Source organism: Neopelma chrysocephalum, unplaced genomic scaffold (genome assembly GCF_003984885.1).
Source record: "Neopelma chrysocephalum unplaced genomic scaffold, ASM398488v2 Primary Assembly neopelma1_76, whole genome shotgun sequence".
NCBI classification, from domain to species: Eukaryota; Metazoa; Chordata; class Aves; order Passeriformes; family Pipridae; genus Neopelma; species Neopelma chrysocephalum.
The window spans coordinates 7,633,495-7,777,673 of record NW_020897737.1 but is presented as its reverse complement, the minus strand read 5'-3'; the positions used below and the strand labels follow the sequence as shown (position 1 = coordinate 7,777,673).

Genomic DNA, 144,179 nt, shown 5'->3' with positions numbered 1-144,179 from the left:
TGTGCTGATGTCTGTCAATTGAGTTGCAGAGTAAAGAGTAATCCTAATGGAAAAGGATTGCTTTGAAGTCATCCAAGAGAATACGTTAATGTGATTCTTAAGGTTATCCCATAGTAGCTCGTCTCCTTCTATCCCCTGTCAAAAATTATGTAGCGCTGAAATGAAGTTCAGTTTTTGTTTGCACTGGTCTGTAGTCACTTTCTCCTGACTTCAAACCTGTGATGATTCATTTTGTATGTATTTTTAAATAGCATAAGTAGCCTCAAAGTATGACCTGCAAAAGTATTCTTGGTTAGGGCAAGAGTTATGCACTGAAGTATAGGAAACTTAGATGTTTTATTGAGTTATTTTTCAAAGAGCTGTATCTCCATGTGGGATGATAGCTCACATCTTTACTTCCACAGCTGCAGTGTTTCAGCAAAATCACTAATAACACAAGCAAAAGCCTTTGATTTACTTCTTTGACACCAAAGGTATTTTTGAGGTGATTGAAACATTGAGTAAATGATCAAATCTTGTAAATTTGGGGTAATGTCAAGTCTGTCTTGTGTGCTTAGTCATCCACCTGAACTATGGTATGACACATTTTGCTCCAGGAGCATCTGTATGATGCTGCTGTTCCCACTGCTGGGAGCTGAAGTAGGAGCAGAGCCTGGTGTGTTTGTACCTGTGTGCACACAGAAGGGCAACTGAAGTGCAAGTACAGGTGTTTGCAGTGAAGGAGTTACTTTTGTTACATGGTATGTTCATGGTTAAAAGGCAGGTGACAAATGGAGTGTGAAATTAAGAGACAGTTCATACAAAGCCTGAAACATTTTCATAAGCACTTTTTGAACTACTTTTGACTGCAAGTGTTTTAAATTACACAGTAGAAATATCTGTGGCTTGTGGGTTTGCAATATTTTTTCCTGTCCATGTTGCTGCCCTTACTCAAACAGAAAAAAAAAGCCAAACTGAAAAGTGTTGGTGCTGCATAGTACAGTAAACTGTTATTAGGGATTTACTTTCAAATCCCTGACAAACTTTTCTGTTATTTTCTTTTTTCTTGCAAGTTGAAGCTTTTCTTCAGCTATGTAGATAATATAAATTTTCTGCAGACTGTTATTTATGTATGGGCACAGTAGACTAAAATATTGTCTGAGGGGTGATATTGGCTGTTTTGTTCTCCTGAAAGACCAAGAATCATTTTGTTGAGATTAAATGTGTGGTCTGGTCGTGGTGCCAGTTCCCATGTGAGAAGCATTCTCCCTAAATGGAAAGATGAGAGTTTTGAAATACTTGTTTAGACTCGTGTATGCAAATGTTGAAGGTGTTGGTTGAAAACATTGCTGGAATAGGTTCTTGTACTCTGCCAAACCTGGAAGTGTCAGTCAAAGTTGTCCTTTGAAAGGCTTTAACATTATGAGCGTGCTGGTAGTACTTAGCAATTGCGTCTCTCCAGCTTCAGACAGATGATGTGAGTTCAACCTGACAGTGTAGATGGTTCTCTGGTATTGAGTCTCTTGTTCTGTGTGAGGTGGAGAGTTGGTCAACAACTTCTGTGCTGTGTCAGTCAATGCACTATGGTATTAGTATCCAGGAGACTCATGTGCACAACTTCCAGAAAAAACATCACTGAGGCCTTTTTATCAACATGAAAAGCTAAAATACATCTCACAAAATTCAGTATGTAAAAGCCAGAGTGTTACTAATAAACCATACAGCTCAAGTTGTGCAGTGAGTTATCACTGTTTAGCATTTTTCTTGTTCTTTTTCTCTTTTTGAAGATTAATTATGCTAGATAGATCACACTGTCTGCGTGTCTCAGTTTAATGTCAGAGTGGAACTAACATTTCAATATTCTTACACCCCATTGATTACTACATTGAATGTTTCTCCCTTTTCAAGTATTGTTTCACAATAGCCAGCATAGCACTAAAGTGAAAAATGCCACCTCTGTTAAGATTATATACAGCTTTGTGTTCTCAAGAAGCATTAGTTCTTGAATTTCAGGTGGGTTTCATTTTATTCAGGGTCTGAAGTCAAAGCAGCTGTATTTTAAAAGCATCTTCAATGAATTATCAGGTTTTATCCTAATCTAACTCTGTTGTAAGGAAAATTACTTCTCCTTTTGCTCTGTTCAGAGAGTTGTTTAAAACAGGAGGCTTTGTAAGCAAACAGAAAAGTCACAGACTAGATAGAGAGAGGTCATTCTGCTACAGTGGTGTTCAGTAACCTGGCAGTCACAGCTAAAATACGGATGTTTTTCTATCTGCTTGTGCACTTGCTGGGAGATCATTGAGGGTGTTTTCTTAAAAACACCTTTCAGCAGATTATATTCAATCAGTTGTGTTCCACATTCATAATGAAATACTTGCTTTCAAATGAAATTGCATATCCACTGAAGTGCATATTAATTTGAAAAGCGGATCAATTTCTGTGAAATCGTGGAGCAAGTGGAATTTTTAGGAAAAAAAATCTGTTACTATCAGTATTTGTCTTGGATGTTGTGGCAGAAAAAAACTTGAATGATTTTCTAAATTGTATTCAGTGTTGACTGTTTCTTATCAGATTTGGTAGCAGTGCTAGTATTTTAATCTTGTTGCAGCTTTAAGCTTTCATTTTCTCCTTGCTTGGTTATGTTCTAAGATGATTTGCCCTGAAGACTCATCTGTTTGAACAATTCTTACTGGTTTACAGTGTCACAACTTCAGTGGACAATGGCTGGGGAAAGGTTTGGTTTGTTCTGTGTGTGCCATTTGTCACATTGGTATAAATCCTCAAGTATAATTCTTTTTGTTCTGTGGGGAGTTTGTATACTTTGACTTGACTTAAAATGTGGACATTTTTTTCCTAGCACTTGAAAGAGTTGTGAATTTGTTTTGTTCTTTGTTTTTTTGGCATTGGGCATAGGACTAGTAATACTTGATAAATAGAGGGTGATTGTTTGTTTGGGGTTTTTTTTACCTAGGTGTTGTGCAAGTTATGGAAGAAATGTAGAACTTGGTTTTCATGCTGATGTTCTTGAAGATCAGCTTGCAGAAATCGTAAGCCAGATGCTAGGTCTTCTGCAGAGCATTGCCTTGAAGTGTATTTGCCTTTTTTCCTGAAATTCTTAAGATTATCTTGATGAAGTAGTAATTCTCACCATAATCCTGCTAAATGTCAGATCAGAAATGATATGTCTAGATAAGGCAAAGTGTTAATTTGGTATAATTTCACTCTATTGCTTCATACTTGCTCAAAAAAATGTTAATAGGATAAATTTCTACTAGCAAGTGTTACATCAAATATCATCTTTCTTCCCACTGCTCACTTGAAGGTGTTAAAAACTTTTTGTTATTTTCTGGGTATTCTGCTGAAATGCCAGTTTGTCTTTTCCTGGTAAAAAAATCAAGTTTTGGTTGCTGGGTGATCTGGTGGTGTGCAAATGTGACTTCAGTAATCGCTGGGTAAATGTTGCAGCTGGACTGGGAACACTTATGAGATTGTATTTTAAAAATGACATTTTTGTCAGTGCATAATCTTATGCACTTTATTCTTATAATTTGATTTTGTACGTTATCATGGGGTTTGCAACTCATTAAGTTTCAAATGGACAGCATGGGGTCACAGTTATTTTAGTCTGTCTGTGCTTCATCTCCCGCTGTTTGGGCAACATCCTGAAAATGCGGTTATAAAAGTTTGCATGCTGTTCCTTCTTCATGAACATCAGTGGCTTACACAGGTGTTTCAAAAATGAATCTCATTGTTGGTCTGAAAGTGCTTCATGGGTTGTGAGTTTAGGAGTTTTTTGAGTAATTGTTCAGGAATGTTTGCAGTTCTGTACTTTGTCTTGATTCTGGACTGGAGATGTTGGCCTTCGATACCCATGTACTGGTTTCAGTAGCAGGCAGTGACAGTGAGATAATGATCCCTGTTCACATTCAGCTTCCTTCTGTGTCAGTGTGTTTTTTAACACTTCCTGTAACAAACATATTATTGTTTTCTTGGAATATCCAGTTTAAAGTAAGAGGGGCCAGACAAAGAAAGCAGTTGCTATCACATCTGTTGCAGTTGAATTTTTTAAGTTTATAAATGCAGAATGTAGACCCCTCTTAAATGAAATTTGCCTCTTTGATTCTGAAGCCATGTCTCTAAATACAGTAAATGCTGCTTTTCCTTTAAAGAAAGTTCCAAGTCAAGTAAATGTTCTACCTGCCAATCCTTTTCAAGATTTGGGAGTTGAGGTAAATGAGGCTGAAGGTACCCTTAGGCCTAAGAGAGATCTAAGTAAGATCAGCTATTTTGGTCTGTCTTTAGAAATGATGATCTACTGTATTAAAAAAAAGAAAAAAAGTAAAAAAATTAGAGAGAGAGCAAGATTAAAAAAAAATCACCAAAGCATTGAAATAGTTCCTTTATCTGACAGTAAGGGGTCTGTGAGAGGGAGATGAATCTGTGGCTACTGTAGAGGACAACTTTAAGATTTCCAAAGACAAGAAAGAATCCTCTCAGCAACTCTGTACAGCAGGTCTTGATGGTTTTAGTTCCATCAGCTGGATGACATGTTTCTATAGTAATGTGGACATTGAGGCATCTTCACCGATCCTTGTTGTTGTTACTCAGCAAGGCACTAGTACCAACAACACAGACGTTCCTGGTACTGTGATAAACAGTACTTCTATTTCTGGAGGAACACCAGACACTTGAAAGCTGCTTTTCCTTAACTGAGACATCTTTCTGTAAAAGTTGTAGCAAAAATTCATGACACATCTCCTAAGAGCATATGTTACCCAAGATGTGATCAGGGCATGGAGGCTTGTTCTGTTTGGTTCTTATCTGTGCAGTTCAGTTCTAGGGTTTTGTCTTCAGAAGTCCCCGTGCAGTTTGTTCTCATATACATCTGTTACTGAGAGTTCAAAACACAGCATTAGTGGACTGGTGTCTTCTGTGTGATGGAAGATTCCCCTCCTGGAAACGCAGCAAAGATGAAGGAAGAGCTCCTACTTCTCTTAAGGAATCCATATCTCCTGAAAAAGAAAATTCTGCTCACTGTTCTGGTAGTTGGGGGAGGTGGAAAAAGTTTTGTATTGCTTACTGAAGCCATCCATCCCTGTGGGGATTGCAGTTCCTGGACTTAATGGCTCTAGGAACTAGATAAAAGGGAAGTGGTGTCAGGGAGCTGGCAGGACAGCATCAGAAGTTTGACTGTCTTCTGTGAATTGAGTGTAGAAGAAAACTCCCACAAAACCAAGCAGTCTTTATCTGCTCCCCCCCCCCCCCATTGAGTCTTCTTAAAATCTACCCCATAGATCATTGTTTGGTCCATCTTTCTGTAAAGAAGTCTAAAGAATTCTCTTAATGTCTCTTGTTTTTAGAAGTTTTGAAAGGTAAGGCTTTCATAAGTACTTAGAGTGCTAGAAGAAGAGGGAAAAAAGCCCAAAAGGTTTAAGTGTTTCTATCTGATTTATAGTCTTTGATTCAGGAGGAAAGAAAGTAGTTATGACATTGACATTCTGGTATCTTTTGTTCTTATGTTTTGATTATGTGCTAAAACACAGATTCCAGAAAGTACAAATTTGTCTTACGAGAAAAGTTGTGCCCTCATGAGGGTGGCAACTTTCTGCTTTGGGGCTATTCTGAATAACTTTTCCTGAGGATAGTCACTGGACTACTGTATCCACTTCTCCATTCATGGAATATTGAGTTTAAGCTTTGTTACTAGCCTTAGTTAGTTAGCCTTAGAGTAAGGCCTACTGATATTTTGAATTGCTTCCTAAATGCTATTTACTGAACTGAGCATGTTTAATGTACTACTTTTTTGCCACTGTTGGTTGTATTGCCATCAGTAAAAATGGTTGAGTGCCACATGCTTATGTAAGCTGCACTCATTTTTAAGTGAAACTATTTATGGTACAGGCTATTTAGTCTGTTCAGAAAATGAAAACTCTATATGCTTAAGGGGAATGCATTTAGGCTTGCGTAGACCTTTCTTTTGTCTGCTTTTCTGAGTTTGGTTTTGTTTGGGGTTTTTTTAACCACAGTTGGTTTTGTTTCCGGGGATGAGGGTGGTGTTTGTTTTGTTTTCCCAGCAAGTGTGTGATACACTTAGACTTGTAGGGTGAGTTATTTCTGTATATACCAGAATTTGTGAATTATGTAAGCACGTTACGTAACCGTAAATAATCTTAATTTTTATTAAGTTATAATAAATGTCAAACAGTCAGAAAAACTTGGTGGTTTGGATTATTTGTTCAGTAGTAGTGATGATCCCATGTTATGTAGTATTATCATCTTAGTTGTTTGGTTACCTGATAGTAAGTACAACGTGACAGAAACCTATTAGAAGACTATCCAGCAGACAAATACTCTACCAAAAAATTGCTGGATTTCCCCCCCCCCCAATATGCAGGAAGTAGTGGTGATTATTTGAATGTCTTCTTGAAAAGCAATAAAATAGCTGTATTGCATTTGTATGAAGCAGTATTTAACTGGAGTTCCTTTAATGGCTAATGATGTTACTAGCTATGAAAAAAAGAATGCTTAAAAATTAAATGAGTTTACTAAGGTGCAAATCAGAAGGTGGAATTCAAATAAGTTTTTATTATGCATGTATTTGAGTACATGTAATCTGTATTAGTTTTATGAAGTAGTTACAGAGTCAAAGATGAGTAACTTCTGAGTTTATTCATGTGATTGTAAATCTTTCTGCAGAATAAGTTTTCAGGAGGGATCTGTGAGGATTGCAAACTTCAAGTGTGTATTTTAATTCTTTCTTAACACTAGATTAAACTTATCACTTGTATGCATCTCAAAATAACATTTCTCAGTGTAGGTATTTTGTATAGTTTGGCCTACTTTTTGGGTTATTTTCTCTGTTCTGTGATTATTCTTATTTGCTAATCCCTGAAATTCATAACTAATCTGGTTTGATTGCTATGTTTTTCCTGTGGTCAAGGCTAAGAGCTTCTCCCAATTCTTCCAAATCAAAAAGAAAATGAAGACTCAAAGACTCAAACACAGAGTTCAGAACAATCATTGCTTCTCCAGGGTTTAGGTTTCTGGCTTGCTTGATTGTAGATCATTTGGATATCACAGGGATACTATCATTTAACCTTGGAAAGAAGACTTCTAGGAATGTTACCTGTTCTTCAGTGTCTAAATCACTAAGTAAAGAGTGACCAACTGGATATATTGGTTGCAACCACAGCTCTTGGTTGCATGGTTTGTTGCAACTATTGAGGTGCCCGTGTCACAGAAGGAAATCCGCTAAATGGAATTGAAGAGTTATGACTTGGACTGCTTTTGGAATGGGAAAGTCTAATTTCTGATAGTTTTTTCTGTCTTACCTGAAGGGAGAGTCTGCTTTGAGATCTTCCTGGTCAAATCCTATGGTGACACTTGGATCTAACACTTCTCTCTCATCCTGGCTGCCTGCTTCTGTCTCAGTGTTGTGTCTGACAGTGACACAAGGTTTTGTGGAGTTTTGAGGTGAATCATGGAGCTGATCCAGACTGGGCCAGTATTTAGTGTTGGCAAATCAAAGTTTAGCTTTAGTAATGCCCAGTTTGCTGTCTCTAAATTTGTGCTGGCGCGCTGGGAGGAGCAAGCGTTCAAAGGAAAGGAGAAGCAAATTCTTTCCTCAGAAATACTGTATTTTTGCTGGTTTAAGGTGATTATGAAATAGATGAGACTTCCTTTGTGACAGTTTTCTCTTGTGGAAATGTCGCTAAGCATTTTATGATGATAAATACTTCCCTGAACAAAGATTTTTTTTTTTTTTCCCCTCCACAACTTATTTCCTGAAGTTAATATCTAGTGCCTAGTGCTCACTTGTTTTGATTTTTAATGTTTTTTTTTCAGAGTTCACCAACAATAGCAAAATACTCTGTCTTTTTCTGGAATTGCTGTTTGTTTGGTGTTTTCAGTTGTGACACTGTGTGCTGGACAAGAAAATGGATGGATTGGGATGTTCAGTATTTCTTTTCCCTTGTAACCATATTTCTGTGTCTCTGCATAGAAGGGAATTAGATTGTAGCCCTGTATTCCTTGTCAAAAAAGTTTGTAAGAAAGTTTGTAAGAAGCTTGATATTTGGCTGTAGTTATGTTTGTAATTTTTGGTGATTTTTTTTTTCCTTCTGCTAATTATTTTGCACTTCTGATGTTTAAGAATTTATTTTTTCCCCCCCCAAAAATAACATTCAACAGCATCTTAATAAGCAGTTCTAATATTACAAAATTCTGTAGTAAGTTGTCTTTCTACTGACTCCCAGACTAGTCCAGATTGTCTGTTTATATAGTCTTCACTAGAGACATGTTTGTTTTACATTAGTAATTTAAAAACTGACTTAAAATGTAAAATACATTTGGTAAAAGCAGTTGTGTGAACAATTGTGTACATTTGGAACATGTAATTTTGATTTCTAGTACTGATATTTCCTTTAAATATTTGGTTCTTATTTGAAAATAATAATTCGAGTTTTAAAAGTCACTTTTTGTAAAAAATTATGCAGGCTGAGAATTTTTAATACAATTGAAGCATGCTTATTGTGATTCATGTTCAGTTATTGAAAGTTTGCTTTGCATAGTGAATACTTGGACAATAATAAGTAGAAAGTCAATACTACAGTGTAGTAGTACTTGTAACTTAATTGTGTGCCCAGTTTTGTGGGTTGGTTTTTGGTGTTTTTTCTTTTGTTGTATTTTTCTTTGTTTGGTTGGTTTTTGGTTTTGTTTGTTTGTTTTGTTTTTGTTTTGTTTTTTTCTGTAGTTTCTGTTTATTCTGGACTCAGTTCAGTTGAATTGAGCATGTATAACTACAGGAAGAATGTATTTACTCTTACACATACTTGGAAATGTGTTTATTAAAGGCTGTTTCTCATTAGACTGTTTTGTCTGTGTCCAGTTCATTTAGTTTTCAAATATGTAGAAAGTTGTGCTTCTCATCTAAGTTGGGTGTGGAAATCTGACAAATAAAATAATAGAGATCCTGTATTTGAGACAATATGTACAGAGAGTTGAACGTACATTTTCTTTTGCAAGTCTTCAAACTGGTGTGAAATTTATTTTTAATCCATTTGACAATTAGACAAAATATGTAGTAAGATATTTGAACTAAGAGTAACTCCTTAGGTTAAACTGTGTAGACAGTGATGGAGAATTAGTGGCCCTCAAGTATTCAAGGTTTCGTGTATACCCTGAATTCCCAGTAACCGTTCTTGGCAGAAGTTGGCTAAAACACAGAATCGGTAAGGTTTGTAAAGATGATTCTATAATGTAAATCTGGTAACTGGAGGTTCTTTTGATTGTGCTTCTTAAGTAAGTATTTAATAAGAAGATTCCAGTCTTTTTCAGCCAAGAAGTCCTGTCTTAAAACAGTACTGAGTTTAGTTCACCATAGTGGAAAACTGGTGATCTGAAGTAGTCGTGAAAATAAAATACAATTATTTTTGTATTATCAGGGTTTTTTTAAAAGATAAATTACCTTTGTTTTTTTAAAGCTGATGCTGAAACAATGAACAGACTTCTTAGAGGTATCTGACTACTTAATTTGCATATTTCTCCAGCAATTGGAAGGAATAGAGAACTGCATATGATATATAGTCTAACAGGTGACAGATCTGTTAGAGTACTGCTCAGGTCATTCAGGTATAGAAAACTGAGTTTGAAATACACAAGGCTGTTCAGCAGAGTTATTCTTAAAATGTGCTTATTCATAGTATTTTAGAAGTATGTTAATATCTAATTTTCATATAGGTTTGAATTCTGTTTCTAAATAAAGTATTAGTGTATGTTTGTGTAGCATTGTTTCCCATCCTGTAGGGGAAGAATGACACAGAACAGCATAGAATAAAGCTTGTGCTTAAACAGCACTAAAAACGTCAAAGACTTTCATGTTCTTCCTTCTCCCTCTCCTCTAAAAGCAGAGAGAACCCAAAGTGTGCACTTGAGTCTGGACCGTGTAAATGCTGAGAGCTGTGAGTTTGTTTGTGTTAATGTTGTGAGAATTCTGAAGAAGTCATCGACTGTTTGGTTAAGCAGAGGGTGTGACTTGTGCTGTGAGTTCGGAATCGAGGCATCGGATTACAATGTTATTTTGATGTATTTTTTTCTTTCAACTGCTTCTTTGGTTCAGAAACGTAGAAGTGTCTCACTCTGTGCTGCCTGCCCAGGGCAGTTATTGGCCTCAGGGGAATGCTCTGGTGGCAGTTGTGTTTGGCTGGCCGGGGGGTGACTGCAAATTATTTTAAACTTCAGATTTTTCTGCTGTCTAACCTCCCGTTGTGTACCAGACTGCACTGGATTTATGGGAAGATACATGACCTTGATTTATTTTTTTCCCCTCTATGTTCTCAGTAAATGATGCTCTTTTAAGACTCCAGGGAGTTAACCCAAAAGATCTGTGTTTCAGATTGAAATTCTTGGTTTCTAAATGAAGAGCTGGGCATGCTCCATATTGTTCCTTTCTACAAAACATGTGGGCATTGCCACTTCTTAACAGTAAAGAAACTGGGAGATTGGTTAAAGAACTAACTTAATACCACATTTCCTCCTGTGCTGCAGCATCTAAGCAAAGAAAGCACTGTGTCACATTAGGTGAAAGAAAGGCTTTTACATTCCTGGCAGCACATCTGCAGCCACTCAGACTGTTGAGTGGCTGTCAGTTCCACTCTTCTGGTGGAGGTGAAGAGCCCTGAGCACAGCACAAATAACAGGGCAAGTTCAGTGTAGTGTAGAGAATGTTTCAAGTTCTTTTGCCACTACTTTACAAAGTTATCCATAAGACCCCATAAATCTGATAAGAACAAAGATCTGTTAAGGTGAAGGAGAACATTGATTTTGGAGAATGCACCTGCTTTGAGCTGCTGGACAGCATCTTTTTGTTTTTGAGACGTGAAATAATCCAAACCTCTTAGAAAGTAGAATTAGTTAGTAACTTTTAAGTTGAAGCTGCCTTTGAGCCCTAGTTTTTTTTCTTCTTCTAAAGCAGGATTATGAGGATAGCTTCCTAAAAGGGAAATGAAATCAGTGCAGTTTATCCTACCAACCTTAAATGGAGTACAGTAAGGCAGATCAGTGTGGAAATGATTTGGCTTTAGAGACATACTGATTGTTTGAAGTGTTTAATATGCATGTTTGACTTACATCTGGAAGGTTATTTGTCATGTAGAATAAAAATAAGGTATTCTAAAAACTGAAGTTGTGAATAGAGACTTCTGGGTGAAATGCATTGAAAAGCCAAATACTACTTATTCCTGAAAGTTTCATAGAGCGTGCTTCATTCATTTTTGTCTCATATTCAGATTTGGAGGGGTTTTTTTCTGTAGCTGTAACTGATGAAAGTGAAATTTGCTTGTAACTTCACTGTCGGACAGCCATGCAGTGTCAAATGTGGAGAGACTGGCATGATTTCTGTCCCTTTACTTTTTATACTGTAAAGCTGATTCTGTAAAGCCACAGAGTTGTTTAACATTTTCCTGTTAGAGGAATATATTGCAATTGCAGGCTCTGTGAAAGGGGCATCCAGCTCCACCATCACAAAATTGAATTTTTTTTTTTTTTTATACTCAGCTGTATGTAAAAAGTCATGCATGCTCCAGCCAGGAATTGCGTTAATCTCATCACTTTAATTTGAAATGTTCTGGTGTCAGAAAAACAAAAATAAACAAATGTTAAGACTGCTGACCTGAATACTGATAACCTGCCTTTGCAGACAGTGTCATTGAGTTGAGTAACCAAGGTGTCCAGACTGCAGACACAGCTTTGGTTAACCTACCGAAGTCATGACTTTAAAGCCTCAGAGAGAGAGGTAAAGTGTGTTTTATTATTAAAAGGAGTTTGTGCTGTTACATAGCTGTGACTAACCTACAAATGAATCATTGAGTTTACAATTAAATGTTAAATTGTTGGAAGAAATCAGTTTTCAATCATGTCTTCTGCCCAGATCACACTGAAGAGCGGGAAAGTAATTTGACAATACGAAGAGTGCTGCATTATTAGAATAGAATATTCATTAGCTGTAAGTATTGGTTTTTCAAATGTACAAACTTTGAATACTACATTTGAGTTGGAAACAGAAGAATTTACTGAGTAGCTATTAGATTTTTAATTCAAGAAAAACAATAAAAAGGTGTCCCTGCCCATGGCAGTGGGGTTGGAATTAGATGATCTTTAAGATCCCTTCTAACCCAAACCATTCTGTGACTCAAAGCAGAAATTCATTTTGTTCGTGGAAAAGTTCAGTGTGGGTGACAGCAATTCTCCTGCTGTTATCTGTAGTTTCTCAGCCTGCTCTCTCTGGTGTTAAACCCACCTGGTTTGGAGCTCTCAGTAAGGAAGAGGATACTCTAAAGCTTTGATCAAGTAAAGGTACTGGATACCATTCAAGTCCTTTAAAGCTGTAAAAGAATTTTGGCAGGAATGTATCAGTGCATTTTAGGATGAACAATTGTATTCTAGTCTTTCCATTATCTCTTTTGGCTTGTCCTATTTCTGGCCCAAGATTATGGAACAAGTGAATCTGAAATATCTAGACTTCCTTATGGAGATTTGCTGTTCAAGCAGTTCCACAGACAGGACAGCTACAGCTTTGTCTGAGTGTTGATTGTTTAATCATCACCTTACAGACCAACATTTCTTGCTGCAACAGTTGTAGCATAGACTTTGCTTATGGAAGGAGGGGAAACTCGCAGGTTTCCTTCCACCAGAACTTTTTTTGGTGTCCTATTAGTGTTTTTTAATAGAGAATGCTAAAGTCAGTGTAGAATGAAAACATTTTCAAGTGTCTGCCTTGTATAGTATCTAAGGCACATCTCCCCAGAAAGTCAGTCTGGGGCTAAGCTGAGATAAAATTGTTAGTAGAAGATGATTGTGGTCTTAAAAGAAAATGAAATATGTTGCAGAAACAAAAATCTAATTTTAAGGCACTCTACCCTCAAAAGAAAAAGAAAAATATATAAAAAGGGTAAACTGGGGTTATATGACATCTCTGTACATACATATATATAGCTATGTACATGTGTATATATTTGTTGTTTGCAGATAATGTTTTTATTTTAAGATGTCTTCTGTCTTGCTAGGAAATTGGGCACAGCAGTTCCTCAATTATAGCAGATAATCATCTATACATGTACCCATATGACTATAGATAAATTCAATATATTATATTGGAAAAAACATAAATAACATTAATGAAGTGTGTAACCTCTTGATATGACTTTTTTGTGGCACCCTTGCGAGTGGGTATTCATGCAGAGACTTGTCAGAAGATATCACTGAATCAGCAAGGTTTGTGTTACATTTCCTTATCTTAACAAATTCTTCTGGAATGATAGAAAAGACAGGCACGCTGCATAACGTGTTCACCGTATTTTATAGCAATTAGTCATGTCAAAGAACTTTACACAGTCAGGACACCAAAGTTTAACTCAAAACTTCAGAAATGGAAGTTGATGCTTTCTGGTGTGTAGGGAGTGTAGTTTCATGTTTCTCTCTGCTGTTGTTCTCTCCTGACTCCTGGCTGTTTCTTGTTTTTCTGTATCTGTTTTCTGCTTACTTGTGTCTCGACTTTTTGTTCCCGTTTACATGTGCCTGTCCGCTTCCCTCCTCTGTTTCCTCTGTGTGGAGTCATATCCTCCATCAGTTTGTGTTTGCCGGGGATCCTGAAAGGAGGTTTTGTTATCCCCTCACTCCACTTCTTTCTAATCTGGGGTTTTTCTTCTAGTTTAAGATGGCCAAAGTGAGGAGAGGCTGGTGGTCATCAGGCCAGAGTGTTGCAGTGGTGTTCACGCCTCCCATTTTCTCTCCTATTTCATCTGGTCATACTGGGTGTAGAAGATGTGAATACAGTATGTGGGCAGTCTGTGCAATAGTCTTTGTGGAGTTGTCAGTTATATGGGATGCTGATAAACTTAGACAGGTCACTTAACTTGAAACTAGTGCTAGTTAGAGTCTCCTTTCATCTCTGCAGGAAAAGAAATGCTGCTTCTTTACAGGTGTAAATATGCTTTGTGGTCATTTTCTCCATGCAGAAAAATGTAAATGTTGACAATGAGGTGTGTTACAAAAACCGTCTGCATCCTGTAAAGCTCTTCCATATATGCAGTTATCAATAAAATAGGGATCTTTGATTCAATCAGTTCATTGAATATAGAATATTTTCAGGGTTTGTCATAGAAAAACTCATCAGAGGCTTAACAGAGAAATTGTACTAGCCTGTTTATTTAAAACTGTTGTTTACAATACTACTACAGTGAGCCATCACAAGTTCTGTGTGGGTAATCCAAATTACAATTTGGTTCTTTCTTTTTTTTTTTTTTCTTTTTTAGGTCTTCAGGCATTTTGAAACCTGTGGCTTTAGTGAATTCCTACTGATCTGAACTCCTGAAAAAGCACATACAATGTTTTATTTTGTAGAACTGTCTTGTGGAAGGACTGGTTGTGTTTTGACCAATGTAAATGTATCTTGGGAACAAAGCCTGTTCCAAATGTACTACAAGCGAATTCAGTGCGTGGCAATGAATTTGTGATGCTGGAGCAGGAGCTAATGCTGAGGATCGCTTTTGTAGGAGTTATCAAACATATGTTAGGCTGGAACAGTAATAAATTCCTGTTGAGCTGGTCGAGATTCATACTGGTGACCTGCAGATAACTCTCCATCCATAGCAATACCTGGAGACATGTCTTCTTCAAGAAATGTTTATCTCATGCTTCTGAGAAGGAAGCTATCTTTCTGGAACAAATTGTGTATTAAGCAATAATCCAGGATTTTTGCAGTTGGTTTGCTCAGTTTCCCTCTAGTGTAAACCTCAGCTTCTAGTAATTGTTAAACCTGGAAATATGAATAGCAGACTCTACTTTAAAATAAAGAAAAAACTGAAGTTTATGATCGGTGTGGATTTGCAGTAGACTTTTTCCACTACTTTGTAGTGTGTATACTCAGTTTCATGTTTTCTTGTATCCTTTCTGGCTCATTTTGATTCTCAAAATAGGATGTAACTGCCAAAAAATTTTTGCATCATCATAAAACTGCTTTTAGCAGGGCCAATGCTGAAGTTGATGAATTAAGAAATCTGACAGTGCGCTGTTCACTGAAGGATTTTTCCCAGCGACAGCCAGTATTTCACAAACAGTCAAAAATCATAGATCATATGCCCTGGTAAGAAAGCCAGTTCATTGTCCTCGTAGCTTTGGGTACTGTCATGATACTTGTGGTAACCTCAGGATTACCTGTGAGCAGTACAAACTCACTTGTGTTTGCAGCTTTCAGTGCACCTGCTGTTCTGCAGGGCCCTTTTGGAAGCTGGTACTCGAGGCATAGTAGCATCATTCCTGAACTATCCCACTGCCTGGAAAACTTACTCTTTTGTGACTTTGTTCTGTAGTAAGAGCTGCTTCTTGTTGCTCGTTGGAGTGAGAGAATCATAAATTCCTAGAGAAGTATTTACTAGAATGTGATGCAGCCTCGCAGAGACTTAGAAGAAAGATGAAGCTGCTTGTCAGCTTTACTTTTAGCTTCGTTCTGCTGTATACCTCTTTATTGTGGTTCACACCACCTTCCTACCACCCAGGGGCTTTATGAATCTTGTGATCACTTACACAAGACTGTTCATCAGCAGACAGCTTGCCAAACTATGAAGTTGTGGTTTTAGTGACGTAGCCAGTCATTCAGAGCAGTGCCAGCAGCATGCTGAGCTCAACTTTAAATATTGACTGCTTTTCTTTTGCTTTGTTGAACTTTATTATGTCTGTATGAACTGACAAAGTGTCTTTAAATTCTATGGTTTCTTTCTTATCCTGTGAAGCAATACAGTCCCAAAGCTGTGGGATGTAATCTGTAAATAAAGAAAACTCCAGGAAATGGACATTGTGATTTCTGAGGTGCGAGAGTTGTTCTTAGCTATATGTAATCCTAAAAATTATTTTAGTTTGACTGTTGCAGGGAAAAGTAATCCTTGTTTTTCTGTCGTATATTTCATGTTTAAACAGAGTGAGTGTGTCACTGAAGATGGTTGTGAGGAAAAATAAAAGCATTTGCTTGCCTTTGCTTAAGGAGCATTATAAAGTTTTAGCTGGATTGATGTGAGTATTCTGACATTTGTGGGATGGGTTAATTGGTTTTGTTTAATGGTTAAATAAATGGAAACTTAATGTACAAAATTGTTCTCTTCATTATTTCCAGTTTTGTAATTAATATATTGTGATGACTTTAAAGCACTTAGAGCCAGTTTAATGTTCTACTGCAGGCAGGCCTCTTTGAATTTAAGGTAACAGTGGTTCCAGAGGCTGCTCAAGGATTAGAGGTGGGATTACGTGATTGCATCTGCAGCCAGGTCATGTGCTGGGCATGTTTACAGGGTTATAATTGATGCCTGTTAAATAGCAGGTATGTGTGGGATGAGATGTTAAAAAACATGTTTTTGTGTAGTTAATGATTTGTGTGAAGAAACTCAATTCGAATCTTCATCTTCAAATGTCATGGTTTTATGCAAACTTTATTACAGAATTGTTGCTACTTAACAGCTTTTCTGCTATGTGTTTGCAGTCATTGTAGGAAGTACCACAATAATTACACACCTTAACTTCTACTTGAGTAGTGAAATACAGTAGTGGAATTGGGGTGTGATGATACAGTAATGTAGACTTTGGCTGAAATCATATTTATTTGTTAAAACCACAATATTAGGTAAAAACCCAAAGATACTAATACTTAGTCTAATGAAGTGCTTTCTAAATATGTCAGCTGAGCTAATTACTCTCTTGTCTTCTCATGTTACTATTGGCATGCAGTGAGTTGTATGGAGGGTATCCCAGCCTTTGGAGGCATGTAACCAATGCATCAGTGGAGATGTAGATGGTATAATCATATTGGTGACAAAGAGCTGCTGCCTGTAATCAGCTTGGTCTGTCATAGTTTCCAGAAAGAATTTTTGTAGAGAGCAGTGTTGCCTGCATGGTTGGCAAGTGGTGTGGAGTTTGAAGTAAAATTTCAAATGGCCTTTTGCTGGTGGTACCTCCAGAGCTCAGCTGACAGAGCAGCTTTCTTGCAGTGCCACAGCCTGGTCAGTGTCTAACTCAGTGCTTCGCAAAATCCCCATCGTGATTTAGTGCTGTTCATACCATAACAGCTTCGGTTCTTGTGTTCTAAATTTGCTTCAGGTGAAGGTGTCTTCTTGTTATGGCTTTAACTGATGAGGTGGCTTACCTGTGCTGAAAAGAGGGAGGTGGTGTTCTTGCTTCTATATCTCTTTCCCCTTTTTACCCTTTCTTCATAGAATCATGGAATCAGCTGGGTTGGAAAGGACCTCTGAGATCATCAAGTCCAACCCTTGATCCAACACCGCCATAGTTACCAGACCATGGCACTAAGTGCCACATCCAGTCTCATCTTAAAAACCTCCAGGGATGGAGAATTCCACCACTTTCCTGGGCAGCCCATTCCAATGCCTGATTACCCTCTCTGTAAAGAATTTCTTCCTAATATCTAACCTAAACCTCCCCTGGCAGAGCTTAAGACCATGCCCTCTTGTCTTACTGAGAGCTACCTGGGGGAAGAGACCAACCCCCACCTGGCTCCAACCTCCTTTCAGGGAATTGTAGAGGGTGAGGAAGTCTCCCCTGAGCCTCCTCTTTCTTCTCCAGGCTGAACAACCCCAGCTCCCTCAGCCTCTCCTTCTAGGACTTGTGTTCAAGTCCCTTCACCACCCTTGTTGCTCTTCTCTGGACCTTTCTTCTTCCTTTCCACAGCAGTGTGATGTTCAGTGGGTATGCATTGTGCAGGGTAAGCTTATTAAGCTAGTAAAAAGTGTTGGTTTTTGTTTTTAAATTGTTCTAGCAGGTTGAATTAGTTTGGCTGAGTTGAGTGGGAAGAAAGGTTCAGAAAGCTGTTTAGTTGTATATGAGTGGTAACTACTATTGATCTCACTGTTGTTTCATGCTGCCTCTTATGCCATGACTCTGGGCATCCTTGGAGGACTGTAGCCCTGTGTCCAGATGGAAGTTTGTCTACATCTATTTATCTACAGCTAAATTGACATCTACCCTAAAGCAGCCCTTTATTAAGGGGTAATGTCATTACAGAAATTACCAAAAGTGTAATTCACTGAATGGTTTGCAATTTATATAAATATATATAATAGAATCATAGAATATCCTGAGTTGACAGGGAGCCACAAGGATCATCAAAGTCCAGCTTGTGGCCCTGCACAGGACACCTCAAGAATCACACCATGTGCCTGAGAGCATTGTCCAAACGTTCTTGAACTCAAGCGGGTTTGGGGCTATGACCACTTCCCCGGGGAGCCTGTTCCAGTGCCCAACCACCTTTCTGGGTGAAGAACCTTTTCCTGATATCCAACCTAAACCTCCCCTGACACAATATCCCTTGGGTTCTGTCACTGGTCACCACAGAGAAGAGATCAGGGTCTGCCCCTCCTCTTCCCCTCACAAGGAAGTTGTAACTGCAATGATTTCTTTCCTCAGTTTCCTCTTCTCCAGGCTGAACAAGCTAAGTGACCTCAGCCACTCCCTGTATGGATTTTCCTCGAAGCCCTTCACCGTCTTCATTGCCCTTTTTTGGATGCTTTCTAATAACTTAATATCTTTCTTATATTGCAGTGCTCAAAACTGCCACAATGTTCAAAGTGAGGCCACCCCAGTGCAGAGCAGAGTGAGACAATCCCCTCCCTTGACCAGCTGGGGATGCTTTACCTGATGCCCCCCAGGACACAGTTGGCCCTCCTGCCTGCCAGGGCACTGCTGATTCATATTTAACTTGCCATCAACCAGGACCCCCGGGTCCCTTTCTGCAGCACTGCTTTTCAGCACCTCATTCCCCAGTCTGTCTGTACATCTGGGGTTACTCCGTCTCAGGTGCAGAATCCAGCACTGTCTCTGTTAAACTTCATGTGGGTGGTGATTGCCCAGCCCTCTGGGTCATCTTCCAGACTTGAGAGAACAGCATGAAGCTGGGTCAGGGGATGTTTAGGTTGGATATCAGGAAAAGATTCTTCACCCAGAGGGTGGTTGGGTGCTGGAACAGGCTCTTCAGGGAAGTGGTCACAGCCCCAAACCTGCTAGAGTTCAAGAAGCATTTGGACAACACTCTCAGGCACATGGTGTGATTCCTGGGGTGTCCTGTGCAGGGCCAGGAGTTGGACTTTGATCCTTGTGGGTCCTTTTGAATTCAGAATATCTATGATTCTCTAAAGTGATTTTTTTTTATTGCTGTGTTTTGTCTTGTTGTGTTTTATCTCTTAACACTTCACTGCCCGATTGTTGTTATAAAACTCTTAACAATCAACTTTAAATTGATGAGGCCTGAGAAACTATCTTCAGGTAACCTGTTTTCTGGAAATTCACTCAGGAATTATTGTAGTTGCTCCATACATTGTGATTGCGTAAGTGCATATCAGTACACACTTTATAAATTTTCAGATAGTGTATATTGATCTAATTTAGTTTTCAATTGAATTTAATTCCTGTTGATTTCTATATCTTCATTTGAGGTGATTTAACGCTTCAAAAATGTCAGTAGTGAAATAAATTTCCTTCTGTACATATTTGGACACATCTGTGGGGTGTAGCAAGACTACAGTAATTCTAATTTTTTTTTTTTCAGTCTTTCAGAGAAGGGCATGGGTTGATAGATGGAATTGTTAGTTGTTAACTTGGAAGGTACACACATGGCTTAAGGAAAGAAGATTAAATTTAAAGATAGTGTTTTCCTGTGCATCTAATTTGGGCATGTAAAAGGTGTGAAAAACTGATTGTTATACTTGTTTAGGACTTGAGTCATTGTTTGCATAATCCCCAAGATTCACTAGTGGCTCTTGAGTTCATCTGTGTGTGTTAACACAGCAGGACCAATTCTGTGACAATGTGCTTTGGTTTTGCCTTTAGAACTGCCATGTCTGTGGCAGTGTTAATTTATTCCATCCTCATGAAATACTTTCCATTTGGAGTTTGGGCACCTTCAGCTCATTTCTGAAAATTACAGATCTTGCTTTCATTTTGACTTTGGGTTGGTTTTTGATGCATTGAACTTTCAGTAATTATAAGGCTGGTAATGTAATGCACCTCAGTGTGTCCCTTAGCCTGTGGATGCTGTGGAAGAAAGTCTTTGAAGGATTGATTTCCTAGTCTGTTGTGGCTCAGCAGGAGTTCTTGTCCAAGCATCTTAGCTGTGTGGCCTGTGCTATAAGCTCTTGGCTCTGAATAACTTGCTTCTCTGCCTGCCGCGTGCTGTGGAGCAACATGGGAAGTGGGTATTGTATTCCAGCCAGTTTGTGCCTGCTTAGAGTGGAAAATGTGCAGTTGTAGGCAGGTCAAGCAGAATTGGCAGTACAAAATGCTGGACAATACATAGGACAAAAGGCTGGGCTGCAAGATAATGACAGTAGTGAATTTTGTGGTATTGACTGGGAAAAAAACCCAACAAATTTCCACAGTAGTTCAGCCATGTAATCCAAGGAGTTCTGAATGACTGTGTGTTTGTTCATGCTTCTCAGCAGTTGTTTGGGGTTTCTTTTCAAGGCTCTGTGTGTAACTGTAAAGGCTGGAAGCTTCGACTCTTCAAAATGAAAATGGAAATTTGTTATGCATTGCATTGGGAAGTCTGATAAAATTTGTAGTTCGCCACTAGCTGCCAGTTATTTTGCCAGTTACCTCTACTGACCACACATATTCAGGAACTGTTGGAAAACATTAAAAAAATTTAACTTTATTTTAAAACCATTGTAGAAAAATATTGCACGTATTGACGATGGATCTCCAGTCTGCTCACCCATGTTATGTTTGAATTTTTGTTTGAAGAGAGAAGTGATGCAAAAGCTCTTGCTCATGCAAATGAAATTCTTAAAATTATTATCTTCTGTTTCAGATACTGTCATTTGTTATTCTAAAGGGGTTTTAACTGCAATTCATTCTGGTAGGGTGCCCCTCCATTACTGCATTTCAGCTTCTTCCTCCTGGGAAAAGGAGAGTTGTCTAGAACTATATAGACCTTGCTTACTGTCAGGTTTTCTTTGAGTATTGTGCTGATGGTCTGCCTTTCAGATTATGATGTTTGTTTGTCACTTACAAAAAAATTAGTTTTATAAAAAATCCCTACTGTGAGTGTAGATAGGAATTTTAAGCTGGCTCTTGTAGTCAGTGGAAGCTCATTTCCTTTTAAAATGAAAGGAGTCTGCAGCATTACTGGAGTGGACAAAAATGCAATGTGATTATACAATGTAAGTTTATTGCAGTATTTCTTAAGTCATAGCAAGATAATTCACATATCTCACTGCTCTTTAAACTTGTCTCATTTATCTTGAAAAGGTTTGGTGATGTGACAGGTAATATTGGATGCTGCAATATGAGGTAGGACAGGGAGGAACGCTGAGCACATGTGGTGTTTAATGAATGCTGATGGCAACTGAGAGCTGTCCACATACAAAACACCCAGATGGTGGACAGGACTGGACTTCTGCTGTTCTTACCTCTAAAAGCTCTTACCAAAGTTTGTTGTTTTTTTTTTTTTTAACCTTAGCCTGACATTTTACTTTTCTTTGAAGAACTGTATTCTGTTTTCTTGCCTCTGAAAACTAAGAGATTTTCAAAGGAAAGACATGGGAAGCTGTTGGAATCTATTAGTGCACAGAGATGTATATGATTGCTAATCTGTTGTGCTGCTCTGGACTGCTCCTGAAAGTTGAGCTGAGACAGAAAGCTGATGGGAATACCTGTGCCATGTGCCACCACAGTTGCACTGAGGTTGAGATAAGCATGATTTAAGCTTGGGATTTTGGGTAGCTAATATATTACTTGAACACTGACTCTGCTGGTATCTGACTCTCATTTCTTTTTTGAACACAGCACTGCAATCTTGCAGTTAAGAATTCAGCTGAGCAGTATTGTTGGAAAGGCTTTTGAAGCTTAGCAATGATGGATGTGTTAGAGGGGCTGTGTCATGCACCACCTTCGTGCAAAGTTTTTGTGAATCTTTGCTTAGATTTCGACTGCCTTTTGATTACTGCTGTGATCATGAGACACAAGCGAGAAAAGCATTTGTTGACTCAGACTGTATTTGCCTTCTAGTAGTCTGTGGGTATTGAAATTCAGATAGAATCTTTTTGATGTTGAATGCAAGAATCCTGAAATGGAAAGAGGGTTATTTTTGTCACTAATCACAGTAGTATGAATTTAACAGGTGCTTTACAAAAATATTAAATAGATTCTCACTGTAATCTTAACAAAGACTCTTTAAATTATGTGTAATTCTTGTTATGTTTCACAAAATTTGCTTCTGACTTCTTGGATTTCTAGTGATGTAAAGACAAAAGAGTTTAAGCCCTATTAAAAGAGGAGTGTTTTGGATAATTGTGCTACTTAGTTTTCCAACCTGTTATTTCTAACATGTTGTAAATAACAGACATCTGTGCTTTGTGATAACTTCAGACTTTCCTGCAAACTGTTCAGGATATCACTGGGAGTAAATATGTAACAGTTGAGTTTTATGTGGGTCAAATTAATTAAAGTTATGTGTACATGGTGCGACAATGAGACTGAGTAAAGACCTGAACTAGCACGTTCCAGTGACATGTCATATAGGATGTACCTGTGAAAAAATAAGTATTTTAATTTAAAAATTTGAGACATAATTATTCCTACTCCTGTGTTTAATCTGTTGTCTTTCTTGATAGCTAGATCTAAAAAATGAATACAGTAGTTTCTCTACAAGTGCAGTTTGGGAAGGAGGAAAAGTTATGATGGCTTAAAAGATAATTGCTTTGTTTCTCACAGAAAATGCCAGAAGCCTCAGAAGACCATAATCACTGGAAAGCCTGTTGACTTCCATTCTTTGGTAATCTGGAACATCATCCATCTGGCATGGCGCAGGGCAGTCAACAACTTGACGTGCAGGTACTCCATGATCTCCGGCAGCGTTTCCCTGAGATACCCGAAGGGGTGGTATCTCAGTGCATGCTTCAGGTACGGTACAGTCTGGGTATTGTGGTTTAGTATGAAAACCCTTTCCAGTAGTGTACATGGAGCACAGATTTCCATTCCCCTGGTTTTATTTTAAAAGATTGGAAGATTCCACTATTTGCATTTCTGTCCTGTGTTTTAGGGACAAAACTTTTTGTCATTCTTCATTTAGGCTTGTGATTTTTTTTCTTTTTCCACTGACAGTTTTTCCTTGTCTTTGCAACCTGCGACTGTTATGCATATGGGGAATACGGGAAGTGGTTAATGGGATGTTTATTGATGATGGCTACATAAATAACATACTGAAGAAGATTTTAGCAAACAGTGACTCTCCTTTGTAGATGAGGAGCTGACCTTAGCTAGAAATCTTAAGATTTTTCGTCTTCATGTCATCTTTCTGCCATGGCCCTCCAAAGGTTTAGTTTTACTTTTCTGTTTCCAAGTCAGGTGGTGATGGTTCTTCTCCCCCTCCTCCTCTCCCCACCTTTTCCTTTCCATTTTGTCCTTCCATTCTTCATCTAAAATCACATATAAATCATTTTGCAAAGTAGTGGTCATCTGGGAATACCTTCAGTTAATGGGAAGATTCAGGAATGGAATAGAAACGTACGTTGTGGCCATGGCTAACAGAACAAAACTGTATTTGCATCGTCCCTGTCCTTGGCAGATGAGTAGGCTTGCTTAAAACAGTGGCTGTAATTTTTGCCTTATGTGTCTTCTAAACCATACAAATACAAATTAATTGCTTTCACACAAATGTAAAGCAGGGGAAGCCCAGTAATTTAAAGCTTTATTTATCCTGACAGTCATTTCTTCTGTACTGTTAAGTACATGATCCTTTTGATGAACTGTGTTTGTCATAGGTGTCTTTAAACAATAAATTAAAGAACCCCTAATGCTGCAGAAGCATATGGTGCTCTGTATCTGTAATAGGGCATTCTGGGTAGCTGGTTAACATTACATGGCAAATAGTTGTTATTTTTTAAAGTGTAGATTTTGTTTCCAAACCCACTTTATATTTAAAGATGCACGAGCTGGTTTTCATTAACTTTTTGCAATAAATACTCTAGATTTAAATTAGGTTGAGTTTTAGACCTGTCAAAAATTGAAGGTCCTTTGAAATGACAAATATATTCCATACCCTGATCAAATCAGGTTAGGACCTGTCCTGTCTACGTTCTCTCTACCTGCACCCTAACCAAGTGACCTAAGGAAGCTGAGGACTCTGTTTATGAAGTTCTGTTTAGATGGCAAGTGGCTGATGGTATTGGTTAACTTTGAGGTTGCTGTCTTGGCACTGTGGTGCTGGTTGTTATTACAAGATCTGGTGCCCACATATTCTCATCTTAAATTTTTAGTGATATATCTGAATATTCCCACTGACCATTGGGATCTAGAAGGAGAGCTTAACATGAAGGGAAGTAGTCAGAGAGAAGTATCCATAGGGTGAGAGCCATTCATATTTAGGTGATGAACTCTTCTGTCTTCTGTTATCTTCAGTAGTAAGTCTTCATATGACAAAATGCTGAATTATGTGTATTCATCTGTTAGTGAAATCATGAAATTTTGGGAAAGTCATCTTCACTCTAGTATTAAGACTAATTAGCTATTGGTCCCTTAGAAATGTAACATGACTTCAGCTGATAGGCTGTTGAAAATTGTATTGCAAGGCTATATGTGTATTATTATGTATAAAAATTTATACAGGGATAGTGTTTAAAATAGAAGTGAAACCATTATTAATGTATATTCCTTAGAATGGTAATTTTAGCACACTGAGGAAGGTGGGGGTGTATGTGTCTATAAATATGTACACACTTGTTCTGGAAAAAGGTGCTCTGTCACAGAAGGTACCAGTCTTGGATTATATGTAAAAAAGTTTGGGTGCTGAGGGTCAGATTGAGTTGAACTTAAAGTGAAATTTGTTTTCTTTAACTACTATTTAAATTAAAATCTGAACCACAACCGATACAGGCTGTTATATGAGAAAGTGGGGAGAAAAAAAAATCCACCATCTGGAATGCCTTCTAGTGATTTTATTCCTTTGGAAAAACCATCATTTGTGTTACTCTTTTAATACAACTAGGTTAAGCTAAAATGAGGGGAGAGGGCAAGAAGGGAAAGGGAATTCCCTTTTAGATTTCTCATTTGATTCATAATTTATTGTCTGTATAGTTTCAGCTGCTAGCACTGCAGAACAAATCAAACATTTATGGGGTTATTTGGTTTCCTCACTGATGTGTGAATAAACCTTTTTTAACCTTAAGCTTGAAATTCTTAAAGGCGGTTGAAATTTTATTAGAATTGTAAGGTGCTTTACGGAATTGGCAGTACTTCTTCAAGCAGTACTGATTTGGACTGCTTTTTTAAGTCATTAAATACTGTTCTGTCAATAAAAGCTGGCCTAAAATGTTGGGCTTTTAAAATTTCAGGTAACAAGAAATATTCAAGTAGTAAAAGAAAAGTGAAAACAGTAAACACTTGGGTGAACATTAAAATGTCATCTGCATTTTTGTTTTGCTTTTCCAGAGTTTCCAATTTTGATCTAGTTTAATTTGATTCGTGTTGTTACTAGAAGTAGTTAATTGTACCGACTTGTCCTTGAAGAAAATGTGAAGAATTCTAACCATCGTTTTCCCCAAAAGTGGACTTGATTTTTTTTTCAATATGTCATAGTGTAGCTCGTGTTACCAGAGCATTTTTCCAGATGCAACGTGAGCTATGTACGACTTGCATACCGTGACTTAGCAGGTACTACCTTTATTTCAAAATTCCTGTGTATGAAATGTTCTCCCTAGTTGTGTTCAAGCTGGGGCTTGGTTGTGGCATCAGCTGAAGGCTTGTTGAACACTGAGCAGTGGCTCTTCCTTGTGATATGTGACAGTAATAGGTGTCTCTTCTTACTCTAGAACAACAACAACCTCGATGCCTGTTGTCGAGCCCTTGCGCAGGAGAGCAACAAATACCTGTACATGGAGTACCATAGCCCTGATGACACCAGAATGAACAGAAATAGCCTTTTGCACATTAATCTGGGTATTCATCCTCATACCAGCTATCACGCGGGGGATGGAGCTCAACTTAATGGTGGTCGTACACTGGTACACAGCTCAAGCGATGGACACATTGACCCTCAGCGCACAGCAGGTAAACAGCTCATCTGCTTAGTTCAAGAACCACATTCTGCTCCCGCTGTCGTGGCAGCTTCTCCTAGTTACAATCCATTTTTCATGAATGACCAGAATAGAAATGCAGCTACTCCTCCTCCACAGCCACCTCCACAGCCATCTTCCATACAACCAGGAATGAACACGTCTGCTATGCAAGGCCCTCCTCCCACGTATATGCACATACCTCGGTACAGTACAAATCCCATTACTGTTACAGTATCACAAAACCTCCCCTCTGGACAGAGCATACCCAGAGCTCTACAAATTCTTCCACAGATTCCAAGCAATCTTTATGGGACTCCTGGCTCTATTTATATAAGACAAACATCTCAAAGTTCTTCAGGACGACAGACTCCTCAGAATACGCAGTGGCATTCATCGCCACAGGGCCCAGTTCCACATTATACTCCCCGTCCTCTACCTGTATATCCACATCAACAGAACTACCAACCTTCTCAGTATTCTCCGAAACAGCCCCAAATCCCTCAGTCGGCTTTTCGATCGCCACCGGCATCCCAGTGTCCCTCTCCCTTTGGCTCTCCTCAACACCAAGTTCAGCCTCCTCAGCTGAGTCATCAGAGTTCACATGTTTTCATGCCTCCTAGCCCTTCAACTGTCCCACCCCATCCATATCAGCAAGCATCCCAGACTTTTCAAAAACAAGGCAGTCACTCTGTGTCGTACCTTCCTCCTTTTGCTGGACCTAGTTTATCCAAAGGTTCCATGAATAAAATAGAAATTACAGTTGAGCCACCGCAAAGACCTGGGACTGCAATGAACAGAAGCCCTTCACCAATAAGTAATCAACCATCTCAACGAAACCAGCACCCACTGTATGCACCCACTACTCCTCCTTCAAGCTCTCCGTCAAGAGGTATGTCGGGGCAACCCAAACCTCCATTTAGTGTTAATCCAGTATATATTACCTACACTCAACCAACTGGACCTACAGGTGCACCAACACAGTCTCCTCGGGTAATGGTATCTCAGCCAAACCCAACCATTTTTAAAATCACAGTAGGTCGAGCACCGACTGAGAATCTTTTAAATTTAGTGGACCAAGAAGAGCGTTCTGCAGCACCAGAACCTATTCAGCCTATTTCTGTAATCCCAGGATCTGGAGGAGAAAAAGGAAGCCATAAATATCAGAGAAGTTCTAGTTCTGGATCGGATGACTATGCTTACACTCAAGGTAAATGTTTAACCCTGCGAATTGTGGTGTTGTAAAATGCATTTTCAGCTTGATTTTACTACTTAGTAAGTGAGAATTTTGGAACCTGTACAGAGAAAAGTAGAAATTGCACCAAAAATCATGGAATGAGTTTATTCTGATTTTTTTAAAAAAATTGCTAAGTTTCAGTCTAATGCATAAAGAATTTCTGAGGGTCTTAAAGTTGCTATGCTTTTGGTGTTAGAGGACTCCCTTAAAACAAAACACTGCAGTTAAAAGTAAGTGGTGTCTTCGTATACTGTGTGTCTGGTTTGTAAATTCTGCATTGAAGAATTGTCATAAATTTACGTGTGGATTTTTAAAATTTTTTGTATTTGTTCCTTATTCAAATGTGTTATAAGACCTGAAGCACTGGCTTCTGCATTTGAGTCCAATTTATTTGGTGTAGATTGAAGAATATTAAGTGCAAGAGGTGGGAGGTAGGATTGCAGCTAAAAAAACATTTTCAATACCAATAATAATTTTGTTTTGAAAGGTATTAAAATAATTATTTTGAAGAACTTAATCCAAAGTTCGCTTCTCCCACTTAGAGTTTTCAAAGAGGAGGAAGAGATTGGCAGACAAATTTTAAGATGTGTGTTCTGCTGTGTAGGGATAGAATATAGTTTTAATGCCATACATAAATGAAGAATTCAGTAAATCAGTAAAGAAAAAAAAGGTGAAATTTAACTGAAATGTTAGGTGAAAACTACTTCTCTTGGAGTCATCTGCTGTGTAGATTTGAAAAATTTAAAACTGAGCAAATTAATCAGTCTGCAAGTCATTTGGGATAATGACAGAATGACAACCAGCAACAATTATTTTCCGGATTTGTGTTTTGAAAAGAGAGTTTATTCTCTGTTGTTCCTTCTATCCTTTTTTTAACTTTGGAGAGCTGAAATAGTGCTGGTTTGTACCTGGTAGACCCAATTAGAAAGTCTTTAGACCCAGTTCTTCAGTAAGAAAGATTGCCAGTAGGTCTGTAACCAAACATGTTTGGTAATGTTCCCATTACAGCTTCAGTGAACGTTGTCATTTATGTGAGAAAGCTACAAGTAGCTTCACATAGCTTTGAAAAACATATTCTGAAATGTAGAAATCTGGTTTTACCTTTGTGTCTTTGACTAGTTTTTTGTATTTGAAAAACAAACCAAATAGAATTAGTTAGTGTATATTTTTTGGGGCATTTGCATTTGTGGCAATACCTACCAGAGCTTTTGGTATTGCTGCACTGTGAACTCTTGACAGAAAGAAATTGTAGAAGAATAAACATTATATTCCTTACTGCAACAAAAGGAATCCTAAAGAAGAGTATATTTAACAGCTTAATACATAGAACAAGTTGGTTTAATTTTCTCTTTAATGCGAACCATTGTGAAAAGCGTTACCTAAAAATTCCTTCTGCTCTCTGTACTTGTACTGTTTCTCTGTAGTATGAGTCATGTTTGAGTTGTACTTTGAGAGTATAATGTGAAGCTATGAAATGTAGTCATACCATGTTAAGTTGGAGGAATCACACAAAGACAAGGTTTGGTAATAATAGTGGAAAATCACACAGCCTGGTATCTGCACTGTCTTTTCTTAATTCTGTTTGCATGACTATGCTACTTTAAAAAGGAGAGAACAATTTTGTTCAGTAGTACTGGTGCCTGTAGTATAAAAACACCTGATGTTATTCCTGGATGGGACATTCAGTGTTTATTCTTTGGCTGTGAATTGGTGGATCCATACAAAATCCAAAGTATAGTGCTACTTTTTTGTGCAGAATACTGACATCTGATAAAAAAAACCCTATTTCAATGCTCCTGGTTGAGGTTTTTTTTTGTTCTGCTGTAAGTTGTGTCATGTTGTTTATTTTTCTAACTTCTTTTTAGCTCACATGCAAATACTCTTGAGATATTATGTACTTTGCCTTTGTTGGATAGGAGTGAAGAAAAGAACAAGTGCTGGCTAGGGCCTTTTATAAAATTGCATTTTGCAGGTTCAACAACATCTTTATTTTGAACAGTTTGCTGGAACATTGTTACATGAGCAGCTTGTTTGTCTGAATACCCACATCAAATGTCTTATTTTTCTCTATCCTAGCAGACTTCAATCAGGTAAAACCAGCCAGATCAGAAAGGATTAAGCATCACAGTAACTTGGCCAGTTCTACACCATGATGAAATACTGAGAAATGCTCTTCCTGAGGAAACTGAGTATTATCTTTTAGGTAGTCAGAATTCTTTCTTTGGTTCTCTGGGAGTCCAACATCAACTTGTGACAATCATAAATTTCAGTACCAAGACAAAAATGAGAGCATGACTAACAACAGAGAGAGGTGAGAGGAATCAGCTCTGTTGTAGAATTAGAGTTTGAAGCACCTAAGCTGATCCCACTTTTTATTTCCTGGATTCTCTAGGCTATTTTGTTGAAGTTCTATAGTTTTGCCTTTGAACTCTGGGGAACTTAAAGTATTGAGTATTTCAGTATTCCTGAAAAGCTAAGACTACTTAAAGTTGCTATAGCATACTCTGTGATAGCAGTGGAAAAAAAACAATTCAGGACTGACATTTGGCTGATGTCTCAAGGCTGGTGTATCAGCTGCTGTTGAGCAGCAGGTATGAAGTGTGTGTTACCTTCTGATCTTACCTCTGGTATTTTTATTATTTTTTTTGTCAGTTGAGTATTAAAATGACTAGATTGCTGTTTCATCCTGAGAAGCTGTCTCCTTGTACAGGTGCCTTTGTATTTTTGAGACGAGAAAGACCAAATGCAAAAAAAGAAGCTTTGACCAAAATGGTAATATCAACTTCAAGTTACTGTCTAAAAATGTGTTTTTAATTCTGGAAGAACTGTGTTCTAAATTGTAGTTCATTTGGCATGAAAGCATCTTCACACTGATACTTGGCTGCATGTTTGCAATCACTTTTTTTTCCCAGAAAGGTCACTCATGAATCTTACGCATAAGTTAAGAATTCAGTTTTCAAGGTTTTTATGTTTTAGTAACTATTTCATCAATGTAAAACATTAGCCTTGCTGTTACATCAACGAGCAAGGATGGAGAGATTAGCAAAGGAACTGAAGATTGAGAAAGAAGAGCTTGAACGCCTGAAAACCGAAGTCAATGGTATGGAGCATGATCTAATGCAGAGGCGGCTTCGAAGAGTGAGCTGTACAACTGCAATTCCAACAGTAAGCAATTTGTTAGTATTTTAATTCAACATACAGATTTATTTTTTATTTTCTAATTAAGTAAAGTACTGTACAAAAACTTTTGAGTATAAAATCTTGAGATTTTGGTGATAATTAATTGTAAGTTCTTGACTTGCCATAAGGTAGTTCTTGTAATTTATGAAACGTGTCCAGCTTTCTTAGTGTTCACAACAGAACTTCTGAAAGTTGTGTGCATGTGCTTTTGTGGACCACAGAACTGAATATAGTTGCTTTCCTAACAACCTTTAGAAGTATATCCGAGTCTACTCAATGATCCTGAGCCATATAGTGCTTGGTGTTCATGCAGGAGGGCTTAACTTTTTTTTAAAGGTATTTTATTTGTTGGAGTAGTTGCATCTCATCTGGTATGTGCAGGATGTGCCAAGTAGCTTCTCAGTGGCAGTGTTGGCTCAAATAGTTGGCCAATCCCTCTCCTATTTTCCTTGTTGATTCTTCTTATCTGTGTGACTTCCACCTGCAAGTGACTCTAGCTCAAACAACTGTATGGCTCTGATAAGAGAGTTCATGTGGCTGAAAACCAGCTTCCACTGTGTGCAGTTGTTAACCAAATCAGCTCAGACTTACTCACTGTGTTGACATAAGCAGTGCACACAGGTGTGGGCTGGAAGGCACAGTAGGGGCTGTTGGCTGCTTAACTACTGTGGCTGCTGTGTGTCTCATCTGTGTCAGAGCAGCATTTGGCAAGTATATCCTTGGGAGAAATGCAGAGGCACTGAGTGTGCAGGGATGAGGTAGGGAAAGCCAAAGCCCAGCTGGAGTTGGATCTGGCATGGGATGTCAAAGACAAAAGGAAGGGCTTCTGTTACAGGAAGCCCAGTGAAAACATGGCTCATAAAGATGGGGGACCTGGTTACATAGAACATGGAAAAGGCTTGAGATACTGAATGACTTCCTTACCTCAGTCTTTACAGTCCTTCAGGAATCCCAAGTCCCAGAGACTCTGGGAAAAGTGTGAAGCAGAGAAGGTATACCCTTAGTGAAGAGAATCAGGTCAGGGAATACTTAAGCAAAGCAGACATACATGAAGTCATAATCCTGGATGAGATGCACCCATGAGTGCTGAGGGAGCTGGCAGATGTCATTGCAAGGCCACTCTAGATAATCTTTGATTGATTAATGGTGTGTGGGAAAGTGCCTGAAGCCTAGAGGAGAGCAAATAGTACTTCTGTTCTCAAGAAGGGTAAGACCCAGGGGACTACAGACTGGTCAGCCTTACCTTGATCCTTGGGAATGTGATTGAGCAGCTAATCCTGCAGACCATTCCCAGGCATGTGAAGGACAAGAAAGTGATCAGCATGGATTCACCATGGTGAAGTCAAGCTTGCCTAATTTGATAAACTTCTAGGATGAAAAGTCTGTCCTGATAACCTAGATAGGCAGTGATTATTGTCTGTCTAGACTTTGGTAAGGCTTTCAACATTGTCTCCTATAAGATCTTAATAGAGAAGCTGATGAAGTGTGGTCTAGGTGAGCAGTGAGGTTGATTGAAAACTGGATGAACAGCCAGGCCAAGAGTGTGGTTGTCAGTGGCACAAAGTCTGGTTGGAGACTTTGCAGAGGGGTTGGACCAGGTGTCCTCCAGAGGTTCCTTTCAACTTCAGACATTCTATGATTTTGTGACTCTGATGCCAGAATGCATCCTGGGATAAGATAGTTGTTCCTACATATGTGTTAGTAATCAGTGCTGCTAGTATTAAGAATGCTTTATATTCCAGTTACTTAGGGGTTCTTAATGATATGTAAATATATGGACTTAACTGATTACTGTTAAGGATAATTACCATCCTTCAGCATCAAATGACTTAAATATACTGAGCTAGAAGGTTTGGCTTGTTGAAGCTCCTTGGGGTGATGCAAATAAATAAACTTTTGACCTTAGTTTTAATCAAGTAATACTTAAGATGGGCTGCAGCTTGTATTCTGTTTTCTAATCATCTTGATGCAAACTCAGGTAGCAAGCCATCAATTTATAGAGTTTTATAAGGTGTGTGGTTTTATAAACTTGATCTCAGCTATGTTGTCTTACTAACCAATTTTAGTGTTAAGTAACTTGTTTGTTTTCCTCCTCACATGCCAATAGAGGAATGTTTTTTTTGAAGGCAAATTGGCTTTTTTCAGTGCCTTATCTATACTCAGTTTCTAATAAAGCTGTTAACAAAGATATAGCAATGTTATTTCTGTTTCAAATAAGATGCTGATTTTCCCACAATGACTATTTTGGGTTGTTTCCTTCTAGCCTGAGGAAATGACCAGATTGAGAAGCCTCAACAGACAACTCCAAATAAATGTTGACTGTACACTGAAAGAAGTTGATCTCCTTCAATCTAGAGGTATTGACTTGATACTTTTTTAAAAAAGATAATTTGAATATGGTCAGGAATGTTGATCTGCTGGAAGGCAGGAAGGCTCTGCAGAGGGATCTGGACAGACTGGAGCAATGGGATGAGGTCAGTAGTGGGAGGTTCAAAAAGACCAAGTCCTGGGTCCTGCACTTCAGTCACAACAATCCAGGCTGGGGGAAGAGTGACTGGAAAGCTGCCCAGAGGAAAAGGACCTGGAGGTGCTGGTTGACAGTGGCTGAACATGAGCCAGCAGTGTGCCCAGGTGGCCAAGAAGACGAATGACATCCTGGCCTTTATCAGCACTAGTGTGGCCAGCAGGACCAGGACAATGATTGTCCCTCTGTACACGGCACTGATGAGGCCACACCTTGAATCCTGTGTTCAGTTTTGGGCCCCTCACTGCAAGAAAGACACTGAGGTGCTACAACATGTCCAGAGAGGGGCAGTGGAGCTGGTGAAGGGTCTGGAGCACAAGTCGTGTGAGGAGGGACTGAGGGAGCTGGGGGTGTTTAGCCTGGAGGAAAGGAGGCTTGGGAGATTCTGTTGCTCACTACAACTACCCAAAAGGAGGCTGTATCCAGCTGGGGGTTGGTCTCTTCTCCCAAGTAACAAGTGACAGGATGAGAGGGAATGGCTTCAAGTTGTGTCAGGGAAGGTTTAGTTTAAATATTAGGGAAAATGTCTTCTGGGAGAGCATTGTCAAGCACTGGAACAGGCTCTCCAGGAAAGTGGTGGAGTTGCCATTCCTGGAGGTATTTAAAAATCCCATTGATGTGGTGCTTGGGAACATGGTTTGTTGCTGGACTTGGCAGTGCTGGGGTAATGGTTGGACTCAGTGATCTTAGAGGTCCTTTGCAACCTAAATGATCCTATGATTCTCATATGGTATGTGCTTAAATGTGAATACTTGGGAGTTTTTTTCAATTTGTCTTAGCAGTGACAACTTACCTCTAAAAGGTGGGGTTTTTTTCAGTTGCAACTTAATAAACTTGACTTGCTAGTATTTCTGTTGGTCAAGTTAAATTACGTTACCAAGAAAGTGGTGACTTTGTCAAGATCATATTAAAAAAAAATTACTCCTTTGTGAAGATCCTTTACTTAAAATTTAAACTTCTTGCTGACAGAGGCTGTGGCCAAGTAATACTGAACAGAACTGCAGGTTGCAACCAACAAGTTGGCAAACAAAAATCTACTTAGGTCTTCAAAAATCTTTTTTGCAACAGAAACTTGTCATAAATAGAATCAAATAGATTAGGATGTGCACAGTCTTCCTTTTTTATCAAGGAAGTATCTTATAGAAAGATTTACATTTCACAGAGCAGTACAAAACGTTGAGCTGGAGCTGATTCTTCAATATGGGATTACCCTGCTAAAAATTACTAGGATTGACACAAAACTGAAAATATGTGTCAAAACTTGTGAAAAAGCTAAGATATAATGTCATAATGAAAAGATGTATAAAATCAGAAGCCTCTAGATGTTCATATCATGGGCATAGGAATTCAAATAACCTTCAAGTTACACTTTCTTACTTTTCTGACAGGAAACTTTGATCCGAAAGCCACGTGTAACTTCTATGATAACATAGAGCCTGGTCCCGTTGTGCCACCAAAGCCATATAAAAAGGGTAGGTTAACAAACATGCATCCAGTTACCTAATCTGCATTGAGAGAATTTGTTTTTAAAAAAATCCCTGTGGTGACAGGAAGTAATTCTACTTATTTAAGTTTTCTTTCTATATAAATCAAACCAGAACACTTATATAAAAGTGCACTAATCTTGACAACAACTTGTTTTCCTCAGACAGATTGTTGCAAATGAATGTTCTGTTAAAACCTTGACTGTAAATACTGTTATTCACTATTAGAAAAAGAGTTGAAAATATACAAATTTTTACGTGTTTACTTGAGCTTCCTAATGTTTTTCTTTTTTAAATACTTCTAGGTTAAAAGCTCTATGTCAGGTTTGTTTAGTTGTCCTCTAATATGTTGTTAGGATTTTATAGTTTAATTGGAGTCTTTTATACAAGTTTAGTTCATCACAGCAGCTTCTTAAATTTTTGTTTATATTCTTAATTATATTTCACCTTGCCTGGTCTCACTTTGTACCTATATTTTTGTGCACAGTATGAATTTCACAGTAGCCCTGAAGTTTTAGCACAGCAAGAGCTTCAGATATTTTAAGGACCAAGGAGGACACTTCCTCACATTGGTCAAAAGAGATGAGTGTCCCACTTGTATAGGTTCATTAATTTTCAGTGCTAATTATGTAGTATCAGGATTCATATCCAGCTCAGGACACTTAAGTTTTATGTAAGCATAAGAGCTACGTAATTTAGTCTCACTTCTTGTCCAGTGGAGATTCAGTCAGTACGTGCCAGAGTGACTCAACACATCCCAAGCAGACACACAGTCGCTGTGTAGCTCTCTAATAAATTCAACTCTGTTTAGTGGTGATTTCAGATCAGAACCCTACCTTTGTCTCAGATATTTTTTGACCTACATTTTTCTTCCTGAAATCTGTTAAAAGAATGGTTTCAAATATTAGTGGAAGTTTTTAGACACCTTGTATCTTTCTGCTGAAATAGCCAGTCTGGGATCCTATACTGACACAGAGAAAAAGCTTTCTTTCCTCTGAAAATGTTGTGTGATAAGGTTCATAGTATTGTGTCTCCTCTTACTGTAACTAGCATGTACTGCACTTGTTAGTGGAAAAGAAGTAGCTCTTCTGAATCGGTAATTATATAGACTTCTTGACACTAAGAATTTTGTAAATAAGTTCTGGTTGGTGATAAGCACCTCTCAGAGGTTTCTGTAATTGAATTTTGAATTCATGTAACAAAACTTTCCCCCTCTTTTGAAGCAAGTATTTTACCTCTCAATGAAATAAAATTATTACTGTGTGGAAATTTTGAAAGAAAGAAAAGACCCAGAACTGCTCTTTGTGGTTCACAGAAAAGATAATACTGGGATGAGTTACTTGCATTGGTGGTAGTGTCCAGGAAAGGTGGGAGACCAGGAGGTGAGCCATGGTGTGAAGGCAGCGCCTGGATTCGTGGTAGATTGCAGAGATCATGTGGTTGATTTAAGGAACTGTTACTCTGTGATGCTTGAAGGGATTCTCTTACCACACTAGCCTATTTGATTTATTTCAAAACAAGCTGATGTGTAATACCTGCATTAAATTATTTGTAATTGGCAGTTGGAAAGATAATGCCTTGTAAGGATTTGTACAACTACCTTCCCAGTTTTGCCTGTCAGCTTATTAGAGATCAGTTTTAGGTCTGGCCTGTTGTATTCTGAGTTTGGCTTTTAACATGATGACATTAAAAAATGATTTTTTTTTCTTACATACATAGTAAGTATTCTTTAACATTCAGCTGTTGAAGGTGGGCGGGCAGACAAGGGTCTGCTCTGTGCTGCCATCTGGCCAGTCAAGTGCCCACACTGCCCCTTGCTTAGGAGGAGTTTGAGGTCAAGCACTGTTAATGTGACTGCACAGCGTCTGGGCTGGAGAGTGCTTACATCTAAGTGAGGAGGTCACTTTTATTTCCTTTGTCTTACTACACAACTACTACTAAAATCTACAGAAGTTAAAAAAAAAAATCCAAAAAGCTCTGAGGCATCAAGACCAACCTAAGTACTATTTGCACTGAGGTTGTCATCAGCTGTCTGCTGCGTTTTTAGCAGATGGGGCAGCAACATGTGCTCTTTGTGTGCAGCTGCAAATTGCAGGCCTTTGTTATACATAAGTTCTCTTTTAATAATAAAGCTGCTCTACAGGTGTTTGTTTAGCACATGGGTGTCTTAACCTTACCTTCTAGGTATGCGTTAATTTTGTTTTGAATGTTAACATTTTGTGCAACATTGTGCTCCCATGTCCTGGGAGTATTTGTCACTTTTAGTAGATAACCTGAGGTCTTGAAGTGGTGGTAGGAGATGTGGAAAACCAAGTCTTTCTGTGGACTAAGATCTCGTGTATGATTTGCATACATGCCGATTTTATGAGTGAAAGCAGACTTAAATGCTGCTTCCCATACACACATTCCTGCTGCAAAGCCATGAGGAAGAAAAGTAGTTGTCTTATTTTGAAACAGGCCTATCTTTTTATTTTTATATTGTATTTTTTTCAGCCTGGGTAAATGCTAGAAAAGATGCAGAAAAAGTGTCATCTATCAGACTATTTGAAGAATCTAAGTTAGAAGTAGTTTTTCTCTTCAGGTAAAGTAGGGCTATTGGAATTTAAAATTTGTAATAGACTGCTCTATGTAAACCTGTGAAGTCATTCCTTAACAGGTTGGTGTTGCAGTGCCCATAACAAACTTTGTATGTTTTAAGCCAGTAAACCTTGAGCAGTATCAGTGACCCAGCAGTGGTGAGTGCTCTTTTTGTTTTTAAGATGTTATGGTTAAGTGACTCTTTACAGAAGTGAAATACTTTAAATATTCGGATTTCAGAAACTGAATTAGAAGTGCTTTGGGAAAAGACTTTTAATGTTAAGGTTTCCATGTTCATTTTAAAATAGACTGTTTAATTAGGTGACCAACCAGAAGTATGATCTTGACAATAATCCTTCTCTTCTGAAATAAGATGTTTTCTTTTGGCTTTTCTTTAGAGCATCAAAATAGCTCCAAACAGACTCCACGGACTCAGCCAAGAGATGAAGACTTTGAAGGGGCTCCATGGAATTGTGGTAGCTGCACCTTTCTAAATCACCCAGCACTGAATCGCTGTGAACAGTGTGAGATGCCACGATACACCTGAAATTCAGGAAGTGGCTGCGTTGGGTTGAAAACAGGCTCTCAAGCCGACAGCTGTAGGAGAAGGAAACATGGGGAACCTTTCAGTCCATCTGCCCGGCCTTTGCCAGTCAACAATCTTCATATTGCAAGGGGTGGGAATAATGTGTTAAGATGTTTCTGCTTCTGCTACACTAAAAGATAAATAAATTAAGGGTTAAATTCTTTCCCATTGCAGTGAGCGGAGCAGAAAATGAAACCTGAAAATGTACAAGGATTAATTTTGAGAAGAATGTATGCAGGAAAGCAAATAACTACTGGTGTTTCGTCCTGTGGTTATAGTTACTGCTTAGTGGCTCTGAAAAAAAAACCAACCCAAAACTACTGTTTTTTAAAAAAAAATTATAGGACTCTTAGTAATGGTGTGAAGTGTTACACTTAACCAGAAAAACTGAAGAGCCAGAGCTGACTTATCCTGGCCCCAGCTAGCTGGAAAACAAAGGCTCCCTGTGCTTCTAGATTGTAAGCTACTGAAAAAGAAGACAGGTAAATGCAATGATAAATTTTGCAATGTTTAAACAAAACAAAAAAAAAAACAAGGAGAAGGGTATTTGTAATTGCTGCTTTTTTTCAGGGTAACTTATGTCTACAAAAAATTGCTGTTTGAAATAGTAACCTGAGGTGACTAAATGAGAAACCGTATGAGTGTTACAGAGAGTTTAATCAGAGGTAATTTTTTACAATCCTGTTTGCTTGTACAGTGCTCACCTGGCTGTGTCAACACTGGTAATAAACTGAGAATGAATTCTACCACATTACAGATGAAAATACTGCTGCATGCTTTCATTGGGCCGTCGTGTTTCAAAGCTAAAAGTATGCTTTTATATACAACAATCTTCTAAGCCTGTGCTGTATAACAGCACGGGGACATATGCCAAACACAGGCTACTCCAAATTGTGTTTGGAAGACTTGAGCTCAGCCATGGTTGTGTATGAGAAGAGTTTGTACCTAAGAGTTCCTTAGGCCTTTTCAGCCTCCAATTTGTGAAGAATTCTTGATGTTTACAGCACAGAAGGTACTTTGTGCCCCAGATCAAAGTTAGCTGAAAAATAATTAATCAGCTCTTCAGTAAAGATTTATTTGCACATTGGTAATAAACCAGCCTGTACAAAATAGCAGATGCCAGATCCTGAAAAATTACACACTGCATTCTCTTTATTGTGGTCAGGAATTACTTGTCGTAGGTTGAAGAACACGAGACTTGCAACAGAAAATCATATTGGTACTTTTCTGCATATGATATACTGTATTATAAAGGTGATGTTCAATCTGTTTGAATGCTTCAGGTTGCTGTAATAAAACACTCGATACTTGTGAACTCGAACTTGGGTTTGGGCAGCTGAATGATTGTGACACAACTGTGTGACTGAGTGGGATGTTCCTGTGTACTGGTCAGAGGCTGGTACAGTGCATTTGAGTTTTTATGGTGTAACTTCATCACAATTCAGACGTGACCAAGCACCTCAGCTGAGTTATGGTAATTGACTTTCCGCCCATAAGGCGAAGTTTGCCAGCTAAACCTTGCCGGGGGAGTTTTAAATTACTACCTTTTAAGCTGTTCTTAGTTCATGGCAGCCACATCCATATGGTCAATTACCACAGTTCACTTGATGTGTGATAACATGTTAAGCTGTGGTAGAACAATCATGTGTCTGAATCCTTATTTTAAATAAAGCAGTATTTGCCAAGGGGTGGGTGGAGGAAAACTCATCTTGACTGCATTGCTCAATCTGGTGTCTTCTCTCCCCACAGTCTATAAAGACAACAGTAAGAACCAAACTGTTGATCTTGGAAGAGGAACCAATATTTTATCTGGCATTTTTCAATATGTTCTTGCACTAATTAAATCTTCAGGATAATTTTAAATAAGCTAAGAGAGATCCAGCAATCAGTGTGCACCACTGATGAGCAAAACAAAGTCAAAGGCATCAGAGATAGCTTTCCTTCCTTCCTAATGATTTGTAATTCTGGGGGGGAGCTCATCACATGTGAAAAGCAGTAAAATAATTACTGTCAAATGAAATCAGAAGGCAAATACCAATTTTGTGCATGTCAGTGGGCAGTCTGACAAAACTGAGAGAAAACAGATGAGCCAGAAGCATTGCTGTTATCAGCTGTATAATGAATTACCCAAAACAATACCAGTAACTTCATGACTTTTCCATCCTGATGCCTTTGCCTTTGTTTTATTTCAGTTTTATGTTCATTTGTACTTCTGTTGAAGTTCTAGAACCATTTGTTTTTGCTGGAATTACAAAAAGATAGCAACTGAAGTGACAGTCAGCAAATGAGAGTAGGTGCGTCAAGCAAAAATATAGTTGTGCCATTTTCAGACAGAATAGATGCTACTTTTGAGCTGCAATAACCATATGTGGAGACTTGCAAATCTTAGTCCAGCTTCACCAGAGGAAGAGAAGGAAGGGCTGCCATGACAGCAAGATATTTTTTGGAAGAGTGAGCAAGCACTGCTAAATTGAAAAGGAATTCCTTTGTACCAATAATTTTACCCCGGCTTTTCAATTACTCTCATTTGTTGCTTGTACAAAAAAAAAGAAAAAAAAACAACACCCACACCTCTCAGTTGTATTCTTTTACTTGTAAATGCCCATACTCAAACATGAATAGTAGACTTTACATGGTGCTTCAATATTGCTGGTTTGTTAGAATGTAAATTGTATTTTGAATATGGGAAGATCCATTTTCCTTCTGAAAGCAGGTGATGCCATTCACATCCCAACTGAATTGTAGATTATACCAAAAAGATTGGTTTATATAATATTTATTGAATGCACATAAAACCCTAATGTCAGCTGGCATACAAAATGCACTGTATTGTATACAACCTGTGTGTGTGTGTGAGAATGGTGGGATGCTGATGCTGTTGTGTTGAGTTAATGCACTACTTGTGTTTTCTTTTTTCCTTAATGACTGAGCTTTCCCTCAACCATGCTACTAGATTGGTAGAGTTTGTAACTGACTTGGACATTCAGTTATTCAAAATGATCTCACTGTTCATTGAAATTTTATAAAGCTTATTTTATATTTACTGTGCTATTAAGATGAATTCCCTTTAATTATAGGATACTACTGTAGTTCTTTAAAAGTTTATTTAGAGTGGGGCTTGTGGAAAACTATTCAGAACATAGTAAACCAAAAGAAATCCTGAACTTTGGATCTGCTTTTCATTTGATGTAATTATTAGTCTTGTTTGGGTGAAGAGGAAAGGGGTGGGAAGTCAAGCAAAAGGAAGTACTTTGTAAAATGTAGTCTTAGATCAGATTGAATTGTGTATCTGTGTGTCTGTGGTATGTGTGTGTTTCCCTTGAAAAATGGGAGGTGTGGTGAAAAGGTGTAATAATTCTTAAAAGAGCTGGTCTCAGTACTTTCTGATTATGATATGCTACTGAATCACATTTTTTTAAAAAAAATCCAACTTTCTTTCAGTTACTTTTTCTGTCCCAGCTATACATCTCTCACTTCAATTCCTAAATACTTTTAATATTGATTGTAAAATCCCTTGAAACAGAAATAGAAATACTTGAGTTGAAATGGGGACAAAATAAAACCAATAAAGAATGTTTTAAAAAAGAATGTGAGAATATTAAATATGTTAAAAACAAGCTTGTCCTCAAGATGATAGTTTTTATTTTAGAATCCAGTGGTGTACCTTAGAATGTGAAAATGACTATCCTGATGTGGACAGTTGGACATAAACAATTCAAGAGCTCGTTTGGTACCACAGAATTTATGTGCTCTGTACTCCATGACTCCAAATCCCACAAGGAAAGAAGGCACAGATATCACATGTTGTAGTCAGTACTGTCTCTATGTGCTGCTGCATTTGTTTTCGTTTCAAAATGTCAATATTTTGTGAACCCAGACATGACTGAATTTTGCCACATTTCTTCAGTTGGGCCTTTCATTGCTGTTCATGTCCATAAATGCAAATATTTTTCTTGGATTTGAATAATCAGAAATCAGTGGCGTTAATGCAATATTATAATCCTGGATTTCCAGTACCTTTGAAACCAATTTTAAAAAACTGTGTTCTTGAAACTTATTTATTTATGGTGGCACCAGTGTATCTAATCCATACTTCCTGCTGTGTGAAACCCTGTTAAATTTTTTCATTAAAGAAAGGAGACACGATCTTGTTTAATCCTGTATATATGGTGTCTACATTCTAGATTTGTGTATGCTGTGAATGAACTTATTACTAAGAGATGAAATTGTATAAAAGCATTCAGAGGCTATGCATGCATGGTACCTCCAGAAAGTGCATACTCCAAGTTGCAGATTCCTGCAAAAATAAATTAATAAAACTAAGCAAACATCACATCCTGCATTTGTTCTTGTATGTAGTTGGAAACATTTAAAAAATACAGCCATTTTTGGCATTCATAGCCTGATTTGTTTCTTGTCTCCCACTGGAACATTTGTTTCAGGGCTTTTGGGATTTTTGTTTAGGTGCTCGTTAGGCATTTGCTGAATAATGAACTGGGGTCCAAATCCTGTTCCCATGGCTGTGGATAAGCAGGAGCCCCTTTTAGATGATGGATGTTCCGTGCGGCTTCTGGTATGGAAACAGATGGGATGTTCAGAGTGTGAAGTTGAGCTTACCACTTCTCTCTCATATTTTAATATAAAGTTGTTATTAAAGAAGTCACCTTACCTGCTTTGGGTTGTAGCCTGGCTGACTTTCCTGCATATCAGCAGCGATGCTGAGTATCTGGATTACAGAAGTTCATCTCCTGCTCTAACCTCCACAGAAAGGCACTGCTCTGGGAGAGGGTGGAGAACTGCAAATGCACAAATAGGCACTTTATTGGTTTGTCTTCTCAGTTACCTCAATTGTATCAGCTCAGCATGATCTAAACCTTGAAAGCTCCACAGCTGTGCTGCAGCCCTGTTTTGCTCACACACAGTTTGTCATTCACCGTGTTCTCATCTAACAAACCTGCTGCAGCCTCAGGTTTGGGCTTTGGTCAGTAAACATAGGTAAGAATTTAGTTCTACATGCCTTTTGCTGAACTGGATTTATCACAATTTCAGGACAGGTTTATATTTTAATCAAGCATTTGATTCTTTTGCTTTAGAAGTCATTGCAGTTGAAACTCAATTTTTTAAAGAAACTGTAAAGAAGTTAAGGTACTTGTAAAGTGTATTGTGCTAATGGAGACCACACAAAGCTAAAAGATGCTAACAGCTGTCAAACAGCTGAGTGGTCACTGTTTTTTCCCTGAAGTCATGAGGAGGATCTGCCTGAATTGCATAAAACTAGTTGATTTATTCCTCAGAATTGCTTGGTTTTGACAGTAGTGAACCATGTCTTAAACCTGTGGCTCATCGAGGGATGATTTGCCCTGTGATCTGGTAAGTATTCCTGGAATTAAGTGCTGCTGCTTCTAATCAGTCAGGATGATCCATGGTGTGGTGGGTAAGTGCTTTAAATTCTTTAATTGCACCTTCTCTGATTGTAAGTGCACTTTTTGGAAGGAGGTGATTTAGATACCTGATTGAACAGGTGGACTCAAAGTGTTACATTCTGAATGGGTTACCTGATGTTTTGTGGGAACCTTGTGAAGTTGTTGGAGAAGGGGCTCTGTTAATTTTTAGCTGGAGGGTCTGTGATTGTAGCATGTTATTTTGCAGGAGCACCTCTTTGTTTCACAAAATGTTGTCTCAGAAAACAGTATGTATTGATTAAAAGGAATAAATTATAAAGTGAAAATACATTCACAAAAACCCCACTCTGCAGATTCTTTCTGGATAGGCAAGACTTAAAACCTGGCATGTATTTGCTGCTTTTACGAGTTCCATTTTGAAGATAGTGACAAATTAATTTTGCTTTATTCCAAACCATTGTGACTGTGTTGAAGTTAAAAGCTCTCGTGCCAGATTTGCTTAAAAAAAAGATAGCTAGGCTTCTGTTACTGCTTTAGAAACAAAGGAACAAAACCTGTGAATGAAAGACCTGCAACACAGGTGCTGCTTTGCTTTTGACTTAAAGGCTTCTTATTTTTTTTGAAGTGTTTTAGGAAAAGAAGTTTAGGCATGTGGCAATTTTTTTAGGAAAAATATGGACTACTTCAGGAAAAAAAATAGCTAGTTGAGGGAGTTTTTCATAGGTTTGAAAATGATAATTCTGGCTGCAGACTGGTACGGCCCCCTGGTGCACTGGCCCACTGGCCATCGCTTCCCAGGGCCTGCTTGCAGGTGAGGCATCCGAGGGATAGGTGTTACCACAGCAGGAAAGATCCTTGGCCTTTTCTGGGAAAGAATAAAAACCAACCAAAAATCTGGACCAAACACTCCCCACCCTTGTGGACAAGGTGGTTCAGGAGATGCCTGAACGTTGTGGGTTTGAGTCGGAGAAAGTTGGGGCTTCCCTGCTCTGCATCAAAGATGTAAGTCACAGCTCGATAAATATTCATCCCAAGCTCTCAAGGACTCTGCTGGACTGTTCTCGAGTGTCCTGAGCCAGTCTTGCATATTCCTGACATGGGGGTTTATATTTCGTTTCACCTGAAATTACTCTTCTCTATTCAATTAATTCTAATGACTTGGCAAAGCAGAAATTGCTTTTGGCAATATAAGTGAGTCTCTTTGCAAATTACCCTGTGTGCTGGAGAGTGCCCAATGTCTGCCCACAATCCACATCCACGTGTACCCCTCTGACCCCCCAAGGAGGGGGAGAATGACAGTCAAATACACTTTCCAGGCAGATACGTGAGTTTAGAGTAAGCAGGGTCTGAGAGAACTTTGCAGGCAATGACTTGTGGCTTTATGGAGGCTTGTGTATCCTTTCCTCTAATTAAGTTTGTGTACATGATTTGCTTTCTTTGTGATGAACAGCTGTGGTGGCTGGTTGTCTTTCATCACTGCAGATACTGAAGCCTGATGGCTTGGTTGCTGTTCCAGGTAACTGATTTTAAATTCCCCTGCTCCATTTGTCTCAAGACTGTTCGTAAGCCAAACAGGTGTTCCTTTATCCTTTTTACTTTTTTTTTTTTGACTAATAATGATGACTAATGTATGACCACAAAGCTGCCCCTGTTCATCCTTCAGCCTCTGAAAACTTCGAAGCTGCAGTCGGTGGGTAAAGAGCTGTGTGTATGTTCACACTCTTCTTCACAACACTGGTACCTCAGGTCAGTGTTGTATCACAGACAAAGAACCACATAAATACTTTATTAATCTATAAAGCAGATCTTAACACCTGTAATTTTGAAACTTACTGCAGGCTTTACCATTGCTTTTTAATGTAATTGAGAAGCAGACTGGCTGCCTTGACCCTGGTGCCCTTTTGGGAAACTCAAGCCAATGCTGATGGGAAGAATTGTTATCTCTGGTAAAACAGCAACTGCCAGCAAAATTTAAATACCTTGTGTTGTATGGTGAAGTGAGATATTTGAAATAGGCTTATTTTTAAAATGTGTATGTTGGACTTAGCTTTTTATTCACGTGATAAGTGATTTGTATGCACAGCACCCATTTAGTAGTCCATGTATTACAGTGTTAAAACTAAGGGCCATCATTCAAGAGAGTGATAACAAGATCCTTTTTATTTTCAACTTCAGGACTATTAAACTTGCCAAACATGCTCTTTAAATATTCTATCTTTTTTTTTTTTTTCCCGGTTGCTTGTTTTCCACTTCTAATCCAAGATGAAATATATCCTAACCCAAGAAGGTTCCCCAAGTATTTGATGGTTCCTTAGCTGAGGTTATCTGGTGGATAGCAAAATTTTTCTGAACGAACAACAATTCTTGGTGTGGATGTTCACTGAGTGAGCATCACCCTCTCTCCAGCAGCACTTCTGTAAACGAAGGAGACTCTTAGAAGTGAAATAGGTTAACTACGAACGTTTTAAGTCAATTCTGAGCATTGAACAGCTGTGTGCATGCAGGATGTGTCATGAAAAATAACCATTATTGAAACCCTATTCTGAGATGTTATTCTATCTGAAATGGTGGCTGATGCAATTTGTAGGTGCTACTGTTCATGTAGAACTTGAAGTTCTCTCTGAATTTAATATTAGGGAAGAAATGTGTTCACTGTATCAGTGTATTTTTTTATTTACTCTTTCCTAGCTTGTTAGTTAATCCCTAAATATGGGGGGAAACCCTTCACTGAAACTGAGGTGCAAAGCCTGAGAATTTCTGATTTGTTATGATGTCTATTTTTTCTGATAAATTCTTAGTAGGAATTCAACTCTCTCTCATGACAGGCTGACTATTTCAATCCCAGCTCTGTGTTCTCGATATGTAGAACTGAGAAGCAATAGTCACTGTACCTTCTTGTCTTTCTGATCTACCTGGATCAGTGGTAATGCTGAGGCTCCAGTGACTCAGGTCATTGATCTCCGAGCACCGCCATGTCCTGGTGCCCTCCAAATATACTCTCCCTCACGAGGAATGAAATGGAATTGGCTTATTGCATTGACAGGGTATCCACACTGCTGGGGCTATGGAAAATAAGATTATTGGGATCCAGGCTGTACTTCTAGATCAGGATGGGTGGATTCCCTACCTCTACCAGGGAGACTGAGAAGCCTTTGGAGTAAAACACAAGTGCACACAAGCACAGGGACCAGCACCTGGGGAGGGTGAGGAGCTGGGGCAGATCCCAGAGACACCCTGTGTCAGCCCAGCTGCCAGGGGATCCACATGGGACATGTATCTGTGTGTGCTCCCACTGACAGACCTCCATCCTGGCCCACTGGAGGGGACTGGGACAAGACCTCTGGTGCTATCTGTGTTCTTGAAGTGTGTTCCCTGCATGGATCTGTTCCCAGCCAGACGTATCCATACCTGTGTATCCCACCTGCCTGTGTCCATGTACCTGTGAGGAACGTGGGATCAGACCTTTTCCTGGTCTGCCCTGGGGCCACAGAGCATCTGCAGCCCTGTCTCCATCAGACTGCAAGGTTTGGCAACTCCACACCACTGGTGTGTGTAGCCACAGAAAGGCACTTGGGAAGGTGCAGTTGTTCAGGAGAATGGAGCACGTAAACCCAGGAAGGAGCCAGAATGATACCAGTGACAACAGGGTAATGGCAGGGTGTTGTGCTAAATATGGCTACACTGTTTAAGTGTGTTCTGGTTGTGACTCAGATCATCTATCCACCACGGAGGGAAATAGAGATGTTTTCATGAGCTTTAAAAATCACCAAGTGTGTGGAATTCCCACATGGTGAAACTTGGCTTTAAAAAGGAAAGCATGTTTATTACAGCAATAAATGCAGAGTGTGTAAATGTCTCCCAGTGGTTTTCAAAGCTGTTCCTTAAAACTGAAAGTGAAAGATAACCACTTTGCTATTTTTCCAGCTCACAAATTCTACTGACATCAGATTTGTTCTACGAGAGAAACTGCTTTGAAAGAAATTCTCTGCCCTGACAAATGAGGGTCCTGTTCCATATCCAGAGGAATAACTTACTGTCTCCCAGAGATAAATTTTGTCTTGTCAGGTTTTTTTGTTTTTGTTTTTTTTAACTTCTGCAGACATCCAGGTTGTTTCCAGGTCATGCACTTCAGCTGTCACATTTTTCCACTGCCTTTGGCAGTTGCAGGCAAAGGCCTCGCTGGGCTCCTGCAGGTCACTGATGCTGCAGACTCGATGTGTGACAGACACACGGACACGTGTGATCTGGATGTGTTTGATACACCTGTCATGCCACTTTCCTAGGGAAAGACATCCCCACTTGTGCTGTTCCACTAGGATTGAGAAATCCCAGCACTACCTCGGACACAGGGTCCTCTCATGATCTCGGTCACTTCTCGGAGCCTCTGTCCTTCTGTCTCTGATTTTGGGGCAACCAGTCTGAACTACCCATTTTGAAACTGCACTGGCCCAAGTGCAGTTCTCACTAAAGACATCTGAGTGTCAGGTAGTGCTGTGTAGTGCTGTGTAGCTGACTGCTGCCTGTTTTCCATGCCTGGTCAGAAGGGAGTATTTGGGAGCTCAGTTCTATAGCTGTGCATGCAGGTCCTGCTGAAGCAAAAGCTTCAGTGTGTCTGCTTCAGTAAGAATGTTTTGGCAGATTAAGATTTTAGTGACAGATTTTGCGAGAAACTACAGCCAATTGCTTTTTTTATTTACAGTATTCGGTATTCAGGTGTGAGAAGAGTGAGATGATACTGAGAAAAACAAGAGAAAGACGTTCTTACCTTTGTGTAGTTATTTACATGAAATATTATATTCAAGACATTGCAACTAACATTTTGCTGGTAGTGGTTATCCTTCATGGTTCAAGCCACTCCTCTCAAAAAGAAGAGAGTAAGGAAATTTGAAATACAAGCATCTTTCTCTCAACTTTACAACATTAGAGGGGCGGAATACTGATCATGCACAACAGTTATATGAAAGCAGAGTTACAAAAAGATTTTCTTACCCATTTATTTGGAAGGCCTAACCAAGGCTTATCAGTCTGAACCTCACTGTTTTGGCTTTCTATTTTATTCCAATTATACTATTTATTTTTTTCTCATATTGACAAACTCCAAAATTACTGAATATTATAATATCTTTCTCAGTTATATTGAAAAATCAGCATCTTGTGAATTATACAAAAATGTAACCAAAGCTGGCCTTTTCCTTATTACCACTCCAAGTTTTGTGACTAGGGAATCATAGAATCACAGGATGATTCTGTGGGTTGGAAGGGACCTTAAAAATCATCTGGTTCCAACCACCCTGCTGTGTGCAGGGACACTTTTCTCTAGGACCAGGTTGCTCAAAGCCTCATTGAACCTGGCCTTGAACACTTCCAGGGATGGAGAATCCACAACTTCTCTGTCAACCTGTTCCAGTGTCTCACCTCCCGCACAGTAAAGAATTTCTTCCCAAGAGGAAGCATTGAAGCCAACATCCTCTGCCAGCAGCAAAGTGTTACTGTTCACCCCATACTTGTACACCCTCTCTTAACATACTTTACAGGAATATTTAGGAGAATTCAATAACCATGGTGTCCAGCATTCAGTGTTTGATGTGGGTTCTTGAAACATCTGAACTGTAGTACTTACAGACATTACAACATAGAGTAACAACATATTAGCCTGGAACATGCAGTTTTATCTATTTATAGAAGTCAATTTTATTTCACAGGAAAAGATGGAATAAAGCAGCTCTAATATTAGTGCAATTTCTGATTTTCAGCACTAAAACACCTTTGCAATAATGGGAACTTGGTGAAGAGTATTAATAGAAAAAGTTTCTTTGGTTCATGTGCTCAGTTCTCTTTTCAGTAAGAAAAAGCATTTTTTTGTCCACATGTTCCACAGATCTCAGTGCATCCTTTTCAATCTATTTGTTACTTGTTTTGACAGCTCAGACTATGTACATTAAGAAAGGCAGCAGAATTTTGTGCCAAAACACAGAGGTTACTTTATCTTGTAAACATAATGACAAGGCGTTTAGAACAAGGCTGAATATCCTCAAAGGTAATAGCAAATACCTTGCAGTCCATTTATTCTCCCTTTCCTTCTGACAGCAATAATTACTGTTTAAAGATCCCTGCCTGAAGACCTACAATTTTCAGAAAAGCTAAACAGAAATAATCACATCCTTCAAAATTGAGAAGAAATTAAACTGTAGAAATTAAATTTTTCCCATTCTGTCTGGCAAAACCCGTCAATTTACATAAGAAACAGCAAAGAGTTCTCTGATTAAAAGAGCAAAAGAAGCATTTTTTTTCACAAAGAGGAAAAAAAACTTCACAGCAGATTCTATGTAAATTACAGACATTACACACTGGAAGAATATAAAAGATGCTGCAGTTGAGTTTCAGGTTCAGTGTAACTCTCTTTTACTGCAGTTTACAGAATTATTGAAGAAGACACTCAGCACAAAGCCCTTGTCAAAAAATCCCTAACTGCAGGAAAAGTTTGAAATTATTTTTCTTCAAAGAAAGCCTGAACACCACTTCTATTAACTGGGGCACCAAAACCTGAAAGAAAAACAACTGAATAAATTATAAATACCATGCTATTTTTAACACCCTGATCATCTTTTACCTGCTAAAAAGAAGAATCAGTGAGGAATAAACCAGTGGTGGCAGGGGGTTTGGGGTTTGCTTTATTTTTTTTCCCTAATCTTCACAACTCCCCCAAACAACACAGAATTAATTTAGCCAATTTAGTCTTGCTTTATGCACAGGATCCAGGTGGAGCTATTTACTGGTACCTCACCAGATGAAGCCAAGCAGTGTCAGGGGTTTGCACAGCCCTTCCTGGCACATTCCCCTTAATCTCATTCACAGTCAGCATTTCTAGTAAATTTATTATGAAATGTCAAGGCTTTAATTTAAAATTCCCTGAACAATTCCCTTTTTTACCCCAACAAAAACACTGAATTTCTGTTGAGGAAAAAGGGTTACCTGGAGCAGTTTATTATGATGCTGGTAGTCTATTAAAGGAAAAACTGAAATGAAGCTGTAAAGCATAACTAGATAGAAGGATTAACTTGGGGGTTTCCTGGTTCTTTATGTCCTACTGTATGTTTAGTATTCAAAGAAGATATCTTCTTCATGAAGCAACAGAAGAAAAAAAAGAGCTAACTATAAGAGAAAGTGTAGTCAGCAAGCAGAGGGGGAAATGAAAAACTGGCACTGAAATGAGATATTGAAAGAGAAAAAAGATAGAGAAATTCTTTTTCTGACTGTAAAAGTATGCATTTAAATTTAAACTGTAATTGAACAGAAGGCTGGCTGGCAATCTCATATAGATAAGTTGTAAAATAAGCATTGCACAGTGGGAATTTTGGCTACTGCTGCTACAACAGGGCTGCACGTTGTCCTTTGGCTGGAGGGTCTGTGTGGGAAACTCGGGAGTGAACAGCCCAAGCCCTGAAAATACACACACAAATGCAGAGGTTGTCAAGCGTCCTCAGGGGAGGGGGGAATTTTTAGGCATTGATCTGGTATTTTTTTTCTTTTTACAGAATCTTGGTTCATCCAGAATTTATTTATACAGGGGTCCAACCTGTAAATTCCACAAGTTTAACATAAAATCGTAATAATGAGGGTCACAAATCAGCTAATGGTGCAATGCTGGGTAATGATTAACTGAAAAGCCAAACTTAATAAATTATTTGTTAGGCTAGAAAAATAAACTCCTTCTTTCCAAACATAAAGGATGATGTATGAACCCTCACAGACAGCAACAGAGACTTCAGGTTTGTTATCTGACAGCTGGGACTGTTCTTCCTTGCATAGTATGTGGAACTAATGGTTTTCCAAAAATAAACGGTCACTGTAACCTTGAGTAACAAATACATAACTTTTGAGGCTGGTAAAAGCCCTTAACTTTCCAGGGCTCTTCTATCCAATTCAGTAATGACCTGCTAGTGACTTTCAAAGGATAAATATAACATAAAAATCAATACTGAGATACAGAATTTTTTGGTACCTTTCCCATTATTGATTCAGCTCCTGTTAGAATTAAAGACAATGAAACATTTATTACTTTTTTTAACTTCTTTTTTTTTTCCCCTGAAAAATTCTTACTCCAGTGTTGCCATCCTGTCCATACATTTAGTGGTTTCACTTTGGTTCAGGTGCCCTGTATTTCAGAGTCTGTGATGTGAGATACAAACCAAGATTTCCTCTACTTCAATTTGTTCTGTTCATTTTACTAAGTTTCCTAAAAGGACAATCCTTTAGGAGACTGCTGTACTGGATCTGCATATTCATTGTTCTCCTTCATCAAGGAACCCAGACCTCCTCTCCCTCCTGGGGAGAAGGCCTAAGGCTGCAATTTGGTCAAAGCTGATTTTTTTATTCTGGAAACACAGAACACACCTACTTCTTTCTCACTAAAATACAGTTACAAACCTCCTCTGAACAAAGACATTTCCCTGGATCAGAGCTATTACATCCAGCACTTTGATCTGGGTACCATTTTTTTCATTTGCCTGTCCTGAAAGACAAAGAAAAAAATCCACTGTCAGGGGAAACTAAAATCCTTTCCTGTCCTTCAACTAAAAGATGGGGAAAGCACAAGAGGAAATGCAACAAAAGTAATGACTAGACATTTTTTGGTTTACAAATATTTATTTATCTTAAATCACGGTTCAGCTATAAATAAAATAAACTCTTTCTTCATTGTTTCTTTAAAAGGCTCTTAAGCTACCAAATGGCAGTGATAGTTTTGTTTAGTTGCAAAATCAAGGTGCCAGGGATTCACAATTCAGAAAGGTATATTATGATATCTGCTTTAGTTTTGACACTTCGCCCTTTAAATACTTACACAAAAGGCAGCTTACGTAGACAAAAAACAAAGCACAGGCTGTATTTTGCACTCCACACATACATCTTTGGGTTGATATGAAAGTTACGAAAGTTCACGTCAAAGTTCTGTAGCAATTAGAAATGAGAGGTACCACATTTGCTGATATCCCAGCACACTGACCTATACTCTCCCTTCAATTTCAAATAGAGATTCAGTAGCAGATACCAGCAAATTGATGCATTTGCTTTAAACTCCAGCTGCGCTCCACATCAAAACTCAGCTGTGTTTCAGTGCTGGGTGAAAGGAGCCTAAATATTGTCAGGAAAGTGTTGATGTATCTTGTAGAATTTAAAGTAATAGAATCGTAGAATGGTTTGGGTTAGGAGTGACCTTAAAGATCATCCTGTTCCAACTCCCCCTGCCATGGGCAGGGATGTCACTCACTAGGACCAGGTTGCTCAGGGCCCCATTCAACCTGGCCTTGAACACTTCCAGAGATGGGACATCCATGACTCCTCTGGGCAACCTGTTCCAGTGCCTCACCACCCTCTGAGTAAAGAGTTTATTCCTGATATCTAACGTAAACCTGCCCCCTTCAGTTTAAAACCATTGCTCCTTGTCCTGTCACTACTGCCTGTATAAAAAAAATCCCTCTCCCTCCATTTTCAAAGCCCACTGAAGGTACTGGAAGGTCACACAGAGGTCTCCCTGATCCTTCTCCATGATGAAATGCCAGTACCTTTCCTTTTCTTAAAATCAAATTACCAATCCTTCACGTAGCATTTACTAAGAAAACAGCAAGCAAACATTTTCCTTGTACAAGTTAATACAAGAATGAAAGTATTGCCCAATATGTAGCAATTTTGTGAGGTTTGTGCTCAGGCAGGAGCAGGGTAAATCCAGTGTGCACTGCTGCTGGGAGAGGTCCATGTCAGGCAGAAAGGGTAACTGGAGAGAGGGACTGATGGCTTCTTCCTTTCATAGTCATCAAACCATCCCCTTATTCTCACCAGCAGCCCTCAGCTCTGCTTTGCCAAGACTTCTAAAGCAAATGGTGAAACAGGGTGTGCACACACAGCAGTGACACCCCCACAGCCTGCTCTCCTCAGCCTGATGGAGCCTGTAGGATGCCAGGCAGTGGGAAGTGCCAACGGAATCAGTCATGCCAGGTCCCAGCAGCCCAGGAGTGACCTGTGTGCTGGGCAAAAGCCACACAGCAGGTCTTGTGCCTGTGGCCACTGCACAGGATTTTCTGGCAACAGCTTCCCTTAAGCTACTAAACCCCCAATGGATACCCTTGTCACTTCTATTTCCATTGTTTGCACTCAATTGTCTATTGTTTAGTTATGGGAAGGATAAAAAAGATGTCCTTGGGCACTGCCAAACTGGTCCTACTATTGATGAAAATAAGGATAAAGTGTCCTGCCCTCCCTCAATCCCAATTCATAGTCTTGGTAACTGCTGGAGTAAACATCTCATTAGATCTAGTCATGGTTCAGTCAACATCTAGGGATGTGCTCACAGCCCCAAAACTTCTTCACTTATTCCTGCTCTCTCCAATGAAATTTCAGTGTTTGAAAACATTATTAACGAGCAAAGAAGACCTGAGCAAACCCCAAAGACATTTAGAGATTCAATCAACAGCCCACTACAAAATATTTGTCCTGAGGAGCTACATAAGCATCACTTGGGTGATTTTCAATGACTAATCAGGGCTTGGAATAGAAATGTTTCCAGCAAAAGTAGTTTTTCACCAGCAATTAAATTCTGGGGTTTTAACTGCCCTTGGGGTATTTCATACAAGCTCTGCTCATTACCCCCATCAGGAGCAGCAGAAAGAGAATGAAGGTTATTTTGAAACTAAAATGATCACGCAAGGAAACAAACACACTGGCTCAAAACTTGATCTGGAGCTGATGGCTCATGACAGTTAATATGTAATAGATCTGTGACAGAATATAAATAATACAAGTTCCACCATGCAGTCTGGAAAGCACAATAATTACAAGGATTTTATATATTCATCCACCTACTCACATTTTGATTTTAGAATAGTTTGTGACCTTCTCGCATTCTAATAATGAAACTGCCATATTCACTTTCATGTGCCGCATCAGAAAAAAATATCAAACTACAATTAAGACAATGATTCATCATGTTACAGATCAAATCCTAAAAAGCAGAAAATACCATTTCATTTAAAAAAGGGAGTAAAAAATAAAAATGAGCTATTTGACATATTATAAATGTATGAAGCCCTATAGTGTAAGTTTCTCTTTTAACACTTCACAAAGGGAGGTAATGGAAAAATAATTACCTTCAAGTGGAATAATCCTGATGTACTCACACTACTCTACATCACAGAGAAAAAAAAAAGATGTATAATCTCTAGTAGATCCAACAGACCTATATGACAGTTGTCTTCCAAACTCCAGTTAGAGGACATAAACATACTGCCAAGTCCAATGACTCAAATATTACATGATTTGAAAAAAAATAATTATTTTTATCTTCTCCTTAAGCTTAAGAAGAGATGAAAACTAGAAGCGTTAAAATATGCATATACATATATATATACACAACCATACCTGCAATTAATATTTTTAATCCAGGGCTCTAAGCACAGAGAAAATTGGATTAAAATAATTAAAGTTAACAATGGCAATCCCATTAGGTGGAAAAGTGATCCCCAGGGAGGGAGAAAGTGGAAAAGCAAAAAACCAGTGGCTGTGAAACCTGCTGTAGTCCCCTGCAGGAAGGGGATAAATCCTGATTATTGCCTGTGCTCCTTAGGATGTGCACCTTCCTCATTTGGTAAACACACCGTCCCTGGGGCAGTGGTGAGATGTAATGGCTTTCCTTATGTGTTAAAATGCTGGGAGTAACAGGGGGGCTGGTGGCAGTGAGAAACATCCACCCCTGACCCTCTGGGAAGAGCAATTTACTGGTGAAGAGCTTTACCTTCCACCACAGAACCACGGCTGAATCACTGAAACCTGTTTGGGTATAGATGTAAGTAATCGAATGCCACTGGCTGTAACTCATTTATTGACCATCCAGAAGTGCCACTGGGGCTTTTCCTAACGCATGAATAAAGAGCAGGGTCTCGTATTGCCAAATGGATAAGCAGGAATCAGGAGAAAAATATGTGCATTGGGTGATGGAGTATGGGAGAACAGGGAGTTTCATCTTCAATATAGCACTGGGTACAGTAATATCCAGATAACACTGGATCCTTACCATATGAAGGAAGAAATAAACAGGCTAACAATTCTGTTTAGTGACCTTTTCCAGACATATCCTTAATGATGGCACTTTGTCTCTGACTGGAGCTAATCCTGCAAAATCTGGTGTTCAGCTACTGGACTGCCCCAAATAAATTCCTCTTGGCTTGACAACATCTCTTTCCTGGGGAGAGCAACAGGCAGCAGCAGTTGCAAAAGGCAGAGACTTTCTTATTTCTCATAAACCACCAAAATTTCTCTGTCTGCAAAGACAACAACAGAAAAGCAGTAGGGAGAAAAGCTAGACCACATAAAAGCCATTTCTATTTGTTCTTCCTCCTGCCGACAGAGCACAGAGGGGAAGATTTGGGCTAAGGAGAGGAAAATGTCCCCTTGGGTTTGCTGGGGGCTTTTTGACCATTCTTGAGACTGAGTGAAAAAGCAAGGAAGAAAGGTCTGGACCGGAGGGCAGCTCTCAGTGTGCCATGGTCCCTGCAGGAGCTGGATGTGGGTGGCCACCCACCTCATCACACCTGCCCTCTCCACCCAACACAGAGTTAATTGCATTAAGTCAGGTTCTTTGCCTAGAAAGAAATGATGCCAATCTTGTATGAAGTGTGCATTAAATAGGAAGCATTAGGGATGGATTGTTAAACCCAGCGTGTTAAATGGGGAGCTGCTTCTTCCCTTTCCCTGCTGTGTCTGTAAATAAGCCCAGTGCAACACTTTATCTGTGACCTGGGTGAGCTCGAGAGGGGCCGTCACTGCAGGGCACTATCCCCAGGGCACCATTATCCCCTGATCCCCAGTTTCTGCCTGCCCTATCAGTGACATATCACAGACCAGCAGGGGTTTAAGCCTAATAAATACGTACTCCAGGCCCTTAGTCAGGTGCAGTGTGTGTGCTTCCCGGAGCAGTGCCAGACAACTTCCACCACGTTATGCCAAGGGATGCGATCGATGGTGAAACCTGCACGGAGTGACCAGTGGTATGGGTGGAAGTCAGAGTGCACTTGCAGAAAAACAAGTCTTTTGTGAAATTTTAATGTGCTTGGCCACCACCACCTTCTCATAGGTACCCTAAAATCAGATTATTTTTCAAATTATGCAGCTGTGACAGCTTGGATGTGGCAGAGCCAGGCCAGCACACAGCCTGCCTTCTGCTCCAGAAGGTCAAGGGGAGAACAGAGGCCCTCCAGAGCAGAATCCACAGTGTGCTGCAGCCACGGTTGTGGAGACAAGAGCTGTGTATGGGAAAAGGAGGGAACATAATAAAAGCTGCAAGTCCTTTTGATATAAAAGTTGCATCTCCACTTGTGGAGGAGCCAGCAGAAGGGGGGCTCGGGCACACATGGTGTAGGGTGGCTTCTGTCACTGTCTTGTTTTTTGCAGAGGTGGTTCAAACAAAGGAAAGGAATATAATCCAAAGGAAAAGAAAATTTGTTGAACATTGCACATCAGTGCCTTGCTTGTCAAAACACAGAAGGAAATCTCAAAAAATCCATCTACATTTTCCCAGAAAGCTGTAATTGGGAGTCAGTTAAGTGGGAACAGGGAAAAGAAAGCTATGGCTCTGAATAGGGTACAGAAGGGAGGAGGGAGGGAAGGGAAATGGAACTGATGAAAGCACCACCTCCCCTTTGAAGCTGTTAATGATGCCCAGCTGTTTTTCACCGCTGAGAATATTACTTTCCTCCCTCTGAAAGTTAAGCTAATGCATTCTATTAAACAGGAAAGAATTTGAAGTGACTAATATCCACTCTTGTGTAGAGAGGTTTTGGCATGTTTTTTTAATTCTCCTTCCTACTCCATCAGGACAGCAGCAGAGAAAAACATATTGAGTACCTTTACAGAGTTACTGCAGTTTGCACACTGGCATTTTCCATTAAAACCCTTTTGCCAAGATTTAATTACAAAAGTTGGTGGGTTCCTTTTACATATTGATATAAATTTTAATTAAAACTTTTGTAGTGTTTTAAGTCCACTTCCTTTACACAGTTTAATTGAGAAATTTGATAAACACGTGCAATTGCAGTATTCTGGATTTTTAAATTGGTTTTATTTTTTTTCAAGATTCCTGGCAGGTTTCTAAATGTCCCCTGGGCGATTCTGACATGAAGCAAATGGCTGAGTGGGAGCGACCACGACTGCCATCCTAGTTAAGGAGTTGGAATTTGATCAAACTGCATGTATCTGTCTAGCTCATGCGGTGACAGCTCTGAGCAAAAGCATCCCGGACTCCTGGTGTGACCCCAGGTGAATTGCCAGCATGGTGCAAAATTATTCCTCAAAGTCTCTGAAGTCACCACAAAAGTACCACCTTGTGCTGCACATTGGGCATGAGTTTAGGGCCAGCTGCCGAGATCCCAAACACCAGGGGCAGGGAGGGGTTTCCCTACAGGCGAGGAGGTGCTGGGGGGCAGTTCATGCCTCCCTTCCAGCTGCTTCCCAGGGCATCTGATGACTCCTGCTGTACTCTGGAAGGTCAGATTTCAGACAATGGAAAGAGAGAGGGGCGTTCATGGCCTATCATCTCTACTGGGGCATTGGAACCACATGGCTTCAGCTTGTGTGCTCAGTTTTTAGGGAAAGCAAAGAGAACGCCAAACCATTGAATGCAATGAGCAATGGAGGCAAGAATATTTTTATTGCCTTGTGTCTGGAGGGAGTCACTGGAGCTGGTGTGTGTGGCTTCTCGTGCTGCCACACAGAGGGAAGTATGATTTTGCTTCCCAGGGCTGGCTCTGTGCTCCTAAGGGACTTCCAGACACACTCACAGGGGTGATGGGATGCAGCCCAGGAGGCTTACTAGTCTCAATGGGTACAAAGTTAGGCTTAAATTTCCATGCAACTGTAAGCATAGCAAACAGGATGATTACACTCACAGCTGACCAGGGTTAAGGGACTCTGCCCTTTTCATCTTTGCTAGGATAAACAGCTAGGTACTTTTAAAAAAGGAAATACAGCAGAATAATTAATAAATGAGTGACATTTCCCACACAGCAATGGTCAAGCAAGAAATGGTTAGTCTTATTTTAGCCATTTAAACACACAATGTGTGCCCATATCAAAACAGATAGTGAATAAAGGGAAGAAAAATGAAGGAAAGAAGGCAACTGAATGGGATCCAGAACAATGCCAGGTTGTTACCTGACTGATCCAGCCACAGGTTCCTGACAGAAGGCCGGTATTGTTTGATCACCCATTGACCATGGTGTTAAACACTCCTTCGGTACATATCCAACAAGGACATACACAAGGACAAAGTGTAATCTCAGCAGATATCCTAATGTCCAAAAAGGTGGCCCAGGTTTAATTGGAAGCAAGAATCTGCTTGTAATGGGATGCACGAAGGGAAGAGAGCAAGACTCAGTGTGCTGCCTGTGCATGGCTTGTTTCCTGAATAAAGAAAGGGCTTCTGTTTGTCAAACTGCCAAGTGAGTGCCTTTAATTATAAATGAATTGAGATTCCTTAAGAAATTAACACACTCAACAAGTGTCTTTTTTTAAATTATAAACAGATGGTACTTTTCAACAAAGGGAAAATATGATTAAGAAAGCTCCTCTGTTCAGAAAATGCAATTTATACTTTTAATTTTTAATCAATCAAAAGCTTCAGATTTAAAGCAGAACTTACCATAATCATATAGACATGTTTTGGTTTGTTTATATTGCAGTTGTTTAAAAACTGCACCATCATTTACTATTTTCTCCCAAGTGACTTGTGGCATTTACTTAATGTTAACCTAGGTGGCACTAGCAAATGATGAAAATGTCAAAGAAGGAAAACAAATGTATGTTTGTTGAAAATTAACATAATAACATAATAAATATATATGCAAATGACTGTTGTGTATGAAATATTCCTTGCTAAATGATGAGACATAGGGCAAGGAATGTCTAGTTACTCAACTGATTAAACAGGAGGTTCATTTTTACAGTCAGGACCACATTTCCTTAACATCTGCTCTGGTAAGAAAATGACAGCAGCGACAGATTTATTTTTTGTTCTTAGGAAAATTTCCACCATATGGGATGCTACTAAAGCTCAAACCAAGGATAAAGGAGTCTGTAGGAATCAATTGATCTTACCTGTGGACAGATCCAAATGAAGTGATGCTGTCACTGGGGGCTTTTTTTTTAACTCTTAATTCCTTTCTTGTATGATTGGAAAGTTTGTCTTTGCTGAAGAAAGATTACTTTGGAATAGACTGTATTTGTTCTAATTTGTTAGAAGCATTATGTGACTCGCCCTGAAAAACGAGCTGTTGAAATTGCTCTGATAACAGCCTGGTTTAGTTCAAGCCCAAGATGCCAAGGTGAGCTCTGCAAAAGCCTTTCTTAATGCAGAGAAACAAGAAAGAAGCAAAGCAATTTTGCTGTGCTAATACAGAGATTTTAGATCAGTCCCCACCTAAACGCCCATGAAGGCAGTGAAAGCACAGCACTGCCACTACATCTGGTGTGTGCAGGCACAAAGTCATCAACCCAGCAAAGTGCCCTTATGGCCACAGGCAGCACAGCTCTGCTGGCAAAGGCATTCAGGTGGGCCTGGCTTCAGCATGAAGCTGGGACGGAGAGGGGGTATTTGAATTTATACAAAAGCAACTATCCAGTGCATCAGACACGTTTTCCTCTCCTGAATGCTGTTTTCCAGTAGCAGTACTCTTTTCCTGACATGATGTAAGCCAGACCCATCAGAACTCCTACAAGGTACTACACTAAACCCCAACAAACACCCAACGTGTGGACTTCAGTAGAACTCTTATTTAGCTCATCTCTCTGTATTAGTGTTTCATTTGGGCTGCAACTACATGGCTGTCTGTCAAGAGGCAGGATTTAGTACTATAAAAGTGGATAAAGAGTATGTGGTTTGAAAAATGCATCTTTAAAGTATGACACTGCCTGTCATACAGATGCATGATTACGTGTGCCCTAAGACTGCCAGACTTGCTCCAGGGTGAGGGGACAGATGGAGAAACCCCAGCAACTTGTTCCCATTCTGAGACAGAAATGCTTTAACTGACACCAAGTCTAGTTTTGTTTTGTGTTGTTTACAGGGTCAGAGAAGAGAGTGAAAGGTACCTTGGAGGCGTCTGTGCAACGGTTGTAGCTCAGTGTAATTTCAAGCACCACAATAATGAGATTTCGTGTCTTATGCCCTACAAATCTTTTAACTTCAAAATAAAAAAGAAACAGAAGATGCACAGATCCTAAATCCATTTTCCTCACTATGGAACATCAGTTCATTTCAAAGTCTAGGCAGTGTCCAAGATGAATTATCCATTGAGAGAAAAAAAATTACCTAATTATACTTTAATGGATATGAACTACTAGGTCTGTGTGTAACCTTGGTACTGGAACTTCCTGACTTTTAGGTGAAAATTTGTAACATTAACAATCTTAGGGGAATATCTGTAAACAAGAATTATCACACCACTTTTTTTTTATTATTTTGAAAGAGCTCACTCTCTTTCCTCATATGTGTTTAGTACTACATTAACTGCAAACTAGTTTGTCAGTACTGATCTACCGTGTAGTGAGCTGCTCGCATGCTGATGTTATCTTTGTTTCTATTGTAAGGTAGTAGAGCTGTGACTCATGTTTTTGCATAAATATTTAAATTATGATTTCAACATTTTCATTTTGACAATACCGTGCCAAATACTGCTGTGATAGTTTCATCAAATTTTGAAAAGCAAGTCAGAATAGCTGATTTACCACTTTTTAAAGAAGCTATAATGAAATCTTTCAATAATTTCAGATGTTTAAAGATATTCTGTAAACCAGTGTCATCCTACTTTATAACCTTTAACCATCCTGTTGCTTGTTATATTGATCTACCATTGCGTTACACTGTGTGTTCTGAACTGCAAAAATTTGAGTATGTCTTTTTCTGCCTTTCCTCAGGGCTTACCTCACACACTGAAAAATAAAACCATACCTGCATATTCCTATATGCAACATAGCTCATTTGCACATCAAGACCCAGTATTTCACACCCTCATGAATAAGCAAATAACCTATTTCAAGATTAGCAAATAAAATCTGTCAGCATGATTGTGTTTCATTGAATTTAATTATTAATTATACTAATATGAACTGTGCTTAGCATTACTTAACATTACTTAACATCCTGAAGTTTGGCAAAGCTTGCATTATATGCACTCGTTGGTGTGAAATGAGCAGTCAAACAAAAAGACAGGTAACAGTTAAAGAAATGATCTGAAATGTGTCACTGGGTATGACAGCCCCCGATGAACTCAGGTCAGAAGTTTGTCAATGAGCTGAAATCCAAAGCAAGGCAAGGTGCAGTTTGTTTTCTTTAAGACTTATGTATTATAGAGTCAGAGAACAGAGGCATCATGTTGCACATGAAGTGGTTTGCACCTTGTTGAAGACTAAGGTCCAAATAAGATTAGTTTGTGTTGGTGATTCAAACCTATTTCCTGAGGGAGAGTGTCTTAAAGAGACTTAATAATACATGTCCTGAAGTTTATCTGAGAACAATATTAAAGTTATTAACTTGTATTTTGCTCACAATGAAGACATAGCTCCTGCTCATTCCAGATTCCCCTCCTTTCCTCATTTTCCTTAAAACAAAACCATGAAAACTTGGGAAGTATCTGATGCCTCCAGTACTTGTACTGTGAGATCTCTAAAAGCATTTTACCTTGTTAAAGCAGTTTCTTCTGCTGGAGAGTCAGTTCTTCAAAATGAAGATGCAGTTAGAAAACTTAGCAAAAAAATAAGTAGCTGAAATTATATACTCAAAACTCCTGAAGCTGTTTATGAAGTAGCATGGGAAATGTGGGTGCTGTTGAGCACACTGACTAACCCCTCCTGTTACCAAACCAAACAGAATACAACTGCAATGGCTTTAGTGGTGGGAGGGAAAACGCTTGTTCTAGACAGTGACAACTGATGGCCAGTGCCATCTTGTCTGCAAGAGCTTTGCCAATTGCACAAGACCCAAGAAGTGTGTCAGGTGATCAGGACATGAGAGCTGCTGGATCTTCACTTCTCGGAGTGCTTCATCCCTGCAGAGCTGAAAATCCAGGAGATCCTTCCAACTGAAGTGGATGTACTTTGAACAACAGTCAGAGAAGGAACCCCCAGACTGGCAACCCAAAGGTTTAAAGAATAAACACTACAGACAGAAAGAAATTACTCCCAAACTCATGTCTTTCTATTACAAAAATTTAAGGAATCCATATTTTTAGGTTTTGCTAATGGTAATTTAACTGTGATACCTTTGGAAACACGTTATCCCATGCTTGCCTTTTGGGCTACTTTGAACCACCTGGTGGTATAACTCCCTATGAAAAATAGGGTACCGGTCTAAAGCAATCATTCCACTTGAACTCACACTGCAGCTGCTTGAAAGAATGTCTCTCAGGACTAAACCAAGCCAGACAATCAGCCCACACAATAGGCCTGACTCTTCCAAAGCAAATACGTACACAGGGTAACAGAATAATAATGCCAGCTGAATAATGTTGAAATACAACAGTGGGTGACAACTGTTCATACAAAGTGAACTGGTTTTGCCCAAGTAAACTAGGATGGACTTTTCCCCCGTCATTTATTCTGAGCCAGCTCAAGCCCTGAGCCTTTGCTGGAGATGAGCTGTGGCTGACCTAGCCAGGCCTAATGGGCTAAGGCAGAAGGGCACCTCTGATTGTCTGGAACAACACCCTGCTCAGAGCAGGGTCAGCGAGACCAGGGCCATATCCCATCGGCTTTGGAGTATCTTGGAGGATGGAGACCCCACAACCCTTCAAAGCAACTTCCTCCCTTGTGTGATCACCATCAGGGTAAAACATTGTTTTCTTTTGTTTGAATGTTTCCTGTGTTTCCTTGTGCCCTTTGCCTCTTGTCCTGTCACTGGGCACCACTGAGAAGGGTCTGGCTCCATGGCCTTTAGGATGTGGCAGGAATTTATGTTTGAGCTCTCTCCAAGCAGAGTGGTCCCAGGTGTCTCAGCTTCTCCCATATGACACATCCTCCAACACTTTATCCACCTTTGTGGCCTGCCACAGGTATCCCTCAGGTATGCCTGTGTCTCTCTCACACTGGCAATCCCAGAGCTGGTTCCAGCACTCCAGGTATCACAGAATCATAGAATGGTTTTGGCTGGAAGGGACCTTAAGGATGATCCAGTTCCAACCCCTCTGCCATGGGCAGTGACACCTTCCATGAGACCAGCTAGCTCACAGCCCCATCCAACATGGCACCGAACACTTCCAGGGATGGGGCATCAACAACTTCTCTGTGCAACAGGTATGTCTGACCAGGGCTGAGTAGAGAGGAAGAATCACCTCCCTTGACCTGCTGGTGATGATCCAGCCCAAGGTGCTGTTTGCCTTTTTCATCACAATTGCTGCAAACAATGGTTCCACGTGGAGTCCACCAGGATTTCCAGGACTTCTTCTGCAAAGTTGCTTCCCAGCAGGTTGGTCCCCAGCATGTCCCAGGGCCTGGGTTTGTTCCTCCCAGGAGTGGGACTTGGCACTTCCCTTGCTGAGCTCTGTCAGGTTCCTGCCAGCCCTTCTCTCCAGCCCGGCGAGATCCCTCAGGACAGCATAGGTCCATCTGGACAAATCATTCCAGCAGTGTTCCTGTGCCACTTCCCAGCTTTAAAGGACTGCTACTCATTTGCCTGTCTGTATCTCCAGGACTGATGAGTACTACTTCCATAAATTCCAGTAAATTATAATAATTAAGAAAAAATATCATACTGGGTCCAGGCTGCAGCTTGTAATGGGACAGCATTCCAACACCTGATACAGATCTAGGGTTCTTTAGAGGGAAAGATTTTACCTTGGATGCTGACATGGATATTAAGAAGCTTGTTTATAGTGCATAGAGTTCAAGTAATAGACTAAACATTGTATTAGCCTTTGCTGAACAAAACTTATTTATAAACTTCTGATACTAATTAAATTAATAAAGTTCTAATCTCATAATAATCCAGCTTGATGAGTCACAGAATTTAAGTACACTCTGGTGCAGGGCAGTTAAGGGCAAGGCTGTACCTTTGCCGTGTGAAAGGAAAACACTGGAGTCTCACGAGCCAAGGGAGAAGCCTGATATTGAGCAAGAGTAATAACATGTTACTTAAAGTTGGGGTGCTGATGTGAAATTTAAGTGCCTTTTTGTTTCCAGGGTGCCTGTGTGTGTGTTGTTTCTGACTCACACAACTGATTTCAATATAGGGGACTAAAGATTTGTTCAGACTACAAATGAAGGCTGTATCCTTGCATAATCATGGAGCACTACATGTGTAGAAGACAGCTGGAAGCCACAAACAGACAGAACAAATAAGAATTCGGCAGGCACACTCCTTCAGTGAACCCACCACATACACCCCCATGCCTCTTTCTTAAAATAACAGAAACACCTTATGCACCTTATGGCCGGTGCCCCATTTCATGGACATTTCTCCTTCCAGCTTGTAACAGCTTTGAATCTGTAGCAATCACCAGACTATGATAAGACCAAAAAGCGTTTGGTGTATTGGCCCCACCATCCCTTTGGATCAAACCTGTACTATGTTCCTACCTTCTGTTTCATTTGTATTTTCCTGCTTTTTGCTGAACATGGAGGGACTTGAGGAAATGTGATTCCTGATCCAGTCCTTGAGACTAAATGTATCTCTGAAACAGAAGGCAGTACTGCATATATTTGACCTGTACATCTAAGCAAGTTAAAGCATGTCTGTGAGAGAGATAATGACAATATTTCCAAAAGATAACGTACAAGAGTAAACCAACACCTTATATCAATTAATTTATGGTACTTTAATACCAAGTTAATGCATTTCTCAATTAAGAATTTATAAATTCGTAATTTATAGAAAAAAATAAATCACAGCTTCACAAAAAGCTAACTCGAACAGTTTGTCCCCTCCCCGCCAACAGGCAGTTTACAATATATTTCAACTATGTTGGTAGAAAGTTAACAGTGGTGTGAAACTCCTAAAAAACATTTGTGACAGCAATTGAAAATAAAATAATGATTTTTACTCAGTGAAAAATTAATAGGAATTGTGTCAGAAAAGCAGCAAAAAATCCCTCTCCTAATTGTAATGTACGAGCTTCTCCCCTGCCTCATGTGTCATGGGCAAAGGCAACATGTCAGCGTTAATCGTTCCCAGGTTCAGCACTTCAGTGATTTTGGCAAGACGTCATACTCAGGAGTCCAGTGTTGGAGGTGTGTGCTGCCCCTGCCCCTTGTGCTCCACAAGCTGCTGTTCCTCCTCTTCCTTGGGGTATGGCGGGGTCAGCAACAGCTCAGAGTAAAGGTAAGAAGTATGAAGATTTTTCTATGGGATCATGTTCTTTTTTCACTCCTCACCTCTCCAATACAAACTGGAAACATCAGAAATTTTAGCTGTCACACCTCACATATGAGTATTTACAGAAGAGACAGGATTTGAATGATGTATTTTCACCTGTGCACAAAAATCCCCCCTCTCTGCTGAAGTTATACATGCAACCACAGGACGAAAATGTTCCTTCTCTAACTTCTAAATTGAAAGTCACATTTTCAAAGGTCATTGCACTTGACAATAAAAAGGCAATTAATATGCACTTGATATTAAATATATTGTACAGACCTGAACTTCTGTGCAATCCATTGCTTCAGACACACATATTTAACATCTTTTTAAAAACTAAGCCTCTAATCATAGTTTAAAAAAGAAAAACAAGCTTTGTTAAAAACAAAAATCCTTAAGGACAAACGTACACAAAAATGCTCCCTTTAACTCCTAGTGCATTTACACACACCTTTGAAATTCTCCATGTTGTTCCCACATTTAGTCTCGCTACCATTCCATACCCACCTAAGGGCACTATACAAGAACACCTTTTCTCTGACCTAACCAATAGGGTTGGCATTTGGGATGCTGTTGGTATAAACAGGAAAGCTGAAGGTAAGATTGTTGTCTCACTCCTTTACATGTGGAAAACAAAAGGTTTCGAAGTGGATGTGACTCAGTTGACAAGCACATTGTGAATTCCAGTGGCCCATTTCAGGTGCCAAGTACTTACTCCTCTGAGCCAGGGGTTTGGATTGTCCCAGTATATTTTGCGACAACTTCCTGTTAAAACTATGAAGGTGGAAACTGAAAGGGAGATTGTGGTCCCTGAGATATACTAAATGAAATCAAGAACTAAAGAGCTAATATTTAGTTTGGAGTGGACCCTCTTTAAGGAAAACTAAGTTAATTTCAACTTTCAAAAATATAACAAATAGTCACTAAAATATCCTTAAGCAGGACAACAGAATATGTGCAGTATTGGTCAAGAAAAGTGCATTGTACAGAGTAGCTTTAAGAGTTCCCAGTTGCTGAGGACCAAGCAGCTGTCCTGTCAGTATCATGCTGAGTCAAACTTGTCTTTCTAAATTAGATGAAGATGAAACATGGCCTTAACCAAAACATCTATTTACTCCCATCTCTTTAAAGGTACAGCTACATGACTTGGTGTCTTAAATACTTATAATGGGTAAATGTGCCAGAGGCTAAACAGAACTTTCAAATTTTGTGATTGAACACTTCAACAGTACTCTGTGGGCCATATCAGCAACCTATTCATTGCCAAACCAGTGGCACTGTGTGCTACTGGTTTGCCATTCTGGGCTAGTGTTTCAAAGGTTTGTACCACTGAAGGTGTTTCAGACCCGTGGCCACTACAATAAAACATTTCTGGCAACCATAGACCTATGAAAATTCAGACCAGCTGGAAGAATTGTAAGATGTTTACAAAGTTCTATAGTGCATCATTAACTTTCTGCAGTGTGTTGCATAAAGTACCAAACCCCTGAAAAGGACAGCTAAACATCTGCCATCATTACCTCAGAGATTGTAGGTTTTTGTTATACCGCTTTCTCAAACAAACCTTGGGCTTGTGAAATTTTAGAGGATGACGTGTGATACTCCACGCAAAGGCCTCCAGTGCAGTTGGAGTTGATGGGGAAGGGAACAGAGTAATGAAGGGCTGAAGACTGAATTTTCAGTGCACCACTGGAAGGTTACTCAGAGACTGGTGACAGGTGGATTCATGAATATATTGAACCACACAAGCAGCATAATCACGTTGATGGTAGAATCTCTTCCGACAACAAAACAAACCGCGACAAAAAAATCAGCTGCATCCATCATGTCCACTAAGTAGTCTCATTTATCTTAAAAAAGAAAAAGCATGCATTAGGAACATAGAATTTACTCTAAAACTTTAACAATACTTTATAACACAGCTGAGCTGTAAGAGGAATTCAGTAAAACCAACTTTTGTTTTCAATTACTGCAGTTATAAATTAGATGTGTCTTGTGACACCAGATAAGCCAGCACTTAAGCGTGTGGGATGTGAACACAGCAGGAGAGCAGAGGTCACACGATTAAGATGGGTAAATTTTTAACAAGTAAAAGAATTGAAGAAAGGCAATCTAAGCATATTTTCTTCTGAATAAGAGCTCAGCTTCCAGAAATTTGGGAAATATTATTGCAACTATCTTGCAGAACTGCATAGTTATCCCTATATGTAAACCAGTATGCAATTTGGCAGTAACTATCACAACACAAGAAATTAAAAAGGACAAACAGAATATTAAAAATACCCCCACAGGGTACTTAAGCAGGAAGAATACAGTACTACTATCAGCACTGACATTTCATTCTGTGAGAATAAAATCAAAGGACTTTATACCCCAGATGTCACATAAGATCCCATATATAGCCAATCCCCACTATATCTCAATTGAGAGATGCCAATTTAAGTACGAAAAGGCATTTATTTATTGAGTCTAATAAAATATAGGATCCTTATAGTTAACTCTACCCTTACCCCACAAAAAAAAAATGTACAGCTATAAAATATATTGAAATCTCTCGGGTGTCCACTTCTAAAACTAGTGTGAAAAACTTGACAAAATCTTAGCATAAGGATTCCAGTTGCTATACACAGCTTGCTTCAATAGTGAAATAAAAGAAACTAATGACCCTTTCTCCCCTGGGAGAGAAGAATGAAGATTATAAAATAAGGTACAAGTAATTGACTGGATTTTGATGGAATTATGAATTGATATAATGGAATACAGTATTGTTCTTCAAATTCAGTCATCAGATGCCACATGAAAAGGCAGTTTAGCAGTTCTGTAAATGGAGTTTTGCCACGTTAGTGTTCTCTATTCTGGCAAAGCAGATTTTTCCTTCGTGTTTCAGTAGCTGTAAAATCATGGCCCTGCCCTAGAGAGACACATTCAACAACAGGACTGTTGCCATGCAAGACTTACTGCTGTTTCAGCACATGAAGGATGAATTCAGTCCTCACTAAATTCAATCCTCAAACCTACTACACTGATGACTGTGCTGGAGTTCCAGTGTTTCATTAAAAGATAGAATGTAACAAATTAATTAAATGGAGTTGCTGTACTGAATTAGGAGGAAAGTCTGCTCAGGAAGTTCTGGCTTTTAAAAGCAAAACAATATTTACCAAATTGTCTAAGGGGGAAGCAGCCCTGCTCCAATAGCAACACAAATTCTATATATCATATTCTACCCTAGAACATAGCTGGGCAAAACTGCAACCTGTACATATCATCACTGTTGCTATTTCTTTTGAGACGTCATCATTCGTCATCATTTTTAAAACAAATATGAGCAGGAAATTTCTTGCAACTTCTCCCATCCCAAAGCTTACCATGTAAATAATAAACCAAGTAAAGTAATTATATTGGTGTATATATAGCAACTATACATACATAGTAAGAGTAACCATATTGATAGTCACTGTTATCTGAAAACAAGGACAAAACGGTTTCTTAAGGCCACAGTGAGCTGTGATGTTTCCCACTTGTGGGTCAGAAGGGCACTGACATGCTTAAGGAAGGGAGAAAAAAAAATCTTTTCTTATGAGTTCCAGCAGTGCAAGTTTAGATATTTATATGCAGGTTAGTGATTAGTTGTTTTTCAAAAGCAATAAATCCAAAATTTAAGTTGCTTATCTCCCCACTTTTCATTGATTTTCATATTATTTTAGGTATCCTCCATGTAGTGAAGAACTTGACCTGGAATTTATATTCAAGTTGCTTTTGTTCAGCTTGTTAAAAATTTACCCACTTATTCACAGCTGGTTTTGTTTTATTCTTCATAATCAAGATTTTTAGATTTTTCTAATTCACAGATACATTCCAGAGTTAGTAAATTAATGTGAATCCATTTGTTCAGTTTGATTTTTGCCTAGCATTTGTTTAGTTTGATTTTAGTTCTCCTACAAGCTCTGACAGTCCGTTCCATGCAAGAAAAATTACAATTGAATAGTTAATTCAGGCTGAATGAGTAGAAACAAAATACAAACACATCATCATAGGAGCATGCTAGAGTCCTCAATTGTCTGTCTAATTAACACCCCCTGCCTATCCCACCAAAACCAAAACAAAGAAAGAAAACCAAACAACCACCCTCAAACAGCTTACTAAGCAGCAACAATGCCTATACTGTAAAATACTTTCTTTGGAATGAAATTCTGAAACAACAAAGAAGAAATGACAGCACCATATGAACTTCTTTTTCTTACCCTAAGAATATTTTAATGAGATGTGTTACTTCTGGGATAAGCAAATAACAATGTCATCCATATTAAGAATTTTCTTTTAAAATAAGTCATATATTAATAAGTTGAAGATGCATCTTCATTGCATATGCACACAGTCCCTTCCCCAGTTCTGCAGATAAGCCTTTTAGGGTCTCTTCTCTTCTAGACAAGATTAATTCACTTATCCATCAAGAGCAAAGTACAAAAAGAATACTTTATAGATTTAGTAGATGAAGATTTCTAACAATACAGTAGTTTCAAGGGGACCAAAAAAACCAAAGAGGTGCACGAAGCCTTTTGGGCACAGAAGAAAAAGTCTTCATTTAAACAAGATCCTCAAAATAATTAGAGACATTACAAGAAGAAATACAGGATAAAGGATGGAACCTTATTCTAACTGCAATGCACACTGTAATGCAGGCAATGCAAAACTCTGCTAGGCTGCCCAAACCTATATCCCTTTTATAAACTGTGCAATCTGCATAGATACAAAGGGAGGGGAGAGTTCAAGGTTTCATGTGCATCTAACAACTACAAATTTCATGGCACATGAAGATGAATTTGAGATGGCCTTTACTTGGCTCCCTTCGGTGCATTATGTCTGATTCACACCCTCAAACATTCGTGTGCATGAACAACAAAAAGCATCAGTAATTTTTGCTGGAAACAAACAGACGGAATACAAAAAAACCCCAACCCAACACTTAAACTAGTGCAGATAGGTTTTAAAGGGATCTAGATCAAATAATAACTAACCTGAGACGTACTTTGCTCCGATTAACATTACCATGCTACTCATAATAAAAAGACCCAAAGGCAGACTAGAGAAGATACTAGTGTCACCTGATGTCATCCAGGGGAGGGTGTTTCCAGTCAAGCAAATCAAAAGAGAAATATATATAAATTGCAATATATGTGTTAAAGATCATATGAACAGCAAAAGATAACAAATGTAGTGACATTCACAGAAAAACTAAAAAAATCATGCATAAACCCCACAACAATACAAAACAGACTCTCAATGTAAGAATTCAAATCTAAATTCTACAGTCAGCACTATCTAGGCTGAGCCCATTTCTAATATTCTTCAATCTTAACTATCCCTAGCAGGCAGAAGACAAAGTTTCAAAGCAAGAACTAAGGAAAAATAACATTTTTCCCCCAGGTGTTGAACCAGATAATCACTGAGATAAGTTTTGATAAATATGTCTCTTTTCACATGAACTGAAGGGAAAGATCAAGTTTTACTTTCTTCAAGGCAGAATTTTTTATTCTTCAAAAGGAAATAAAGATATATAAGTAGGAGAAGCATCAGAATATTAAATCATAATGAACAATACTGAAGTGATTCATGTTGCTCATGCTAAATTACCTGTTTCCCTTCCCAGTAGCCTTGGCAGACTTGTTTGCAAAACATGATGTTAAATAAATTACTGAAATCAACATATAGGATGGCAAAAGGAAAATTTTAGCTTTCAAGAATAAAGAGAGTTCATGAAGCTTTGGAGCTCCAACTGTAGATTTTGGATTGTGGGGGGAGTTTACATTTTGAGGATTCTTTACCTAATACTTTTCATTCCAACAGTTTTTCCAACAAAAGGGAAATGAAATAGAGATAAAGCCCACAAATGATGTGTTATAGGATGATTAAGGACTGAAAACTTATCCTGAAATAGTGTTCAAATATAAATTCAAATTATAGATCACAGAAGACTGCAGTTCTAATTTAATTCAAACCTGACAGATGAGAAAGCCCTATACTTCGAAAGAAAGATCTTGTTCAGTCCCTCAAGTGTGTTTTTATATTCTCTGCTTGTGAACAATAGGTCTATGAAAATCTTCACTTTATGATAACTTCTTGCTCTTAACCCTTATGAGTCAAATAGATTTCGATGTGGATATCAATCCCTCTATAATATACAGCAAATGACAAAGGCAAGATATGGCAAGAAAAATCACAGGATGGAACTTTTCTCCTTTAAAACATGAGGTTATAGTATAAGAAAGTTTACAAAATCCCTACAATGTCTTAGCATTGTGCTGTATCTCTTCTAGGTAAGATTTTTTTCTTTTGTAAGCCAATGCCACCCTGCAAAACCTGCAGTTAGTCTTGATTTCATATTTTCTGTTTTTAGAGCCCTACAAGATATTATTTGTGCCCTCCTTTCAAGAGGAAGAACTACGTATTCTCCTGCTTTGTTTCCACAGTGGTTTTAAGTAATGATCTTTAAATTGCTGTAATAGTCCAGAGATGGCATGAACAGAAAAGGCTAACTGGCTAATTAATAATATTTGACCTGCATTAATTTTTGGTTTACCATTTGAAGAAGCTTCAGTTGTCTCCCAGCCCATAGATTTCAGTACAGCTTTCTTCCATCTGGCGTACCGAAATTCACTTTCTGAAATTAAGAAACCAGCAAACAGAAAAGCCTCTCAGTGCATAGGAATACAACCACAAGTACTTAAAACCAAACACTACAATATTAGTTTTCCACTCTTTAGCACAGTATCGCTTGTTTGCAGAAAAAGCAATATAAAATCCCTTTTTGAATTAAAAAACCTCCACCCCAAACTCCACAGTTACGCACAATAAGAAGAAATAAAATCAATTTTCTGCATGTTCACCATTAAGAAGATTTACAAGCAGGACAAAATGAAGCAATTGATACTCGTGTAGAAACCCTTCAATGTTGAAAATGTTGTCTTGAAGTAGGGATTGTAGAAGTAATTATAATCAAATTGTAAGACAAAATTATGTACCAAAAATTAAGAAATTGAAAAGACAAAAAAGCATTTGTCTTGCACAGGCATTAATTATGTCAAGTACATACTTTCCATCTCCACAAGCACTTAGCAACTGATGAAAAAGATAGTTAGCTAAAACCCATTAATTAATGTAAGCTTTTTAAAGCCAAAAAAAGGAATCTCCCCAAAACAGTCAGTCTGTTCTTTCTACATCTGTGAAAACTCACAAATGCACAGGAGTTTAGAAGACATCTTTCACATCAAAAATTTTCAAGATTTTTTTGATTTTTCTTGCTATGAATCCAAAGCTACTGACTGCAATGCTCAGTGCCAAGCTGCTTTGAAAGAGAAGACAGAAAAAAACCCCAACATATTCCTCGATGGAGCTACATTGTTTTAACCATCCTCCAATCTTGCTGATCAATGTGGGCAGAATCATGGCTAGGCTTCGTGAACGAAGATTTGGTAGCAGAAAAGAGCAATGGAAATGCACTTTTCTCTAAGCCAAACACCACCAACTTGATCTTCAACATTTTTGAGGATATTCATAGAATATTCATTTTATATCAGTATGTCAGACTGCAATAAAGAAAAAACCTGACTTGTTGGTCAAAAGATAAGTTTGCAACTCAGATAACATAAAAGGGTTTTACCCTCTTGGTTGAGCTGTGGTTCAAATCGTTCAGATGTCACTGCTGTCCAATCTCCAGGATTCAGGCTCCAAACTCCAACTCCTTCTGCAGCTCCTGCTGCCATAGCAGCTCCTAAAGCTGTAGTTTCAGGCATTGATGGTTTTACTGAAGTAAATCACAGAGAAGACCATGATGACTTGTAATGAAAGTCACCTTGATGACATTAGAACTAAAGATTTATGTATCTATCTAAAAACAAAAAGTGAACAAGGCATCCAATCTTCTCTCAGCAGCTTTAAAAAGAAAATAGGAGCTGCAATTTCATCTTACCTACTGGAATACAAAGAATGTCTGCTTGGAGTTGCATGAGGATTTTGTTATTGGTCATTCCTCCGTCTACTTGTAACTGACTCAGTGGTATCCCACAGTCCTTGTTCATGGCATCTAAAATCTTAAGTAAGAGTAATATACATTACAACTTAATTGCGGAGAAATACATGATACTCTCTGAGTGTAAAATACTGATACTTCAGCATTTGCTGAAGAGCATTAAGTAGATCATTCTCCTCTCCTATATATTAAAAGAGCAAAACAGAAGTAGTGACAATAGAGTTTTGTTTAATATATAGCACATGCATCTATTCATTACAGAAATTCTAGTGTAGGAATCTTTCTCCTCTGATGCTCTATACGTAGCCTATGTGCTGCTCATGCGGCCTGAGAAGAAGAATTTTGAAGAAAAGCTGATGACAACTACAACATTTTTCAGAGCTAACAAAGGAAGAAGCAATACTAAATGGAGTCCTTCAGCTGATCTAGGTTGTCTAGATACTTCCTCTAATTTGATGCATTAAATAATTGAGAGATTAAAACATTGACCTGGCAATCTACAAGACATTTCAATAGGAACTGAGCAATGTTGAACTCTTTTGAAAGAGCAGCCTCTTCAAATATTTTGAGTTAGTTGTTGCAAACTGAGAATTTTACGTTAAACAGGATAGACAGCAAAAATAAACTGTTAGTGTAATTTTTTATAAAACTATGTTTCCTTCTTTCGAGCACAGCAGATAGCTGAAAAAAGGCTAATTAACTATGAGTGGAGTATTTAATTCACTGATACTTATCAATATGCTTTTTAGAGGATTTCCTAAAAACACAAGGTTTGCCTCAAACCTTAGCTACCACTAACACCACAGCATTACTCTACAAGCACCATTAAATACAGAATAGTGGGTTTTCTGGGGTTTTGTAAAAACAGCCAGTTAAATGTCTCATATGCACTTCGTAAGGTTAGTGCATAATTTCTGTTGACAAATTAGGGATTAACAAGTGCAGAATTATTTTCTCTCTGTAATTTTTTAATTTATTTGAATAAAAAGGAGGTGTGCTTTTCTCAGCTTTAAATGACAAAGCAACACAGATCACAAAGAAGACCAAAACTACAATGCATTCTGCCCTGTTCTGTAGCTCACAGAGTACCCAGTTACACAATCCTTAGTGGGAAAAGTCAGCATGCTATTTAAAAAAGAACAAAAAAATTGTAGGTTTGCAAGGTAGTAAAAACTACATAGAGGTAAACCGTCCAGTAGATTCTCCCCACTCCCAGAAAGTAAGTCAGCAAGTCCCTTACCACAAAATCTTTAAAGAAACTAAAGGAACTGCCACAGGATAAATAAAGGTTAAAAATAACAAGGTAAGAGTAAGGCCAGTTTTCATGGTGGCAGCATCTGTCCATGGGCCTGCACTAGAACTTTCAATGCGCTAGAAATAACCAGGAAAACAGACCTCATAGCACAGCAGCAAAGTTTGCTGGCAGTGCTACACTAGTACTGCTCTCCACCACTTATTTCCTTCATATATATCATTTTACATTTGTTTAAGTCCATATTATCTGCCTATTTTACCATTCAGAACTTCAGCACTGTTGGAGGCTCTGGTTTTGTTTGTCGCTGTGAAAGAGCATGTTGGATCATCATGCACTCAGTAGAGATTAAAAAAAATTAAAATAATGCTGTAAACAAGGAAGATGAAGGAATAAAACAAATCATAACGAGGCTGCTGCTATCTCTATTGTATGGAGGTTGGATGAAAAGTAAGGTATCCGAATATGCAACTTTTGTCTAATGACAGCATTGTACACCTGTTAGAATTGAAAAATTGCTTATTTTTCCATAATGCCTTCAAGAAGAAAAAACATAACATGTGTCATCTGTCTGCATAAGGAAAGAGCTTTTTGAATTATAAAGTACTCAGACTGTCACAATAAAACAGGCAAGAACTCCAATGGATGTGCAATTTGAGGGGTTTCCTGAAGATTTCCATTTTAACTGGAATTAAAAGAAGTTTGTTTTTGACAAGACAAAACTAACAATGTATCTTTGAAAAATGTACACGTATTTTATCTGTGCCAATAGGACTTAATCTGTTCATTTAAGTGTGTCCAGAGACCTGATCAGGCCTGTCACTGTGATAAAAGCACATTGGCTAAAGTATGGGGGAGTATTAGATCTGCTCAAACAGTAAACTTCACCCTCAATCAGTGTAAGAGCTTTATTCTCCTCTCTCCTACTCTCAGCTGCATGCCCTGTCTGACATTCTGACATTTGCTGCACTCCTCTGCAAGGCAGCTGAGGTCATTAATCCAGTGGAAAAATAGCCCAGCAAAAAGAGGGATAATTTTCTGCTGGAAAGTTCATTGAGCTGTCACATGAGAGGGAATGGATGGGAGGACAGACAAGGAAAGAGAAGCAGACAACAAACCAGACTGTCAGTTTAGTTCCCTGTAACTTTACCCTGAATGCAAACACAGGGGGGAGTGGATGGTGATATAAAGATTCAAATGCCCACACTGATATCAATCCCTTTGGTTTGGTTGGGGGATTCATTTCCTCTGTGAGAATTTCGGTTTGCTGTTGCAGAATTCCAGCTAATGTAGTGAAAGATGTAATGGGCAGGAAGTGAACCCAGATTTCCCTTGGTATGTTTGCTGTTGTCTCACTTTTTAACTCATTTTTGTTCTTGTGTACCAGAAGCAATATTAGCCACCTCTGTCACAGCAGACAACGTAAAATGTAGTCTACTACACTAATGAAAATTTGTAGTTATGGTATTGGCCTTATCATTTTAATATTTCTATGTTCTGCCTCTCAAAATATTCACAAAGTATGTTTACCTTATTTTAAGTGCTGATAAAAGGCAGCATTGCCACTCCAAAATAATGTACCAGTCAATCTTATATAAATCCACAGGAACAATTTTTCAACATTAGCAATAAGCAAAGACAAGAATAGCATTGAGGTACAATATAAAGCATATGATTAAATCTCATTACATCTTTTAAATCCCTTCTTTCCTGAAGAGCTACAGTTCCTGTTACCATACTAATTTATAATGAATTTAGGACTCAATTTTCCTTTACCTCTCGTGTTTGAAAGCAGACAGCTTCTAGTGCAGCAAAGGCGATGTGTTTTTTATTTGTAAACTGAGTAAGGCCACAGATAATACTGTTGAGAGAGAAAAAAATCCAAAGTTAGGACACAATTCTTAGCAGACATACACTGTTACTTCAGACCTAGGTCTTCTAATTCAAAGCTCATACAGTCCACTGTATGAGGACTCCTTTTTAATATTAAAAAGCTTGTTTTTCTTTAATCTAAACTCTCTCATTTTCCTTACAAAGGTGCTTTCAGGGTCCAATCAATATAGGTGCCATAAATTACTTTGGTTTTGCCAATCTGCATGCAGATGGATGTATATTCACCCATAAACACACACAAACACCTCCACAAATCTTAGTCTGCCTTAAAAAAAAAGTTTAATTGAGACTGATTTCTCTTTAAAAATAATATTAATTTTCACTATAATCTTAATAAATTCTCTATTACTTTCAGTTCTTATGGAAAAGCACAGTTTGGGTCACCGCTGTGCTCTAAATGCTTGAAATTGTTTTCAGATCTTTCTGGTCATTCGTTGTTTCTGAACCTTCAAAGAGGTTTTTGGATAGGGAAATTCTGCTAAATCTACCCATGAGTAAGCTGAATTCTGTCAATGTACTCTGAACTGCAGCAGAGCAAATAACCATCCTTTTATCCTATTTCAGCATTCAAGGAACAGCAGCACACTACACAGAAAAGCTGCTGTATTTGGTATACATGGATACATGCAAGTTCAAAGATATTAAAGGACATTTTTAGTTGTTACCATTCTAAAGATCAGCTTTTAACAGATAAAAAGTTAAGCACTGAAAAATGGTAAAAACATCTATCTCAAAGATTCTTCTTTTTACTTACATACAAGAAGCATCTAAATTCTAAAGATGAAACTACTTGAAACCTTGGGAACTAGATATCCTTTAGGACTTCTTTTCTCACTTTAGGGAAGTTATTTTATATATAAATTTATATGCTTCTGTGATTCCCATGGCATGTGTGATTCCAGGAACAGTAGGCAAGCTTACAACACCAGAAAAGACAAATGAAAGGCTACTGTTTGAACCATTACCAGCTAGTTAAGTCTGAACTATCCAGAAGGGGACTGGAAAAAAGGAGTAGAAAAGAGTTATCAATAGACTGGAAAGAAAGCTGGATATAAGGGGAAGGAGGAAAAGTCAGAAGGATTTAAGTAGCCTGAAACTGAACTCAAAACCACTAATCAGCACTATATTCTTCCTTTCCTACTTTTGTTGCCTGACAGCTCACAGGAATGCAGATCTCCTCTTCTAACTTTAGTGAGATGAAAATTCTTTCAGAACCAGAAATTGTCTTCCCTGCCCTCCTTCCCCCTTTTTTATTTTTCAGAGGGGGCAAGAAGGGGAGTGGAGGATGGGTAGCTGAGCTGGCTAATCATTCCTTTTCTCCTAGTAGCAATTGCTGTTTTCAACAGGTTAAATACAAAACAGAAACTCAGTAGTTTCTTGAAGATACCACAGAGAATGATGTATCTGGACACATCAAAGGAACAAAAAGAACAATTTCCCATGCCTGGAAGGACAAGCGTGGTAGATTTGTAAAATGATTAAAATCCTCTGCAAATGCAGAGTTGTCAGATCCTTACCCCCTTGCACTGGGTTCCCAGTATGGTGCATACAGTCCTGAAAATGCTGGCACAAAGTAGACGCCATAAGAAGTCCCCACTTCTGCAGCCAGTTTTTCTAATGCACACAAACAGGTTTCAGTTAGCTTTTCACAACTGTACCAACACTTAAATACATCACTTAAGAGTGTTATTATTTCAATTGGAAAAATATTCAGAATATATTAGGTAGCTACAAAAATAATCAAGCCATTATACAATTAAAAAATACAACTAGTGCTGGTACTCTGCTCCTTGTTAACTAATTTTCTGTTTGCAACAGTGTGAATGGAATATGGGGCATAGGGAGTTGTGGGAAATGTAAAATGTAAAATGAAAAATCATAACCGAAACCCAAAATTATGTGCTTAATATTCTGACCTAGATTCTGTGAGGTTTTCAAAGGTTATCCTGTGGGTAAAGAATGCAATCTTCAAAGCAGTCCAAAAGGTCACACTTTTCTTACATTTAAGTCAAGACAAGCAAGTGAAACTGGATCAAGACCAAAGGGAGTTAAGAACTAAATTCCCATTAACTTCAAATGAATTTAGAGTTCCAAATTCTCAGCTTATGTATATAAATCACAAGGCCACCTACAAGGAATTCTAAAGTTTCTTAATATCTGAGTAATAACTGTGGATATATGAACTCAATACTAAAATATTTGTAATTAAAAAAATTATATTAAGGCATCTAGAACTGCAAAGGAAATAATGCTAATGTGCAGTTCATTCCTAGAACAAGAAAGGAAAGCATTTTTTTTCTGCTTTTGTAAATTTTTTGTTTGCATTGATCAGAGGAGCATAGCACTGGACAAAAATAGCAGGAAAACTTCAAAAAATCTTTCTAAAATGATACTTTTTATTTGGTCTCCACTTAAAAAAGGAGTGAAGGGAGAAGGAAGGATATGTTTAGGGAAACACAAAGAGATGATGAAGTCCTACATGACTTTACCAACACTGACAAGGTTAAAGTTCTTGGAACTGAAACCTTCCAAAGGTCTAGTCAAACCTGTGAAGAGGTACTGTAGTGTCTCAACAACTGACTAATTCATGTGACAGTAGTTTATATTCTGCTGTATGATCTGCAAAGTTTTCTTTCAGAAAAACAGACTGATGTTTTAAGTTTTTGCTTAATCTTTGAAGTTTTACATAAAATTTTAATTCTAAATTTTTCCACCTTTCAATACGAGATCAAATTATTAAAAATATGTAAGGAATCTCTTTTTAGTCCTAAGTCTTATTAAATCAGTCACTTTCAAACTTGTGCCCTTGCATGCTTCTGATATTTTTTCCTTTTCCAAAATTTGATATATTCCTAGTTTCTATAATGTCACACACCAGCTTGTTTCAGTTCAGCTCAATCAGAAAACATCAGCTACACAACTGCTAAAGGATTACTGTATTCTCAGCCAAAACAGATTACCCTCCTTCACAACTCCTTTAAGAGGCAACTTTGCAAACTGAGGTCTCTAACTCAATGGATATGAAGCCTTCTACATAAATTGTTGCACATATAGGGCCTCAGGTTCTCAGGTTTGTGACAAGAATATGTAGGTTTAGGATACTCTTGGCTCTGGAAAATTCAACACCAGATGAAACCAGGAGATACACTGTATATATAGTATCCAACTGAATATCTGTTTGCTAGGGAAACTACTAAAAAGTACAGATTGCAAAAGAACAAAGTTTCCAAGGCTGTATTGAGAAGCTCTAAGAAATACATGTATCAATAACAGTGACTTCATGGATGCAAAGCAAATTACTTAAACATAGCGAAATACATGCACCTTCCATCTTTTCTTTATTATTTTAAGTTTTCGTTCACCAATAGAGACATTATGACACTGGAAAACTTTAAAACCTGAACAGTTCCAAACTGTGAATACTCACCAACTTCCAGTGAAGACTTAGCGATACCCAGATTGTCCCTCAGCCAACGAACAACAGCACCAGCTATTGCAACAGATCCCTGAAGGAAACAAAAATCACCACGTTAGGAGACAACAACTGGTAGCTTTGTGTTCCTTTTTGTGGCCTCCAACTGCAGTCCTACAGTCACAGCTTGAAGCACTCCCAAGAATGCTCACAACTAAACCACAAGTTTCTTGGCATCAGGAGAGTGCAGTGTAAAAAGGGCAGCCGGTTACACAGGTTCCATGCAGAAAAGGTACATGTTGTGTGCTCTTTTCCATGAGGGGAAGTTACAGTGACACTTCCTAAGCAGTCTTCTTGTCTTTCTAATTTATGTCTTCCCCTGAATATACAGTTATGAGGTCCAGTAGCCTCAGACTTCTTTTCCTGGCAAATTAAGATTTTTATGCTTTGATTTAAAGAAAAGAGACTGATTACATCCAGTCTAAATACCCAGAAAGACAGAAAATTTACGCACTGGTGCATTTGCCAGCAGAATAGCTCTGAATTTTTGAATTTGGCCCTGCATGGCTCCATCATACCACAGATAAATGACATGGCTCTCATCTCACTCCAAAGTGCAAATGGACTTCTCCACAAGACAATCTCAAGTTTACTAGACCAAGCTTCAAGTAAAACAGCATTGTATTGTCATTCAAAGCCATTGCTGGAAGGGGCAGGGGTGTTTTCTAAGCAGCTGGCTGTTACTGTTACAAGATACCAGTTTGATTTAAAAGAAAAGGCTGAATCCACATTTTTTGCCTTTCTGGGAAGTGTCTTAAGCAGCAGACTGTGGATGATTCTAGTATGGATATTGGTTAAAAGACACTTAACATCTTCTGTTGAAGACATGTTTTCAGACAATATCAATAAAGACGTGGAGGCGAAGAAGCAAAGCACACGTGCACGTTTCAGCATGCAGAAATAAAAATCACTCTCAAGACAGTTCCAGTTCTTGATTCAAGAACATGGCTTAAAAATAAAATAAACCTCTCACACACCCACACAAAAAAATCCCAAAGCTTGACAGAACATGGCAAATGCAAGATTTACTTTCCTTAGGGAAGGAAATGAACACAGCCTCCTACATCCTAGTAAAGTACTATAAGTCACAAACTATTCTCCCAGTGAAAAAAATTCTGTGTGTTGTCTTTGTTTCTCATGGAAAACATAGGGTGTCTGCAAAAGCTCAACATCAGCAGAGAATTCAGTATATCTATTTGGAGAATAACTATTTGGTGACTAAGATTATAATACTTAGTCCACTTAAGCAGCACAGGTGGAAGAGTAATTATTTTGCTCTTCCCAATAAAGCTTTAGTGCCAAATAGGCGCTCAGCTGATCTGTGCTTTAGAAGCAGAGCTTTATAACAATGAATCCTGAAGTAAAAATACAATTTTCTTCAGAATTTGGATGCCCTCAGACTTGTGTGGAGAACAAAGGAACTAAATTCTGTAAATAGGCACCTAAATCTAAGTAGGTAAAAAAAAGCTAAATTGTTAGAGGATTTTTGTCCCAGAAATTTGGTTCAGATTTTTAAAGGTAGAAGTAAAACCCATTACAATGAAATAAAAAACATTTAGTTATGACTTTTACTATGAGAGGATAACTGAAACACTAGTACTTCCTTCCCTCTTTTCTTAAACCAAATTTAGTACAGAAATCTTTCTGTTTTATTTATTTATAACATTTATTAAGGACTTGAGAGAATGAATAACAAAAGAAAAGTTTTCACCATCTTGTTCTGAAAATATAAATGATGCAATTAAGAAATATTTTATTAGATTACATGATATAGATTGGAGATAGGGATAACCAAAACCACACATAAGCCTTGAGGCACACAAGCTAAAACATTTCCATGCAGCTCAAGATAACATAAAAATACCAGATAACAGAAGTAAACAAGAACATGTATCACTAAAAAAAGGAAGAAACCACTGAACTTACCTCTAGTGCATAACAAACAGGTTTGTCTCTGCCCAGTTTGTAAGCTATTGTGGTTATAAGACCATGCTCAGAAAACACAGACTAAATGAGGAAACGGGAAAGAAAAGGTAAAGCATGAACAGAGGTAGGAAATATTTAAATTAAAACATTCAAATTATAATAAACAAGAAACCAAACCTTCAAATGAAATATGGAAAGTTTAAACAAAGTACATTATCAGTCACTCTAAATAAACACCTGTCATAGAACCCTCAGATTGCTGGTGCTAATTCTCATTTCCACAAGCTGCCACAGATCTTTCCAGTCTCCTTATAGCAAAGAATTGGGGATCTTTAGGAGATGGAAATGAGAAGGAAGCCAAAGCTTTGAGTTATTTATTCAACTCCAACTACAAAGAAACAATGAGAGAAAAATAAAGAGAAGAAATAAAATAGCCAAGAGAAGGAAGAAGGCCTGTGGATAAGTAACACAACACTTAAGCCTCTCTGTGTGACGTTAAGAAACTTGTACAGGGAAAGAGCAAAAAACTTGCTATGAAAAGTTCTGTTTGGACACTTAATGAGCTAGGAAATGGAGTCTTACTGAAATACCTTCAACAAACTATTATTTTCTATTCTTTCAGATTTCAGTCTGTGCTTTTCCTTATGTCTGGCAACACGATTGTAGTTAGTAAGTCTAAGAAAGGCTAACATACAGTTGTATTCGTGAACTTAAATAAAGATTGTAAAAAAATAAAAGGGAACAACTAAAAAATGCAACTGACCTTCTGACCTGTATTGCACAGCAAGAAACAGCCTGTTCCGTACCTAGCATGAAAGCAAAGCAAAGTTAGACCAAAATGTTTAAAGGACAACCTGTTACTGCAACTCATCAATCCATGAGTCCCTCGTGGAGAATCAAGACACCACATTTTGACCCTTGAAGGTTATTTTACCATTAACTGATGATAAAACCATCCTCAAAAAGGTTGATTTAAATGCAGCCTGAAGCTGAAAAATCTAGTCACTTTCCTCTCTCTCTGGCTATTTTTTGCATAACACTTTATCAAGGAGCAGATATGGCTGAAAACTAAAGTGTGAATTCCTCTTTGGTGGCAGTGTTTACCTACTTCAATTTAAGCTGATTATGAAAGCTACTTTATAAAATAAATATTTCACAATATTAAAGGAGAAATTTTAAGAAACTTTGTCCCTGTCACAAAGAAGAGGGTTTTTTTTAAATATATTCTATTCAAAAACTTTTAAAAGTGTTGTGTTTCTCATTTGAAGGCCACATCACATATATGTGTGCCTGTACACGTAGATACAGACACAGTTTAATAAAAGGAGTACAAAATTCTACATTTGAAGACCACATCACATATATGTGTGCAAGTACACATGCATACAGACACAGTTTAATAAAAGGAGTACAAAATCCTACAATGCACTCTAATTTATTCTGAGAAATTATGAGTTCCCTACCTTTCTAAATCCCCAAAAATTAATAGCTTAAAACAGTATTGAGATAGTCTTCAGTTTTACTTGGAGAGAAAAAGAGTAAAGCAAAACAGAAATAAGTTAAAAAATCTTACTTTTACCTTTTAGTTTAGTGCTGTTCACTTTTTTTTCAAAAGGTCTCTTGTGTTATAAAAGCATTTATTGTAAAAATACTTTGTGATAATATTACTTAGAACCATGTTTGTTTTACTAAAACACAAGGTTACTAAACGTTCAATTTGTGCATAAATATAAAATAAAAAGTGGAGGTCAATTAGCCATGAGTATAGATGAATGTGTAATTATACCTGTGAAAGTCCCATACTGTGAATGTACCTACATGCTCCATAAAGCACGTGGTTGTAAATGGAACAGTAAGTCATTTAAGCAGAGAGCTTTTCCTCAAATGAGTGTTTGATTAAACCAGTTGCCTGATTTAACTGATCAGTTATTTTAAACAGGGGTGATCAGTTATTTTAAACAGGGGACATGAAGAGGTTGAGAAATAGGAAAAAACAAATGCAATATTCTCCATGCTGAGCTAGACAGAGAAGCAAAACTAAGTACTGCAACTGAAATGAACCTCTTCCATCCAGCAGTGCTGTGCCATTCAAGTCTATGCAATTTAACTCACAGGCCTCTATTCATTAACTTTAGGTCACCATTTAAATGATACCTGCAACTGTTTTAACCTCTCTTTTGGAAAATTTTAAAATGAAAAGCCTCCTGTCACACAGAGATACTTTTCTCACAGTGGCTGTGTTCCAAAATATACCTCACAAGCCATGTAACTTCAACCCCTTCACTACTTTTTATAAAAGTCAGGACATGGTTTACTTTGTAGGTCAGTACAGTCAAAAAGTAGATCTGCTAACTACAAAAGCATTTGGCAGTGAGCTTGAAAAATAACATAATACTAAATTCAAAACAGAGCAGTGTTTATCTTACAACTTTAATAATAACTTACGTATTTTTTGCTTGCCCGTCTTGAAAACACATTTGCCCAACAAGCGCAGCAGACTGGTCACCCAAGCACTGAAAGTGGGAGACATTTTCTTTTAGCAAATGTCTGCACATGAATTATGTGCATGGAAAAGGACCATGAACAGATATATTTCACTGTAACTTGAATCTATTTGTACCACACAGGTAACTGAAAGTGAGGAAAAACCTATAAAGACAAGTTATGCTTTTTATTACTCTTCCTTTTGTAAGAACTAAAAATGAAATGTGTTGTGCTATTTAAGGTGAACAATTTAGAAAAATAAAATAACATTTACTATCTTTATTTATGTTGTATTGGAAAAACCTGAGAATATGCCTCGCATTTCTGGACTACGTATATACAGAACTTCTTTTACATATATGAAGCAGAGCTTGCTTCCACTTTGTAATGTTACTTCTTTACTTAGAGATCCTAAGTTTCCAACAGCACTACACACATGCATTAAAGCTATCAGCTGTATTTCCACAGCCAGGCCTTAATAATGATGAATCAAGCCAACCAATAATTCATATTCCAAATTTTACTTCATGTTTAACCTGAAGTAAAAACCACCAACTTAATTCATAGCAGAACTCACTCATCTTAAAGCTTTTTCCTGTGAAGCTTTGTTCCTGCAGTATCAGGTTGTCATACTAGAATCTAGATCGAAGTAGGACTTACCCCAGAAATTGGTACTCCTGTCAAAGCTCCAGATTTCTGTTTTGCAAAAAGAGAAAAAAAGCTCTGAGTTAGCTTTCCATGACTACGATTGAAGGCAATGAAAAAGAAGCTAAGCTTCTAATGCTCAAAGGAAAACAACCATGTAAATAACATGGTTCAGTTCAGGTGTACACTCAAATTCAGCTTAATGCAGCTCATGTCTAAAACACTAAGAAACAGAAAGCATGGAATTTTAGAGATATACTTTATGTCACCTCAAAAGTTCTTACCATAAATTTTCTTTAAATCATACTATACAGAAAATTAAGTTCTGTGTAATCTGTGCAGTAAATGCCAAGTGGAAAACGCGAAAGTGCAAAATGGTAAAGTGACTAGAAAAAATCATGACTGTGGTGACACTCTAAGTGAAGACGTGTCTGATTTTACAACACAGCATTTTGAGCCTTATAGAGACTTTCTTCCAAATACTACCACAGAGTTTTTCAGTTACATTTCTGCTACAGAATCATAAAGTCATTTATGTTGAAGAAGACCTCTAAGATGATCAAGTCCAACCGTTAACACAGCACTGACATCTCCATCATTAGAGCATGTCCCTAAGGGCCACATCAACAGCCTTTTAAGTACCTCCAGACCAGGTATGGTGACTCCACCACCTCCCTGGGCAGCCTTTTCCAATGCTTGACAACTGCTGCTGTGAAGGATCTTATCACTTGTTACTTGGAAGAAGAGACTGACCCCCACCTCGCCACAAGCTCCTTTCAAGTAGTTTTAGAGAGCAATAAGGTCTCCCCTGAGTCTACTTTTCTACAGACTGAACACCCCCAGCTCCCTCAGCTGCTACTCATAGCACTTGTGTTCCCCACCCTTCACCAGCTCCATCGCCTTTCTCTGGACATGCTCCAGCACCTCAAATGTCTTTCTTGCAGCAAGGGGCCCAAAACTGAACGTGGGATTTGAGGTGCAGCCTCACCAGTGCTGAGTACAGTGGGATGACCACTTCCCTGATCTTGCTGCACACGCTATTGCTGGCACAAGCCACGATGCCACTGGACTTCTAATCCACCCTGGCACATGCTGGCTCATGTTCAGTCGCTGCCAACCAGCACCCCCAGGTCCTTTTCCTCCGGGCAGCTTTCCAGCCACTCATCCCCCAGCCTGTAGCATTGCCTGGGGTTGTTGTGACCCAAGTGCAGGATCCAGCACTTGACCTTGATGAACCTCACACAGTTGGCCTTGGCCCATCGATCCAGCCTGTCCAGATCCCTCTGCAGAGCCTTCCTACCCTCCAGCAGACCAACACTTCCACCCAACTCAGTGTCATCTGCAAACTTAGTGAGGGTATCCTGAGAATTTTATTTAATTATTTAACTATTTCCTGACAATTTCAACTTCTTTCTTTAAATTGTTTCTTTGTGCGATGATGAAAATGCATTTTCAGTAAAGCCATGCAAGTGTATTTCCAATCTGAATATCTTTTTCTTTAATTCTCATTTTAATTAAATGGATTTATGGTAACTGCATTTATAAATTCACTAAAAAACTCTGCACGAATCTGATATTTAACTATAATAGAATTAATATTTTTAGACAGAATGGCCTTCTTTTCTCATTTATAAAATGATACAGCCAACATCTATTAACCAGTAGCTGTATTTTTTATTTCACTATAAAAAGAAATATTCAACAGTCTGCAAATTAAGACAAACACATACATCAAGACCACATTTTCGAAATAATTTTGGCATGAACTTTAATTGTAATATCTCAGATTTGGAAATACATGGCAAATTTATTGGTCTAGAAAGTGCACTTTTACTAATCCTTAAACCAATGAAAATGCACAGCATCTGAGCAGAATGGGTAAGAAAGATATAGGTGGTCAGCCTAATGGAAGCCTCTACTCACCAGGCTAGGACAGATTTTCTACAGCCAGCAAAAGGAAGAAAAAGAAAAAAAATGGAAGGAAAGGGGAAGAGAAACAGAAGTTCACATTCAAAGTGATGAGCAATTCTGTTGTAGTGGTCAGGTAGTATCTTTTTCCATTTACTTCACTCATTCAGCTTAATACAACTCACTCCCGTCTGACCTTCACATAAATAAGTCAGCAATGACTTCTAGTGGCACTTCCATTAACACAATAGCAAAAATATTTACATTTCAGGGAAGTTAGAGTTATATTTGAAATAAAAATCTCATAACTTTTCTTGATTACAAAATGCCTCTATGTTCTTAATTAAAAATAGCACAATCTACCAGGAAGAAGAATGCAAAATCAAACATACAGTTTATCCAGTTTTGAAGCTAATAAATTAGATGCCACTGTATCAGAAGAGTTGGTGCTGTATCAAAGTAAACGAATTTTCAACTTCATATAATATTATACAACAGTAGATAACAACATACTAATCAGAAATCAAACAATATGGGTCTAGAAAAAGTCATTAGTCTTAATCTATAGAAATTCTGTCAAATCCATATTGATACAGTTATATTTTTACAAGATTAACTTCACACAAATACTAGAAAACATACCATCAGGCCATATATCTCAGAGGAGCTTCGTACTTTTGGAAGTATTTCCATAGGAATCTCAAAGAACCTGAACACAATACAAAATAATGTATATATATGGTCAGTGCTAAATCAGAAAACATCTTGCAATTTTTTTCTTAAATAAGTTTAAGCTTAAGAAATAAAAAAACCCCAAACCTATAAAAGGAACTTTGATTTCTAGGGTTTAATCCATAGTTATGTGTTTTTCCACTTGTTACAGTACATTACATTGATTTTTGGAGTAAACCAGCATATATTTCAATAGTTTGAGGACATATGCAACTCTTTCATGTGGGAAGTCATTCCTCTTCCAACAATATCTTTATAATACAGTTGGTAACAAATATAAATTTAAAATAGAGACATTATCATTGTAACTGCCTCACAAATTTGATTAAGTAATAAAGTATTAAATGTCACTGTTTACATGAACCAGGCCTCCACCTACAGCAGATTCTGCTACTTTTAGTTAATCCGGACCATTGTAAACTGGACATCTGGAGAACAACGAATCTTAGTCACTAATGTCAACAGTAAATACAAAAGTAACTGCTGATCTTAGTCTACATAAGAGATTCTTACTATTAAATGAGTTAGAAAGTATCTAACTGACAGTATTACTGAAAAAATGAGCTTACTGGCAGAGCTCAGGATCCCACTCCAAGGAATGAATGTTGAACAACATCGTTCTACTGGCATTGGTTACATCTGTACAGTGAATGCCTCCATTCTTCCCACCTGTCAAACTCTGAACAAAAAAATAACAGTATTTGTCAAGGATAGATATAGGCTTCCTTCAATGAATTACAAAAAAAATTCCAAGTCACAAAGCTTTTAGCTTGGGACTGGGAACTCTGATATTTCTGCAACAACTAAAGAGGCCAACCTAATACAACTTCCTAGAGCCCAAGATTCTTCTGAAAGTGTGAGTAAAATTTTACAACAACCTATAATGGCAAACTACATATAAGAATCTATAAAAAAATATAGTGATACAGGGACAGTAAAAGTTCATCTTGCAAGGAACGTTAATGGAATTTCTTTAGCGGGTTGTATTAACATCATTGTGTGATCCCAGTGTGTCCCTGTGCTCTATCACAGTACTGTATCACAATACTTTGCACAGGAATTTGCGTGACATAGAACTTAGTTTTACAAAGAGTGATAATAAACTCACAGATACATACCCATATAAGCCACGAATCAATAGTACCAAACATAGCTCTTCCATCATCAACTGCTTTCCTAATCTCTTCCACATTATCCAAAAGCCATCGAAGTTTCACTGCACTAAAATAAGTGCTAAGTGGAAGGCCAGTCTTAAACTGTAAAGTTAAAAAAAAATCATTTTAATGCCATGAAAGTATCTTTTCCATAAATACTGTAATTATATTTAAAAATGGTGACAGTAAGTGAAACAGCAAAGATGCAAAACTCAAGAGAAATTACACAAACATGTTATTTAATTAAGTACTAAGCATACAACACACAAGTCTGAAAACATCAAAACCAAATAACCAGTACATTAAGGAACAAAAGATCAAAGCTGATCTAAATGCAGTTCAAAGATCATTTACGTGGAAAAAGTTGTTTGCAGAAGTCCTGTCTTATCTAGGACATCTCCGTATGAGTTGACAAGTCACAATAGCAAAAATGAGCGGCACAACATGGGAAAGATGAAATTTGTATTCTACTAGAACTTCAAAATGAAGAAAATTTATATGTTTTTTGACATCCATTTCCTGCCTCTAAGAAACTTAGAATATAAAAAATGCATAATTTTTATACAATCAGTCAAGGACAATATTAATCAAAGAATTGTGACACCCTTTAGCAAGCATTTTTTCCAAATTGTTATGTATATTCTCATATACATAAAAATGAATTTGCTCTCTGTAAACTGTCTTCCCAGTTATCAGATTGGCTGCAATTGATTTCAATATTAAGGCATAAGATGAGAATGGATAATTAATTTCACATCAATAAATTATTTCCCAAGCAGTTTTTTCTACATGATCTTAATTTTTGTGTGTGATGTTTACTTATCATTGGGTAGATAGCACATGATTGAGTCTCACTATTACTCATTTAACTTCTCTAGTGAAATGTGTAAGAAGCGTTAATCACTTATTTTTAGGAAATGAAACATTTTCTAGTCTGAGATCAGTGTATTATGTACATTTTTTTATTACTTGGCAAGATAAGAAGGGACTAGAAGCTACAACTGACTTATTTTGTTTTGGGGAATTTTAAATATATATATCCAAAACATCATATACTGTAGCAGATAAATGTTCTGGAATATCTCTTACCTTAGAAAAGGCTTTGTTTTTTCCTGGAATTCTTTTAAGAAGACGTTCAACCGTTGACTGGGTTCTCAGGTCAAGCCACACTAAAAACATGAATAAAATTAACTGATCAACAGATTTAATACACAAAAAGTGACATGTACAGGCTACTTCTACAGAATTACAACTCTTGCCAGTAAATTTCTGTCTATTTTTATTTTTTCATGTAGTTGAAAGAATATTGTATTGCCAGTGTATTTTAAATGACTGTTGTAAAAATTAAAAATGGTTAGGTAAACTCATTTGATTTAGAAGAACAAATTATTTGAGAAATCAAACAGAATTTTCACATAATAGAATATATATTTGATCAGAGTGTAAGCAAATGACTAACACTACTTTGCAGCAGATGACTGTGACTAAACTAAGGGGTTAAAAAACAAATAGCAGGTTGATTATTTACTATTCCTGTATAAACTTTGAACTAAAGGACCATATCAGTTATTAAGGTATAGCTGGACTTAAGATAAAGCTGTTAACTACATATATTTGAATATAGAAGAGTCCTGTTTTTTCAGTGGTACCATTCTAAACTGTATCTGTCACTTGACACGGCCTAAAAGAGCAATTCTAGACAATTACTATTTTTCAGCTCGCAAAATCTGATCAGTAGGATTCTTTAAACCCACTTAACACGATTTTCCTTTATAGTTAAATCAATAGCATTCTGAAAATTTCGAAGGAAGTGATTATGCTCAAGTCAGAACTTCATTACATGCAATGAACCAAGGAGCCCCTCAGGAACACTGGGGGTTTTTTGAAAACCGATAGAGATATTTATTAAGTTAGAATTTTCATGGAATAGGGTTTTTTTAACTGCACTGGTATGTATACAAACACACAGCTTATGACACAGATATCAAAAAATCAAAGAAATTAGTAGGCTAGGGCATAATGAGATCTGCACAGGAAACTCGGAAAGTATTTTTTCCACAACACGCTCGTATTATAATATTACATATTCAGAAAGGATAGTAGTTACCAATAGCATTATACAGAGGTTCTCCAGTTGTCTTGTCCCAAACCACTGTCGTTTCTCTCTGATTAGTGACTCCAATGGCTTCAGGACAAAATAGAAAGAAGTATCCTTTTCAGAAGGTTTGATTTCCTCTTTTGGGGAGGGGGGGGCGTGAGGGACGGAAAGGAGAGGTGGAGAGGAGAGAGGGACAGGTAAGGAGAAGAGGAAAGTAAATGGGAAATAAGAAGCTTTCAACTTCTTTATGTTATAATCTAGAAATGTTACTTCTAAAAACTCATCTTTCAACTTTTGCTGCTTAACCTATGTGCTCTAAATCTCTCTTTTTTTTTTTTGTCACAAACTGAGATAGCAACAGCACTGACAGCAAAACTAGCTTTTCCCAATAAGTCCTAAATTAAATTTCAGAATTTCTTCATTTATCACTTGTCTTTGATTTTACAAGATTAGGTTAAGCCTGCATTGCTAATATACACAAGGCACTTATTTTCTCCTTATTCCTCCCAAAAAACCTTCTTTCAACTCCAATTTAACATTTTATTTGAGGCTGCACATGCTGCAATCTTTCTATTTATTAACTTAAAAACTAGAGAATCTGAATTGCTCAACCACGAGTATGTTAAAGGCCTCAGTTACCCCTAAGTACCTTTTATGTTAGAGATGTCTATGTTCAGTTGTTTCAGTTTTTCACAGGTCTTCTCCACACATTCAAAGACAGAGTTTAATATTTCCTTTGGATCTTGTTCCACCCATCTTTAACAAACAGTAAACACTAGTTAGCAAAAAATTACATAAAAAAAGAAATTCTAGTCTGAAAAATAAGCTGAACATTTTGATACAATTATAACTACAAAACATGTTTTACGTATCTAGGAAAAGTATAAGGAATTTCAAACACTTTTTAAACTGTAGGCTGTATTTTCACAAAAATGCATCTGCAGAAAACAAAGAATTTTGTTTCATTTTATTCCACAGGGGGGGCATTGGCAGCAAATGGTAGGTCAATTAGGAACAAATAAACCAAAAAAAAACCCATTCAGAAAACAAACTAAGATATTTCTATGGATTGAGCTGAAGACTACGATTAAATTGTAAAAATGACCACCTTAAATGAGATGTTAAGTCTCATTTAAATTTTAGTTTTAAACTTTGAAGTTTAGACATTAAATACAGTAACAAGTGATCAGAGCAAAACACTATTTTTATTTTTTGTAACTCAAGGCACATACTGAACACCCAGTGTGAGTTATTTTATGCCATTTTTCCTACAACACAGTCTTTTATGGCTGATACTATGCTCTTAATAATTATTAATCAACTTGAGTTTTGATCACTCATAGATAAAAATACATAAGCTCTACACAAACAAAAAAACAAAAAAAATTCGTACCCTTCTTTAGGGAATTTTTGAGTTATTTCAACTTGATGGTGACTCAAGAGCTCTGCTGTTTTTGCATTAAAAACCTGCAAATAAATTACACAATGGAATTTTCTGTGAACACAGAAGTTTAAACAACAATCAATTAACATTTATTCTTTTGAACAAATACAGTGCTGTGATAATGGATAGTAATTTTCTATCAGCAACCCCAATATCTATACAACCTGGGTTCAGATATATGCATTTTTGCAATTAAGATAGGCAAAGAGTATTTTGGTAAACTTTGCTGTCAGTCTGTCAATTATAACTGGTTTTTTTTCTTGATGGATTGGGAAAGAATCACATTTTTTCTTGTGGTGGTTGTAGAAATTAAACTAATGATGCATTTTAGAATATCTCCCAGTAAAATACTCCTCGCTGTTGGCAATAACATTTCTTTAGTTGCTGCTGTGATACTCTAATGCCAGAGCTATGTGTTTTCTTGGGTTAGCTCACTTTTAAGAAGAGTGAGAATCTGTGAGAAATCACAGAAGGGACCAAACTGTGAAGAGAGAAAAAGCATCCAGGCAGAACCCAGTTTACCTCAAACAAATCTACAAGTACAGAGCTCATGAACAACCTGATAAGAAAAGAATGCCACTGCAGCAACAGAATACATTAAAAAAGAGAAGAACATGCAGAAAAGTAACTTAAATTTAGATATACTACAACAAAAGCCAGCGGAGTGGAGAATCATGACGACTATTTTAACAGGTGTTCTTAAGGAATTACAAGTTAGAGGTTCTGCCTTGCAGTAGGAAGTCAAGTGGAATCCTCAACAATCTTCATTAACCATCAGTGGCCTGTTTCCAAAGGAATCTCTGCTGTGGCCAAGTTAAGATGACACCTGGTAAAACATCCAACTCAACTGTACAATGAGTAAACCAGAGTAACTGAGTGGGCAATGATGACATTTCTGTGTAAAGGGCTCTTTCTCACGAGCACCATGCAGAACCTTTTGCTTGAAGAATGTTCAGGGACCTGGAAAGCAAAATCTAACAACAGGTTCAGGTGAACTGCAGAACATGTCAGAAGGACATCATATTAATTTTTATGACAAGCAGAGGTGAGCCAGATTTAGAAACCACTCACATGCTAAAGAAACAAAATTCAATTATACCCATCCGCCCTCCAGGATACAACTTAATCTTTTCTAGACTTCCTTGTTAATGCTCTCTTCTCATTCCACAGATTTTAGGAATTTCTCTTAGAGCTTTTAATCCATAAGCTCTTGATTACATTTAGACAGTACACTTTACTCTGAAACTATTAGAACAATTCTGACAAAAAGGAGGTGAAATTCTGATTCTCCAGTTTCTTTGGAACATTGAAGTGTATCTTTAGAGTAAAACTTTGAAATTTAGAAACATTCTACTTATACAGTAGAATCACAGAATAATTCAGGGTGAAAGGGACCTCAAGAGATCTCTAGTACAACCTCCTGCTCAAAGCAGGATCAGCTATGAGATTAGACCAGGTTGCTCAAGGGCTTTTCTCGTAGGCAAGTCTTGAAAACCTTCGATGATGAAAACAGCACAACCTCTGGAAAACACTGAAAGCTAATTTTCACTCTCCACTGCCCAGAAGAGAAGTCTTGAAAAGGTATATGATTGTTCTTTTCTCCTACCAGTTGGAAAGATTACTTAGAAAGAGCACCACCATATTCTTTTTGCTATATTTACTTATCTGTGTTTCATCTACCAGCTCAGGCTTGACATGAAGGTATGCAAAAAAAAGGGAAAGCTCTGTCAGTACTATACTTTGGAAGGAACTTGCAAAATGGGATACGGGTCTTAAAATGCTACACAACATATCTAATAGAAGAGGTTAAGTTTTGCATGTGTACAGCAAGATGGTTTTACTTGAAATTGCCTTTCTATGAAAGGCATATTCACATTCACTAAGTTTTTAGAATAAAGAAAGATAGAGGACTTTCTATTGAAGCTGTATCTGATCTACTAACAATGTTAAATATCATTCAGCAACCATTCACCATTAATCATTCAGTGTTCCTTGAAAAAGAAGGTACTGCAAGGGATTCCTGCTGGTAGCAGGAAATACAGAATCAATTAGAAAAAGTCATGAGTGAACCAGGAGTGTGAGACACACAGACACAGCAATAAGTTGTGACAGCAGTAAATTCTCAACAGAACAATAACACTAAAAATGGACAGATTTTTTCATGCCCATAGAGAAGAACTAGGTAAACACACTTTCCTAATCCATTACAAACAAATCCACAAGCTTCTGACATTCTCAACAAAAGCAGCAGACACTCCCTCAGGAGAAGGGATTTTGCAGGAAACAATCCATGCTCAAGGCCAGGTTGGGTGGGGCCCTGGTCTAGTGGAAGCTGTCCCTGCCCATGGTGTGAGGTGGAACTAGGTGATCTTTAAGGTCCCTTTCAACCCAAATCATTCTATGATTCTATGATTCTACACTGATAAATAGAATTCTGATGTGTGAAAAGATGCCAAATATGAAAGAGTCATTAAATTTAAACATAAAGGATGATAAATAAAGTAGGGAATAAATACAGCAAATGGGACCTCACGGCCTTCCTTGCCCACTCCCTCCAAACCCCCACAATTGTTGTAAAAAAAAAGTCTCATATATAATCCCTGTTTTTCTTCAACTGGTGAGATAGAGAAGTAAGTGACAGTAAGTATGATATTGTGTGCAACTTTGGTCACCACAATATAAGAAAGATATTAAGCTGTTAGAGAGTGTCCAAAGAAGGGTAACGAAGATGGTGAAGGGCCTTGAGGGGATGCTGTACCAGGAGCAGATGAGGTGAGTTGGTCTGTTCAGCCTGGAGAAGACTGAGGGGAGACCACATTGCAGTTACAACTTCCTCATGAGGGGAAGAGGAGGGGCAGGTACTGATCTCTTCTCTGTGGTGACCAGTAAGAGGACCTGAGGGAATGGCCTGAAGTTGTGTCAGGGGAGGTTTAGGTTGGATATTAGAAAAAGGTTCTTCCTCCAGAGTGTGGTTGGGCACTGGAACAGGCTTCCCAGGGAAGTGGTCACAGCATCAAGCCTGACAGAGTTCAAGAAGCATCTGGATAATACTCTCAGGCACATGGTGTGACTCTTGGGGATGGGCTAAGAGCTGGACTTGATGATCCTTGTCCCTTCCAACTCAGTATATTCTGTGACTCTGTGAATAATTCAGATAAGGTAGATATATTCCTCTTGGAACAGGTATGGCGTTTTTCTGTAATTTGTTGGGAGTAGAGGCTTTCATTCCTTTCATATTGATTAAGAACTGGTTCAAGTTTATGATACTGATCTCTTGCATTTTGTAGGGTGGAGGAAGCAGTCAAAGTCAGTTTTGTCCTTATTTTATCAGCAGCAGTCATGAAAGAATTATCTACGCTATTTGGACATGTAGAGCTGTCTTGAACAGAGATGAAAGTGAAAGTCACCAGATATGTGCTAAATTATCTGGTGAGAGAATAAAGAAGGCATAAATAACACCCACCCTCTACTCCCAACAAAGAATTAGAGCTTGAGCCTTGAGTCTTAAGACTGGAGAGAAGAAAGACCTACTTAGCCATGCTGTATGTGAGCAAGCAGACAAGCACAAGGGTTGAGCACTTAATTCAAGCTCTTTATAGGATCTTTAATATAATACATCACATGAGGGGTGCAGTTACTTGTATTACATATTATTATGTATTACATTCAGTTTTTATTATCATAGTGAAAAAAAATTATCAATCCATTATTACAATTTTCAAAGAATGAAAAGAAATACGAGGCTCACAGAAGTGATGCAAGAAGCTGCATACCCAAAAAGACAATATGGAAAACAGATTTTAGAAGTAACTTTCCATGACTCTCAACTTTTGTAACCTAACTCTGCCTACAGAAAAGCTATTTTTGTTAGTCTGTGCTGTATCCTCATGAGTTTCTGTTAAGCTGGAACAGCCATGGCTTTGCAGGCAAACGAGCTCAGAACTGGAGTTCTGCAATTGCATTGAAATCAACCCAGCTGGGGTAAGGGTGATAGACAAACAATAATTCTCTATTTAGCATTTAACCAGGAATGCAGACAGTCAGAATTTATGAATAAGTACAGTTTAATGAGTCTCCTAGAAATCATCTTTCTTGGAAGACTCCTGACGAACAGACATCCCTTGCTTATGATTATGGGATTAAAGCGCAAAACTGCACTGCATTTTAAGTGATAGGAGCTAGAGAAAAAAATGTATTTGCAATATTTTTAACCCTTCTTGGCTAGCTATGCAATCAAGTTTTGCTTTTTCCCAAAAGGTCATGTTACTTCAGTAGAGAGGTGAAATGAATTCCCCTCTGAAAGGTAAGCTCAATGGGTACTAATCTCTTCCTTACCTAAAATCAGTTTTTCTTTATTGAAAAGAATGCTTGCAGTGTGATATATCTTTATTTGAATGCTTCCTCTGGAGATGAAACAAAGCAAGAAAGAAATATTTTGCAAGGGTGAGAAAAAAATTTTCTGTGTCTACCTGACAAACTGAGAACTTAGTACTGTACAGGTACTTCACTGTATATTTCAATTCTTGCTGTTCCTGGATAAAATGCCAGAAAGACTTTATCCAGCAAATGCTTTTCAAGAGATCAAACAGTGGTTCAGCTCACCATTAGCTATTGAGCCTTAGACTTTTGCAAGAGAAGTTATAGCGGATTTTTATATGATTCATGAATAATGTAAAATGGAACATGAGAAATGCAAGTATTTGATGAAAATATTTGACAAAACATCTCAGCCAGAATTCAGTCTTCTGTGTACACTTGTTTAGCCTACTCAATTTATTTTCCTGCTTTGTATCTTTAAGAAAATGAGCCTTAAATAATTGCACTGGTACTTGAACCACTGAGCTCTCCCTGGTAACTCTGAATCTGTTATCCAGGTTCAACCCAACTTAACGGAAAAGTTGCAAGCTCAAAAATAGTTACATAGTTAATTTTGCAAAAGTAGCTTATCAAAGTAGAGATACAAAATAGGGTTCCTGAAGGAAAGCTACAGCATAAACTAAAACTGCATGTGTTTTGCATGAGAGGCAAAGATAAATAAGGAGTGATAGTAACAGAAATGCACCTGAGTTGTGGTGCTTCTTTATCACTTGTGCTCACACAGACTCCTCATTCACGTAACAGACTGAAAACTTGTGTCCCTACACAGAATAATTTGTTCTGAAACTAATCTCTGGAGGTCATCTAGCTCAACTCACTGCTCACTAAATTTAAGATCACGTTGTTCTGGGCCTTTTCTCGTGAGGTGTTGAGCATCTGCAAGGATGGAAATTCCACAGACTTTCTGTGCCCTTGTAGTGAAACATTTCTTCTTTACATCTATTTGAAACTTCACTTGTCGCAACTTGTGTTCATCGCCTGTTGTCTTTTTCCATGCATGTCTGAGAAAAGGCTGGTTCTGTGTTCTCTACAAACTGTGGCTGGAGAGGTGCAGACAACCCCCTAGCCTCTCGTGTGAAGAAAGTTGCAGCACAGTGTTCGTGTTAGTGACTCTCTGCCTGAATGAAATCCAGTTCTTCAAACCCTCTTGTCCTCTGGGGGGTTCAACACCAGACATGGTGCCACACAGATGGCAATAATTACTTTCTGCACTTATCTTATTGTGGTTAATCTTCACCACCACAAGGATGCACTGGTCACTTATATTCAACTTGCTGTCCAGCAGGAATCCACGTCCTTTTTCACCAAGCTGCTTCTTAGCCTTCTGTGCCAAGTGCTAAACTTTGTTGAACTTTACGAAGATTCTGCCAGACCCCTTCTCCAACTGGAATTCCAGTCAACTGGTTGCCCCCATCTGAGAGGACATTCGAATCCATCCCCACAGCTGTTGATGAAAATACTGTGGGGTATCAGCCCTCACTGCTGACTGCTGTGGGACACCACTAGTAAATCTGCCACCAGTAATTGTAAATTTAGACTCTGAACTGTTGACACTACTCTTTGGCCTCATAGGACCAGACAGTTTTTCACCCAGAACTCTTTAACCTGGTCAAAATCATCTGTCTTCCACCTTAAAAAAATAGATAGTCAAAGTAAACAACAACTTGATTTTGGCTTGTGACTTGGTGGAGACAAAAACTGTTGGAAGCACTATAGGAAAAAAAATGTAGAGAGATCACTGAGAAAGGCAAGCAAAACAACTAATGGTAAAAGATCAAGAGGCAATAAGAGAGCCAAGGAAACAACTCAGGCGCATACAACACTACATTACATTTTGGCTTAAAATATTTCAGAGCGAAGTCTCTCTTCTAACTGCAGCAGTCCCTTTCCAGCACAGAATTCTCTAGATACACTTGTTATCTGCATGACCAGTGTGGCTTGTAGCAGATCCCTGCTTGTAGCAGAGCACTTTGCCCTCTTCTTTCCCTCTCCTCCATGTTCTGATTTAACTCAGTGATCGCATATCTTATTTGCTCTAATCCACACAACTTCATTATCACAATAGTATGATCACACTGCCAAGTTTAAGATAATGTTGTATTTTGACATGAGTTGAGAGAAACTGAGAAAAATACAAGAAGAATTGAAGAGTGACAGACACACTACACTTTTTGAAAAAATTAGGGAGCACCTGAGTCCTTGAACAGAGGAAACATACCTCATGCAGACAGACAAAATCCCCCCTGACTGTGTACGAGCCATCAATGGATGTGTCTAGTGTAAGAAATTCCTTGTAAGAGGAACTTGTAAAAAGCACGTGCATAAAAATTTAAAGTTTGCAGTGTCTCTTTTAGTTCTACTCGTGTTATCCTTTCAAGATAAGAAAAAAGTTAACTTGGCGTATACGTAAGAGCAGATAGAATTTATCTTCATGTGTTACAGGGAACTTCTTTAGACTTGTTCCCAAAAAGGACTCCTGATTGGCATTCAGGACAGCCTGCTGGTGTCATTTGTCAGTTTGGAGTTTCTCTCCACCCCCAGATCTGTGTTTTGTCATTTGACAATCCCATGAAGGTCGTGATATTGAGTAATAACGGTAACACAGGTCAAGAAGATATTCTAGTCTCCTGCTTCATGAAAGAACATTTCACCAAAAAAAAAAAAAAAAAGAAAAGAAAAAGAAAGAAAGCAAACCAAAACATTCAACTTCCCAATACAATACTGTGCATATCTGACAACATTTTATATCTAGTCATTATCTCTATCCCTTTCATGGAGGAATTTATCAGTGGGATTCAAGTAAGTGAAATTACCATGACTTACTGACTAAGGGACAGGGCATTTGTAGAGATTTGCAAGCAGGAAGTTTATATCATACGTTTCATATATAATAACATTAGTTACAGTCTATTGCATAATACACAAATAACTAGATCCTTCAAGGCTTATATATACGATTAATATATTAATTGTTCCATCCTTAAACAAACCTCTCTTCCTCCAGTGTTTAAACAAGTCAGTGTTTCACAAGGTGTGCAGGTTCAGCCACCTGAATACCTACAGGGCACAGGATGCACTGACATGAGGGCTGGAACCGCAGCAGTCACTCAGCAGGCCCGGGTAGGTTTTAGAGGGGAGCACAGCGGAGTCATTGCATTGTTTGAACAGCAGCTAATCACAGTCCCTGAACTCGCACGGATCTACCTCTTTAATGCCTGAGGACCACGTCCGTTTGATTCCGTTCAGGGCGAGACACCCGACCCGCAGATTTAAAACGGCAGAGATTTAAAGCGCAGCCTGCTCGGAGCAGCGGGATTTCGCGGTCCGGTGGAGTAGCAGAAACGCTGGTCCGGGGCTCGCCCTGGGACCGCTCCCGGCCGCGCTCCGTGAGACAGGCGCTACTCCCGGCGGGAATGCGGCACAGGGACACCGGCGGGAACACCGGCGGCTCCGGCACCCCCGGGCCACCGGCGGCACAGAGGCAGGAGCCGGGTCAGCGCACCCCGGCCCTGCGGGCCCGCTCCCCCTGCCCTTCCCCAAGGGCACGGTCAAGGACCCCGCCGGGGAGGAGGGGGGAGAAGGCGCAGGAGCCGCGGGTCCCCCTCTCAGGCCGTGTGGGGGGTGCTGCCTGCCTCCGGCGCCGCCCCGATCTCCCCGCGCTGTGCTCACCAGGAAGCGGCTGGAGCTGGTGCCCTGATCGATGGCTCCCACCAGCGGCCCCAGCGCTGTCCGGTCTGTCGCGGCCATGAGCGAACCCGCCCGCCCCCGCTCGGTGCCCGCTCGGCTGCCCCGGGCCGGTCGCTCAACGCCCGTAACGGCCGCGCCGGCGCCGCGCGGACAGCTCGCGGCCGGCGGCGCGTGGCTGGCGGGTGAAGCCGGCGGCGGGGGCGGGGCGGGGGGCGCTGCCGCGCGCATTGTCGGCGCGCGGCCAATCAGAGCCCGGGGCGCGGCGGGGGCGGAGCGGGAGGGGCGGGGCCGGGGGCGCGCGAGGGGGTGTGTCACATGACGCACAGCGCGCGTCACGCCCTCAGCCCCCTCCCCTAAACCCCGCCCCGGCGCCCCTTGGCGCGAGGCGGGAGGGCTGAGGCGGCTCTCGAGCGGGCACCGAGTGGCTCCCGGGGGATCCCGCTGAACCAGCTCCCGGGCACCCTCCTGGGGTCACTTGTGCCCTGAGGTGTCGTTCCCCAGAGCGAAACCTGTTTCTCTCGTAATCGGAATAACCCCCTCTCTCTCTGAGGCGGGATCCCGCTCGGGACACACCAAGCCCGGCTGCAAAACTGAGTGACCTCGGCATTGGCCGAGATATGATATTTGTATCTATGATACAGCCCCAAAGCGGCTTTTCATCTCTTGAAGCTTTGCCCTGCGTTGCGCAGAAATACTGATTGACTTAATAAAATGGAATCTCTACCTTGCGTCTCCCTACCTTGCGTACCTGCTGGTAACTCACACTTCAGGAAAAACGTCTGGTGTTGCAAGACCCGTGATGGAATTGCAAAAGCCAACAACGTTGACTGGAACACACGAAAAGTTGCCACTGACACACAGTGCCAGTAAATCAGCCCCCACGAACACCATCAAATCAGCCCCCACAGACACCATTAAACTGATTTACCTGCGTTGTGACTCCCCGTTACTGGTCTGTGTCCAAACTCAGGGTGTTTTGCCGCTGTTACTCCCTGATAAGCAAAATCTGGTTGCTGCCACTCGGGAATGCTCTGCGTGACATCTTACCCGGCTCTTCCGACGTTTCCTTGTTTTGTTTGTTAGTGCTTCAGCTGGCACTTAAAAGCCTTGGCAGGGATGTGAACAGCACTAACCACTAATGTGTAATAGCAGGAGATTTCATTGCAGCCCATAATTACAAAATCTAATATGAAACAAGTACAGTTTAGTGGTAAAATGCACATTTTCAAGACTGAGAGTAATGAAACATTGGAACCACTTACCAAATATTATGAAGGATTCTCTATTATTCTTAAATTTTATAGCCAAGACTGATTTTGCCTTGGAACTTAGCTATACTTCAGAGATAAATTTGCTCAGGAGTGTGCTGCAAACCTTAGAGAAGGATCCATAGCAGTTTGTACTAGAAGACTATAGTGATCCTGCCTGACTTCCCCCCTATCCCCCTCAACTTTCCTCATTTCTCATGGTGTATGCTACATGGAACTTCTACTCTAATGCCACTGGCAACAGCTGCAGGTCGCTAGGAAAGCTCATGCAAGGCTACAGGATCTCCATGTAGATGAGCAATTCAAGGAATGAATTCCATGGAATCTTAGTTATATCTGAATTAATCAGTATAATTCATAGGAAAAGTGTGGGGTTTGTGTTATTTCTTTTGTATCTTTTAAAAACTGAAGTATTTTGTTCTGAGTGTATTTTAACTTAAGATAAGATGTGACTATTTCCAACAAAGGTTGAACTCTCTCAGGATCCAGAAAGGGAGGAAGGAATTTGACTGATATTTATGCAAAACATGAAATACTACTGCGCCTATGTACAGTTTATAAGGATCACCGAGTTACAGAGATTTTCTAGGAGGTGCAGATCTACCATTTCCTTAGGTGTTCGTTAGCAATGCCTGTGTACCTAACAAGGAACAGAAGGGTTGGCAGCAATAACCTCTGATATTTCTTTAACCTGCCATAGACATGCAAGTAAATCAGGCACAAGGGGGAAATTATTTAATTTGACACTAGAAAATACAGAGTCAGGGAGAATAGCTTATTCTTCCTAGGTCATTCAACAAGTGTGCTCTCTCTTCTTTTACATTCCTACTCAGTGTTTGAATGGAACATTTTTTTCCTGTGGTATTTATTGTACAATACATGAGCGTTACTATTTGCAGAGTACGGATAGTACGGATAGTGGGCACTGTCCTAGGGAAGCTGCCTGCAGGGCAAGGAAGGGTGGAGCTGCGGCTGTACCTTTACAGTAAGAGATGTGAGGCCACACTCGGCTGAGACAGTTTTAAAGGGATTAGCTTCCTTTAAAGGAAGGAGCATGGATAATCTGTGTGGACTAATTTCTTCTGCTTCTGACTCAGATTTCACTGAGGCAAGTCTACACAATACATCTTAAGTTGTTAACTATTCTATTCTCCTGCTGAAGAATGCATGAAATAGGGGGGAAAAAAGGAAAATAAAGTTTAAGTGCTAGTTGGGAGCCTTGTATATATTATTCATGACAGAAGGAGTGATTTTGGAAGTTAGATATACCTACTATGACAATATCCAGCCAGGCAGAAATAATGAGGGCTCCTATTGATTTTGGAGAACTTAATTATAAGAAAGTTGAATTCAGTTCCCCAAAATGTTACATTTATGAAGAAGTTGCTTGTTTTCAACTGCCTATGCAATGCATCTTCCTGCAAATGGTACTCTTGTTGCACATGCAGCTTTTTGACCTTTTGTTCTCTAAACTGAGCTCAAATGGAAGGTTTTTCCACCTCTGAATACAGCCCAACAGGTTTGGGGTTTTTAATATTTATAAGGTAGTGAACACACTTGAAATACATTCATTAAGCACATAAATACTTGCAGTGCATTTTTAAGAGGCAGCAGAATTTATTTCCTAAAGAACTGGTTTCAATAGCACATAAACGCAGTTGTTTACTTTGGGTTTGGGCTTTTTAGTTTCGGTTTGATTTTCTTCTGTAATCTCAGCAGAATGAAGGAAAGTTGGCAATTACATTCTGCTCTTTCTGGCTGATTCTTCTTTATTGACCTCAGGTTAAGGACAGAGTGTGACTGTGTCAGGCTACTCCAAGCATGTGATACAGTGTGAATTAAGGACTGGATGCCAGAGGTCCATGTCTTTCCCCTTCTGCCTCGTAGTGACAGAGGGGACTCAGCTGTAAAATCCTGCTCTTCCTTACACGTCTGATCTTTGCGTTCCCTCAGGAAGAGTGGAAGGCCTGGAACAGGTGTAGTTGTAAAGTGTACATTGTGTCACGGTAATGAGTCACGCTGTCACATGCACCCTTTTGCCTACTGGGAAGTTGGATGGTATGTGTGAGAGTGCGTATCCCAGCAATGTGGGTAAACTCCATCTCTCTGGCTCAGCACCAACAGGTCGTGACCTTGGCTGCCAGTGTCCTCACATTTATATAGGTTGTCTGCAGCACCGTATGGAGGGAACTTTTTTGTACATCCAGAGGGGGGTGGGGTGATTCGAGTGAACAATTCTACATCCTGTCTCCTACGTTTGTTTTGGAAGGTGTCCACAGGCAGTACTCTGTTACCATTTGGCAAGAACGGTTTTATTGTGAAGCCATGACTGCAGTGATGCAATGAATGCCTCGCAGGATGTATTTTACTTCTGACCTGATATTAGACAATAGTTTTCCCTGAATGACACTTTATATTTAGAATCACTCTCACACTGTTTGAACCCTGAGACAGTTGCTGTCTTTCTGGTGGACAAAAATAAAATTTAGATAAAATAAATTCACAGTTTGAAGATGACTACTACTAAGTGCTTTGAAAAGTAGTTATTAAGCCAATAAGTCATTACGTGAGTCATAGAATCACAGAATGGCTAGGGTTGGAAGGGACATCAAAGATCATCTCATTCCAATCTCCCTTCCATGGGCAGGGACACCTTTCACTAGACCAGATTTCTCAAAGCCCTATTATTCAAATCAACATGAGGAAATCAGGAAAAAAAAAACACAAAAGAATTTTGCATAGATAAAGTAAATGTTCTTGGGAACTAAAATTAATAATTCAGAGAAATATTCATTAGTGGTATAGTAGATACTCCGTGTTTCAAAATCCTTAACTCTGACATACTTGGTCATTTACCTTCCATAAAAAATTATGACAACTTACTGCAAAATTTACTCCTGAAACTTTACTCTTCGTTGAAGAAGCATTTGGACAATGCTCTCAGGCACATGATGTGATTCTTGGGATGTCCTGTGCAGGGCCAGGAGCTGGACTCAATGATCCTGATGGATCCCTTCCAACTCAACATAATCTATGATTCTATGATTGAAGGGACACATTAAAAATGAGTTAGTTTTCTGCAGGTTTCATAACAGCTGTATTTTACCAGCTTTTTTTTTTTACTTATTTTTGTCAAATGAGTTAACCTAATTCTTGCTACATAAACTGATGATAGGGCTAGTTCTCATAGGTTCATTCTGTTCTTTACTTTAGCCTTCAAGTTAGCAGAAGCAATGCAACTGCTGCTCATACAGGGCATTTTTTCATGCATCTTTTTTTTTTGCACTGAATGGTGGATATTTCAAAAAATAAGCCTAAGTGATATTGCTATGTGTGATAGTAGGATTAGAAAAAAATGTGAATCGCTCTAAATCCTGATATTTGACACTTTTGCCTCCTAGCTCAGGATTGGAAATTTAGTGATATACACTCCAGGCTCGTTTTCATATGTGGTGTAGATATTAAAACCAAGATGCAGCAGTGGAATTGTATTAAAACCGTGGGACTGTTGCTAAACTGGGTTAAAAAATATTCTCTTAATCCTGCACTAGCCTGTGACCTTACATCATGCAGAAGAACTAAAACAAAGCAGGAGAAAATAAAGTTTTAAGTGACAGGTGCCATATGTCCACAGAGAATACAGAAGGATAGTGTGTATTAAAACATACTGTCAAATATATATGCTATATGTAGAAATATCTTTTAGTATATTAAGGGAAATACATATTTAGTAAAGAAAATATTTCCCATCTTTTCAGTTTTCTGTTTCAGTTTGGTCATTGCATGCTGAATTGTTGTGCAACATCCTCAGAAAGGGCATTGAGAATTTAGTACTGATTATTATATAGTGCTCTAGTCATATACTCTAGTAATTAGATGCCCCCAGGATCCATACTTTGCCTATGAACTTCAAAACTTTTTGATGTATTATCTCTACAAAACCTTTTGTGAAAGTGTAATTCCTCTGGCGTTTTTTCTCAGATATGGAGAAAGGCTCAGAGCAGCTAAATTACAGGTCAGTGGTCACGTAGCAAGTCCTTAGGAGAGCAGAGGTAAAGTACAACTTTCTCTCGGGTCCAAAGGCACTGCTTTCCCTGGCCACTGCCTTCCTCAGGAATCAGTAACTGCATTCCTGTTGCCCTCAGAGAGCACAGGACTAAATAAAGTGATAATGACTGACAGAGGCAGGATTCCACAGGGTAAGTTGATCTAGCCACCCATAGGTCCTAAAAGATGATGTTTTTACCACTACCATCCCGATCCTGGCCATGCAGAGTTTCTACTTATTGTGCAATGGGTCTGGTTTTTATTGGATCCTTTCCTGAGTTGTCTGAGCTCATTAATATGGCAGAAAACATACCCAGACAAAATAAAAGTGGATTGTTCTCTGCCAAGAAGCTGAATTGACTCACTTACTGTAATGAGTGCCAGAGCTGGTGCAAAAGCAGAGCTTTCCACAGCAAGGAGCATGGGAAAGGTTAAGAATAAGTAAGGAGATGATGTGGAGAAGACTAGGGACAGCACGAAACATTTACCAGCTGCAACCTCTTAGATTGCCTCAGTTGCTCAGAGACCTTCAGCCTCCATATCATCAAATGAAATGTTAGCTGTCCATTGGGAAATTCTGGAGATGTTAATGGACATTATTATCATGAAGACTGGACTATACTGTTTCCTTTTGAGAACAACTTTGAGACATTGCTATGTGTAACTTTAAAACATTTTCAGTTTTAGATCATAAAACTTGTGTATCTCTCATAAAACTGACGGGAAAGCTCAGCTACATTGAGGTCTTCTGGAGATTCTTTATGCTCTGATTATATTGTAAGGCAAAATGATGTTAGTTACCAGCAGCTGGAGTTTCTTGGGACTAGTAGATAATGTACAAAGAGCATTTGAGAGAAAGCTGTGTTTGCTCAGCTCTAGGAAGGGAAAGCCTAGGGAACATCTTACTGCTGCCTATAACTTTACCTTGTGGAAAAGTATGGAGGAAATTGATGGATCCAATCTCTTGAAGATGCGTGGTGACATGACAGGAGGGAAGACACAAGTATTCTGTTTAGATGTAAGGGATGGCTAGAAATAAGGAACTTTTTTTTATCTATTTTTTTCCCCTCACAGTAAGAGTTGTCAAAGAGTGGAGCAGTTGCCCAGAGAGGCTGTAAAGTCTCCGTCCTTCAGGTACTCAAAATGCAACTGGACAAGGTCTGACCAACCTGCTCTAGCTGTTTCTGTTTGGACAGGAGGTAGGACCAGCTGGCTTCCAGGGGTTCCTTCAAGCCTATGTGGTTCTGTGGGTCTGTGACTTTTCTTGAGGGTAAGTGCAACAAGCACTCGGTCTGGAGTACCTGTAGCCATGCTCCAGCTCTACTCCTTTCAACTCCATGACAAGTCTGTAGGTTGACATCAGCCACATGCTTTCAGTTCCTCTGCATTTGTAATCTAAGCAGAGACAGAGGGAGCATGAAGACAGTGTACTAGTGTACTTGATGTTTCTCAAGAAGTGTAAGCTGCAGCTAAAAAACTCTTGCCTTCCTTCAGAAGGACTGCTTGCCAGTTTCCATGTGGCGTGTCTCCAAGCAGAATCTGAAACAATAAAAGTGCTTCAAGCAAAGAATGACCTCAGGACTGCTGTCACAAACTGCATGGTTTCCAAATGCTGTATCAGTTTTGTAGTGCTTCCTAGTCTGTAGTGGTTTAATAAAGAATCTACAGGGAGCCTTCCTATAGACTTTGAAGATGGAAACATTCTGAGGTCGTTCTGAGACAGTCATTCATTGATGTCAGTCACCTTTGCCCTAAATACTCAAAGCAAAAATATCTCTGTAGGGCTGGGTGTCAGCTATAAAGAAGGGTATCAGAGAGCATCTGAGTTTTCAAATATAAAAAGATGGACAACCAAGGGGTACAGTGCTAGGAAAGCTTACAATTTCAGCTAATCTGCTAGCTCATGTGGCTACATTCTTACCCAGAAACATGAAACGTGGGAAACTCTGTCAGAAAAAACGGCTTGCTAAAATGGTCTTCTGTAAGTGCCTAAATGTCACCTACATTGCAAGTGGAACTGCTGATGACTGCAACGGTTACTTCCACACCCAGGTTGTCGAGGACTCAGAAGTAATGCAAATCCCTTTGATTTCAGTGCCAAGGAATTTCTTGGCAGAAGAGGAGCATGGGACATGCCTTTGCTTCAGTTTTTAACTTTGTGTTAGTTTTTAGCAGTTGAGGAATAGGTAGAAATTGCTCCTAGATTAATAGTTAACAGATATATAACCGACACAGATGGTTCAAAATAAAGGCAGGAAGACCTAGGAGAAAAGCTTGATTTGGTAGTTTGATAACCCAGACTTAAGAGTTGCTGCTAGATTAAAAATTTTCTCCTGTTTTTAATATTTTTTATGTATTTTTGAGTTATCTAGATATTTCCCTAAATAAAAGGACAGATGTTTAAAAGACAACTCTGCAGTCCCAGTGAGGACTTGATATTTACAGTTCACTAATTCTGTAGAAGATCACTGAAAAGGTAAGAAGAGTCCAGCAAAGCCTGATTTATAGGTAAATTATTCTGGATGTCAGATGAGGAGGCCTCAGTTCAAGTGATATTTCCAGTGACTGAAGTGTCAAAGGACTTAATCCAGAGTAACAGATCCTTTCTGACACTGATGTGATGAAACACACCAGCAGGAGCTATTCCTGAAGCTTGCGCTCTCTATTTTGAAGTGTTTTAGGTTCAAAGAAGTAGAGACAGACATGTGTAATGCACAAGTTTCTTGAGTCAGAAAACTCATTTGCTCTCTAAGCTGGCAATTATACCTCACCGGGGACACTAAAATGAACACCAATCTTTCCAAACCTCATAAAAGATGCGTTGATGTGTTTGTATTGGGAACTGAATTGGATTTAAAATGAATCTGGATGATATTACATGTGTTTCGTTCTGTGATTGCCAAAGCAGAACTTGAAAGCTATGCTCATGGGGAAAGAAGGTAATAACTCAGCTTTAGAAAAAGAAGCTCTCAGATATAATGAACTAAAATAAACTACAAGAAAAACAAAGGGAGAAAGGTAACCAAGCTATCCATGAAGCTATCAGTGAAGCTGCCCAAGAGAAAAGGGCTCTCCAGTACTGAAGAATAACTGTGTAAAGTGAAAAACCCTCTAGAATATCCTGAGGAGAATGTGAGAGAATTGAGACATATCTAGTAGATATCATTAAGGCAAAAAGCCCGGTCACCTAAAGAGAAAGTGGATATGTGGACTAATCTTCAAAGATTGAAATTGACATTTTGATAATTTATTATATATTTTCCGAGCATCTGCTGAGGCCACATATCCTAAGCATTACTTAGGACAGCTAATCTAAAGAATGTACTTCTCTGGTGCACTGGTGGAGGAGCACAACATGCAAAATGAAGAAAATTGCTTGTCTGAAACACTGACCAGTTCAGCTATTCCTTCTGCAATCCTGGAATGCAAGGATGAACTGCTGACCACACTGTCCTGACTCAGCACAGACATCAGACCTGTCGCAGTCCTGGAAACCCAGGACAATGCTGGTGTTAATACCTGCCTCTGTCAGAGCCAGCTGGACTGGAGCCAAGCCTGCTGGGCAGGATGCTGGAGCAGAGGAAACATAAGGGGTGCCTTTCCCTGGGGTGACCGTAAGGTAACACTTCTGTGGGTGGCACTGCAGGCAAGCAGAGTGGTCAGATTTGCATACTGGGTTCTAAAGCACAGACGCTTGTGCAGCAGCAGGTATTTGTTATAGTCTTATACGTGCAATGTAAAGATGGTTCCACCTCTGCTTTCAGTTATGGCTGCTTCAATAGGTTATTGATCAGTTCTGCACATGGTGAATTATGTGAAGCTTATACACTGGCTGAATGGCCTCCCAACAGCAGGTTCCTGGTTTTATTTATTATACCTCAAAACATAGTTTTCTGCTCGGGTTTCCCAAGGTGAGTTCCTGATAACTGCAGCACACTGCAGTCATGTTATCCCCTCATATTCCAGGGCCTTTGACATTTCAGTCTACCCAGGAGTGGTTCATTAACAGAATGTACTTATGTATTCATATTGCAGCTACTTGTTATCAACTTCTAATTGCAGTAATGCTCTTGGTCCATTATCAGAACAGCTTACTCATGGCATTTGGTTCTCTCAAGGTTACAGGACTCTTACACAGGAGCAGAAGCTCCTTAGGGGCAAAGTTGGGAGCTGGGGTGGAAACTGCTCCAGCTGCCTTATCTGTGAGTCATCCCTGGGAGTACATTAGGAGCTGCATTTATTCTTCTAGGCAGTTTACTTAGATTCTAATGACTACAAAAGAGTGATTTGTCTGTATATATTCCTTATTGGGGATATTAGGACAAAAGATAATAGGGATGCAGATAAAATCATGAGGCTGGACATTCAGGTGACAAACATCAGTGTAGCAGTGGTAAAATTCATCTACTTATTGCAGAAGTAGAAAAATAACCTTTCTAATGACATATGTTTTCTCTTATTCTAAGATAAATTTAGAGCTGGCTGTTCATTCTGTATGACATTATATTTTTGGTATAATAATACAAAGAAATTAAATTGCTAACTTTAGCATCTTTTATACATTTGTTTCTACCATATTGTTTGAGACAGGGAGTCAGCCTGAGGCAACACACTGCTCAGTTTGATTTCATATGCTATGAGTGTAGTTTGTTCTTTCTGTTCTATGCAGAAATAATTATCTGGCTAATGAAAAAGACACTACTCACTGAGTGCACCACAGCTAAATGTTTCAAAAATACTTTGGGAAAATTCTTGCTCCCCCTGCAGTCAAAGGAAGATTTTGCAGTGAATTTAAGAAGGAAAGAAGATGTGCCTTTCTCCTGTGAATGCTTTAAAATGTGCTTGATGTGTGTGTGTGTGTTTGCTTTGCTTTGTCACTTCTTATTTAAGAAAGAAACAAGATTAAAATTTTAATATAAAAATGGTTTCTTTACTTACAATTTTGTTTGCTGTACTTTTGTAAACAAGATAAACAGTGAGTAAACAAAAAAACCTGTGTTCCTGGTGTATTGGTACAGTGTTTTCAGATGATTAGTGGTGGAGCACATGAGTCTGCTAAAACAAAGGACAAGAGAGCATTAGAAATCTTGGAGGCATTTGAAATGTAGAGAAATACAGTTTTAATTAATTCACAATGGCTAAATGCATGACATGAACTTTGAAAATAAATGGTATGAACATTAAATAATTAAATTTAATACAGAAGTATATAATATATATGATTAAATGTCTTCTTATATATATGTAATACAAACATATACAAAATTTTCATAAAATAACAGAATAGAATAGAATATTTCCAGATATAAAAATAACATCACAATATACATTAGCATGTACTACTAAGTGGTTTTCTAATAGTTCAATGCCATTAATTTTCATAGAATAATTTAGTTTGGGAGGAAACTTAGAAAGTTACCTCATCATTCTCTTGTAAGATTAGAAACACCAACTTTTGTTCCCCTAGGCATTCAGTTACACTATCCCTTAAGTTCCCAGAGGACACAACATCCAAATAAAAGGATTTTTTCTGTACCTTCTCCTGAAAAGACTGATTCTTGTTCTCTTTTTGCCTCTTCCTCTTTAAAATTTTGTAATAATTAGAAGCCTGATATAACACACAGAGCTCTTCGATGGCTGAAATGCTGTTTTTCCTTATACCCGTCAGCAGAAGGATTAACTTTTATATAATTCTGACAACTGAGACAGTGTATGTAAAACAGGTGATCCCAGCTAGCAAACATATTTCTCTTGAGACTTTTCTGGACAGGAGAGGGAAGGTTTAAGTATGACATGTTATCTTTTGGCTTTGCAAAAAACTCTCATCAGGTAGACTTTAAACAACCAGCCTCCAGAAGAAATCTGATACATAATCACTCATTGAAGAAGAGCCTGTTGTGGAAGAAAGGTGAGACACCCTGAATGTGGTGTGGCCTTCTACACATAGAGTGACTGGTGTGTGGGTACTGAACTTATTACACAGTTGCTCTGCCTCTTTTACTGGTTCGAGTTCAGAGGCTGTCTCGATTATAACAAATTTCGCCTATTGTGCAAAGTTCATTCTACACTTTTATGAGCAATGCTCAGTTCATTTACCTTTGAAGGCAAAGAATGAGGAACTGGGCTGTGTTCTGCCACAGAAGCTCTTCAGAGGTGGAATGTCCATTTCTTAGCAAATCTTAGAAATTATTTCCTATTTCCTTAATACAAATCTTAAGAGGCCCAAACTCTCTGCCTCGCCTTTGTGCCTCTAAACATGTACCTGGAGCAGGTGAGTCCAATAATATTCTGTGGCTGTGGGCCTAAGGACTGAAGAGGGATGATTCTTTCCAGCCTGCTGGTAAAAGAGCTTCTCAATTCCCAAATGGTCTCATAAGAATAAATTTTTTTAGAAGACAGGACAAAGCTTCGTCCCTCCTGCACTACAAAGACACTCATTGTTCCTCATGTCAGGTTGGTATTTATTGCATTAAAAAACATTCCACCACTTAAGAGATAAGTCCAACATCCTAATCATAAGGAATTCAATTTAGCAATTAAAACAGCAAAAGGGATAAGTTTGATTCTCATCCCCTCCCCTGACTTCCACAGCTGCTAGGATTGTGAGTCAGGATACTGGTAGTTTTTCCTCTTTCCTGGGCTGCTCTAAGACCCGCACAGTTGATGGGAAGTTTCTGTCCATCGCTATGAGTGCTGGTCCCACCTGCTCAGTTCATCCCAGAAGTCACATTGCTTGGTAGCAAAGCAAGCCACAGAATGGCTAAAGTTGTCACTTCTCTGTCCTCTCCTCAGCCATAGCTGAAAGGCAGCAAGGCAGTGACCAAACACCTCCTGCTCTTCAGGAGAGCTCGTGCTTCACACTGAACATGCAGCTGGGTCTACAGAGATGCGGGGTGTGCAGAGAAGATGTGGGATGTAACTGGGTATATATGGAGATATTGTGCTCTCCCAGTCTTCTCTTCAGAGTGATTTAAGTGATTCAAAGACTTCAGTTAAAAAGAAAAGTCCAACTCTTCAGGGTAGTTACCAGAGACCAGGACTTCTGTTTACACATTTGACCACAGCAGTCAAACTTTAGAGCTCCTCAGGGCTACTGGAGAATGTTGTCGGTAATATGCTCACTTTTCTTTGCAGTTTGTGAGTGGTAAACCATCTGCTTTAAGGACAGCAAGCAGCCTTAATCCTGAATTTTGCCCAGGCATAATAATATGGTGTTCAAATTGCTGTGTTCTGGTACTAGGCTGGATACAAATTTCTGTGAACATCAATTGCATCACGTATTACACATGGGTGAGTCAGGGATGTTGTGAAATATTTCCTAGTTACGGGTAAGAGTAAATCCATTGCAGAATGTGAGTTATGCTCTGGTGCTAAGTGCTTCTTCTTATGACACCTGCTATGTATAATTATTTTACATACATTTTCTAGTACTTAATTTTGCCCTATGTGTCTTAGCCTGAATGGCTCCTCAGTTTGATGATAATACAGTTGTCTGTAAGGTTACTGTAATTTTTAAGCTACAATTTCTGTGTTGTACACAGTGATGTTTGTGCAGCTCGGTGTGATGTAAGATAAAAAAAAAAAGAGATGGCACAGATACTAAATATCTTTAATTTCTGATGATTTATCTAATTCTTCCCTAATAAATAGCCTTACCAAGTTGATAAAGATGCCAGCTTCCTAACACAAAAGATAAACAATTTAAAGGAAAAAAAAAGGAAATAGCCTATTTTACTTGACAGCACAGACCTACAGTTTTTTAACATTTCTAAAATGCCAAGAAAGATATAAAAGTTCCTTAATACTGACTTAGGAGTTATCCACATTGTCCTGAACTTTAAATTTCCTGCCTCTTATTTGTTTTCAGAAATCTCTCTGCTCTTTTGTGATTCTTTACGCCAGCATTCATATCTTTTACTATGAAAATGCAATTTTTTGGCCTGTGGCCACCACCTTGGGTGGTTAATTTGGTGGTTTATTTCTAGTTTGCTGTAGTGGTTACTGAAATAATTTGAATTTGCTTCCCCTTTGTGTAATCAAATCCATGGGATTGTCTTGTTTACCTGAAAGTGTTTGTAAACTCATGTTTGCTATTAAGTGATTTAAAAGCTGAGAAAATTATTCATGTAATACAGATCTCATTCAGGAACACAGAGGATGTCGGCAGTGTTGGCAATATAGCCCCAACTATCAAATATCAAATGTTGTTTTGAGCACAAAAATCAAATCTATCTTTACCTTTAGTCTCTGTTTTCCTCCTTTGGGGTTATTCTGCTCCCTCTTTGTCTAGTTTTATATCCAGCTTTTGTCTATTGTGTCATTGTGCTTGCAGTCACACATATTTGTGTATTGTATTGTATTCACACATCACTGTTACTTTATGTGGCAGTAGCAACAAACATTTGCAGAGAAATATCTGTTGAATTTTTTACCAAATGCTGTATTTTTTACCTCCTTCTTATTTAGAAACACAGATCAGCTGAGGCAGGAAGGCACTTGTGAAGATCATCTGGTCTAAATATTTGCTCAGAGATGAGTCTGTGAGAGCAGATTGCTCAGGACTGTGTCCAGTTGGTTTTGAGTATCTTCAGGGGTGGAGCAGAGGGGAAGGATCAGCTCTCTTAAAGCATTGACAGTGCTCTGCCTAATGCAGCACAAGATGATATTGGCCTTTTTTCTACAGTGATACATTGGTGGCTCATAATTTAAATTTTTAAGTTTAAAGTTCTCTACCTTATTTCTAAATCTTTGTATTGTTTCTGTCCCAGTCTTCCTGAATATGGATATGTATATTCAGTAAATCTCCCAAGCACCACATCAAACATACAGTTGTCATTAATTCACAGAGTTCCACCCTTGGTTTTTTCAGAAACCACACTGGATCCATTTTCCTAAAATTGTTTTCCTCTTATTTATGTAACTAAATAACTTTTTCCTATCAGTCTTCCTTGTAAAATCACAGTTGCAGCCTCCATCTGAAAAAGCTTCCTTGGTTCTCTCTGACTGTGTAATTGCTTGATTTAGTGTTTTTCTGCCCCTTCTCAGCAACCATCTCTTTAAAAAAATAAACTCAGAGACTCTTTGCTTTCAAACTGTTTTTCAGAAACTTGCCCATGATACCATTCCTTCTTCTCACTCCCTTTACCAGGTCTCAGGCTCCTGGATCAGCAAACTGTGCTGATAACCATTCTTTGTTAGCAGATGGAACTGACACTTTGTCCATGCTTGTTGCACTCTCACATTTGCTGCTTTTCCTGTTTTTCTTTACTCATGTCATGGTTGCCCAGGAATACCTAGCTCAAATAAAACCATGGGCAGTGATTTGCTGGCATCTAGTTTGTATGGACCAAAATGCCTTCTTAGTAGCCTGACTGCCTTCAATTTTATTATGTTATGCTGAGGTATAGTAAAAAAAAAAATAAAAAAGAAAACCCTCATGTATTGCTCAATCCAGTTTTACAGATAAAAGCTCTTTGCCTGATCTTAAAGCTTCACCACCAGTGACTAGTTGTTGCTGAACCAAGAAGTACATTATCAGGGAGACGCATGATTTATTTTTAACAAAGACCCAATGCAAGCACTGGAATTAGAGTATGTATCATACGGCAGGATTTTATATATGTAGGCAGTGTTCCAGACAATCTGTATTACCCTTGGAAATAGCATTTGAAACTTCTGTATTATAATCAACCAGTTCTTCCTTTAGGAAATCCTGGCTTATCCCAGAGGGTCTATGTAGCCTAAGTGGGAATCTGGCAGAAAGCCAGGAAGAAAAGTGCCTCTACTGTACTATCCTTGCCCTGTAGAGATGAATAGTCTTCCTTGTCCTCAAGGTGCAGGCAGGTGAAAGAACAAGCTCCTCCTCTTATCAGCTGGGATTTGCTGAGGCTTAGAGTTTATTAAATCTGAAGACCTGCTGAGAAGGGATTCCAAGCTCACCCAGAGGCAAAAAAAGCAGAAAAAAGGTTTTTGTGGGTAGAAAGCCAAGCTCTGGCAACATTGGTAAACCAACTTCATCTCTGCTGCCCTCTTCCTAGGATGATGTGGGCTGCTGGAGTCTCTGCTCTAGACACTGAATCTGTAAAAAGGCTCTTCAATAAAAGATGGAAGCAGCAAAAATATTTCATCCCCAACCTACTGGTTAGTCTTATCACTAAGATAATATATTAATATATATCTATAATCATTCAATGATGTGCCTTTCTATCTGACTGATAGGATGCAATTAGCTGCTACTTAATTAAGCATATGCAAGTAATCTTTTCAGCCTTGTGGAGTAAAGCATAACACCCCTGTGGAACCCCTGTAATAGGAAGTGATCTGCCATAGTTAGGGGCTGAAGCACTTTTTTTATTCTACAGGAGATGCTTTGAAATTCAGGGATCTGGGATAGCTGTTTTATTTATTTGCCACTTGAAATACTAATTTTGATCATTCCTATCTGCTACACACTCAAGTTTATAAATAAAAAATAATAATAATTTTTTCACATTGCTGTGAAATTATTTATATGAACTTCAAGCATTTAAAGAAATCTTCAATGTATGAAAAACATTAAATAAAACTAAAACTGGGAGAAACCACCAAACCTTCAGTGTATATATACATATTTTGAAATTCAAATACTTACAGAGGAATGATGCATCTTGAGCAAAAATCACCCCCGAAAAAAACAACATTGCTAAATTTCCTCTTTGGAAATCTTCTTTCAAAGGAATACTGATGCCTACCACAACACAAATTCTAAGAAAGGAGCAGAACTGATGTCTGCATTCTGAGAAGCTTAAAAAATGCCTAAAAAGATCTGGAAGGTGCAAGGATAAGGAGAGTTATAGCTGCTGATAGACCCTTTTGCTGAGCTGGGTGGTGAGCTGAGGGAGAATATACTTCATTGCTTGAAAAGTGGTTGTGGTTTGTGCTCTACCCAGAGTGCTGCAGAGTCAGGCTCCTCTCTGCTGCCGACTGAAATCCATCATACCCTGGGATATTTCAGTCAGCAGTAGAGAGCAAGCTGTGAGCAGTATCCGTGGTGTACATCAGGATGCCAGTAAATATATACATCTATGTGTTTGCACATTGCAGACCACCTTTTATGCTCATTATTATTTGAGGGGTGCTAAAAAGTAGGTGGCATTTAGATATTCTTGCTTGTTGGCTTAAAAACCATCCATTTCTAAGTTATCATGGTAATAGTTAAAAGACCAAAAAAAAAAAAGAGGAAAACAAAGAGAAGTTTTTGGCTTTTGGCCAGATGTTGACAATGGAAAGAGAGCAGCCCGCCCAGCACTGCCTTCTGATGTTTTGCAGGTCACTCGTGATTCCTGCACTGACAGTGCTTATAGGCTTATGTGCCCATGTGTGGTTGTGCAGGGAAACCTCGATACAGTCTCTGCCATCAGTGGGATCACTTGGACAATAAGGTACTTTGTTCAGGATACATCAGTGCAGCATTATTTATGACCACTAAAAGAAAAGAATATGGGCAGAACAATTTGACCACGAAAGGTAAATAAAGGATTATGAATGAAGAGAGGCTAAGACTGAAGGGAAAGATTTCTGAACTGTGACAAGGTCAGTCTCCTAGTTCGTGTAAATTAGTGAGAGAAGAAAAGAATACGAACTGAAAAGACTTTATTAACTGGCTACTCATTACTAGAAAAGACTAATTCTGGGAACGTAATGAAGAACAGCATATGCTACGTCCAATACTGCCGTATTTTCCCATAGAAAACTCCTCTTGACCTTAGAGATTTTATTGGAGAGTGTAATGGTGTTGCGTATAATTTTCTTAAAGGCCTTGCTTTTGTTTTCTTGATTTTCACATAGATCAAACCTATAGAGATGTCTTCATATAACTAAATATTTATGTCATTCACAAAAGAGAGACAAAATTGAACACGGGAATAAATTGTATGGTTTATTGACTAGAAGAAGCATATAAGGCAGCAAATATACCTTATTTTACCTGAAGTACAAAAAGATATATTATAATGCAACAAGAAATCAAGAAATCCATGGCCCTTGCCTCTACAGTTAACTAAAAAGATTTAGTGGTCACTTTTGTGTGATGAAATGACTACTTCATTCTGAAGTATCAAACTCTGAGTGCAGAATTTGATGGATTTAACTGCATGGAAGGTACTGTGCCCCCTGTGTTGCTGGTTAAAGCTCTGGGTGCCAAGGACAGCCAGACTTCCCATTGCTGCATGGGCCATCACTGGTCATGGGAAGCTGGAGGCAGTAAATACAGGTGGGCACCAAAACTCCCTCACCTTTTCCAGAATGGTAAGGGTCTCTGTGCATCCATGACCATTTTTTTTCTCCTTGGAAGTGCATGGCCAAGAGAATGATGTAATAGCAACCTTTTTTTCCACATAACAGGTGGAGGGCTGGAGTAATTCACCCAGAAGACTCCCTTCAGCCTGAGATATCTCGAAACCAGACTTGCAATTTGTAAGATGGGAATGCTCATATTTTGCCTAGAAATTTTTGCTGATCTATTTTCTACTACGAGCAATGAAGGAAGAGGAAAGAAAACTGTGTACGGTGGAGGTTCTTCCCTGCTTAAATACTACTGGTTTACTCAAATAATTAATTTAACTGGCATAATAAATGCATTGAAAACTGGGTTTTCAGATCTAATCAAGTATGGCATACTGGGAAGCTTGAAATATATCTGATTTTACAGTAAGGAACATAAATCATTCATGATTGTTCTTTATGATGAAGTACTAGATAATGCTTATCTCCTTCTTATAAAATCTTTCCTTCCAAAGATCAAAAGGTTTAAAAATATCTCCTTTGTCCTTTGTACCAAGTAATTATAAACCAGGTGATAATCTTAAAGTGATATCGTTAACCTTTTGAATTTTAAAATTCCTGGTTAAAGGTATAGACATAGCAAATGAGAACAGAGCTGAAATTGTTTGATAATGAGAGAGAGCTTATGGTATACATACCTGCTTGATTATTTGATTATATGTGCAGGAAAATAGATTTATTTTTTGCGCTTATTCCCATTATTAATTTTAACAAAAATCTATGGAATATTGGTCCTATCAAAAGCTGCCAATTTATAATTTCTAGAATACAAACATTTTGCCTGCAAGCGACGAGCCTTTATACTGTTTGACCAAACAGACCAGGCTAAGCAGAAATTAATTTATTCTGAACTTCTGTGCTGGGGCTTGTAGCTGTACAGGAGGAACTTGCAGACTCTTTCTGGCAGTGCAGCCTTATCAGTTGCAATGTTCTGAGTCACGAGCTCAATGGTGTTGGTGGGCAAGGGTCACTCTGGGAATGATGGACTGTCTGGTACTATCCTAGAGGTGAGTCCCTTGACAGCATTTTTCTGTTCTTCTTACATCAGCCAATAGTGCACCACCTTTGGAGCAGATGCTGGCAGAGAAACAGCAGTTGCTGAAACCCTACCTCCCTAGGATGCACGGTCTGGATGGGGGGGGGAAGGTGATTTTGGATCAGCTCCACTGTGGCTCCGAGAAAGTCCAGGAGGAAACTTGGCCATGGCAAATTTCAGGTATGGTCCCTGGTGTGTGTCCTCCCACTGAGTTTCATCCAAAAGGAGTCTGTTTCTCGTGCTTCAAGAAGAAAACCAAAGCACAGTGAGGGCAAACAACTGGCGCATTTGTTTTGAAAATAAACTCTTGAACTAAAATAAGAAGCTAAGGTAGATGTATGTGGGATCAAAATTAAAGCAGTTTCCTCAAGGAAATTCCCTGTGAATAGAAGAATGTGGTAGAGAAGAAAACAGTTTACTTGAAATGGTTTTCTTTTGTCTTTGGGGGATAGGAATACACAGTCTGGTGCATTGGGCTTGCAGTAGTGAAGTACACTGACAAAAATTAGTTGACATGGCCTCAAACAATTTGAGCTACAATTACAGATGCAGAGACTGACTGAAAGACTCCCTGAGGTGCTGAAGCTTTCCCTCTCCTCTTACATCTATTCCACTGGGTGCAGGAGGCACAGCACACGCAGGGATCTCTGTGAAAGGGGTCAGGTGCTGCTGTGCTGTATCATTTCCCAGCTCATTCAGCTCTGGATCAGGCCCTCAGAGTGCTACACTCAGAGCAGTTTATAAGCCACATGGCAGAAATTCATATAGATCAGTGCTTCTTAGCTGAGGATAGGTCTTCCAAGGTCAGGAGTGAATGTGGAAAAGGTCACTAGAATAAATGAATACCCCCAAAGCCCAGACTGTCAGGATGTTAATGTGCAATTTATATGACAAGAAATTACAGGTTTACATCTCCCTTCCACAGATACATAAAGCTACTGTGCAGAAATAGAGATGGTGTTCTCCAGAGAACTGTAAACATTCCATGTGCATGACTGGGGGAAAAAAAAGGGCCACTTATATTTTACAAATCTAGTTGCCTGAAGGTAAGTCTTAAATCCATACTGAAGTATATCTAGGAAAGTAGATCAACTTTTCAGTGATTCTGGATAGCTGTAGTTTTCTGGCTGTGAAAGCACTTTTTACTTTAAAATATCTGTCTATTTGTATCTTCCTGTTTTTACGTGGATTTAGATGATTAAAAAAAATATTTTGAAAACTCTCTAAGGACCTTTACAGAAATTCTTTTTTACACTACCAAATTTATTTCCCAACAGTCTAACTAGAAATATTGATCTCCTGTAACTATAGAGCTCTCTGGATCTACAGAAGACATAAAACTTCCTAGTGATTTATTTCTTGCTCCCTTCAATACTATTTCATCCAGATAAGGAAACATCAAAAAAAGTGTTAGACAAATATAAATTTGGCAAGCCCAAGATTGGTCCATAGTAAGAATGAAGGATTAAAGAAAAAAATATACTAATATTAATATTAATAATAATGTTAATGTTAAGCAAAAAAGAGTTGGTCTGCTACTACAGTAGCTTTGTTTCCACAGGGATCATTTTTTTCAGCAAAGATATCTGTTGAGACTTGCATTAAACTGCCAATTTTGTCCAGTTTTTATGCATTTTAGCTGCTGTTGATCCTAGCATGGCACATGATTGGTACAATATCACCTATTAAACTCTTGTATGAATTAGCTAGGGATGTGTAGGTAGGGCTAGATTGGCACATGTACTTTTTCCATGTCTATGTCTAAGAAGACTCTGGAAAAGAGTTTGATGCTAGTCTTAATCATATATTACATCACAGTGATTATTTAGGGAAATGATGTTCTTAGAAGTATGGTTTCTGGCTGGCAGAGTTCGAGGTTCTGAGAAAAAAAAAACAAACAGTCCTCAATGCAGAAGTTAAAATTGACTGAGAATTAAAATGTATTTCTTATGTATTTCTCTTATTATTACAATGTATGGACACCTAATGATGCCTTCTTAAGCAAATTTTGTATGTTCTGTTGGGATCAATTAAAACAGTCCAGTTCCATGCTTCAAACGGTACTTGTCCTCTGCCCTTCAAGGAATACTCCAACACCAAAGCCGTATTCACTCTCCATACACCTCAAGCTCAGAGGATGAATTCCTGCTTGCCTAAGGTATTTCCATCCACTGCCCCTGCTAAAACAAGCTGCCTGCCTGGGTATGGCAAGCACTGAGTGCTAAAAAAGACAAGGTCTAACTTTTGGATCTAACTTTCCTCCTGACAAGTGTTGCCCACACCAAGTAAAACCTTGATGAAGCATCTGTGCTGTGCTGTTTGATGGAAAATTATATGTACCAGGGTCTGCAGAGAGCAAAGTAGGCCTGCTGTGGATACATTTCTGCTTGGGTACCTCACTCTTCCAACCCGTTTGGCATGACAATCTTGACGTGTCAAGATGTCTCTCTGCATCAGCTAAAAGGAGATTGATGGATAGTGACTAAAATGGGGTGCACTGTGTGGTACCAACAGATGAGCAGTTTCTTTAATATTGTTCTGGCTGTTCAACTCACTAGGGTTTTTTTTTTCATATAACAGTCCATCTGCCTAGACGGTGTTGCAATCAGCTATTTTAACAGTACACAGTTTCACAAGGAAGTTTCATTTAGACATAAAAGGGGAAGCAAGTTTAGTGTGTTGCAGTTCAGTCGGTTATAAAACCCCCTGATCTCCTAAGGGACTTTCTTTCTATACTTCTTTGCTATAGAGGATTAGAAGTAAAACAGATGTTATCTTAGAAGTGTATTTAAAAAGGAAATAAAAACAGAGCATTGCATTTTGGGGTAGGACAGACACACAGGAAGCTTCAAACTAGTTAGAAGGCATCAAGTTTGCTGTACCTGGTCAGCTGCTGTATCTTTGGAGGTAAGGACTAAAATATACTATGCATTATATAAATGTATGACGATGTTACCCTTGCTTATCAAAGTGGCTCACTTCTGTCTGTGTGGGACCACAGCTGGTAGACGGTAAAATGAAGATGGGCTTTTTCTGTTTTCAATGCACCTGTGTTTGCAGAATCTCAGCCACTGTCCACATGCAGTTTCTGCTGCTTTAAGAAGTGATGAGAACACTTCAAAGGTGCCATGTTCACAACCATGACCGACTGTGATTGTGATGTGACTCCAAAATGAAAAAAACCCAACATTGTTCTTATGATAATTCTAAAGACTTTCACAAAATCAGACTAAAAATGTTTTTCTGAATATTTTTAAAGGGAGTCATGTCAGATGTGTTGCTTTTATCGTAATTATGGTATTGTTATTGAACTTTCTGCACGTGTTACTGTACTATGCAAGTATAGTCCTTAAAGTGGAGTACGCTATTTGCAGATTAGAAATGAAAATAGGCACCAAGAGATTAATATGGGCATCATATGTAAAAAAAATTCATAGAAAATAAGCTGGGACATCTCTGAAAACATGATGATGTTAAAAAGTATAAACAACTAAACTTTATCATTGTGCAAAGTTTGCTGCAAATTCACAGTTTGACATGGGTGTACACGCACATCATGTACCCTCTCCCCCCTTTTTATGCTTTACAGAAAATTTGACTGACATTTCAATGCCTGTTTGTGGACCATTTCACTCACTCCTGGGAAACATCTCCAGTCTTTTCTGTTTTTCTTTCTTTACCATTTATTCTTTTCAATTCTCAAAAGTGTATTATCTTCTATAGGAGTGCACATGAATTTACTGTCCCTTTACTTCAAATGCTTAGATACAAAATATTGTAGTTCATGTAGTTCAGTCATGATAACAACTAACAACTCATTAAAATAAACACAGACATCCAGAAACATGAAATGATTTCCACTTCAGGAACTAAAACATAAAAGCACAATGTAGAAATATCGTGTAGTCAAGTCCTCCTTATGAATGTGGAGCCTTATTCTTTCCAGCCTCACATTTCATGCTGTTGCTTAAAGCTGTAGATATGAGATGTAAAATGTTATCCAACTGGATTGATGTGATCCTAACCCTACTTTGTGTGGGTATATATGATTAAGAAAAAAGTAGAAAACTATGAACAAGGCTTGCATTTGTGAATTTTCAAGGAACTTGAACTGATGAAACAGCCTTGGTTGGGTAATTATTTGAGAGCTCAAAAAGCTGTATTTACCAGCATACAGTTTTCATTGTATTTTTATGGAAGCATGTCCCCCCAAACTCCACTTATCCATGGAAACACGTGCCCCCAAACTTCACAATAGCACTCAAGCATACATTAAGAATGTATATTTTTTTAAGTGAAAGAAATCAGCTGCTCCAGAAACTCACTGTCATCCATTTAGCGTGATTAAAAATGGGTAGACACCTGTATAAAAAGAACTTTTAACAATACAGTAGACATATAAAGTATAATGTGTTCTTGGGGAAGATGTCTTTCCTCACTTGCTTTCTTCAGCCTGTCCTTCAAGGAGATTCCCTCGTACTCTTGAAATACAGGATTGTTATCCTCTCAAACATACTCATTCCCCTTGAAACGTGTGAAAGGTACTCCAACTTTCCTGCATCTCTTGAACTGTTGTCATGTGAATCAGGAAGATGAGCAGGGCTTGTATTTTCTTCTGTGGGAAGACCAAAAGATCAGAGTGAAGAGAGCTGTGGGCAGGGACAAGAAGAATTTGGCTCATGACCACTGCTGAAAGAGCCTCATGGTGCAGCCCTTCAGGTCCCAGATCTTTCAGAGCAGCAGCAGCAGGGAGAGGAAGTGACACACACAGCGGGCAGCATTCGGATGCTTGTGCAAAACCACCTCTTGGCTATTCCTCTTCTGCCATGGGCAAAGTGGGCCAACTCCTACCTCAAATAACAGCCACTGCTATTGTAGAATCTTTGTCATAGAGCAGCCCATGTTGGAAAGGATGAGATTATGCAAAAGCTTGTCCAATCCCATCTTAAAAACCTCCGGTAAAGGGGACTCCACCATGTCCCTGGGAAGATTGTTCCAATCATAGTTCTCACAGTAAAAAATTAAATTTTTAAATTGAGATGAAACCTCTTCTTATTCCTGGAATCATTCAATAAACCAGTGAATGTGGCCCTTAGGGACATGGTTTAGTGGGGAACATGGTGGTTCTAGGCTAATAGTTGGACTCAAAGACCTCTTAGAAGTCTTTTCCAATCTAAATGATTCTCTGACTCTACTCCAACGTAACTTGTTCTTATTGTCATTTGTCTTCTCCATGTGGCTGCTTGTGAAGAGAGAGTTTCTATCTCTGCAGCTGCAAATACTGGCGTACTATGATGAGCTGTCCCCTACCCCCAGTCTTATTTTCCTCAGGAAGAAGAGTCCTAACTCTTTCAATCTTTCCTCACAAGGCAGTTTTCCCAGCCCTTTGATCATCTTCATGGCCCTCCACTGGGTGCTCCCCAGTCTGTCCACATTCTTGAATTTTGGGAACCAGAACTGGACACTCCAGATGCAACCTAACAAATGCTGAGTGGGATGATCATATCTTTATCTCAGCCAGTAGTGCAGCCCAGGATCCGATTTGCTGCCGTTGCACGGCTGCCTCATGTTCGACTTGTTGTCCACTGGGACCCCCAGGTTCCTCTCAGCAAGGCTGTTCCCCAGGCACACAGATCCTGGCCTGGGCTGGACTGTTTGGTTATGTCATCACAGTGCAGGAACTTGCACTTGTCTTTGTTAAACCTGATACTCTTATTGCTGGCTCGCTCTTCCAGCCTGTCCAGGTCTCTGTAAAATGGCTCTTCCTTCTGATGCCCACCTCACCACACAGTTTAGTGTCATCAGCATTACCTGTACCCAAGCCAAATGAGGTTCAGATGCCAAACATCTGTTGGTTTTGGGCATTAAGGAGAAGTTCTGCTTATCCATATGCACAGCTCATTATACTCCCTCCTTCACTATCCTGGTTTCTCCACGCTGGCTGCACTGAGGCTTCCTGGGAGCTGTTTCACAGCAGCCCCAGTGGAAGGTGAGATACGGGTCACACAACACATGCAAGTTTACTCTTCAGACTATTCTGCTTGCTGGGACTCTTGCATCCATGTCTGGCATTCTGAGATGGATCCCAAACCTCACTGAAGGGATCTGTCTGTATCTCCACAGCCTGGAAAAGCGTGTCTTAAAATAGGGAAAAAATATTACAGATGGATCCACAGGATTTGAGTTCCCTCAAGACAGGGAGACTGTCACCTGGGATGCCATGTAATAAACCAATTAGAACTCAAGGTATACCCTGTGATAAGACTTGTGCTCCAATCACCAGCAGCACAACTTTATTGCCACTCAGATCCTTGCACAGAGATCTGAAAGCCAGACATATTCCAAACGAGCTTGTCTCTTCTACGAGTTTCCATCCCCTCTTTTTACAATGCAAAAGAATGTCCCCCTCCCCACTGACATGTGATCCCAGCTGTTCTGGGATCAGATGTTCTTTCTGTTTTCCATAACAACTTTTCGTCGTACCCAGGTTTTTGTATAGGACACAATTAATGATATCAATTTGTGTGCACTTCTCAGGCTGTCCTTAAGCATTTTGCTTATCCTGAGCTAAGAACTCCCATTCTGTTTTCCTGCTCTCAGACTGTAATCTGGGGTCTTTACGCAAACATTGTCACCATCTACAAGAATTATGATCTGGCAAATTTGCTGCCACACACTGGCAATACCACTGGATTCTCTATGTGACTTTAAACATTCATCCTGCCTTTAGGCTTTCTTCTGCTGGAGAACTGAGCAAAAACCCCAGGCAAGACATATGAATTTTTAAGATCATCTGACAGTACTAAAGACTATGTCAGATAGAAAAGACAGCATAAACCAGACAGGCTTCTCCCTCTATCTCCAATAGGCTTACACAGAATGTAGTCAGCTCCCATTTCCAGGACAGTAGCCACACAAGGACAATGTCTCTGTTCACCTCACATGCAAAATGTGTCAGATCAGAATTGTAACAAGAAGTTATGGAGTTATTTTCAGGCAGAGGGAAGTGAAATGTGAATTTAAGAGGCGTGAAACCCAAATATTGAAAGACTTCAGATATAATCTCAGTGCTCTTGGAATTCTGGTGTATATGTGTGTCTGTGGCATGGAAGGAGGATTAAGAGAAAAGGAAGGAGAAATTGGAATTAATGAAATCTGCAATCCTTATCAGATTTAAAAAGCAAAAATTAAAGGTGACCCAATTGCATGTCTGCTGGAGTGATGGCATAATAACTTGACAGAGGTATATATTATATTAAGTACTAGGACAAGAGAGACCAGAGTTATATGCACCTCCCTATTGAATTCAGACTCTCAACACTGCCTATGAAAACTTCAATCAGATTTCCATGTAGAATAACCAGATTAGTGCAATAGCCCTTGCCAACTTTAGAGGGTAAACCTGTAACTCATTCAGCAGGACACACAACTCCTGAGCACAATGGCAGCCTAATATTTTTGAATTTGCCAGTTCTTTTGTTTCCACTCCTGTCTCAGACAGTGTGCTCCAAAACTCTTAAAATAAGTATAGCAGAATGCAGTGCAAAGAAATGAAACCAAAGGTTTCGTTTCCCTCATGCATCACTTTATGGCAAAAACGACTCACATCTGGGGAGTAGGAAAGATTGAAGTGTCATGTGCTACCTGAACACAACCGCCTTTGCCTTTGTTGGTTGAGCAGTGGACAGGCCATATGTTACATTTCCACTCATTTCTCAGAATCCACATTAAAAATAGCATACCAGTAAACGTATAACAATTCCAGATTCAAGCCAGCCAAAGTTAGTGGTGACTTTGCAATAAAGCCATCTGGTCCATGGATGGCTGGGGGAAGGGAACAGCCTTTGCACTGCAAAAGAGAGAAACAGAAGCAGAGGAGAGAGGAGGATGAGTGGATAACCTGAGTAGCTCTACTATTTGGCTAAGAGTTCTGAGGGGGCACCTTAATCAGAGCTAAAACCTAAAGCAAGACAACAGCAGTGTACTGCAAGGAGTGTCAAGCCCCAAACATGATTTTTTCCCCTCTTGTGTAAGCAGATCACTTTTCATTAATTGCTACTGCCTGTTGGAAATCTCACATGACTGGCAGCATCAGAGAGGATCCAGGGTCACCAAAGCAAGTGTTTAGACACATCTAATTCCCATTAATATTTCTGTCTGAAGGAAGGTTATTTTCCATCCAACCTTCTTCTTCTTCTTGGAGTGGAAGTGATTCCCTGTCCCAAGGAAAGTCTTTTCTCAGACTGTCTCCTATCTAACATCTGTGCAAAGTCCATATCCTTGCTTAGACAGGATTTGCACAACAATTATTATTAGTGCAGCATTCTGCACTAGCAACTGTGACACATTAAATACTTTATTAAGTATTATTCATTCTTGGAAAAGATAAGCTGAGCCATTGACAGCAGCAGAGGATAGTACAGCGTGTCCCAGAGAGATGCCACCTCTTCATTCACCGTTTGTGGGAAGGTGTTCCCGTTCTAGGACTCCATCATAGCAGGAGTTTTGAAAGAGACAGGAAAATTGTCACATAACTAGGACATATTTTCGTATCTACAGAGACAGTTTCCATTAAGGATAATAATTAGGTTAAATAGTAAATGGAGAAAAGTATTTGCAATTAAAGCAAAGACAAGCTATTTGTTTCTCAGTCACACAAGATATTTTGTATTATAGAAAAAAAATTAATTTTAATTTATTTTCACTTTAGATCTACTTTCTCTTTGCTGGGCTAAACAATTTCTTTAGGGCATCTTTCCCATTGATTGTATCCTTGACATCTGTTGAAAAAAAAAGACACAGAGGTGGACTTAAGAACAGTTTTGGTGGTAGTGGAGCTGCTAAAGCTTGGGTAGAACATTTACTGATGTGCAGATGCATGTGTGTCCTCGCTAGCAAGTCTTGTCTTTCATTACTAACATGTCTGAGTAGCTTTTCAAACTGATCTACCTGCTCAGAGAGTGGAGACTGTTGGAACCCAATTGTGCCTTTGCAGAAATGTAATGGAAACTGATTTCAGAGCTGGCGGCGCGGCTAATCCCACAGTGAAAGAGCTGGAGTACTTCTGAAATGTGCATTTTCCTATGCATTGCACTGAATATGTCTCTTCAAAAGTACACTGCAGATTTCTACATCTAGGGTGATCAGTTTAAGATTCTTTTATAGCAACTGGAGGGTGATAAGCAAATCTAGGGCACGGTTCACCTCATTTTGACTTAGGTGTCTAAACCAGGCCGGATGAATCATGCCTCCAAAAGATTTTGCTTTTGTCACTGACATTTTCATGTCTAAAAGTGAGAGACAATCAATTCCATCCTGATTGCAATGCAGAAGTGCAAAGTGCAAATTTAGCGGTCTGAGATTTTTTAGTGAAAAAGGAACCACATCTACAGTTGTTGATTAGTCTGGAACAGAAGGGGTGATACTCTCAATATGAATCTCAAATCAATATATTTCAGAGGCAGCTGTCAAACCACACATAACAAAAATGGCTTCAAAGCATATGAGAAAAAGGGGGAAGATCCTTGGCTTCTTAACGAAGTCCAGGGCAAAACCAGACACATTTAAGTGTAAGTTATTACAGGAGCTATTCCACAACAAAGCACTTCTTGTCCCCCTCTCCACAAGTCACTTGTCATTGGATGCATTGGGCATGGTGTATGTTATGTTATACAGAATATGCTTTGATATGATTGAGTTACCAGCACAACAGGGAGACAGGATGATCACTCATTGACTCAAATCCTCTGGAAAGGAGTCACTCTTGTTCACATCCAAATCGGAAACATCTCTCTGCAACTATAACAGACTTGTGAGTGTAATCACCATTCAGTGAATTTATAATGAACTTTTTGTAATTAACTTCTTCTTATCATTTTTCTGTCTGCTGGTGGTTCCTTGACTTTGGAGGAGGATGCTGTCAGAAGGTTATCTTTACAGAATCACCTACCTTTGTGGAGACCTGAACCCTGAGCTCTACAGCAAGACTTCGGCTGATGAAGTGGTATATGAAATGAGATCCATTAATTATTCTCCCACAGATGAAGCACAAGGAAAAAGCCTCCTTCAGAGATGCAGATCTGCTGGCAAATGCATTTCCTCAGTCTGCTCTAGAGGTAGCAAGCACAGCAGAAGGCAGAAGGATAATCTCCCACAGCCTGCACATCACCCTGCACCCACAGGGCAACCATCTCCAGATACACGTGCCTGCGAAGGGCTGACAAAAAAAGTCACCTACCTGGTTCCACCTTCCTGCAAAAGCATTTGCAAGAATTACAATGATTTGCATATAGCTGGGGACTACGTGGTGCCCATCAGCTCAGTCACGACAGATTTTGCTTGTGACAGTGGCATAGGCCCCTTCTTGGAGTCCTCAGAGATTCCTCCCGCCATGGAGTCCATGAGGGTCCCCCCCGCCAGCGACACCGTCCGAAAGCCAGGCCAAGGCTACTCCTCGTGCTGGAGACTGGCGAGCTTGGGGCCACACCATCAGCCCCTCTCTGACTCGGCCCTGAACGACTACCTCGAGCAGAAGCTGGTGGAACTGTACAAGCAGTACATCATGGATAGCACAGCAAACAGGGCATCCCCCACTCAGATCCTGGCCTCGGAGCTTATCATGGCTAATGTGGATCAAATCAGCATGCAGATATCACGGGAAAGGAATATGGAGACCATGAAGGCCAAAGACATTGTCATCAGCCGCTTTCTACAAATAGCCAGTGAGAAGATATCCTCAGAAATGAGCACACCTACTCTGCATATTTCCCAATACAGCCACATTAACCCTTAGTGTTTGAATGGCTGACATTAGAAAGTTTTTATGTCCTACAGAGTCAATTTTTAGTTTCTTAAGACACTTTTCTGCTTCATAAAAACACATTTAACATCTATGACTTAAATTAAACCTTCCAGTATGTATTAAATAAATAAAACTACCTGTACTGTGCAGTCTCTACTGTGGACCAGATGACTATTTTTTTATAAAAAGTTCATGAGTAAGCCTCAGACATTAAAAAGGTTTTGTGGAAAAATGGCTAAGAGCGTATGAAACTCTTCCAGGTGCTCAGGTGTTTGTTTTCTTCCCCACATGCTTGATATATCATTTCAAACCTCCTCTCTCTGGCATCTGCCAATCTACCCCTGGGTCTGTGCTTGTGAAGGCTTGCACTCAAGCAAGGGCAAGCACAGTGATGACAGAGCCACAGAAATACAGAATTTAGGATGTCATCTAACTCATCTCCCTGCCCCAAATGTCATTATGTATGACATCCCTCACAGAAGTTTTTATAATTTGTTCTTGAAGACATTAAGGGATAGACACTTTATGGTTTCTTCTATGCTAACCCTAATTATTTAACTGACGTCTTCCTGTTCAAGAATTGCCATCCTTTTTTTGAAGCACAGGCTACGTTTCCAAAGAGAAATCATCATCAGGAGTGTACATGTGTGGTTTGCACTGACCTGAAACCTGACAATGAACACTGGAGGTCTGTGATCACAGGCAGACACCACCTTTACCAGCTACTTACAGACCTGCAGCTGTGGAAGGGTTGTGTGGGGACAGTAGTGATAATAAAGTCTGTTGGATTAATGCAAACAGTACCTTGGAATGCAGAAGGGAAGCTGAAATAGGGTGCTTAACAGCATGGCTGACCATTTATTTTGTTGGGATTGCTGCTGTGTATTATAGGTCAAGGTCATTTAAACCTGATGAATTTATAATAGGAGGTCCTATTTTGTAAAATTTCACCAAGTCTTAAAAAAGAAGAAAATCCAGTATGCAGAGATACCTTGTGGCAAGGATTGGTACCTATTCTGAATCTGTATGATGTATAACATATTGACAATGCCAATCCATCACTGGTTGAAGTTTAAATATCAGTATAACAAAATCCTAATTTATGCTAAATAATCATAAAATGTTCTCATGTTATTGTTTCCTTTTTTTCCCCACAGTGTTGTTTTGGCCTTTGTGCGCTGTTTTTTTCTTTTTTCTTTTTTTTTTTTTCTGTAAGGCATGCTTTTATGTATATTTTAAAAACAAATGTAGGATGGTAAACGTGTCAGTTTATTCTATTCTGCTGTCTTTCCAGAGATTACTGGGATGGCTCAGCATGGTTTCCTAGTTGTGAAGGTATCCAAAAAACAGTTGCCATAAGAACCTTAGATGCTTGAACCCAGAGAGTGTACATCTCTTGCCATAGCAGCCTACCAAAATACTATTATTCAGCAATACAAGATAGATAATTTCTGGCATAAAACATTTCTGGACTGTGATCAAATGCTATTTACAAATAGGAGAAAAAGGTTATTTTTAAGACAAAGTAGCATTCATGGTAATGCATGGGTACTGCATGCAAAATCTACTACCAGCAATCTATGAGAATGACTTGCAAAGGACAGCAAAAGCAAAGACATATAGTAGTTTTTATGTCCTACAGATACATATCCAGGCTTTTCAAAACATGGGGCTTTTGTTCATGCCTATTGACATTCACATCACCGAGTTTTAGTAGCAAAAGATGTACTGGAAAGCAACTTGCAGAGTTGAATGCATAAATCAATACCCTTGCTGAAAGACCTGACTCCTTCATCAGAGAACACAATCGATTCTTATATTCAGCTCTCCCTGCTCCACAGACTGTGTCCTGTGCAAACAAAGCACCATTTTATCATCTCTTACTCAGAAATACAGATCTTCATTTCCCCCCAAGACCTGTGGGTAGCACCTGGTCACCATGGCCCCGTTTTTAGAACTGCTGCAGGAAGTAGTGAGGGCAGCTGGAGAACAGAGGCTGAGAGCTCTGCCCAAACCTCCTCTTGCTTGCTGGGGCCACAGCCACTGTGTCAGGGGAGCTGCAGCCAGAGCTGGGGGCTCAAGTGCTCAGAGAACGGAGCAGTAGAGAAGATCAACAAATCATAAATGTACAAAAGCATGGCTCATGCATATGAAGGGCATGTTTGATACTTATCAGCCAACTACAGACCATTCCTTTCTCATGCAGCTTTCTTCCAAGCAAATCGCTTACTACAGTCACACTGACTTTCAAGTAAAGGTTATATTTTGTATTGCCAGACTGACATTATGAATTTTATTCATAGAAGGGTCATAATCATTGCAGAAGCTGATTTATTTTGGACAGAGAGCATCAACCACTTCTTCCCCACATGTGGTTATTTTCTTTTCCCTACCTAAATACAAATGCCCATTTCATTCTGAGCCCTGTAGTGTACCTGTTTCTCACATGAATTCCATACCAGCCACATCCCATTATCTGAAGCAGCTCCTGGAAATAAGGCAGTTTTTACATAAACAAACAACTTTTTCTTACTTTCCACTATACTCAGACGAAAATGCATTTATATCTCTGTCCTTCTTCCATTTAAAACTAATCTTCCTCTGCACAGGTGCCTCTCTATGTATGCCTGTTTCCTGCTGAAAGCACTTGGATAGCAATTAGGCTGCTATTACCATGAGTCAGGTTGTTATCTAAAGAGATTATGATATTCTCTCTCCTTCTCTCTCCTTCCCCTCCTCTTCTGCTGCAGGGTCAAATGTTTAAAGAGAAAGATCCCAATTTTTTTGTTGCTCTCTTAAATAACTAATTTTTAGTCAGGGGCATAGAATTTCTTGACACAAGCTTGTCAAAATGGTAATGGAGTCCCAGTGGAGTGTGTGTTGGAGAGGAGAGTTCGAATTCTTCCCTCACAATACTTCCTAACAGTGTGATTATTTTAATATGACTAAGATCACTTAAGAAGTCAAAGAAAATTGTAAGGAATATTTCAGTAATTGTTTGGTTGATATTTTGACCAACTGTCGAGCAACTGATCTCAGAAGAATAGTTTATAGCCACCTTCAGCATACTCTAGCAGCTTCCTTAGGTATTTTTTGCAGAACATATTACTCATTGCTGAAAACATGATTATAGCAGCTAGGAATTTTTTTGTTTATGGATAGTGAGACTGTGCCCCCAAGAGTCTGAGCTCATCACTGTGGCAGATGGACATTATCTGTGGACTCCAGGAAGGCTGGCTGTGCAGTGTGACAAGAAAAATCCTTGTCAGAGGGAGAAAAGAGAGGGAAAAGGAGTTTTCCAAATTTGTTGGAACCTGTAAGTCTTGCATTTGGGGTTAACCCCTTTGCCGACTCTGATTTCTTGTCCATACCAAGAAGCACTGAAGGGGAGAAAAAGGGATACAAAGTGCAGGCTGGGCTTTGTGATGAATATGACAGTGAGCATTTCATGCTCTGGTTGCTGCGTTCAGATGAAGGTAAAAAGATAAGCATCTAGAACTGAAATAAATGAAGTTCTATAATGCTGACTCCAGCCAGGCATGTTGCTCCTATTTCACCTCAGGGAAGCTGTTGCAGGGCGAGAGTACCCTAGGACCTCCCAGCACTGGTGGGGTTGATGGAGCACCCCAAAGTTCATTTCATTCCCCTTCTACTGTCCTTTCAAATGCTGAAGCAATGGGCAGTTATTTCGGACTATCCCTCCCCTCAGCTTCTTCCTACCATAGATCTCTCTCGGAGATAGGACCTGCTGCGGATGTAACCAGCTGCCAGTATAAAGGGCTTGGGCAGGAAGGGGTAAAAGGGACTGCAGGTTTTGTTACCTTGATTATCAAAATTTGTTACTGGTGTGGACAGGGAAGACATCCCTTTTTCTTCAAGATTCAGGAGGGACAATTTTCATTTTAGGGAGATCACCATTACAGTGACATCTTACTGCAGATTTTAAGCCAATATCAAGATATGAAAGGCCTGCTGCACTTCTGCGGACTGAAGAAGTTAGCAAGTTGCCACACACCTCGTTAAATGCAGCCTATATGCCCATGACAGCTGGTGTGTGTCCACTTGACACCTCTGTGTTCACAGAGTCTCTGACAGACTCATGTGATGGCTGTGGATGGTGCTCAGAAGGGACATGAATTTCTCCATCTACATTAATTAACACAGAGCGTGAACACAACAAACAGCTTAAATCAATGTATTGACATCCAAATCACCAGCGCTGGCCTCTGGTTGGTGGATCCATCTCAGCTAACATGGACCCAGTCCCCAGGCAGTGCTGTGCTGGGTAAAACCACCACCGACTTAGAAGACCACTTGCAGTTTAGAAATGTGTAGCAAAAAATGACTAACACAAAAAGGAACAGAAGTTCAGGTCAAACCAGAATTATTCCGTGCACTGCAGTGTTACTTCTGCTGTACTGGGAAGAGCTGGCTTACTGTCTCTCCAGCATTACTGCTGACAGGATTAGGGTGTCTTTTCGGAATATTAAGCAGGCTTTTTAAAGGGCTGAAGGGAACAGTGTTCCTGAGGCTCATTCTCAGACCTTCTTACATCTCTTTCAAGGTAAATGTTGAATGAACTACCTTGCCTGAAGTGAAAATCCCCTCAAGGAATATTAGCAGTGCCTCATTGTGAGTTAACATTTGATTGTTACTGAACTCTGTGCTGCTGTTCCCCCAGCATTACACTCCTGCTTTAACTTTCCACAAGTCTGGTCACTGAGGGCTCCTGCACTTCTGCCATGCCAAAACCTCCAGCACAGCCTCAAGGTTTCCCTCTGTCCTCCTGCCATGCAACCCCATGTTTGGTGGTTTTACACTCCTCACTCCTGTGGTCCCTAACCTCCCCTTGGCCCTATAATTCCCCCTCACAGAAGATGATCCCCTGGCAGCCAGGAGAAGGATCAGTAAGATGGCAGAGCCAGATACTGAGCATCTGGAGGGAACCACTGTCAAAGGGGGAGGATGTTGGGGAGGCTTAAAGGCTGGTGGTGGCTGCAGAGTTCCTGTGGTAGATGTGCCCTCACTACCCCAGTGGAGGTGGAGGAAGCCGTTTCAGAGCAGGGTTTGTGAAACATGCTGGGAGATGATGGGGAGCCGAGGAAAGAGGTTTCAGAACTTTCCCAGTGAAGACAAGCCTGAGGGGTGGCAGCATTTCCAGGCACTTCCTGTGTGGGAGGAGTGCCTCTGTGTTTAAAATACAGCAATCTTGCCAGCTTCACCCATGGCACTTTTCAAGCATAAAGAGTTGTAGCATCCAACATGGGGTTTCCTTCATTCCCTCTGCAGCCACATCTAGGCAGGAGACATGAGGTACCTCTAGCCAGAGCAGTGCCCTACCAGCTGTGCAGGACAGCCATGTTCCAGCCCACACTCCTTCTCCCCTGGGTGACAGTGGGGACTGGAAGCAGCAACCACCCAGACACTCCACAACCCTCCTCCACACCCTCATGCTGCCTTTCTCAGGTCTAACTACCAAATATTTCTCTCATTTGCTGAGCTTTGTTTGTTAAACACAAAGTGGGATAGGAGACCTCTCTAAGAACAAACAATGGGAATGGGGAAGGCAAGAGTCACAGAGTCAAGCCATGCAGTGGCTTTTTTCCAGATTAACTTCTCTGTAATCAGAGCCAGGACTGTAGAAATAAAATCATGGATGGCAGAGCTGACTTTGGTATTTCCATGGACACAGTTCTCCAATGTTCATCTTTGCTCACAAGCTAACTCACCTAAAAGTGGATCCTATTGGGAGGAGAGGGGTAGAACAAGAAAAAGCCCAGTAATCATTTTATCAGTACCATATTAGCACAGGTGACAAATTCAAATGCATTTCTAAGTAGAAACCATATAAAAAGAAAGGAACATATTAAACATGTTAGAGACAGGCTTAGCAATGGTAGGCTCACCAGTTTTAAGAAGGAGAGGTTAGAGTTTGTCAGTTCCAGCACTTTTAAACCAATTAATCTCAAGGTTTCATTGAACTATTTCACAAAAGCTGACTGAAGTGTCACTTTAGAAGCCCAATGCTTGACTAAAAGCTGAGAAAGTGAAAAAAAAATAATGCACTGAGCAGTCATTTTTTTCCATTAATAAGGTCATATTAAAAATGCACAGGCATGTTCTTTAAAGTCTGTAGAAATCAAGCAGAAATTTAATTATTTGATTATATGCAACCAGAATTTATTATTTTAAAAAAGCATAATCTGACAGGTTTGTCTATCAAAAGGTATTTCCAAATATCAGCCCAGAAAACACCAGCCAGTGATCACAGAATCATAGAATGGTTTGGGGTGGAAGGGACCTTAAAAATCATCCCGTTTCAACTCTCCTACCATGGGCAGGAATGCCCACTGGATCAAGTTGCTCAGAGCCCTATATAATCTGGCCTTGAACACTTCCAGGAATGGGGCATCCACAGCTTCTCTGGGCAACCTGGTCCTGTGCTCCCCCACCCTTACAGTAAAAAATGTCTTAACATTTAATCTAAGGCTCCTCCTGAGAAGACCTAGGCAATCACATATCAATGTGAACTAATTATTTAATATCAAAATTCATGTAGCATAATTTAAAAAAAGGGGCACCTGCTTTTGTGTCCATCCTTGGGAAAGAACAGTGCATCAGGAGCTGGTAGAGGGCGTAACAGCTCTTACTGTACCTCAAAGATTAATTGTTGCTACTTCACAGATCAGAAATTTTTCAACTGCACATCTAGAAGCATCTATCCCTAACTTCTAACTCCTTCAGGAAATGAACCAAAGATTCCTTATTTTGTCAGCGTGTGGCAGCTGCTGTGCCTTTGGTGTTCACAGGCCACAGCCAGTTTTTGGCACTGAGACCCTGAGCTATTGGCTCACTCAACCTAGTCTAGCAGAGAGGGTTCTTTGTCCTCCCTTGTCACTGGAAATTCCTTTGGAGATGCCCTTTTCCCATCCATGCTTCCCCCAGGCACCATTCTTCATCCTAGCCACTCTGTCCCCCGCACAGTCCCTTTCCTGTGTGCTGCCTGAGTGGTCCTAGTTGTTGGGAAATAGTGACAGCTGTGATTCTCAGTCCCAGCAGTCCTGAACCTTTATAAAAAAAACCCACCATCAATTGCCATAAGATTCATGGTGTATTTCTAAGGAGTGACAACACGTTCCTTGTCCATGGTTCCCAAACTAAGGGATGGGTTGAATGACAAATGTGGAAGGAACAGGCAGCAGCAGTCAAGAGGCAGGATGAGCTGGCAGATGCAAACAGCTGATGAGGACCTAGTCAGCATTACATCTACATTCTTTCTGGCATATGCTGACTCTCTTATTATCCTGATTTTGGATAGAGATCCAGTGTCTTTATAACTGGGTTCATGATCCTAGAGAAATTCCAGGTTCCTGCTTCCATACCCTTTCCCAAATGACAATTGTCCATCTTCTAGGCATCTTAGTATCTTCCAAATGCAGGGATAAATTTCCATACTTAACATAACCATAGCTCAGGAGAACTATTCTTTAATATTCACATTTACCAGGCACTGCATATATTAGTACTCCATCCCCTTGACCTTGCTACTCCATTCACGTGTAATGTTTCACCTTGTTTCTGCAGAGAAGCTCTGCAGTTTCAGTCTCATAATAGCCAAATTTTATACAGACCTATTCCAGCCCTTGTCACAAAACCCATACATTCAAGGTCATATGAAGATTATTTGAAACTATGCAACCGAATTTGCTATCAAGACATTCAACTTCATATAGAGCTGCACAGTTCACAACAGACAGGTGTGCCACTTGAATTGGGTAGGAAAGTAGAGAGATGTTTATTAGTAGAAGAAAGAACTAGCGCAGCTTATTTTTAATTCACAGAACAACTTTTGTTTTGCTTCAAACTATATTCTTCCATCGCATAGTACCAATTTTATAGTTTTAAATCCAATGAAGCTACCAGCTCTTTGTAAACATTTGCTTTATCCATTTCTCTTAGCAGCCTTGATCTCTGAGCACTTACTTAATTTGGTTTCATTTCCTCTGGTCTCATTATTTTCTTCCTCTTTTTCCTTTGGATATATTCCTTTAGCCTAGACAACTTTTAATGTGTTCTGCTTTGACATAAGGACATCACAAGTATGTTAGACAACTGAATCAATGGTGATATACAGAGCAGCCTTAAGGCAGCTTTTTTTTTCTTTCTTCCTACTTTTAATTCAGGTCTTGACCAGATAAACTTAGGAAAGAAGCTAGAGGTTTAGTCATTGGAAAAACAATTAAAATTAATCAATTAGAACAACATAAGGTTCTTAGAACAAGTGTGGTAGAGTTTCTTATTTCTGTAAGCCTATGGTCTATTTTAAAAACAATTCCAAACTGGACATGTAATCCAGAGGACTCCTGCAGAAAACAGAAAGTCTATTAATAAACATACTTTGGAAGACTGGAGCAGAGCAGAATGGTACCTGCTAGAATAACATTCATTCAACTTGAAATGATTAAAATAATAGATTCATCATTTTGTAAAATAATATATTACCCTTCAGTCAGGAACATCGTTATTTACTAATTATTTCATCATATTTCTAAGGTACTTTTGTAAAAATCAATTAATATAACGTCAGTTGTCATTACATATACTGTAAGGGTTATCGAGCCATTGATGTATGCAAAACATAATCTTGCATTTGAAGATTAAAGGCTGTTGTAAGAAGATAAACCAGTTTAAGATTACATTAAGTTTGCATACCAGTTGTCATGTACCATGAAATGAAGTTCGCTGGTGACCTGTTTCCTTATTCTGCTCACAACATGTACAGAAGCATATTGGAAAAATCCATGAAACGTATTATTTTGTCTAATGAAGTCACACAGCCTCTGACCCTTGACTATAAGATGTGATCAACATATTTTAAAAGGTAGTAAAGCAAAAGAAGAGGAAAAAAGTGTGATCTTTCAAATACAAATTTAAAAATGATATTTAGAAGTCAAGTTTTGTTATGGGCAAGTTGTATCATCTTTGCTCCAATTAAATATCCCTTTTCTTTGCAACTCATTAGCTCAATGGACTGAGTCATGAAACAAAGTATTACTCAGTTTAAGGGCACCACATGCAAGCCTTTAATACAAAGAAAGAAAATTTATCCAAAATATATGAACAGTAACTTCAGTGATGTGACCATAACTTAGAGAGAAGCTATGTATGTTAGGTACACTGACTTAGACTGAAGTTTCTAACATGAGACATCCAAATCTCGTAATTTTGGAGGTAGTGTGCCTCCATGCATCATTTGTTATTGTTATTAATTAATTTATTTATTTATTTATTTTGCTTTGGATGGATGGCATAGGGCTATGCTGTGAGGAGGTGTAAACCTATTTATTTTTATTCATGTTTGATGATTTAGAGGCAGGACAGCAGATGGAAGAATGAAGAGAGAAGAATAATGTGCTCAGTACAAGACAGTAGAACGATCTTGATAGAAGGGTGTGGAAAGCAGGACTGAGTTTGTTGTAAAGAATGCTGTAGTGCTTGAGAATGCAGAAGCTGAGAACTTGGACAAGAGCCATCTGTGTTTGTTGATGGACACCAGTTGTAACTGGCCTGGAAAATAAACTTAAGGTAAAAAGAGAACTGAAAGATGAAGTTATTAAGAAACCAAATAAAATTAAAGGTTTTTTTTACTGTTGTTTAGACAGAAGAGAATAAAACGTCTTTGTGTTGTGAAGGTAAATATGCAAAAGAGTTCAGGAGAAATGCAAAAGAAATGATGCTGGGGACACAAAGCCATGGAGGCAAACAGAGGAGATCAAATTAAAAAAGGAGGAAAAAATTGTAAAATTAAAGTGAGGGTAAGGAAAGGTATAGTATCATGGAATTGAAAGGTTAAAATACAATTTTAATTTGGGGTACTCAAAAGTTCTTTTAGCAAGAAAAATAATGGAGGGAGAAATAGAGAAAAGTGTGATGGCAGGTGAAAGATATGAAAGGATCTAGAGTTGTGGTCAACTGATTTGCAAAAGTAGAGACTAGAAGACTTAGGAGTCATGACTGAAACACACAGAAAATTAAAAATTATGCTCATAGGAGAAACGAAAGAGGGTAGGAAGGAGGTATCTTAAGGTGAAAAGATCTCATTGAACTGGAAAAACTGCATGACCATAGAAAAGTTTGTGGCACTGTTGGCTAGGGACAAGTGGGAAAGAAGCCCAGGCAATGACTAGGTTGGTAAAACACAAACAGCGAGAGGTGAGAAGGGGCCAGTGTTTGGTGAAAACAGCCCTGGAGAGCTGACTGGGTCCAACGAGTGCTGTGGTGAAACATACAGCAAAGGGGTTGTGTGAATTCCTACCACAGGAGCTGGAGGCAGGGATGAAACTGGAGAGAAAAAAAAGGGACACTTCAGAGATGGTAAGAGAATAGCGGGGAGTAGAAATGAAGAAATGTAATAGTTCTGATGTAACTTGTCATTCTGCACATACAGATTCCACTTTTTTGCTAAAATGCAGATTGCTACCTTTCAGTATTTCCTCTAGAGATTTTCCTACTGTGAAGTCCAAATATCAGAGAGACTTACAGCAAGTAAAGACATCATAATATTGTGCCAAGATTCTCCTGAGCTACGTAGTCAAGAAGTCATACTTTCAGTTTTACATTAGTATCCCAATTTTGGTTTGCAGAGTGAAATAATAATAAAGAGAAAGGAATGGAGTTCAGAAGTATACTAGTATTATGTGGAAAATGCTTGATATTCTGGGATAGGGTTTGTACAGTTTGTATGGATTTTTGGACTTGAGCAATGGTTTCAGTGTGTAAGTGTGCCTAGCCCGGACAACTGGCTTCCAACTCCCCTTTGGGCAGGGAAAGCTGACAGCTTCCCACCAGCCTCCTTTTCCTAAGTCTCCCCTGGTCTTCCTCTTGAAAATGAAGATGGGGAAGAGAAATAGCTGGTCATTTCTTATTCCTTACTCACACTTAAAGGAGAACAGTGATACTATGGGAAAGCTTTTCCTAGGCAGAACGCCCTGGAGACTGTTTTTAACCACTTGGAATTAGTACAGTCTCTTTTACATGTACTCCATACCATACCCGAGTTCTCTGCTTTTCAATTATCTCCCTCTGGCCTGGGTGACCTGAGATGTCCCCCATGATCACAGCTATAGCATTGTTTGCATCTGCTGTAGTGGGAGCCAGAAAAACAAACGATTTTGAAAAATCAGGCCTCTAAATTTGAGCTGGCTGGGGGAGTGGAACATGAAGAAGCAAACAGACAGTCAAAAATACTTCAGAGAAGCTCATCCTGATTAAAGGCATGCTACCACAGAGACCCTGGGATTCAATTTTGTGGAACCCAATCCAGCATACACGTGGTCCTTACAGCCTGTTGTGACTGTGTGCTGTTTTGCAGCCTTTGAAGGAGCAGATGTACTCAAAGCATGGATTTTGTATTTGTCTTCATTTCTACATTAATGACAGCTGTAACAATGCAGTCTGGAGGCAATGAAATGACAGGCACTGTGTCCAGATCCATTTGCAAAAGGAACACTTGAATTTGCTTTTAAGGCAGAGAGAACTGGAGACTCTTTGACATTGTACTCTTTCATTGTTCTGACTGAATGATGAGCTAGCTGAATTTTGAGATTTCACAGCACTTGATAAATGAAGATCAGTGTCTTTGACAGAAAGAAGGGTCATAATTCTGGTGTTCCTTGTACAGCAAGCCTTGTAAGGGGAACAGATATTCTGCTGCTTAATTCTGAATTTTAATAAAACCTGGAGCCACGTTGTCTGCCTGCCTTGACAAATACCTTATATTCATAGTGAAGAAGGAAAACAAGATAGTTTATTGTCTCTGAGCTATGAGCTCTAAGAGAAAATAGTAGTATGCAGTACCATAGGTAGAAAGCATGTAGAAAGTACTGATCTTGCCTTTTTTTCTCCCTGATCTGAATTTGTAGCTGGATGCATTTTTATATAAGCTTTACATTATGAACAATATTTTGAAGCCATATTTAGTAGTGTTCCTTTTCCATGTCTTGACTAAGACTTAACTTTGAAGTCTTCATGATGCACATCATTAGAACTAATTTGAATCAAATTTTTATCCCTGTTCAGTTTTTCTGTAAATTAGCAGAAAGGCCCACTACATCTAGCATGACATATTTTGATGAATGTAAAACATCAGCTGGAAAGATTCTCATTTCTTCAAACTGAAGTTAACTGTTCAAAACTACTCTTAAGAAAGAGAAGACATTTTAGAGTGTCTATGGAAACAAGCAGGAACTCCGACTGCTCCACAGCACCTTGGGGAATAAAAAGACTTTGGATCACTGAACTGTCATCTCTTAATTGCATACTTCTGTTCCAGGAATAGATAGAAAGAGTAGATAACTCCTCATTAAAAAATAATTATTTCAGATGTATTGAGTAGTTTTTTTCATACAAGTAAAATACAAGATGATATGGGAGTGGAAAAGAATTTTGACAGCATTCCATTCTCTTAAGTAATCCTTCAGAAGTGTATTGCAGTATGGAAAAGCAGATAATTTAAATTGTCTGAACTCCATATATTTTTACCTTTCATTAAATTTAGTCATGAGTGCAGTTTTGCTCTATAAGAAATTAGAAGGGACAGCAATCTAAAAAAAAAGGTATTGTAAGGTGAAGATTTTGGGTGGACAATGACCACTAAGCATTGTTTTGTGTCTAATCATAGAAATGAAAACAGGTTCAAAACCTTAAATTAAACTAAAAGGAAGTTATAATTAAGTCATGAAAAGGAAACATAGCTGGGAAAAAAAAAACTTACTAAGTTGCCGTAAAAACCCCTCCACATGCAGATTAAGCAAGAACTCTCCTCCTGAACTTTTCAGTCTTAGACGTTGAATGTATCTTCCATTGTTAAGAGGAGAAAATATAGATTCTGACATTATTTACAACAACATTTACAATTTACTATTTACCTTGTCTAATTGTTCATCTTATATGCAAAATACAAATATTTTATATATGATTATTTGTTCACAGACAAGTCTGTACAATAAACTGTGTGTATATTTTACATAGCTTTTGATTCAGACCCAGGTGAATTTTGGAACAAATATTGCAAGTTAAATGAGAGACAGGACCTGAATTTTATATCTACTGCAAGTGTACAAGCAAGCGGTAAAATAACCTGTGAATATTAGACCTTTAAATTGTATTATTGGGGTAAAGAGCTTTTAGAGAAGAGCAGACACATTTTCTTTGGCAGTATTATCTCAACAGATAAAATGTATCCCATAATCACCACAAATAATTAGCTTGACAATTCCTGTTTCTGTTTATGCATGCAGAAAATGCAGTGATAATAATGTTATTGTCTTGCATTTATTCTATTGAAAATATATCTTAATGATTTCCTATTGGCCTTTCATTCCATCGTGAATTGACTCTGAATGTCTCTCTGTAAGTAATCAGCTGAAATTCAAGCTGTTCCTGCTCATTGGCCATATCGATGGAGTCAGGGAGCATTGATATCTTGCCCTAATTGGGGTTTTCCATAGGCTATCAGGACATCAAATCACTCAGAAAGAGGCAGGAGCTAGATTGGGTTAGGTAAGTTTAGAAGATCTCAAACCTCTTCTGGCCACATGAACCTTGTGTGCAGCATCTTTCCTAGGAAGAAACAAATTAGAGCAAAGATTTATTGGTTGGTTGCAGGGTTTACGTCTAATTTTCCCCTGCCCCTTCCACACAAAGTAAAGGAATTCCCATAGCAGTGTTGGACACATCTCATTTGTTCAGCTTCTTCTGCTTCCTATGCATTGCATTTGGTGTCACTGTAGATCAAGTTTTTACCTGCTATACACTTACTTCACCTGTAAGTAAAAAAAATCCTAAATTTGCATCAAAAAAGCTAGTTTTGGGTCAAGTATTAATTCACTATACACACTGTTGCAATGCCAGAGGTGTCATTGCACACAAGACATGAAGTGACTGAGTTCTATGCAAAAATTTAAATAACAATCACTAAAAGACATGCAAAAGCAAAACAGACAAAGTTATTCATCTTTTCCATTTTATGAGTGACTGGAGAATTAATGAGCATTTAGTCTGTGAAAGATTCAAGGTTGAGCAAAGAAAAATGAGAAGTCTTTTCACCAGAGTATTTAAAACAGTTTGGTTTCATTCAGGTTTGGGGT

At 38.9% G+C, this 144,179-nt stretch overlaps 3 protein-coding genes across 10 annotated transcripts in view; 2 read left to right on the top strand and 1 right to left on the bottom strand.

Annotated features, from left to right (window-relative positions):
* The window catches only part of TAB3 (TGF-beta activated kinase 1 (MAP3K7) binding protein 3), a 41,139-nt gene extending 2,149 nt beyond the window's left edge, over window positions 1-38,990 (top strand). The window contains exons 2-8 of one of the 5 annotated variants that reach the window (XM_027688893.1): window positions 22,744-22,932; window positions 25,839-26,973; window positions 27,214-27,291; window positions 30,323-30,483; window positions 32,762-32,855; window positions 34,411-34,494; window positions 37,482-38,990. In XM_027688893.1, the coding sequence (XP_027544694.1) occupies window positions 22,831-22,932; window positions 25,839-26,973; window positions 27,214-27,291; window positions 30,323-30,483; window positions 32,762-32,855; window positions 34,411-34,494; window positions 37,482-37,630 (1,803 nt within the window). In that variant the 5' untranslated portion in view covers window positions 22,744-22,830 and the 3' untranslated portion in view covers window positions 37,631-38,990. Of the gene's footprint in view, window positions 1-22,743; window positions 22,933-25,605; window positions 25,681-25,838; window positions 27,292-30,322; window positions 30,495-32,761; window positions 32,856-34,410; window positions 34,495-37,481 lie in introns of those variants that run through there. The other 4 variants (XM_027688891.1, XR_003535083.1, XM_027688890.1 and 1 more) reach the window with 4 other exon arrangements.
* Window positions 38,991-67,173: 28,183 nt separating this feature from the next.
* On the bottom strand, window positions 67,174-100,679 carry GK (glycerol kinase). Of its 3 annotated transcripts, XM_027689237.1 has the most exons (21): window positions 100,542-100,679; window positions 92,445-92,518; window positions 91,701-91,807; window positions 91,061-91,138; window positions 90,043-90,122; window positions 88,918-89,055; window positions 88,369-88,478; window positions 87,710-87,776; window positions 87,083-87,100; window positions 85,175-85,210; window positions 84,476-84,543; window positions 82,794-82,836; window positions 82,031-82,111; window positions 80,060-80,138; window positions 78,150-78,246; window positions 76,516-76,600; window positions 73,428-73,548; window positions 73,119-73,262; window positions 72,039-72,119; window positions 70,477-70,563; window positions 67,174-67,311 (listed from the first exon to the last, which is right to left on the bottom strand). In XM_027689237.1, the coding sequence occupies exons 1-21, from the start codon at window positions 100,617-100,619 to the stop codon at window positions 67,304-67,306; spliced, it is 1,680 nt and encodes a 559-aa protein (XP_027545038.1). In that variant the 5' UTR covers window positions 100,620-100,679; the 3' UTR covers window positions 67,174-67,303. The 3 variants fall into 3 exon arrangements, with proteins under 3 accessions (XP_027545038.1, XP_027545040.1, XP_027545039.1); XM_027689239.1 differs by lacking the exon at window positions 70,477-70,563; XM_027689238.1 differs by lacking the exon at window positions 87,083-87,100.
* Window positions 100,680-120,228: 19,549 nt separating this feature from the next.
* CUNHXorf21 (chromosome unknown CXorf21 homolog) lies at window positions 120,229-130,110 on the top strand. Of its 2 annotated transcripts, XM_027689187.1 has the most exons (3): window positions 120,229-120,277; window positions 122,061-122,138; window positions 129,141-130,110. In XM_027689187.1, the coding sequence occupies exon 3, from the start codon at window positions 129,145-129,147 to the stop codon at window positions 130,021-130,023; it is 879 nt and encodes a 292-aa protein (XP_027544988.1). In that variant the 5' UTR covers window positions 120,229-120,277; window positions 122,061-122,138; window positions 129,141-129,144; the 3' UTR covers window positions 130,024-130,110. The 2 variants fall into 2 exon arrangements, with proteins under 2 accessions (XP_027544988.1, XP_027544987.1); XM_027689186.1 differs by lacking the exon at window positions 120,229-120,277 and having other exon boundaries at window positions 121,927-122,138.
* Window positions 130,111-144,179: the final 14,069 nt, after the last annotated feature.

What these genes read in the sequence shown, in the direction of transcription:
- GK (XM_027689237.1), bottom strand. Translation starts at nt 100,619, where the DNA reads ATGGCCGCGACAGACCGGACAGCGCTGGGGCCGCTGGTGGGAGCCATC. An exon ending in ACCTCTGTATAATGCTATTG is followed by an intron (nt 90,123 to 91,060) that starts GTAACTACTATC and finishes TCATGTTTTTAG; the next exon opens with TGTGGCTTGACCTGAGAACC. An exon ending in AACTGAAGCTTCTTCAAATG is followed by an intron (nt 70,564 to 72,038) that starts GTAAACCAAAAA and finishes GGATGACATCAG; the next exon opens with GTGACACTAGTATCTTCTCT.
- CUNHXorf21 (XM_027689187.1), top strand. Translation starts at nt 129,145, where the DNA reads ATGCTGTCAGAAGGTTATCTTTACAGAATCACCTACCTTTGTGGAGAC.